Source organism: Trifolium pratense, linkage group LG6 (genome assembly GCF_020283565.1).
Source record: "Trifolium pratense cultivar HEN17-A07 linkage group LG6, ARS_RC_1.1, whole genome shotgun sequence".
NCBI classification, from domain to species: domain Eukaryota; kingdom Viridiplantae; phylum Streptophyta; class Magnoliopsida; order Fabales; family Fabaceae; genus Trifolium; species Trifolium pratense.
Genome location: NC_060064.1, coordinates 12,056,156 through 12,161,969, shown reverse-complemented (window position 1 = coordinate 12,161,969; position 105,814 = coordinate 12,056,156). Strand labels below are relative to the sequence as shown.

General features: G+C 34.6%; 11 protein-coding genes across 15 annotated transcripts; 5 read left to right on the top strand and 6 right to left on the bottom strand.

Annotated features, from left to right (window-relative positions):
- The first annotated feature begins 3,447 nt into the window (after positions 1 to 3,447).
- Positions 3,448 to 8,559, top strand: LOC123891569 (probable zinc metalloprotease EGY1, chloroplastic). The gene is made up of 10 exons (XM_045941451.1): positions 3,448 to 3,955; positions 4,545 to 5,006; positions 5,177 to 5,317; positions 6,127 to 6,228; positions 6,562 to 6,773; positions 7,006 to 7,056; positions 7,214 to 7,283; positions 7,786 to 7,854; positions 8,098 to 8,148; positions 8,231 to 8,559. Exons 1-10 carry the CDS (start codon positions 3,629 to 3,631, stop codon positions 8,387 to 8,389), a joined length of 1,644 nt encoding a protein of 547 aa, XP_045797407.1. The 5' UTR covers positions 3,448 to 3,628; the 3' UTR covers positions 8,390 to 8,559.
- A 395-nt stretch (positions 8,560 to 8,954) lies between these two features.
- On the bottom strand, positions 8,955 to 13,906 carry LOC123891568 (probable inactive leucine-rich repeat receptor-like protein kinase At3g03770). Of its 5 annotated transcripts, none has more exons than XM_045941449.1 (9): positions 13,384 to 13,862; positions 13,098 to 13,263; positions 11,529 to 12,929; positions 11,312 to 11,445; positions 10,977 to 11,217; positions 9,936 to 10,138; positions 9,781 to 9,833; positions 9,506 to 9,617; positions 8,955 to 9,405 (listed from the first exon to the last, which is right to left on the bottom strand). In XM_045941449.1, exons 3-9 carry the CDS (start codon positions 12,916 to 12,918, stop codon positions 9,133 to 9,135), a joined length of 2,406 nt encoding a protein of 801 aa, XP_045797405.1. In that variant the 5' UTR covers positions 12,919 to 12,929; positions 13,098 to 13,263; positions 13,384 to 13,862; the 3' UTR covers positions 8,955 to 9,132. The 5 variants fall into 5 exon arrangements, with proteins under 5 accessions (XP_045797405.1, XP_045797402.1, XP_045797406.1 ...); XM_045941446.1 differs by having other exon boundaries at positions 13,098 to 13,232; XM_045941450.1 differs by lacking the exon at positions 13,098 to 13,263 and having other exon boundaries at positions 13,651 to 13,906.
- Positions 13,907 to 25,407: 11,501 nt separating this feature from the next.
- LOC123891742 lies at positions 25,408 to 30,348 on the bottom strand. Its single transcript, XM_045941639.1, has 3 exons — positions 29,794 to 30,348; positions 26,147 to 29,688; positions 25,408 to 25,885 (listed from the first exon to the last, which is right to left on the bottom strand). The coding sequence occupies exons 1-3, from the start codon at positions 30,346 to 30,348 to the stop codon at positions 25,408 to 25,410; spliced, it is 4,575 nt and encodes a 1,524-aa protein (XP_045797595.1).
- A 3,333-nt stretch (positions 30,349 to 33,681) lies between these two features.
- On the top strand, positions 33,682 to 35,160 carry LOC123891741. Its single transcript, XM_045941638.1, has 3 exons — positions 33,682 to 33,823; positions 34,229 to 34,728; positions 34,819 to 35,160. The coding sequence occupies exons 2-3, from the start codon at positions 34,231 to 34,233 to the stop codon at positions 35,158 to 35,160; spliced, it is 840 nt and encodes a 279-aa protein (XP_045797594.1). The 5' UTR covers positions 33,682 to 33,823; positions 34,229 to 34,230.
- Positions 35,161 to 35,198: 38 nt separating this feature from the next.
- LOC123891739 (protein MAIN-LIKE 1-like) lies at positions 35,199 to 36,383 on the top strand. Its single transcript, XM_045941637.1, has 2 exons — positions 35,199 to 35,540; positions 35,631 to 36,383. The coding sequence occupies exons 1-2, from the start codon at positions 35,199 to 35,201 to the stop codon at positions 36,381 to 36,383; spliced, it is 1,095 nt and encodes a 364-aa protein (XP_045797593.1).
- A 614-nt stretch (positions 36,384 to 36,997) lies between these two features.
- Positions 36,998 to 38,575, top strand: LOC123891738 (protein MAINTENANCE OF MERISTEMS-like). The gene is made up of 2 exons (XM_045941636.1): positions 36,998 to 37,690; positions 37,787 to 38,575. Exons 1-2 carry the CDS (start codon positions 36,998 to 37,000, stop codon positions 38,573 to 38,575), a joined length of 1,482 nt encoding a protein of 493 aa, XP_045797592.1.
- Positions 38,576 to 40,736: 2,161 nt separating this feature from the next.
- Positions 40,737 to 44,128, bottom strand: LOC123891737 (PKS-NRPS hybrid synthetase cheA-like). Its single transcript, XM_045941635.1, has 3 exons — positions 44,024 to 44,128; positions 41,875 to 43,694; positions 40,737 to 41,771 (listed from the first exon to the last, which is right to left on the bottom strand). The coding sequence occupies exons 1-3, from the start codon at positions 44,055 to 44,057 to the stop codon at positions 40,737 to 40,739; spliced, it is 2,889 nt and encodes a 962-aa protein (XP_045797591.1). The 5' UTR covers positions 44,058 to 44,128.
- Positions 44,129 to 50,068: 5,940 nt separating this feature from the next.
- Positions 50,069 to 51,733, top strand: LOC123890556 (zinc finger MYM-type protein 1-like). Its single transcript, XM_045940191.1, has one exon. It carries the CDS (start codon positions 50,105 to 50,107, stop codon positions 51,665 to 51,667), a length of 1,563 nt encoding a protein of 520 aa, XP_045796147.1. The 5' UTR covers positions 50,069 to 50,104; the 3' UTR covers positions 51,668 to 51,733.
- Positions 51,734 to 52,742: 1,009 nt separating this feature from the next.
- LOC123893262 (plant cysteine oxidase 2-like) lies at positions 52,743 to 55,389 on the bottom strand. The gene is made up of 5 exons (XM_045943193.1): positions 55,094 to 55,389; positions 54,411 to 54,532; positions 54,124 to 54,289; positions 53,430 to 53,633; positions 52,743 to 52,932 (listed from the first exon to the last, which is right to left on the bottom strand). The coding sequence occupies exons 1-5, from the start codon at positions 55,320 to 55,322 to the stop codon at positions 52,814 to 52,816; spliced, it is 840 nt and encodes a 279-aa protein (XP_045799149.1). The 5' UTR covers positions 55,323 to 55,389; the 3' UTR covers positions 52,743 to 52,813.
- A 5,292-nt stretch (positions 55,390 to 60,681) lies between these two features.
- On the bottom strand, positions 60,682 to 61,818 carry LOC123891736. The gene has a single exon (XM_045941634.1). The coding sequence runs from the start codon at positions 61,816 to 61,818 to the stop codon at positions 60,682 to 60,684; it is 1,137 nt and encodes a 378-aa protein (XP_045797590.1).
- A 5,816-nt stretch (positions 61,819 to 67,634) lies between these two features.
- On the bottom strand, positions 67,635 to 78,240 carry LOC123889474 (protein RRP6-like 2). Its single transcript, XM_045938822.1, has 14 exons — positions 77,525 to 78,240; positions 76,187 to 76,342; positions 74,609 to 74,767; positions 74,449 to 74,532; positions 73,525 to 73,604; positions 73,311 to 73,361; positions 71,890 to 71,998; positions 70,422 to 70,504; positions 70,161 to 70,206; positions 69,162 to 69,249; positions 68,847 to 69,064; positions 68,440 to 68,568; positions 68,211 to 68,294; positions 67,635 to 67,836 (listed from the first exon to the last, which is right to left on the bottom strand). Exons 1-14 carry the CDS (start codon positions 78,047 to 78,049, stop codon positions 67,708 to 67,710), a joined length of 1,941 nt encoding a protein of 646 aa, XP_045794778.1. The 5' UTR covers positions 78,050 to 78,240; the 3' UTR covers positions 67,635 to 67,707.
- Positions 78,241 to 105,814: the final 27,574 nt, after the last annotated feature.

Sequence of the window (105,814 nt, the reverse complement as noted above, 5' to 3'; positions counted from 1 at the left end):
TTAAAATGCCATTCTTTTTAAATTGTTGTCTAGAAAAATTTTGCCAAAAAAATGTACAAAAAAAAACATACATTTATATTATACAATAATTCTCGCGCGCCATATATTTACTCATCCGTCACCTACAATTTTCTTGCGCACCCTATTTTTACTCATCCGCTACTTATGAGTTTCTTGTCGCCTTAGTTTTACTCATCCGCTACCTACGAGTTTCTCACGCGTCATAGTTTTACTCATACGCTACCTACGAGTTTCTAGCATTCCCTATTTTTACCCATCCGCTACTTAAGTAGTAAAAATGAGAAATTTTAGGAAAAAACACAGTCCACTACTTAAGTAGTGGATGATATTTGAGAAACTCGTAAGGCGGCAAAATAAACTCTTATAACACAAACTAAGTTCAAATCATCGAAAACAAGTTACTTATATTTATTTTTTAATTATAATTTATTCGGACTTGCGGCCCGCCCATGGCCCATTCAGGCTAGCCCATATCTTAAACGGGATTTATTAGGACGAGCTAAAAAAGTCTGGAACACAATCCGGGCTAGAATTTTCAAGTCCCAATGCCCGAAAAAAATCGAACTTCGCGGGTTAGCCCATTTTAACAGCTCTAGTCGCCTTGAACAACATCAACAACCAGTGGCGGAACCAGGAATTAAAATTCGGGGGGGCCGCTGAAAAATTTGTAATACATAAATTAAATAAAAAATTATATTCCATACAAAAATTTAAGTAATAAAAAAGACAAATTTGATCATAAAAGATAAATAAATTGCATACCCTAAATAACATTTTACGTATGCTCAATGACTTGTAATTATCGTTGATTTACTTTAAATTAGACCTTGCATAAATTTTTTTTTTAAGGAACTTGCATAAAGTTGATCACTAAAAAATTATATATTTCACCATATTACATGTATACTTAAAAGAAAATAATTTTTTTAATTTGAAAATAGTTGTGTTGCTTTTTGGAAAAAAAAATAGAAATGGTTCATTGTTTTTTTTTTTTGGTACAAAATGGTTCATTGTTTGTATTTATATCTAAACAAAATGTATCTATCAAAAAAAAAAAATCTAAACAAAATGTAACAAAAAGAATATATATCTCAAAAAAAAGCACAAAAATTGAAATAAAAGAGGCTTGCAAGAGTAGAACTCACGACCTCACCGTACTAGTGCTCGTGGTTAATAGTCCCAACCGCTGGGCTACGCATGATTGTCTAGTAATTTTATGTGCGAACCAATATATATATAGTACATATTTTAAATTTTATGAAAATATCAATGGTAGTATAGTAATTTTCATTTTTTTCGGGGGTGGCCGTGGCCCACCCGAGCCACCCCCTAGTTCCGCCACTGTCAACAACACCCCTGGTCCATAATAGCTCAATAACTGAATGAATCTATCTGAATTTTTTCAATTTTCTAGAACCATTTTATCCTTGAAATTCTTCAAACCCTTAAAATAAAGTTACAAAAATTACAATTCAACGGGAAATAGTAAAAACAAATTAGTTTTTCTTTCTTTTTCATTTGAATAAGTGATTTTCACATATATTTAGTTTTTCTCTTTCTGATTTCGTCGTCGTCTTAGTGAGACGTTGTGTTGGTCGTCGTCCTGTTGCGGCGTTATTTTGTAGTGCCGTCTTGGTGTGGTTGTTCGGTTCAGATTGACAGATTTGATTCGACTTGGTGCATATTCAACAATCAATGACTTTGACGTCGTCAACGTTGCAGACTCGGAGACATGAGTATTCTGAGCACTTCAAGTTTGTCATATTTGCAGACTTTGTCTCTATCATAGGCATTTTGCCGTTGTATGTTATTAACGTGGCCACATGGGTGCTGCGAGTTTGTTCGCAGATTCACCATTTTCACTTTTTAGCGATTTTGAATTGTATTATTTGATGTATTTTAACAATTTGAATGAATGAATGTTGTTTGTAGTCAAAAAAATAAAACGAAATAGTAAGAATATGTATGAATATTATAAATACCTCTTTAGCCATTGGGCGGATGGAAATCTTGGGTATTTGACGGGTGCTAATAGAAATCGATGGGTGGTAGTATGAAAGTAGTGGATCATGAAGAAAAAGAATTACACTGTGTTTGGATGTTCAAAGAAATAGTGAAGAGAGAAATAAAAGAGAGTTAATAAGAGAGAAGTTGAGTGAAAATTCTATATTGTTTGGATGGATAGAAATAGAGAAGAGGATGAGTAGAAATATGAATATAGAGAAATTCACAAAAATGAAAAAGACTAATTTATCCTTCAACTCACAAATCTCACATATTGAGGAGAGATTTCTTTTGGTATGAGACCCACCTAAAATTTTCTCTCTCTCTCTCTCTCTCTCTCTCTCTCTCTCTCTCTCTCTCTCTCTCTCTCTCTCTCCATATTTCTCTCTTCATCCAAACTAAAGAAATACTTTATTTCTTTGCTATTTCTCTCTTTCTTATTTCTTTCTCTCATAAATCTATCAAAACAAACATAGTGTTAAAGTTGGCCTTTGAAAACTATGTCATGGTCGTCTTCTTGCTAATGATGAAAGACGTGGGAGAAACATGACTAATGACATGTTTTCTTTGTGTTTATGAGCCGGTCATAAAGTTTTGGAATCCTATTGGTGGATTAATTAAAGACTCTGCATGTCGTTTCAATAAAAGACTCTAGGGTAAATAGGTTTTACCTCCTGCAATATTTTTTATTACCCCAAGTAATGTAAAGATTCTCTGGTTTACTCTCTCATAGAAAATGTTGACTTAAGATTCTACAAAAAATGATGACGTGACATGATCAATCAAGGGATAAACCAAAACTCGCTAAAATTACATGGGAGCAAATAGACGAAATCTTAAGTCAATATATTCCATGAGGGGGTAAACCAAATAATCCTCATATTACAGGGAGTAATGCAATTTTTTTATAGGGATAAACAAAAACTCGTCTACTTTGCACGCGTAAAAACTCATTTACCCAAGATTCTATTGTAATTTATTAACTTTGACTTAAAACTTGCTATAAGTTTATCTATAGACGAGATCCTTTTTTGTTTTACTTTTTGTTAAATAGTCCATGAAATTCCACCTTAGGGATGAATAAATGGAGTCTCGGATTCTAATCCAACCTGTGACACCATGTCAAATAACCGATTATCCCAAAACCTTAAGGTGTTAGGATAGAACCATATCAATGGTTTTATATTATTTCTAACACGCCCCCTCACGTAAGAGCCCACTTGGGCTTGAAGCGTGGATAATGTATAGGTCCACCTACCATATGCTTAAATTCCACTTTTTAATTAGAAAGTGAGGGGAGCGGAGATCGAACTCTAAACCACTTAGTCATAGAGGCTCTGATACCATGTTAAATAACCGATTATCCCAAAACCTTACGTGTTAGGATAGAGCCATATTAATGGTTTTATATTATTTCTAACACTAAATTTCAAGAAATGAAATAATTTTAATTGAGTGTTAAACTTAAAATATCCGTTCGTTCCGTTTGGTGTTGTCGTGTTTCGTTCTTAGAGGCTGAGAAAGGACTGTGTTATGGTGTCGAACCCATCCTACTGAAACGCGACGTCGTTTTGTTCATTTCATCTTCTTCCTCCGCTCAAAAATGGGGACTCTAACAAATTGCAGTTCAGTTCCTCTAAACTCAGAATTCCGGTTCAAACCGGTTCGCCATACATTCAGGAACAAAATTCAGTGCCACCGGTTCAACTCAGACTTATCCAAATGGGGAAAGTTGAAGCACGTTCATTTCGATAGGTTTAGGTGTTTTTCAATCAACAACAAAGATGGTGTTGATGGTGAAGTTGAAAATGGTAACAACAACAACAACAACAACAACAACGATTCTAAATCCAATGTAACAACTGTGTTGCCTGATGAAGATAGAGGCTTCAATTCTGATAAATCAACAACCCCTTCCACTTCTCAAAGGGTACTTTTTTATACTTTATTTTGTTTAATGGATTGAATTATTGTGTTTGATGTAGTTAGAAACTGTTAGAGTCTCAGTTAACTAGTTAGTTATGTTAGTTAATTACTATCATGCATTTGGGGTAATGTACAAGACTTGTTGTTCGTTTGTTTAGTTCAAGGGAGAGGGGGTATTTCAATGGAGGGGGTGGCAGAGGAATCCTCTCTGTTTGGTAATCGTAAATACTGGAAATGACTGACACATAGGCACTAGTAATAATCTGAAAAAATAGATGTGATTGAATTAACCACACGCATGTGTTGGTGTCATGTTGGACACGTACACGCCTTAAATATGAAGTTTCGGTGCTACATAGCTTTAAACTAATACCACCACCCTTCTACCAGAAAGAAGCTGAGCAAAGATTTGTCAATGTTGTTGTCTATTATTCTTTTTTGGTTTTTATGGTAACTTCTATTTTGTAAACTAACTTTTAATGATGCACATGTTCTTAAAACCCACTGATCAATGTGTTATGTTGCATTTTTAAGCGTAATAATTGTCTGTTGTCATTCATGATGCCCATGTTTCTATCATTTTACCTTTTCAGTCATCTCTGTCCTCACTTGGATCTGCATACAACAATTTTCAAGTTGATTCTTTTAAACTCATGGAACTCCTTGGACCCGAGAAGGTTGATCCTGCCGATGTAAAGAAAATTAAGGATAAGCTTTTTGGTTATTCGACCTTTTGGGTGACGAAAGAGGAGCCTTTTGGGGAACTAGGGGAAGGCATTCTTTTCATTGGCAATTTAAGGGGAAAGAGAGAGGATGTTTTTTCCATACTCCAAAATCGGCTAGTTGAGGCCACCGGCGATAAGTACAACCTTTTTATGGTGGAGGAACCTGATTCAGAGAGTCTTGATCCAAGGGGTGGTCCACGTGTTAGCTTTGGTTTGCTGCGGAAGGAGGTTTCTGAGCCAGAGGCAACAACACTTTTTCAATATGTCATTGCATCTTTGTTGTTTCTTCTCACTATTGGTACCTCAGTGGAGCTAGGAATTGCATCTCAGGTAGGTTGGTTGGTTATTAATAATACTTGAAAATCAGGTTGTGATTCGCGTATGTTTGTAAACAACACTCTTTCTATAGTCTATCTAAATGTCATCGAATGCATCAATGCCTTACCATCCTGTCTGTCATGTCTATGTATTTCATTGATGCCTTGCTTTTGATTAATCAGATCACCAGACTCCCCCCAGAACTTGTGAAATTCTTGACGGATGCCAGCTATACTGAAGCCCCAGATATGGAGATGCTATATCCATATTTTGAATCAGCGTTGCCTCTAGCATATGGTGTCTTGGGGGTTCTTCTTTTTCATGTAAGAATTCATTTGTACCTTTTTCTTTATTTTTTGCATTTGACTGTTTATAATATATAGTTGCAATAAAATTCAAATTTATTTACTTTTTCAGCATTATGAAAAATTGGAACGAGTTTTCAGAACACAGTCTGTGACTCTAGTCTCTAGCTTTTACTATACTTACTTTCTTTTAGACATTTCACATGATCGATCTGAGCAATCTAAACACCCTACTTTTCACTCGACTTAAACAAGTAAGTTTATATTCGTACAAATAAGTTGTGTAGTACTGTGATGAAAATGATGGCTAATTGGTCATTATTCTAATAAAATAGAAGCAAATTAATCTCCTATTATTCCAAGTTTCTATCCTCTTATTTTTCTCCTTTACCTAAATCCTATAGTTTCAAAAATACTATTATACAATCTGTCATAAGGTTACATCAATCAATCTGATATTTTTGTCACTATGTTGACTGACTCACTATCGGCAATGTATGTCAGTAGTCAAAAGGTTTAGTTAGTTTGCGGATTCAAGCAATCCATTTTCATACATAATATTAGTTTTTACTCTAAAATGCTGTACAAGCAGAAGTACCTGCCATTATACACAATATCAGTTTTTACTCTAAATTGCTTTACAAGCAGAATTACCTGCCAATGCCATGTGATGACTGCTAGTGCTGAGTTGCAGATTCACGATTCACTTAATTTATTTTGTGTAACTCTCTCTCTACAGATTCTTATACAATTCCAGCAACTTCCTTTTTGCTTCTTGAACTTTTGTATACATTAAATTTATGCCTGATGGATATTGCTATGTGCAGGAGGTTGGACACTTTTTAGCTGCATTTCCCAAACAAGTAAAATTAGGCATTCCTTTCTTCATTCCCCACATCACACTTGGCAGCTTTGGTGCTATTACTCAGGTGAGATTATCTAATTCCTCCAGCCTGTCACTTTTGTATTGAGTCTGCAACTGCTGTCTGAATGCTGGAGCAATTACAATCACATGCTTGTATTATTTGTGGCTCTATTTATCCAAACTTTTAACAGAGATTTGTGAGTATTTAATTTATAATAATGGAACCTGTAAATACAGTGTGTTCCTTTACTATCCAAATTGAGCCATCGACAGTATCTTTTAACTCTCTATTTATTGCTATTAAACATATCACATGCTAAAACATGTCGGTTAGACTGAAGTCCGTTAATGTGTTTTAGTATGCATGTAAATGCTGATCCATGGTTGTCTGTTGTAGTTTAAATCCCTCCTTCCTGATAGAAGTACACAAGTAGACATATCACTTGCGGGTCCCTTTGCTGGTGCTGTGCTATCATTTTCGATGTTTGCTGTTGGTCTTCTCCTTTCATCAAATCCAGATGCAGCTGGAGATTTGGTGCAAGTTCCTAGCATGTTGTTTCAAGGTTCCTTGCTACTTGGTTTAATCAGTAGAGCAACTCTTGGTTATGCGTAAGTCCCTTCCTTCCATTCCCTTCCAGCACTTGTGATTTTCTTTCATTAATTTAGTTAAAATACACCAGTGGATCATTTTGTGTGGGAAAGTTTCTAAACCAAGCTGTTTCCAAGTGGTATGAAATGATCACAGCCCATATTTTTGGGTGCAGAAACTAGAAGTAATCAGTCTTCATACTTATGTTCTGGCGACAATTAACTTTGATACACTGCTATTGTCAATGTGCAGAGCAATTCATGCGGCAACAGTTCCAATTCACCCTCTTGTGATTGCAGGATGGTATTTAACTTTTCCTTGTTAAACTTCATGCACTTTCATTTATAAATCAATGCACTTTCATTTATAAATCAAACCAATCACCAAAATTGTGGTTCTTAACACTTAATCGTTCATAATTCCATAATATGCTCATAATTTTATTTTTATTGATTTGCAGGTGTGGCTTAACAATACAAGCTTTTAACATGCTTCCAGTGGGGTGCCTTGATGGTGGGAGGTCAGTGCAGGTAAACTATATTGCTTTCGGTAGAATTAATGTTTACTTGGGGCATGATGTGATATTCCCTCAATTGTCGTACTTATTAAATTTTAGACAAATTGGTCATTATTAAATATGTAATAGTATTTTTAATATTACTTTATTTTGCAAAATATATTATGCATTAAAATGAAATTGTGTGATCAAGTATCAACTAATTTTGACTGTATGAAATGGGCAGATGTATAGCTTTTTATTGGAAGGTGTGAATTTATTGAATTGCTTCCTTAAAATACTGTAAAGTTCAAAGCATAAAGTAGATGATGTAGAAAAGAGAGCATTTAACAGTTATCGATATGGAGTTATCCACTTTGCCTTTATGATAGGTTGAAACAATTCATGGTGTCTTTTGTTTTTCACAAATGAAATTTGTAATTTTTGTTTCATTATCCTAAATGGTTAGCTGAGCATTATGATTTAGGTTCTTGGTAATGTGAAAATAATTACTGTTTCATTACATGTTCTTGCAGGGTGCTTTTGGAAAAGGTGCATTAATGGTCTCTGGTTTGACCACTTATACATTGCTAGGGTTGGGAGTGGTAAGTCTAATCTTTTCTTACGTTAAACAACGATGCATATTTTTATTCAATTACATTGTTCGTTTTATAGTTTAACCATAACATGAATTGGTTGCATAGAGTTGTGACTAATGGGGTTGAGGAGGGAGCTCTTGTAACTATCACCAGTCTCTTGATCATTTTTCAGTTATTTTCTTGATTTAATATTACAATTTTCATTGACAAGTATGTTACTTTTTTTAACCCTTTTTCTCTTTTCAACAGATTGGTGGACCTCTTTCACTTGCTTGGGGATTTTTTATTATATTTGCTCAGGTATGCAGATTCTTTTCTTGAATTTTTATAAACTTGTGCAGTTGTGTTTGCAATTATTTATGAATAATTGATGTTTTCTCAGAGGACACCGGAGAAACCATGCTTAAATGATGTGACAGAAGTTGGAACATGGAGACAGACATTTGTTGGCATCGCTATTTTTCTAGCTGTCTTAACTCTTCTTCCTGTTTATGATGAACTCGCAGACGAACTGGGCATAGGTCTTGTAAACACATTTTAGTTTTAACGGTTGTGTGTAGACTAAAGCCATATTTATATTGAGCAGTGAAATGAAATATATAGGAAAATCATTACCAAAGGAAAGGCTAGTTCGATTTTATACGACCTTTTGTGATAAAACCATTGTTAACATGAATATTATGGTGTAAAGAAAAAGAATATTATGGGCTATTTATTTAGATTGTAGTTTGTTTAGGATCATATATATTATTGGTCAACTCAAAACTTTGAAATTTCTTTGCAAATACTGATGGAAAATTAACAAGTTTTTTCTTCCAAAAAAGACACATTTGCAATATTGAAGCTTACAATGCAGAATTGCCTGAACATTGAAATTGAAAGATTATATTGTAATTTTAGGTAATTATTTTCTATTTGGCCTTTCTCAAAGTTAGCCAAATATTGATATATTGTTGATTAATTCTTCTTGATTTTTTGCCAATGCTGCTATGACACTTGCATTTTCAACTCAAAAACTTTACACAGGTGTTTGTGTCTCCGCGCTTGTGCGCACACCTTTGTTTATGAAAAAGTAACTTAACATTTGGAACTTTCCAAAAGCAATGTTAAACATGGACATACTTTTCATTATAAAGCTCAGAAGTTTTTGAGCAAGTGTTACAACATGAAGAACTTGTACTAATCTGTAAACTATAAGCCTTAATTCTGCAGCAATTGATTTTTTAACCTTATAGTGAAATGTACAAAATTAAAAAAAGAAAACTGAAAACCTCAGAATTAACACTAATGAAAGGCCTGTCTTCGAGCCTCTAAAGGAGAACCTGGTGACCCTTCACTACTTTGAGAATCCCCTCTCCAAGCATCCTGTACTTGTGCAGCAAACTGCAAATTCCACAGAACATCCTCTGTGGAGGGTCTTTCTGCTGGATCTTTAAACAGGCACTTCACACATATCTCCATCATTGTCTTCAATGATTGACTCAAACATGCCTTGCGAATCGCTGGATCAACAATGCTCCTCCTAGCATCCTCATCAGCTCCTAAGCTTGCTTGCAACTGCCCTCATGATACAATCACACAAGTAAGGTCATATAATTGCATGATTGTACTGATATATGCTTTGGATGAGAAAATGAATCAGAGTTCCTGTTATTACCAGATCCTTAAAAGCTTCTGCATCATTTGTTGTCTTAATTGTCCTTCCTAGAATGATTTCAAGTAGTATTACTCCAAAGTCATATATATCACACTTATCTTCATGCTTTCCACTACAACACAACACAATTCATTAAAACTTAGAAACAAACATGCACATATATGATATATCACAAAAATAAACATTGCTAGTAAATTTCTCAAGTATCTTTCTACAATATGATTAGTTCTATTTTGCATTAACAGATATTGTATTTAAATTTTTTATAACTGCACCTTTTATTGATACCAGAATGTTTCGATCCATTAGACGAATTTCCACGCCGAACCTGCAATAATTGACTAAGATGAATTGGAATTTGGCAGCAACAAAAGCATTTCTTTTTCATCATAAAACAAAATACAATAATTGATAATTATTTTTTTCATACCTTTCCTATGTTAGATAACAGAGGCAGGTTATAACTGCTAATTTTTGCAACAAAATTTCTATCCAATAAAATATCTTCTATTTTGATATTGTTTGAATATACACCAGGGACAATTCCTGTATGCAAAAATTGAATTCCCTTTGCTACTCCAATTGCAGCTCCTATGCGTTGGGTCCAATTCAGAGATTTTCCAGTATGTCCATCTGTCAAGAAACCATGTGACACAGTAATTGTCAGGACAAAGGATAACAAATTTGACATTGTTGACTTGTCTCAAATTTTCAATACATGATATTGAAAATACTGGTTTAGCAGAGGATATTAGTGGTATTTCCTCTTCAAAAACAAATTTTGAACTTCATGCAAGTCATCTATATGTGTCACTAGAGACAGGAGAGAAATGAAATTTGTATATGCACCGCGACATCACGGTTTTTGATATCTATGCGATCGCGATTGAGGCTGCATCAACCGCGTTTGACTGTGGTTCTCTACATTATTAAGGATGACCGTGACTGTGATTTAAAAAACCTTGGTGGAATCCCTCCTCTAGTGAGGGTTTTCTATCATTTCTTATTTTCTTTCCTCAGTTCCAAAGTAGGTAATTTGGTTGGTGAGTTGAGCGACGTTGAAAGAGTCAAAACCAGGAGGTCCAAGGTCTGTAACATGCATGCCTCACGACATCAAGGTTTTGAAATCTCTGCGACCGCGATTGAGGCCAGATCAGCCGCATTTGACTGTGGTCTCTACATTATTAAGAATCGTGACTGCGACCACAGTTTAAAACCTTGATAAAATCCTATCTTGTGAGCATTTTTCTATCCTTTCTTTTAAATTGTAGTTCTAATACCAATTTTACAAATTTCAGTCTCAAATCACAACTAGGTAGCTTGGTTGATAAGGACAAGGAGTTCTAACCCGGAGGTCGACGGTTCAAACCTTGAAAACTAACATAACCACTCATATATACTAACGACTAACATTTGCTTATAAAAAAAGAAACTTCAATCTCAAAGTAGTGGCTGTTTTTCAATGAATTACCAGAAGTCCAGCTCCTGAGTGTGCCATTAGGTACGTATTCAAAAACAAGAAATATTTTGCTGACACTTGAATCTTCTAAAGAACATTCAAAGCAGTGTCCAATAGCGCTGACTAAATGACGATGCCTAAGTTTTGATATAAGCTCCATGTGCTGCATGAAGTTTTGAGTGCTGTATCTTTTATTCATTTTGACACATCTAATAACAACAAACGAGCCATTCTTCAGCTGACCTCTGTACATCTGAGACATATAAGAACACATTCACCATACGGTACGATTCAAAGAAATATTCGTTATATACATCATAGTTTGTGACAATGTGGCAGTGGCATACCTCTCCATAAGAATCTTCACCCATTAAAGAAGCTGTGTCAAAGTTGTTTGTAGCTGCCTCAATCTCTTCCAATGAAAAACTCCTATAGTTTGGTAGGCCAAGTGCTCCAAACTTCTTTGTTTGAGATATATATCCTTTATGTATACAGAAAATAAATGTTTATCAGTCTATATTTAAAGCAGAAACTGACAGAACATGTTTAAGAAAGAGAGATTACTTGCATCAGAAAGCAACTTAGAGGTGTATCCAGAAGCTGCATTCTCTGATATTATTCTTGTTGGAGGATTCTTCATTTTGCTTCTAGCATTCTCTCTTCTAAAAATAAATAAAATCAGAAAAGCAAGTGCTACTCCACCAAGAGTTCCACCTACTATACCGAGGGTAAGAACTACCTTTGATACTTGTTTTTTCTTCTTTGTCTCAGGTAATATTCCCACTGCTAAGGCTTCAGTGTGACAAAAAGGCGGAGGATGCTGATTTTGATTCGTCGTCTCAAGACAATTTCTAGCATACAAAACAGTCCTATCACTAGAATTTGAAACTAAACATTTAGGTAAGCTCCCAGTTAAAAGATTCGACGATAAATCAACAACTTCAATCTCAGAATTGCAAGAAACATTCTCGAAAAGCATCCCGGTTAATTTGTTCCTCGAAATGTTGAGGTAAGCAATAGAAGGAAGTGACAACAATGTTGGTTGGAATGGCCCTACAAAAGTGTTCGATGAGATATCGAATCGCTCGAGCTGATAATATGAGCTCAATTCAGCAGGAATACCAGACCTGAATTTGTTATCTCTTAGCACAATAGTAACCAACTTGTTACCAAGCTTAGGAAATTGAGGTCCAAAAGCATTACTATCCAATTCAAGTATTTGAAGATTTCTCAAATGACTCAAATCAGGTACTAATCCATATAACTTATTATGAGAAAGTGAAAGAATTCTCAAATTCTCCAAGTTACTAACTGAATTCGGTAACGATCCGTTAAACAAATTGCTTTTCAAACTCAACACAGTTAATTCTGAAAGCAAATCAATCCAAATAGGAAGCTGACCAGAAAACATGTTATTGTCAAGAATGAGTGTCTGAAGATTCGAGAGTGACGAAAGTTCCATAGGGATCGAACTGTAGAGATGATTCGAACTCATATTAACTATTTCCAACGACGATAACCTAGAAATTTTACCAGGTAATGGACCCCAAATACCAAGAGAAACCAATGTAAGAACCTTCAAACTTGGAAGCTTAACTAGTGTAGTGACAAATGAATCAATAGAGAAATTTTTAGGCAATGGTTGAGTTTTTCCTTCACCTATTATGTGAAGTTGAGTTATTGTATCTTCATAGCATACTACAGCGAGTGAAGAGTTTGAATCTGTGTTGCAAAAATCTGTGGAATTATTCCAGTTGCTTAAAGCAGAAGGAAAATTCAAAAGCTGTTGAATTCTTAGAAGGGTTTGAGAGTGTGAGGATTGAAGTTGCTCTGAATGATTTATAGAAAGTAACAAAGTAACCAACACAAGAAACACAGAAGCCATAGTGTTTATTTGGTTATTATATTCTAAAAAAAGCATTGAAATTCTCTCAAAATTGAAGCCTTGAGACATAAGCAGAAATCCTGCAATCAATCACAAGAAATTATGTTCCCTTAAAATAAAAAAAAATTACAAGAATCAGCTGAATTATAATAGTCAAACATTGTAACTCAACTCTCAACACTATGAAATTCATTTTTTCACAGAAAATTAACAAAAAGTACTAGAAAAGTTCAACCATTAGTCAATACCATGAAAAGTGAAGATTTTCCACAACAGATTGGATGAAAAATTTGTGAGTGTTTAGAGTACAGTGTTTATCTTTCTGCTTCAACCAAAGCCAAACAAATCTGATTATTTTAGTTGTAATAATTTATCACTTGCTCCTAACATCACCAAAAAGCACTCTCAATGAATCTTCCACAAATAAACCAAATTTATTTTTGAGAAAAATAAATTGAAAGTGGAGGAAAGCATGCAAAAAATTAACTATATAATAAATAAAAGGAAAAAAAACAAAAACTTATATATATATACCTTATGAACTAGCATAGGCCACACCATATGAAAAAATCCAAAAAAAATTCATCCATATATTCAGAAAGTGGACACCAACAAGTCTACAAATCCTAGTGAAGAAGCATAGAAACCATTTTCCTATGTGTCAGTTTTTCTAGTGAAAGCAAGTGAAGAAAAAAACCAAAACTCACACTGTTTTCTTCTGTCTCACAAACTGACATTTTATCATTCTCACTCATAAATGACTTGCCAAATTCCTTGAAAAAAATGGTTTTTTTATTCTACCTTTCAAATTCTTTGTATTTAATTTCTTTGTCTGGAAGGTACTGTAAGGGAAGTTGTAGTTTTCTCACAATGAAAAAGCAAAAGAAAGATTCTTGTAATGAAGGTGACTCTTTATTCTTAACCTTTAATGTTTAAGTTTAGTAGATTTGGTTTAAGGATTAAGGTTTGTACTTTTCTCATAATTTTGAGGTGGAAAATTTGCTAAAGTTAGATTTTGCTTTGAGTTGAGAAGTAATAAGCAAATAAATCATCATCTCTTTTAAAATGTTATCGGACTCGAGTCACTAGTTAAGGAAATAAGAAAGAAAATTTATTTTTAAAAGTGTATATTCAATTTCTTGAAATTATAAAATTATTGTTTTCACATAAATCTTTTTTTTTCCTTAACTAGTCAACAATGTATATAATAAATAGTTATTAAATTATTATTATTAATCTATCAAATTAACAGTTGATTTATTTAAAAATATAAGAGAAAATCACAGTCAAGACTATTTAAAAATTAGAAACTACTTACTATATTTTTATAAATTAACTTGATGGTTTATTAGAATACCTCATATGTAATAAAATATAAACAAAATTTACTTTTTTAAATTATTGTATAATTAATATATCTAGTCAATATAAATCAGATATAGGCCCATAAATTCTAGCTCAATACCGAAATTGTTAATGTCAAACGTCATGACCGGAATTTGAACTCCGATCATTTTATTTTGTATATGTGAATTTTCAATGATTTATCATTTCATCTATCTAAAAAGAATAATCAGATAAATTTTGTTTATATTTTATCACGGAGGTTAAATATTTCGCTTTCAAGGACCGGTAAGCCTCAGCTATCTCACACTACCACTAAAATGTTGGCTTTGGTCCCTCATTTCATATCTCACTTAATGTTGCATTTTTGGCCTCTCTCTCTCTCTCTCTCTAACCAGTAACCAACTGTAGTTGATGTTTCGTTTGTATGTCAGTGGTAAGGTGAAATCAATCAATGAAATATTGAAAGAAATGTGAGAATTCTAGTAACATTTTATTGCTTTGTTTTCATTATCAAAAAAGAAAAACATTATTACTTTATTTATTTTAGCTCAGTTTCATCTAAAAAGTTGAGAAATCCACGTCAGAAAACAATGTATGCTCTTAAAGGAAAAAGAACCAGACACAACTAGAGAATAATGGATGTTTTCTTTTAAATTAAACAAGTGCATGTGTGTGAAAGCATTTTTTTGGTTAATAATAACCTACTTTTAGAGTTAAGAATATTTTGTGATTTTCTTTAAACATGTTGATACTTGATAGTATAAAGTTGGATGTCAGTATCTAGATCCACTCCCACATTTCATTGTATCCAATATGGATGGTTTAAAGTTGGATTTTCTTTAAGAATATTTTCTTTAAATTTGTGATTTTCTTTTTCACTCTTTTGAGATCTGGATTTACTACAGTAGAAATAGCACGTAGTAACATGCTGTAATCAATATCGGTTATTGATTTTATATATTGTAAGATGATAATTACATCTATTTATAAATTCATATTCAGATCATTTTATATTCGAGGTAAGACTTTCAACACTTCCAATTCTAAAACTAATGCAAAATTTATAGAGTTGTATTAACCACTAGATGAAGTCTATGGATAATTTAACAGTTGCAATTGCTGAAACAAGTATTTTAAAATTTATGTATACTAAAATCAAAATATACTACCCACCCATAACGATGTCATGTGTGTTTATTTATTTAAAAAAAAAAACCTAGATGGAGTGCCCCTGCCAAACAAATTGGTGTTGGCACTTGCACTACTTGTGTTAGTTTTATATTTAAAAAACATTTGTGTCACCACATAAAATAAAATCTTTAATAACATTTTTAAGTGTTTTCTTTTTTTGTTGTTATTAATATTAAAGTCTCCGCTATTATAAGTTAACTATCTATAATAGCGGTTTTAAGTGCTATTAAAAGACCGATCTTTAATAGTGTTTCCCTTAAAAATATGCTATGGTTCCATACTTTTGTGGATAAATAGTTTGTGTCTAAACCAAGATATTGATTTCAAGTGGTTAATGAATTTCTTTTAGAATAGATCGTTCGAAAGAATCTGAGTTCAATTTCTGGTAAAAGTAATTTTTTTGTCATAATTTTTTAATCAGGTGGCCAAACTTTGAATTATTACGACCCTCCCTCTAGGAACCATAGAGCTAATACCAAAAGAAAATAATTTGTGTCTAGTTTAAAATTTAGATTTTACAAGTAGTTTAAACATTAAAAAAAAAAAGAATGAAGAACAACAATTTTGTGGTACTAGTATATTGTTAACACATACATCAAAATGTTTATTAAGAAATCACTAGGTTGGTTTTGCGATGAAAAATTTGAATAGTATGTTAGAAATTTTGAGTTCGATCCTCAACTCAATTCAAAATAAAAGAAAATGCTTATTTATATGAGGTACCAAAAAGAAAACAACCAAAAGGAAAGAAAGAAAATATATTAACTTTTTTCCTGTTTGTATTTGAATTTTTTTTGTCGGTGTTGGTTGGTGTTGTAAGTGTGACAACGCACAAACACATGCCAAGTTGCATCAATACATAAAAATTGAGCTTTCAATAGAAAATAAAATAATACACATTTAAACTAGAACTTTGACCCATGCGGTGCATGGGTCTAATTAGGTGTAATATGTAACAATAAAAAATAAAATACAAAAATTCTAATAGCATTTTCAATAAGAGTAGTATAGAGAATTTCATGGACTAATTATTCTATATTTGTTTATGTGCTTATTTTATATTTTATATATTTTTTAAATAATTTTTGAACCCCATCGTTTTGTTTACTTATTTAAAAAAATTGCTGATAACTAAAGGTTAAAAAATTGATGATAATTAAAGGTTAAAAAAAAAAAATTAAAGACATAATCAAGAACATAAACTTAAGTAGACATCCATAAATAAATAAAAATTGTGATTAATTCCGCCGTTCAAATTTATTGAAAACGGGATTAACATATTAGGATTCCTAAATTCTTTCATAATTGAAGCACATGTTTTAGCGGTTGAAAGGTTTTATTGTAAGTAAGAGATGCAGGTTCGATGACAAATCTGTATATTTTTAATATAAAGCTGCAATAAAAAGAAAGAGAAAATGAGGGGAAAAAAAATTGGTTTAGGGTTAGCTTATGTTAGCAAGCTTATAATATAAGAGATTATCGGTTTTTAATTGTTTAAATTGTGCAATGAAAATTGATGGTGCTTAATTGTCGTATGAAATCTTTCCTATGAAAGTTGATGGAGCTTAACACTTTGTGGACATAATTTAAATCACAATTGGTCTGCTAGTGCATATTATATCAATTGATCATCGGTTAATATTAAATCTGCAATATTAAAAACAAAATAATGAATGTGATTAGTGACATGACTATGGTTGTGTTTGGTTGTATTGCAAAAAAAATTGATTTAGTAGAATTGAGTTTGATAATAATTTTCCAAATTACACGTGATAATAACTTTCCAAATCTCACATGATAATTATTCTCTAAATTTATGATCCGGTAGAAAAAAAATCATTGATCAGGAAAGACATAAAAATATTTTGTGATGAATAATATAGTCAACAATAATTTTGATATGATATACTTTTAAAATTGATGGTGTTTATCAATTATTGCACATAATTTTAATCACAATTGGTATACTTGCCATAATGGTTGGAAATATTGCCTTGCATTGAAGAGTTGTGGGTTCGAATCCTAGTCAAGACAAAATTGTATTATTTTTTAATAAAAATTGCAAGATAAAATGGAGGGAAAACAGGGAAAACAAATTAGGGTTTAGAGTTTGCTTGTGTATACAAACTTATAATATAAAAGATTAGTTCGTTAAATATAACTCAATGCATCACTGTTATTAAGAAAAATTTAAATAAAAAAGAGAAGAATACATAAAAATATGGAGTTTGACGAATTAAAAATCGACTAACCATATATGGAAGAGAAAGTGTTTATAATTTGTAAGCATTAAATATTGTCACATATAAACTAGTCATTATATTTATGATTTGATGTTTCCTTGTATTCACAATATTTTAAATAATGAAACGTGAGTTTGCCTTTGTAAAAAAAAAATTAATATTGTCACATAAATTTCTACCCTTGCAAAAGAATTTCTTACTAAATAACATTTTCCTTATTGTAAAGGCGGGTTTTGAACTTCAAATTTCTTATTTTTCACTTTGTATTTAAAATGTCTGAATTTAACCAATAAATAAATATATTGTAGTACTAATTTACATCTAAACTAGTACTACATATAGTATTTCTTATGGTCATTTTTATAAGAAACAACTTATTTTTTTAGATTTATTGAATAACAACTAGTACTACAATATATTATTTCTTATGGTCGTTTTTATAAGAAACAATTATTTTTTTAGATTTATTGAATAATTGATGTATCTGATCTATAATATAAACCATACTCCCTCCGTCCCAAAATATAAGCAAAAATTGGTCAATGAAAGTTGATGTATTTGGTTTAAAATTTAGTCCAGATACATTTACTTTTGTTGACCTTCTTTTGCTTATATTTTAGGACGGAGTAGTATATATTAATTATTGAATGAACTTTAAAAAAATTTAATTATTTCTTATAAAAAAAAGATTAGAGGTACATTTGAATAGTTCATTTCTATTTTATGATGACATATGCCACATATATAAAGCGACACAATCAAGCAACAAAGCTACCCACAATTTAATTGATAGATTAATAATGAGACATAAAGAAGGAGCTTATTCAAAAGGTGGGAATATTTGCAAACCCACTTGTAGCCTCCGTTGTTTTCTGTTTCTTTGGCCTTTTGCTTTCAAAAGAGGAGATAATTATTTTCCTAGGAATTTTCAGAAATTCAAAGTTAAATTCTGACGTTTAATAATTGGGTAGTTGGTGAATAGAATTAAAGGATGTTGCTTTCATTCCACATCGGTATTAATTTTTTTTAATATTGTCAGTAATACTTTGCTCACAGCCTCACAGGTTCTAATTGATGTTATTGGATAAGATATTTCTGATTATAACTCAATTTGTAGGACATCATAATCATAATATATATGCACATATAAGAGAGATAAAATAATTATATTTTTATAAAGTTAGTTAGTTATGATGCGAATTATGTTTGCAATGTAAGTTGCGAGTAGAGTATTTTAGTAAATTTAGAGGACACACAAGAAAATATGAGGTGCAAAAAGATATTCTTAATATATATTAAAAAAGAAAACTAAGGCTTAAATAGGTCGAGCTAAACAAAATACCAATAATCAAGGAAAGGAGGAGATTTCTCTATCCACGACCTTTCGGTGTTTGAGGGAACATATTTAGCTCAGAGATGGGCTACTTTATTATATTCTCTTTTAGAATGAGAGAAACTAATGGACTCAAAATCGGTGAATTCTATAAAAGGGGATTTCACATTCTTTTAATTTTTATCTTTTGTTATATATTTTCATCATGTTGTTTGTAAATGGCTATATAATCCATCACCTGTTACTCATACTATATCGTTCGGTGTTCTTTAACGATCATGGTTAGAAACATTAATATGGTAATTGACGAAGAACTTTTTGTGATCAAATTGGAAACGTTATTGTTCTGGTAAAAACTCAAAGGGGGTTGTATTATTGAGTAAATGGTGTGATTACACTTGGTTCAATCCCAACAACCCTGGGAGTTTAATAAGTCAGAAAAAGGATCCCTCTACAAATGAAAGTATGGAGCTATTTATAGAGCCTCTAGTCTTCTTCTCCAAGTAAGGGCTCCTAAAAATCCGGTCCTTAGCATCTTCTTCGGTGGTATAGCGTGAAAATAGGGATGAAAACCTTGGTCTCCAAGCTATGGCGGTTGTGGGAAGTTGGTTTCTTCCTTCCCAAGTCAGTTGCTAACACAAGGAAGAAGAAGATATTTATAACAGTACGGGATTCAACTTCTGGGCGTTGCCCCGCTATCATTAATCACGCCCGGGGCTTCGTGTCGCCTAATGGGTATTTAGGATTTACTTGATTTGGGCCTATTCTCCTTCTGATATTCATTGGGCTTGCCGGTTATGTCCTTAAGCCCATTGCCCAGTCCACAGCCCCCCAAGTACGAAGTCCAAAGGAGTGAAGTGCTTAAATATGATTCAAATTTTCCCTCTCACTATTATGGCGCGAAATTACGTCCTCTCCCACTTCCTGGCGCACGTTCCTCTGTTCGTGTGTAATTTTCATCAACCGTCTCCCCACTAACTACTGACACGATGAGATTTCTTTATCTATAAATGAAGCATCCGATCCCCCGATCAATTCATCCCTTGTTGTCTGCTGAAATTTTAGACTTCTTTTCACAGTTATGTCTCCTAAAAATCCTCCCTTTGAATGCGGTCAGTCTCCCGCCTCTCCAGTTATCAAGCGGCTCCGTCGTATGCTGACCATAAATACCGAAGACCTGATGGAGGATTTTGGCGAATTTTCGGAATTCGTCAAGGAGCTTAACGACTACTGCTGGAGATTGACCAAAGAAGAGAAGCGCTTTCTCGATAGTGTCTTGCGCCTGGAAAAGGAGTTAAAAGATAATGCCTCCTTTGTGATTGCTGTGGAGAATGTTAAGGAATGCCATTTCGAAGTTACTGAAGCTGTTGATAGCCAGATAGAGATCACGAAAGAGACCATGGGTGTGCAAGAGGAAATCTTAGGAATATGCTTTAACGAGGAGCGGAGAGTGGACGATCGTCTGGCGCTGCTGAACAAGGAGATGAAGCCGCTTGTGAAGAGGAAGAGGGCTCTTCAAGGCGAGATTAGGGACGATGTTGCTAAGTTGATTTCCAGGCGACATTCTTTGGTGGACCTTTTGGACAAGCAGAACGAGCTGAGAGAGGATCTGAAGCCTATTGAAGAAAACATGGTGAAGGCGAAGAGGGTGAAACGGGCATTGGAGGAAATGCACCGTATCGCCGTTGCCGATGCTGGTGAATTGGGGAACTCTACCATGCCGTGAAGTCCTTTGTTTGCTTATCTTTCCATTTTGTGCTTTTCTTTCTAGTATTTGTAATTTGCTTCCGCATTTTGGGACCTTTGTTGTTTTCTTTCTGTATTTTCTTTTCCGTTGTATTTCCTTCAATATTTGAATTTTAAGCAGTTTCTTTTCCTTATGTGCTGTTCTTTTCTATTCGTATCGCCTCCTGTTTTTGCAAATTTTTTTGATAACTTAAGTGGGTCAAATTTTGACTCCTTGGAAACATAAGAGTGATATTTCCCGAGACAGTCAAAGTTTGATGGTTGCAACCCTGCTGCGGAGAAGTCTCAACCTCAGCGGAGGAAGAAAAGAGTAGAGGTATCTACTTCTAACTCCACTCGCTCCCGAAGGTCTAAAGAGGTCAAAAAGGTGGAGGTTATCGTTCTTTCCTCAGATACCTCCGATTCTGGTAGTGGTGATGAGGATTACGTTTCGTTTCTGGAGACCTATATTCCTCCTGAGCTTCGTGCTTCCTCGTCCAGTGACGAAGAGGGGTCCCGGGTCACCGTGGAATCCAAGATGACTTTTCCTGAGCCTGCGCAGAAGGATTCGGAATCCGAGTGATAGGATTTTTAGGACTAGTTTTTCTTTGTAACTTTGCTTTATATCATTGTACCTTTATTTTTCGAAATTAATAAAGATCTCTTTTTTGGTCTAGGACTGAATTTATTGTTCCTGCGTTTTGCTTTCTCCTTAATCTTGAATCTTTTCCTTTTGGGCGTTTTTCCCTTTTAACTTCTGTTACGCCTTAAAAAGGCGAGGCTCGTACTTTTGGCGTGGTCATTCTTGAGGCGTGTTTGTGCTTCGAGGCGACTTCAACTTCGCCTTTAGGATAATAACTATTTGACGATAAATCTTCCAAAACTTACTCTCGGGATACACGCTTTTGACACGTATTTAATCCGACGACGCGTGTGTTACCTCTTGCTTCAACTTCTGGACTTCAACCAGTCGAAAGGGTTTCCCTCTTTATAAGTAGTATTTCCGTTTCTTTTTTCCCTTTACTTATTTCTTCTCGCGAATCAGTATTCTTTTTCATATACCCTTCTTTGATCCTCCAGCAAGCCTTTGTTCAACGCTTCGTGTTAGGACGCTTCCAGTTTATTGCTCCAAGCTTTGTCAATTTCTTAAGGTATTCTACTTTTATACCTTATTCCTTTTCGCCGATTTGGTCTGTCTTGATTAGGAACCCTAATTTTTTTGATTAGGTTTTTTAAAAAAAAATGGTTATTTTGAGGGAGTTAGATGACAATGAGGGGGGGGTTCCTATTTCTTCTTCTAGTTATCTCGAATGGGCGCAACAAGTTCGCGCCTACTATACTAGGGCTAACGGCGTTCTTAATAGCCGAGGGTTTTACTCGGAATTATGGGGTTTTGATGTTGGGAGTAGTAGTAGTGATAGTGATAGTGATAGTGATAGTAGTGATAGCGGTAATGACAGTGATTGCGTCATAATCTCCCCTTCCTCTTTCACAGGAAAGCGGAAGAACCCCTGCCGAGATCTGGTCGTTGCTGATTACATTCCAGTCACCATGGAAGTTCCTTCGAAGTATACTAGTGTGGAAATGGTGAGGAGCTTTAGGAAAGCCGTCAAACTTTCTGACTCTCGACATGAAGATTCTATTATTACCGAGCCTGTCAGAGAAGATGAGTTCGTATTCTTTAAAAACGACACCCCGCCAGATTATTTCTACCTTTATACTGGCGTGATCCAACCCCTCAATATTTGGCTGCCTTTTACCCCTTTTGAGGCGGAGATGTTGAAGGTTCTTAACGTCGCCCCTACCCAACTTCATCCCAATAGTTGGGCCTTTATCAAAGCCTACGAGGTAATGTGCTTAGGTTTCGAACTGGAGCCCTCAATTGGCGTCTTTTTCTCCTTCTACCACGTTAAAAACTTGAAACCTCAAACTTTGGTCTCCCTTAGCAGTCAACCTAATCGTCGTCTTCTGAATCTATACGCTTCCAACTTCAAGAACTTTAAGAATTCTTTCTTTCGGGTTCGTAGTGATGAGAAATTTTCTGACTTGATGTATGATGAGGTTGATGATCCTCTATTTCCTTTCTACTGGACCGATAACCCTAGGCTTATGAAGGGTGCTATCTTTGAGGCCTTAAGCGATTTTGAGCAAGATACCGTCAACTTCCTTGACTCCTATGCTCTTATGGATACCGCCGACATTCTTAGGTGTGAGGGTAATAGTGAGGCCCTGACAGAGTATTTACGTAAGTAATGAATTTGTATCTTTCTTTATTTGTTTAATGTTGATCTCGCCTCGTTACTAACTTGTGTTTCTTTGCCTTCCTTGTTTTTGTAGAGAGAATGAGAACCATCTCGAATGAGGAGAGATTGGCGTTTTTGGCAAAAGCTCGCCAACAGAAGGCCAATCCCGCCGTTGCTGTGGTCGACCCATTGAAGCAGCTACAAGTGGAGGAAGCTGCTGCCAAAGAAGGGCGAAGTAAGAAGAAGCACGAAGGGCGGATCCGTGTCGAGATCCCGGGGAAAACAGCTCCTGGAGCCAAGGAAACCGAGGGTGTCGCTCCTCCTCCTCCCAAAAAGCAGAGGGTCGAGAGTACTACTCAAACTGTCAAGGACGCCTCCAAAGGCAAAGGCGTGGCTTCCAGTTCTCAAGACGCCGATGCTGGTGCTTCCCTTACTTGGAGCTCTTTTGACCCTTTCGAATTTATTGAAAGGGGAGTGACTATGGTTGGCGATATGACTCGCTTCACCAACACTCCTACTGAGGATCTGAGGAAAAAGGCTTTGGAGTACGAGGTTAAGGGCACTCTTCTCAACTATTTGCTGACTAATCGCCAAGAACAAGAGGTCCAAGAGGCGAAGCAAAAGGTGAAGACCGTTGATGATAATCTGGCTGATATTGAGAAGAGGTATACTGAGACCAAGACCAAGCTGGAGGCAGATATTAAGAAGCTGAAGGAAGAACAGGAAGGCGAAGCGGAGAGGTTGAGGAAAGAGTATGAGGAGAAGCTGGCCAAGATTAAGGAAGGCTATGCCGCTTCTGAGACCAGGCTTAAGGAGAATGCTGCTGCCCAGGATGAGAAACTTGCTAAGCTTTCCAAGGAGAAGGATGAAGCGGTACTGTCTGTTGGGACCCTAGCTGATGAGAAAGCGAGATTGGAGAATGATGTCACAGAGCTTCAGCTTTATGCCGCCAACCAATATGACGAGGGCTTTTCTTTTGCTATAGAACAGGTCAAGCTTCTTTTTCCAGATCTCGATGCTAAGCGCCTTGGCGAAGCTGATGCAATGAACCAAATTGTTGACGGCAAGCTCGTTCCCTACGTTCCTCCTCAGTGAATGATCTCTTTTGTAATGATCTTGTTTTTGCCCTTCTGTGGCTTTTTTGTAACTATCTTGTATGCCCTTTTGTGGCTTTTTTGTAACTATCTTGTATGCCCTTTTGTGGCTTTAAACAATTTCCCCTTCGTTGGGTCCTTTATTAATTTCTTCATTCGCCCTTAAGTCTTTTCTTCATAATTTCGCGGATTGTTTTGATATGATGCCTCTTATCATTCTTGCTTTTGAAACTTTTACCCCTACACCTGTGATGTCTTTGACAATTTAACATAATTGTGAGTTGTTTGAGAATAAATTTATACCTGTTGCCTTTTTGGCGATTGTAGCTGGTGTGGCGATATGTCGCCTTGTTTTGAGTGCGTGCAAGCTTTTCCTCTTGGCGATGTTGATAATCTTGCTTTTCTTCGCTGTTCATTTTCTGTTTTTGGCGCCCCCTACGGGTGACGCCAGGGCCTTTCAACCTTGATTTAATTTCTATTCTTGGCGTCCCCTACGGGTGACGCCAGGGCCTTTCAACCTTGATTTAATTTCTATTCTTGACGTCCCCTACGGGTGACGCCAGGGCCTTTCAACCTTGATTTAATTTCTATTCTTGACGTCCCCTACGGGTGACGCCAGGGCCTTTCAACCTTGATTTAATTTCTATTCTTGACGTCCCCTACGGGTGACGCCAGGGCCTTTCAACCTTGATTTAATTTCTATTCTTGACGTCCCCTACGGGTGACGCCAGGGCCTTTCAACCTTGATTTAATTTCTATTCTTGACGTCCCCCACGGGTGACGCCAGGGCCTTTCAACCTTGATTTAATTTCTATTCTTGACGTCCCCTACGGGTGACGCCAGGGCCTTTCAACCTTGATTTAATTTCTGTTTCTGACGCCCCCTACGGGTGACGCCAAAGCCTCTCAACCCTGATTTATTTTCTTTTTTATTCAGAGCCCGTAACTTAATCAGGTTGACCTTGATTGACGTAAATATTTTGACTGTGAAAGAAAACATGTGTAATAAAAACTACTAAAATTTTGAAATTCAATGAGCCTCGATAAAAACCCCAGTTTGCACAGGGGAAAAGAGTGTCTCACTGTTTTTATTTATTAATGAAAATGGTTCTTATACATCATTTAAATAGTGCTGAAAAGGAATGAATTTACTTATTCTTCCGCCCGTGGTGTGATGCTCCGTAACTAACTGTAGTAGAACTTCAAGTTTGCTATGTTCCACGTCCTGGGGAGGGTTCTTCCTTCCATAGTCTCTAAGCGATATGCTCCTCCTTCAAAGGCTTCTTGTATACGAAAGGGGCCTTCCCAGTTTGCCGCGAACTTCCCTCCTTTATCCTTTCCCATGGGTCTTTTCAACACTAGATCGCCCTCTTGAAAACTTCTCTATTTGACTCTCGTATTATAACGCCTAGCGGCCCTTTGTTTTATGGCGAATTCTCTGAAGTGTGCTCTCTCTCTTCTTTCTTCGATCATGTCTAGGTTCTCTTCCAAAGCTCTATCGTTCTCCTCCTGCGTTATGGTTTCTCTGCGCCAACTGGGAGGATTTATTTCCACCGGGATCATTGCATCTGAGCCATAAACCATTGTAAATGGTGCTTCTCCCGTTGAGGATTGGGGAGTGGTATGATAGGACCACAGGATGGGCGAGATATGGGCTACCCAAGCCTCGCCTTTGCTATCTAGCCTCCTTTTCAATGCCCTTAATATAACCTTATTTTCCGATTCAGCCTGTCCGTTAGCTTGTGGGTGCTCCACTGATATAAAGGTGTTTTTGATTCCTTTGCTTCGACAGAATTCCACGACCTTTTCGCTGGCGAACTGAGTGCCGTTATCGGACACGATGTACTTAGGCAAGTCGAATCTGCAGATGATTTTTTTCCAATAAAAAATCTTGACCTGTTCCGCCGAAATACTAGATACTGGCTCTGCTTCAATCCATTTTGTAAAATAATCAACGGCGACGATGATCCATCTTGCTTGTTTGTAGCCAACTGGGAATGGTCCAACAATATCCACCCCCCACATGAAAAAAGGCCATGGGGATAATACTGATTTCAATGGCTCTCCAGGCATGTGATGTAAATTAGCGTGTCTTTGGCATTTATCACAGTTTCTTACGTACATGGCGGTGTCATCGTGTATATCCGGCCAGTAAAAACCTGCCCTTAATATTTTTCCTGCCAAAGCCCTTGAACCGATATGGCTGCCACATGAGCCCTCATGCACTTCAGACATAATATGTTTTGCTTCTTCCTTGCTGACGCATAGGAGGAGGGGGGATGCAAATCCCCTTTTGTATAGCCTATCTCCTACCATAGAATACCATGCCGCCGTCTTCTTCAATTTGAAAGCTTTTTCCCTTTCTTTTGGGAATTCATCCTTTTGGAGGTATCGTATAATGGGCGATCTCCAATCTTCTTCCTCTATCACCATCATCAAATCTTCTCCGCCGATGCTGGGAGTTTTGATCGTTTCTTGGATAACGGTTCTATGGCTCCCTGGTTTCTTTGTGCTCGCTAGTTTTGACAATAGATCTGCTCTCATGTTTTGCTCGCGAGGGACATAAACTAGTTCGAACGAGTCGAAGTGTTTAGCTAGATTTTGCACTCCCTCTACGTATTTGATTAACTGTGGTTCCTTCGTCTGAAACTTTCCTGACACTTGGTTGGTTACCAGTTGGGAATCACTCATGGCTTTTAACTCCTTCACTTCCATGTCTTTTGCTAACTTCATTCCTGCTATCAAGGCTTCGTACTCAGCCTGGTTATTGCTGGCTTTGAAGGCGAAACGTAATGATTGCTCTATCATAACGCCATCTGGTCCTTCCAGCACTACTCCGGCTCCACTTCCCCGTACGTTGGAGGCTCCGTCTACTGAGAGGGTCCACGTCGCAGCTTTCTCAGTTGTTGGCGGGGTAGACATTTCTAATACAAAGTCCGCCAGCCTTTGCGATTTGATGGCCCCTCTAGGCGAGAAAGTGATATCAAATTCTGATAATTCGACGGACCATGCTACCATCCTTCCTGCTAGGTCCGGCTTTCTGAGGACGTTCTTGATAGGGTAATCTGTTCTAACAACTATCTTGTGGCTTTGAAAGTATTGTCTTAATTTTCTAGCTGTGACAACCACCGCAAGAGATAACCTCTCAATCTTCTGATATCTTGTTTCTGCTCCTCTAAGGGTTCTACTTACAAAATATATAGGCTTTTCTTCGCCCTCTACTTCCTGAACCAGAGCTGAACTTAAGGCTCTGTCAGAAACTGCAAGATAAAGGTAGAGGATATTACCTGGTAATGGGCGCGTCAAGATGGGCGGCGATGCCAAAAATTCCTTTAGTTGTCTGAAGGCTTCTTCCCATTCGGGCGTCCAGGAGAATCTTTCATTCTTCCTAAGGGATGCGAAGAAGTGGAAGCCCTTTTCGCCCGCGCATGATAAGAATCTGGATAATGCCGCTATTCTGCCCGTCAAAGTTTGGACCTCTTTCACAGATGTAGGACTTCTCATGTCTATGATAGCTTGACATTTTTTTGGATTGGCTTCTATTCCTCTGTTGGTGAGCATGAAACCTAGGAATTTTCCTGCTTGCACCCCGAAGGAACATTTCGCTGGGTTTAATCTCATGTTGTACTTTCTTACTGATCCCAGGATGTCTAAAAGGTCTTCGTCATGGCGATTTCCTTCGGGAGTTTTCACTACCATATCGTCGATGTATACCTCTAAGTTCTTTCCTATTTGCTCGGAGAAAACCCTGTCCATCAACCTTTGGTATGTTGCTCCTGCGTTCTTCAACCTGAAAGGCATAACGTTGTAAAAATAATTACAGGTATTCGACATGAAGGCTGTATGACAGGCATCTATAGGGTTCATCTTTATTTGATTATACCCTGAGTAGGCGTCCATAAAACTCAACATTTTGCATCCTGAAGCACCATCAATCAACCTGTCTATGTTAGGCAAAGGATATGGGTCTTTGGGGCATGCCTTATTTAGATCCGTAAAATCCACGCACATCCTCCACTTTCCGTTAGCCTTTTTCACCATGACGACGTTAGCCAACCAAGAGGGATATTTTATCTCTTCAATGAATCCAGCCTCTTTTAGTTTCTCCACTTCCTCTGCTATTGCAGCTCGCCTTTCCTCCCCAACTTTTCTTTTTCTCTGGGAGACAGGTTTTGTGTTGGGTGATATTGATAGTTTATGTGTTATCACCCCTTCATCTATTCCTGGCATATCTGAGGGTTTCCATGCAAATAGGTCAGCGTTGTCCTTCAATATTTTGACGATTCTTCTTCTCTCCTCATTGGGCAACGCTGTTCCTAAACTGGTTGTTTGGTGTGGGTGATCGCCGATTTGAACTTGCTCCAGGTCTTCTATAGGGCTCACCCTTCTGTCTTGAAATTCTTCTCTTGGATCCATGTCTGAATTTTCTATGATGTTTATGCCACCCGGAACTGTGGCTTGTCTTCTTTCGGACGCTCCATTCGTATTGGATGCTCGATGCCGTATCTTCAAGCTGGACTCGTAACATTTTTTGGCGAGGATCTGATCGCCTCTAACTGTTCCCACTCCTCCGTTATCTAGAGGGTATTTAATCGCTAGGTACAGAGTGGACATGGCCGCCCCTAGGGTGTTGAAAGCAGGTCTTCCTATGATAATGTTGTAGGAGGTGAACGGAGTTTTGACTACCAAATATCGCACTTTGATAGTCTTGGCGTTACTTCCCTCCCCGAAGGTAGTGAGTAGGGAGGCGTAACCCATCACGTCTACCTGCTCTCCGGAAAACCCAACTAGAGCTCCTGCGTAAGGCTGCAATTGTTCTTCCGCTAATTGCATGGCCTTGAAAGCTTCCCAGTACATGATATCTGCTGAGCTCCCTGAATCAATTAGTACTCTCTTTACATCGCAGTTTAGGATTTGGACTTGTATTACTAAAGGGTCATCGTCATGGGGCGCTACCTCCAAGCCATCCCTTGCCGTAAATGCCAAATCCGGGACGTCGAGTGGTTGGGGTTGTCTCACGAGATATATCTCTGAGATGGCTCGACGCACATATCTTTTCCTTGCTGAGCTTGACTCCCATCCTCCTGAGAACCCCCCCGCTATTGTATTAACAGCGATCCTCTCCTTTGGAGGCTCTTTACTTGGCCCCGGAGTATCTCGTGGCTCATGCCTGGGGATTTTTGGCACGACGACTCGGCCTTGTGCTGCATCGTCAATGAACCTTCGGAGGTGTCCGCTTTTAATCAGTTCTTCGATCAAATCTCTTAGGCGGAAGCACTTTTCCGTAGAATGACCTCTGCACCTATGGTAGGCGCACCAGGCATTGTCGTTGAGTCCCATGGGGATATTGTTGGCTCTTTTTGGGGGGAGATTTGCCAAACCACTGGCCAGAATTTCGTTTAACACGTACACTTTTGAAGTGTTTAATGGCGTAAACCCTTCCTCGGCGGGGTGATTCCTGAACTCTCTTCTTGGTGGTTGATGGTATGGCTTACCATGGTGCCTTTGCCATGTGTTTCCTTGATGACTTCCCGTTTTTGGTCGCGGGTGTTCTGGGGTTCTAGTAGCACGGCCTACATATTCTTTCTCCTTGGCGTCTCTTTGCCTTTTCTCGGCGTTGCTTTCTTCGCCCTTTATGTAACACTCCGCTCTTTTGTTTACCTCCTGCATTGATGAGGCTGGTTTTTGGGCTAGGGATTCGTTGAAATGTCCTGCTCTTAGCCCATTGTGGAAGGCCGCCACGAACATCTCCTGGTTTGGATTTGAGACCTTGATGGTGGCCTCGCTGAATCTGGCTAGAAAACTACGCAACGATTCGCCGTGGTTTTGGCGAATGGAGAATAGGCTAGTTGACGTGACTTTCACATGTTTCGATCCGGCGAACTGGTGAACGAATTTTTTGTGAAAATCCGCGTAGCTTTCTATTGAATTTCTTGGAAGGTTCATATACCAACGCAAGGCTACATCCTTGAAGGTGCCGGCTAGTAGTTTACATTTTAGGTGTTCTGGAGCATTGATTATGGCAGTTTGTGTTCCAATTGCCATCAGATGCTCTCGAGGGTCAGTTTTTCCATCAAAGGTAGGAAGGTGAGGAACTTTGATCGCTTCTGTGACTTGTGTATCCCATAAATGCTGTGCCAAAGGCTGTACATCCATGATGTTCTCTCCTTCCTCCTCTTCTGAAATCATTTTCGCTTTTTCTTTCTCATGTGTTCTTTCGGCTTCGATAGCCGCGATCTGGGTCTGCAAACGCCGAATTTCTACGACGGCGGCTTGCAAGGTGTTAACGCTAGAATTATCGTTGTTTTCATGTTCTCCAGCCATGTGGAGATGTTTGATTTTTTCGTCTAACTGCTGTGATAGGCTGGGATCAAATGATTTTACCGCAGCCCCACGGTGGGCGCCAAAATGTTCTGGTAAAAACTCAAAGGGGGTTGTATTATTGAGTAAATGGTGTGATTACACTTGGTTCAATCCCAACAACCCTGGGAGTTTAATAAGTCAGAAAAAGGATCCCTCTACAAATGAAAGTATGGAGCTATTTATAGAGCCTCTAGTCTTCTTCTCCAAGTAAGGGCTCCTAAAAATCCGGTCCTTAGCATCTTCTTCGGTGGTATAGCGTGAAAATAGGGATGAAAACCTTGGTCTCCAAGCTATAGCGGTTGTGGGAAGTTGGTTTCTTCCTTCCCAAGTCAGTTGCTAACACAAGGAAGAAGAAGATATTTATAACAGTACGGGATTCAACTTCTGGGCGTTGCCCCGCTATCATTAATCACGCCCGGGGCTTCGTGTCGCCTAATGGGTATTTAGGATTTACTTGATTTGGGCCTATTCTCCTTCTGATATTCATTGGGCTTGCCGGTTATGTCCTTAAGCCCATTGCCCAGTCCAGTTATGATATGACTAACCGAGAGGGGTGGGAGCAGTTAAGTGGATTTATGCAGGACCGCAAACAGAAAATTTACCAGCTAAGTGCAAACATGTTGTAAGCAACTCCGAAGTGGGACCTGTAGGCCAAACTATTTTATTTAACACCTGAAAATGAATATCACCTCTCTTCTTATCTTTTGAAGGGAGATTTCATATAGTTCCTCATTGTTATATTTAATTAGAATTATATTTGAAATGCTCGATGGACTGTCTAACTTGATATAATTTATATGTCTAATGTTTTATGTTTCGAGAAAATTTACCTTGTAATAAGTATGTTTTTTATGTAACTTTCTTTCTAATTTTTTAATAAAAATCTTTATATTCAATTTGTCCACCATTATATTCCCCTTTCTTGTTTCTGTTTTTGCTATTCCTGTAATAGAAGGGTTCACTGGTTAACCAGCGAAACCCTGCACCTTTTGCTAGGTATAAAACAAACTATCTTGTAGTTTGTTGGTTAACCAACGAACACCTCCAAGACCAGACTTGGACAGCTTGCGACACTGAGGCGAACACTCAACCCCACGATTTCTCTCCTAGAAGATGCAGTGGCCGAAAGACCCCTTTTCTCTCTTACACACTTCACTAATTTATTATTCATACCTACACAATAAAATTACACCGGTTCAATAAACATGCATAACAAATATAAGCAACTAAATCAACAAAAAAACAACCAAACATCAACATTAGAATGGCTCCCAGGTTAACTAGTGAACACCTTGCAATTGGTTTGCAGGTTAGCCAGGCTTAGTTTGCTACCTAAATAGCTAAAGGGTATTTTGATTATTTTGCAGGGCTCATGAGAAATAATGGGGGCGCAAAAAGAAAAACTAAAAAATAAAATTTGGTTAACAAAAGGCAAAAGGAAAACTTGCGTAGGTAATACAATCCAAACTCAAGACTCAAATAAACCAGGCCTTCAATTTTTCATTTGATCAAGGTTCAAATTAAGATGTTTTCTCTCCCCACCCCCCGTGATTCTTTTATACCCCCTGAGTTTCCAATTTTACCCTTGCAAAAAACTTCGGTTTATAGAAACCGAAGTTTTTTTTGCCTTGAAAACCGAAATTTACTTTGAATTTGCACTAGAAAAAATTCGGTTTCTGCGAACCGAAGTTTTTTACAAGGGCAAAATCGGAATATTGGGGGGTATAAAAGAATCATGGGGGGTGGGGAGAGAAAACATCTCAAATTAAATTTTGGATTCCAAACCAAACACAAGCTTCGTTTTTTTTCTTAATACATTAATTAATTAATTAATTAATTTACTTAAAATTAAAGATTGAACTCAAGAGTACTTAGCTTAGATGAGATGACACAGATCTATTCTAACTTAATCAAGGTTCTAAATTCAATCCCTAATAACAGTATTAAAATTCTTAAGGAGAGTTTATTACTTTTTTTTTTCTTTCTTTCTATAATAGTTTATTACCAAACCAAATGCAAAAAATTTCACTTTGCCACAAAACTTTAGTTTGCCTTCTTTACTCCTTCAAACATATGTTGAACTAATTAGAAGAATCGGGTCACACCCAATATTTTCCATTGTCGTCAAATTTCTGCTATGGCAGTGCCATGGCGGATTTTGTGCCAGCCACCACAGGTGATCGCAACACCTATTATATCCTTTATACTTCTGCTATAGGCTCCAACACCATGTTTATTGAAGGATATTTGGTTTCCCATCAGGGGCGGACTCAGACATGGATTACCAGTGTGGCTAAATTTTTTAGGCAGTATTGAAAAAAAATCATCGTTATCTTAATAATTCAGTTAAACAACGAACAACATATACAATTATTATTATTAATACAATATGTGTATCTAAAAAAAACACCAACAAACCAATAATTCAGAAAATTTTTATTTTTTTAAAAAAATATTAACAAACTAACAAACTATATCCAGAAAACTACAAAGTTTTTATTCGAAAAAAAGAAAAGACTATAACTTATTGATTCTATGTGAAATCATACATATTACTATTGTTTGATACATCACAAGATTCTATCTTGGACCAAAATATATAGAACTCAAACTTTTACTAGTTTATAGTTTATTTTGATAAACTAATTCAATTAACTTATAACTTATTAATATTTATTCCAATTTTACCTATATCTTCTTACTTGAAAAAATTAAACTTATTATTTTATGTCATTTCATATTTATATGCCACAATCGTTAAAGTTAAAGTTGATTATTATACAATTAAAGTATACAACTTAAAATAATACACTATGTATAACCAAAAAGTTGAATACTATAAACTATTATTTGCACTAATATTTAAACTAATATGTATTGAGAGACTTACGATCATTAATAATAAACTCTAAACTAATATTTACATTAATATTTGTACGAATATGTATGCAGAATAATGTAAAATTATTTATTAAATTATTATTATTATTATTTTAAAAAAATATTTGGGCCGGGCTGGTGTGGCTAGCCCCTGTTTCCCATCATAATCTCCCATCTGTCATTGATATTTTCTCAAGAGAAGTTTTCTCTCCCGACCCCCCTCATTTCTTTTATACCCCCTGAATTTCCGTTTTTACCCTTGGGGGTACTGCGGTTTATAAAAACCGAAGTCTTTTGACATGTTGAAACATTTCGGTAACTGCGAACCGAACGTGGTGTTGACATCGTTCGGTAACTGCGAACCGAATGTAGGTTTGCTTCGGTTGATATTAACCGTAGGGTTGCTTCGGTTGATATTAACCGAAGTTGTCTTACATATGAACAATTTCAGTAAGTTCGTTTTATTTTGAAAAACAAACCACAAAACTCCTCTCTTCCTTTCTTCTACACATTTGCGGCCAACTTCAACATCCAACTTCAAATCACATTTCATCAAGTAAGTTTCTTTCCTTTATTTGTCATTCTATGCATTCCTCATCACCATGACATTTCAAATTCATTTTTTGTTCTTCCCTATAAAAATTCCAAAATTTCAATATCTGATTATTGAGTTAAATTGTTGATTATGTTGTTTGAATCGTTGATTATTGGTTAGTTGTTAGATTGGTTACATACTAGCATGAATGAATGTTGCTAATTGAGTTAAATGTGAATATGAAGCTAATTGAGTTATAGTGTACTCTAAGTGTTTGTCAAAATGTACGAGTGAATATGAATGCATGTTTCCATTTGAATTATGTTTCCATTGTTGCAAGAATCATGTGTTCGATTGAATTATAAGTATGAATTTATCATAGATTAATTGTTTGTATTGATTGTGAATTTATTTATCTATGTATAGATATGGAAGAAAATCTACCTAGGGGTAGGCATGGAAAGGCAATCAATGCACATGCTTCCGCTCGTAGAGAGCTTGCTGCAAATCATCCGTCCAAACGAGGTCGTCGCAAAGGACCAACTCCGGGGCAAGGTACACATGATGCCGAGGCGGGTGGGTCGCATACACGTGGACGGACACGTCTAGGACAATCATTGGTGGTGCAAGATGAATTTGATGCCGACCAATTTTTAAATGCGTGTTTTGATTATGATGATCTTGGATCACCACAAGTCTCACCACAAGTCTCACCGCAACACTCACCGCAAGATGAACCGCAAGACCCACCGCAACAACCACCCCGACAACAACGGCGCAAACCAGTACGCCGAAAACCACCAAAGTGTTCACGTAATGATGATGAAGTAGGTTTTGGAGGAGGACCGACGGATTTGTCCTTGTTAACGGAGTACGATAAGCATATGGCTATTCCGATATGGTATGCAGACCCAAATGACAAAGAGGTAAACCAATTTAAAATACGACGATTATTTTATTAAAAATGTTGTGATTACGTTAGCTCGATAATTTTTTGTGTTATTGGAATTTTTCAGATTTTAGCGGTAAATTTACGTTGCATCGCCAGCGGAAAAAAAGTTATTAATATACAAAAACCGTCCCGCCGCACGGACAGGTGGTTTTGGGATGTGGTTGAAGCATCGGGTTTGGAGCCGCTTACCCGGACTAATTTTAGCGTGCTTGACTACGGGCTCCTCTGGGCATTTGTTGAAAGATGGCATACGGAGACGAGTTCATTCCACATTCCATTGGGTGAGCTGGCCATCACATTGGACGATGTCCAGTGTCTGTTGCATATTCCGATCGAGGGAAAGTTTCTGAACCATGGCAAAATGTCAAGGGATGAAGCGGGCCTGACATGGTTAATTCATTTCTAGGAGTTGATCGGAATGTTGTTATGGGTCATTTTGCCAAAATGAACGGGCTCCATCTGAAGCATTCTGACGTGGAGGATATCTATAGTGTTAACCACGGATTAGCTGATAAAGCTGTTGCTGAAGGTAAGTCGGCGCATGAGATTAAGCTGTATAGGGACAGGTCCATACGGGCTTTCTTGCTATTTTTGGTCTGTTGTACCATATTTAGCAACAAAAGCAGTTACTACGTGGACGTAGTATACCTGCAGTATTTTCAGGATTTGTCGGCTGTCCGTGAATGGAATTGGGGTGTTGCTGCTCTGGTTCATTTGCAACATTATCTGGATGATGCGTGTTTGGTGACAGTGAATCAGATGGCTGGGTACATGTCTTTGCTTCAGGTAACATAAACGTGCGCTTACGAAAATTATTCAACATGTATGATATGTAATGTCCGTCAATATAATGAAACTTGTTTGTCATGCTTTCAGGGCTGGATAATTTCTCATTTTCCGGGACTTAGTGTGTGGGCGCAGGATCCTATCTATTCTGAGGGCATGCCTCGAAATGCAAAGTTTGTTCCCGGAGCTGGACATAGGGAACCAAGTAGCTATAGAAACAGTTTGGATAATATTCAGACGTACGGCTGCGTATTCAGTCCATATGATGATCACCGACATGTCCGCCCTTTGATAAATTCATGCTGGTTTTCTGGATGGTTGAGATGTGGTAATTTGAAAGCCAAGCACTTGCCTGAACGCGTGCTTAGACAATTTAAACATGTCCAAGGCATTCCAAGAAAACCGGATTTGTCTGCGACTCCGGGGATGAGCCTATGTGAGATTGATCGCGTTTTTATGGAGGAGTTGGATTTGAGGATGATTGCTGAAGAGATGAGGGGTCAGGCTGTGGTTAGCGCATGGGACCATGAACCTGGATACATGACATGGTTTTACAAAGTGTCACATCCAGTTATGCGACCCGTACAAGCTCCGGCGTCACCACCAAGGCCACCTAACTTAGAGGTGTTGATAGAGGCCGCGGAAGCAAGGAATGACCCTAATATGCTTCAGGTATGCCGTGGTGTTAGGGATGAGGTGGAGAGGTCACTTCGCGAAGGTGAGGCGGTGGAAGGAACTCCTGTTCATGGTACTTTGCGGAGGATTTTGAATTTGCTTAACCCTGTTTTGACGTGTCGGCGACTTAAGCGGGGTAGAGGGAGACGATACAACACTCGAGAGTAGGCTTAGCTAATATTGTAACTCAGTTGTTGTTTAATGTAATTTTATTATTTAAATTTGTCGAATTTGGATGTAGTTTGATTTCAACAATTTGGTGTATTTGACTACGTTTAATTATCCGTTACCTTTTTTTAATTTCCGTTAATGTGATGTGTCTAATACTCAGCTATGTTATGATATTTTATGACGTTACATAAATGTGCAACACCCAAAAAAAAAAAGAAAATTATGCAATTCATTTCGGTATCCATTTATCGATATCTGGGTATATATCGGTACCTGGTAACGGAATATACATTTCGGTAGTTTTCTGCCGAATCAGCCTAATTCCAGTGAACCAATGAAAATTTCGGTATCCACGTACCGATATCTGGGTAGATTTCGGTACCTGGTAACCAAATATACATTTCGGTAGTTTTCTGCCGAATCAACCTAATTTCAGTGAACCAATGAAAATTTCGGTATCCACGTACCGATATCTGGGTAGATTTCTGTACCTGGTAACCAAATATACATTTCGGTAGTTTTCTGCCGAATCAACCTATTTTCGATGTCGATTGTTATGAAGTGTAATGAAGTGTAATGTTTTGCAGCTCCAATCCCGGTATTTGAGGGTAATGAACAACGGGAAAAAAATCAATAAATTCAAGATATGTTCGAAAGAGTACTCGTGGTTTTGGAATGTCGTTAATGCGTCCGGACTCGAAACCTTGCGGCGGACAAGTTACAATCACACCGATTGGGGGCTGTTGACAGCATTTGCAGAGCGATGGCATCCCGAGACCGGTACTTTCCATCTTCCTATTGGTGAGATGACTATAACCTTGGACGACGTGTCCTCATTGCTTCATATTCCGATTACCGGAAAAATGCTCGACCACAACGGAACGTCATGTACAAAGGAAGATGGTGAAGAGATGTGCGTAGAGTATCTGAACTTCCCTATCAATAAGTGCAAGAAGGAGTTTAAAAAAATGAAAGGAGCACATATAGGGTTTAAGACGTTGAAGGATTTGTATATCGATAATTTGAGGGATGCCTTGAAAGCTGAAAGGTTAAAGAAGCCTGCTGAAGATGTTGAATTCCTCAGGGAATGCACCATTAGATGTTATCTGCTATACTTGATCGGTGCAACCATTTTCACCAACAAAAGTATGCAGTACGTGGACGTCATTTTTCTTACCTACTTGCGAGACCTCAGTTTAGTTAACACATGGAATTGGGGTGCTTCTGGGCTGGCATATCTGTACAACTACTTGGATGCTGCAAGCCGCCCGAGATGTGGAAATCATGGTAATTGTCTATTTCAGGTATACATACAAACTCAAAATGCGTTTTGCCTTTTAACTAAATATCAGTTGTTATAATTAAATATTTTACTTACCCATATCATGTGTTTTCAATAGGCCTGGATTATGGCGCATTTCAAAACTTTTGGTGGACGTTTTGTTGATCCAAAATACATCCACGACAATCCCTATGCGGCAAGATTTTTGCCTTTAAAAGGACCAAAATTTCCAGGGGAGCATAGGTCCGCATTGGATACAATGCGCATGGATGAAGTGGTGTTTTGCCCATATGAGGAGCACCGGCAAACCAGACCCTTTCAAGATATCAGTTGGTACACTGGTTGGATTATGTGTGGAAGTGCTATTATCAATCCACACTTGCCAGAGCGTGTCCTCCGACAATTCGGACATGTCCAGTCTATCCCTAGGCACCCTGATGTATCTGCAAAGGCTGGTATGAATCGGTTTACGATTGCTGATGCATTTGCTTCCTACCTGACTGCCAACTATGTGACAGAGGAGATGCGAGGACCAAAAGTTGTGCGTGCATTTGATACCGTACCCGGATACATTCCATGGTTATACCGTGTTTCTCATCCGAAGATATTGCCACCGGTTGAAGCGGATCCACCAACACATGCTAACCTTGAGGAGGACAACGTGAGCGGTGAATGCGACGTGTCTGAAGTGACTAAGAAGGTTCGAGCGGATTTGAGGAAAGCGCTCGATGGTCAACTCAATTTGGCCGATGCTTTGGTGGTTATTGAAAAAGCCTACACTGATTTGGAGCCTGTAGATGCATATTTGGTGCGACGGAAGAGGAAAAGAGACTCGGGTGAAGGAACAAAGAAGAGGAAGAAGAAGAAGAAGACAACAACGGAAGATGCCGGAACAAGCAGCTTGTAGTTTTTTATTTTTTGTTTTCGCTATGTTTTATTTTTTTTTTAAACCTACCGTGTACAATGGAACAATTTGTCTGTATAATTTCGTTTTGCTTGGGATGTATGAACATGGATTTATATTGAATGCGGTTTCCATTTTAATTTGTTTTTTTATTGGATTTGGATTGGAATGTATGAATTTCATTTGAAATACGATTATATCCGAACAGGTGATTTCGCGTGGATATGATCCCACGGGTGATACATAGTTTAAAGTCATTTGTTGGGAAAAGATATATTTCGGTAAAACTCTGTCGAAACATACTAAAACAGTGAGCCAGAGAAAAGTTCGGGAGGATATTACCGAAATCTGGGTAATATTCGGGTTTCAGTTACCGAAATACCGAGTTCGGTAAAGTTTTGCCGAAACTACCAATTTCCAGTGAGCGAGTCAAAATTCCGGTACCTAAATACCGAAATCTGGGAACAATTTGGTATGCTTTTACCGAAATAAAATTTGGTATTCAATCTCACCGAAATCTTTGAAATTACACCGACTAGTATTAATTATAACTTCAAGAAAATGAAACACACTTAGGCAAACTAAAAATCACAACAAAGATGAAAAGGAAAACACACTTAGGCAAATTAAAAAACAAAACGATAACAACACGGTAGGTGGGTGTTGATTCGTTTGGCGAGCGTTTAGAAAATTTAGATGGAGCATAAAAAACGTGCAACATAAAAGCATTCATTAATTAAAAAGTCAACATCAACATAACTGAAAAATCAGCGATAACGTAAACGAAAATGCAACGACAACATAACTGAGAATTCAACAACATGAATAACCAAATTTCAGTTTGTAACTACTAAGGTAGCATACAAACGTGGATACTTCGGATCCACTTCTACCCCATTGAACATTTCGTTCACATCGTCATCATTTTTCAACTCCTTCCACTCGTATTTTCGCGGTTGCTCATCATATCCACCGACATTATCACTGGCCAGATCGATTGTCGATTCGTAATACGCAATTTTTTCTATTTTGATTTGTCTGCCGTATTTGAAGCGATACATGACTTCGATCTGGCGTTTAAGAGCTTGAATAGTCGTCAAATTGTTCGACAGGTCAACGTAGAACAACTCGTCGTTACCGCGAAACTTAACTGAAAATGCATGAGATGTCGCCCTATTGTTATTAACAGACCGATTTGAAGCACTCATTTTGCGAAATTGTGAAAACGTGTTTTTCACAACTATACACATACGGCGGTTTTATACTACATTCAATCTAATTACGGCCACATAATTTCGTCGGTGTAATTTTAACCACAACTAAATGTCGGTGTAATCTTGACCACAAAAAAAAATAAAAAATAAAAAATAAAAAATAAAAATTGTCGGTCCAATCTCGACCACAAAAAGTGTCGGTGTAATCTCAACTATAAATTATTTGACGGGTTCGTATCAATTAAGTTATTTATATGATTTTTAACAAGTTTTTAGGCATATGCTTACATCTTTTCTACCCCCCAGTTTTCTTTTATACCCCCAGTAAACAGTTGAAAATTTAAACACATTTCGGTTCGCATTCCCCGAAGTTTATGAGTTCGGTTAATATTCACCGAAGTTGACTGTCATACCCCCTTATTTCGATACCAATCTACCGAATATTTCAGTGGTTCACTGGAATTTGTAGGATTCGGCAGATGTTTACCGAAATATTTAGTTCGGTAACTATTTGCCGGAATAACAGCATACTTCGGTACCAATCTACCGAAAATTTCGGTTGTTCACTGGAAATAGGCTGGTTCGGCAGATATTTACCGAAATCTGGGTAAATTCCGGTACCTAGTTACCGAAATATATTTTCATGACAACCAATGATATTGTAACTCACGACCTTCCATGGAATGACATCCACGCGAAATCCATTGTTAATGCTGTTCATCCAGACACATTCATATTGGAAAAGAATTTCATACAAGTATACAACATTAAAATTATTTCAAACACCAATATCATTATATCGACACAAACAATTAAACAACACCAAATCACTCCAATATGTTTCATAACAAAATGGATGTCATTACATCTCGAATCATTTCATTACAAAATGGATGTTAGTTACATCAAAATATATAACAACATAAAATACATCAAAATAGGCCAAATGATCAGTCAATCACCAACGGAGTTTCTCTACTGCCTGCACCAACTGTTTTGACGATGACAACGTTCTCGGTGCTCATCATCTCCTCGAACTTATGCTGCGCAGATGTGAATGAAGCTTCCCAGCCCAAACTTTGTTTAGCACAATATTGCTTCCACGATTTGTTTGATTTGGGTATCGGACACCCAACTTTAAGCTTTACCAAAACATAGTGATCCGGTAACGCGCCAAGGCAAATAACCCTTGAAGACGGGTTTGGTGACGGAATGGAACGCAATGGGAAAAAAGTTTCACAAGGGCCGTTTTGAAGTATGGAGAGCTGAACAACTACTGTATCCAATATGGTGGCCACGATATGTCCCATATCCGGCAACGTGAACCATTTATCCATCGGTGCAACACTATTCCTAGTACTAGTACGTTGTCTCGTCCTCGGGGGTGGGAGTAGTGCATCACAGATATATTGGTAACGCTCCTCGCAACCAAATATAGCAACATACATATCCTTATTCAATCGCAACTCCCTGCTCATGTTGCACCGTATCAGTTCAAAATCATCTTCGTTGCCTCTCTGAGCCAATGCAACGGCACGGTAACCACAATAGCCGTCGCCGTCCACCTTGATGATATCTTCAATGAAGGGATGCATGAATTTTGGCATGTGGTTAATTCCAAAAATTTGAGATGATGAGGTTAGTGGCAATGGGTTGGACACAGTGAGCGGAGCTTCAGACACCGTAGGCATAGGGTTTGATGCGGTAGGTTGTGATGATGATGGCCTTGAGTGGGACGGAATTGACGGAGACGGCTTTGACGATTGCGACGCTTGTGTCTCCGTGAAATATTCTTCAACATGCTCCCATCGAGACTTATCTCTGCTGGTGGATCTTGTTCCACGGACCACCTTTTTCTTTTTAGCCCCTTTTGATTTTACATTTGTGGTCGGAGGCTCCACATCGGTGGTTGTAGGATACGCAATCTTGCGGAGTTGATCTCGGATCTCATTTTTCATGCTTACATCAGCTGTCCTCAATCGTTCCTAAAACAAACAAAAAAAAAATATGCCATTAAAAATTAAAAACCAACGCATAATGATCGTAAAATCGTAAAATAAGTGTATTATGCCTTTAATAAACACGCACCTGAATTGCTTGCCACTCTGCCGTGCACGCATAATCGTCCTCGACGTCGCCACCAACTTCTTCATCTTGGAAACAAATTATCTTCCAATGTTTGTAAACCTCATCGAGTCTAATAGGCCTATTGTGGTGCAGTTTCTTGGCAATCAAACACGCACATGGCAGCCCGTAGTTAGTCCTCATCAGACAACCACACTTCATGCTATCCATAGCAGTAAACTCGACTCTTTTTGATTCAGTGTGGATATATCTCATTGCACGTCTAGAGACTTTAAACATCAAAGTCGAGTAAAGTGTTTTCTTCCGGTATGTGTGTCCATACACAGACATGTTCTGGCCAAATTCAGTTTGCACTTGGGTGAATTGATTGCCTAACATTCTGTGAATCGATTCCCAACCCTTCACCAAATCACCGAGACCGTCGGTCAAGTAACTTTTCAAAACACCGTGTGCGCTTTCGGCTCTATTTGTCGTATGGTTGCCCATGTGCATATACTTGTCCACCCATGCACTCACGAGCTTCTCTTTGTCGGTGTCCAAAATTGTCTCTTCAACGTACCGAACAAATTTTGGCCACCTCTCACATAACTTCCTAAAAGCCATAACATTTTCAGTATACTCGGCCTCAGTAGACGAATCTAACACATCCTCGAACGCCAAACAGACTCTTTCCCTCATGTCCGCCGCCTTGACCTTTTCCCCATCCCTCACCTTGACCAGCTCGGCTGCCTTGGTCCTCACATTCTTCTTAACATGGAACCGACAAACCAACGCCGCCGCTTCTGGAAACACAGCCGGAATAGCATTCATCAAAGCTAAATCTGGATCCGTCAAGATAACCTTCGGCAAATTTGTCTCACGCCTTAACAAACAACGTAGTTGTTGCAGAGCCCATATAAAGTTGTCTTCCTTTTCGTTACTGAGCCAGGCAAAAGCAACGTTGAATGTCTTCTCGGTCGAAGTGAATCCGACTATCTCAAACAGCGACATTTTGTACTTGCTGGTTTTGTATGTGGAGTCCATCATCAGCACAGTATGAAAAGAGTTCAATAAAGTTATGGACCTCGGATGTGCAAAGAATATATCTTGAAGATGTTCTACTCCATTTTCAACAACCGTCCGATACTTGTAGTAGTACTTGTTATCATCAAGCTTCTTGCATAAGTGTTGCATCTCAGTCATGGACGCCCTCATTTTAACTCTGTACCTATGACGAGCGTTGTACACTTGCTTTGCAGAGGTCTTGTTTTCCGGATCTCTCTCCTTTAATGTGGACAATATGTTTTTTGGAGCCACCGCATTCCTTGTCATCTCGTCCATAAAATCCTTCTCTTGCGGTTTCAAACGCCCTGCCACGAGATGCCCTTCAAGCCCTTTGTCCAACTCGTGGTTATGCATACCGTTGACAACAGTCAAACGCCATAGTTTTGTTGCCTTGTTGTAATACCCACGGAGTCGGAAAGGACATTCGCATTTTCTTGTTCCGGAGGTATCGGATTTCAACTTCTTCTTGGCTGGAACATACTTCCCACTACGTTCACACTCTAACACCAATTGAGCCTTTCTCTTCTCGCCCGAATCGGATCGCCTAACTATAATTGCGAACCTTAAACTTTGCGACACGCTTCGAGCCCATTTGATCAACTCATCTCTGTCGTTCTCTTCCCTATCAGTCGCAAAATGAGACGATGTGTCAATTTCTATCGGTTGCGGCACATTAGGAGGACTTCTTGGTTGACCAGATGGAACAATGGCCGTTGCAAAAAGGCCAAGCACAACAGGTCGCCTAACTTCGACAACTTCGTTAATTTCGCCTTCCGTAACTACAGCATACGCAAATGAAAAAACAATCAATCAACCACACATAATATTTACAATCCTATTACAACACTAATTAAACACATAGGACACTATGAAGCCAAAATAAAGCCAAAATAAAGCCAAGTCAATATGAAGTACAGTTTATAAGTCAATATGAAGTCAAGTCAAGCCAAGCCTAAGCCTAACGCAGAGGATCAACATTTCGGTTCGTATAAACCGAAGGTCACATAACTTGACTTCGGTTTATATTCCCCGAAGGGTTACTGTCAGAACACCTGCGAAAAACAGAGCCTATGATAGCAAGAAAAAACGAATTTAAATCGGTGGTTACCTGAGTTTTGTGCTTTGGTGCGTGTTGAATCCATTAGATGATGCTTCAATCTTGATTTCAAGCCTCAAATGCGTCAAAAATCGTTCTTCTTTCCGTAACCTTTTTGAAATTTCGTTTTGTGTAGAATAAGAAGTGACAGTAGAGTATTTATATACAGAAACACTTCGGTTAACGTTCACCGAAGTCTTTCATCGATCGGGTTATATTAACCGAAGTCCTAGGCCTGCGGTTTCTAAAAACCGAAGTCGTTTGGCAAAAAAAATTTATACCGCAAGGGGCAAAATGGGATTTTCGGGGGGTATAAAAGAATTGGGGGGGGTCGGGAGAGAAAACTTCTTCTCAAGAAGCCAAACATTGAATTTCATACGGTCAAACATTATATCTACATACTTTTGATACTCATTTACTTCATATAAGTATTAGGCCAAGATGTTCTTAGTTTATTTTGGATGTGTGGTTTTGTTTTCTGGCTATGCTGAGAGTTTATTACCCATTTTAGGTCACATAAAATTCGAATGATTAATTTTTAAAGTTCCGCACTGAGGATATCTAGTTACGCCAAAAATAAAATGAAAGATTGAATAGGAAGGACGATATTCTTCTATAATTTAGTTTTCAAAATGTAAATACTAGTAAATACATATTAACCCACCTCAATAACTGTTCCAGACACATTTTTTTTTTTTTTTTTGTTTATAGAGTTGAGGATCGAACCCAGGACCTAGAGAGTACTACTCAAGCCTTTCACCACTAGACCAAACCTAAACAATTATTTTTTTGACTAAAAATAAACGATATTCATTCATTCTAAAAACAATTATTATATATGTAAATATATTTCCGAGTTTCATATTTGATTACTTTTAGGTGTCAAGTTTACCTTAATTTCAAGTTAAAGACAATGCGGAAAAATCAACAATTGTTATGAACTATTTCTAAAGAATAGCAAGAATATAGAAGGAGAAGAGAAAGAGAGAAGAGAAAGGAATAGACCATTGTTATTATTCTATTCACAAGTGTGCTTTACATTGTAACAAATGTGTCTTATTTATAGAACACAATTAGGGGACAAGAAAACCTACACAATAATGGACATTCATTACATATTATTCATAACACTCCCCCTTGAATGTCCATGAAGGATACTCTTTCTCTAAAAAAAAAAACCTAGTGAAGGAAAAAGAGTACATCATCATTTGTGTGTGAACTGCCTCATTAAAAACCTTACCAGGAAAACCCAGTGGGATAAAACCATGGTGAAGGGAAAAAGAGTGCAGTGCATATTTGTGTCTCCCCCTCATAAAGACAATTATATAGAGATGAAAAACCAAATAATCTTCAGTACTAGTTGATCAAAAGTTTTACTTGAAGTTGACTTGTAGAAAGATCTGTCATATCTTCTTTATTATGTTCTTCTCCAAATTAGCAGTGTGTCCGATATTATCTTCATATTGAATTGTTGCATGAACCACCCTTTTGTAATAAAAACAACAAGTTTCTTGTATGTGTTGAATTACAGACCTCGACAAAAATGCATTCTCAACTTGCTTGATGTAGTACTGAAAACTTCACATGATTGAATGATATTGGTGTTTCTTTAAGGTATAAATATTATGCTTGACTTTGTTCCAATATCTGTGTTAGTTGAATAAAATACCACGACATGTATAACTATATATAGTAAAATATATCAGTGTCCTTAATTGAATTAAGATATGATACTTCAGGACCAATTCAAATTGTTCATCATTTTTCTTAATGCATTACACTATCTTTGCTCAGATCAAATGACATCGCAACCATTTTAGTACACAACAGATTTGTCCATGTCAAACTGTTTTAATACTTTTGCTATATAATTTTATTATAAATTTGCGATTCCAAATGAACTTTGCGCATCCAACATATTTCTTTAATCTACAAATTTCAGAAGCTCTTCAGGAGTTCTGATAATATTTATAGCAAATGATATTTCTCAACAAATATATTAACATTTGATATATGGTACTTCAGGACCAATTAGTAGTTCACTATTGATGAACTTTCAACAATTTCATATAGAATCATGTTTTATATAAGGTTCATGATTCACGAAGCATTCTTCAATTACTTATTTTGTAAGAAAAATAACAATATCTCATAAGCTCTTCAGGAGTCTTAATGATATTTTTATCATCAATATAAGCCTCAGATATAAAAAAATTCATTGTCAAATATAACTAAATCCTTCCGGGATCATCATTATCAAGTGAGCCAGTCAAATACGTTAAAACACATATTTCACATGAATTGAGTATTTCATATGCTACTCAACTTAATTAATTTTTGAATTCACTTCAAGTGAATATGCTTCTTGAAAATCAATGATAGACATTTATCAATATACTTGAATAAGAACTCAAACTCTAAATATTTTATTTCCATTATTTTTCTCTTGAAAACTTATTCATATCGAATTATTTTCATCTGCAGATGAAATGGACTACGGGTCCAAAAACATTTCGCTTTGCAAAGCTAGTTTAATTTTGTATCAATTGCGTCTATCTATTTAGTCAATCATTTTATTGTCTATAATCCTTAATAGACTTTGATTTATGATCCTCATTGTCATTTATCACATATATAGCGCTTTATTATGTGCAAAAATATTGTCAACGTTGACTTCATCTCGGTTTCATCGTATTCCATTCATGACATAATTTATTGAGATCTCTTTATTTTCATAAATTTTAGGTACCTAATAAGTTCTTCTGGAACTGAAAAATCAATTATGTCAAATGCTCTTTTGACATTTTCATATCCTCACTTGGGTCATCTTTCTTTTTTAGCTCCTTATCTTATTTGAGGAATTTATCCTTGAAACCGATTTGCTTACCATGCTTCAAGCGTGGTTAAGAATCATTTGCAATATTAGATTGTCTGACAGGGACATTCATTTTTATCGGAGCATTAGCAGCTATTGATTGATTTCATAAACTTTGCAAATGAGTTATCTTTTGAACATTTGGTTCAAGCTATTTTATATGAGGATCAAGATGAGATAATAATAATAATAATTTATTTCAAGTGATTCATTTGAACTTCTGGTTCATATTTTTAGCTGCTTATTCCCTCCCCCTAATATTGGGAAAATTAATTCATCACTTGAAAATTAGCCTTCTGGGCTATAAACAAGTCTCTAATTATTGGCTCAATATAATTTATAAGGGATGAAGAGTTATATCAAATATATTTTCCCAATATTCTTTTACGACCCATTTAAATGCATTATATTGGAGCAATTGAGACGTACCCAACACATCCAAAAATGTTCATATATGGGAAATTAGGTTTATAAACCAAAATTCAAATAAATTAGGGGATAACTTATGTATATAATAATTTGTTGGCATGATGCTATTCAATATCTCAACATACATGTTTGAGTGTTCCCAACTATATCTTAAAATGGATCTTCAGGTCCATTATATTTTTTTTTGTACGAACATATTTCACAAGATGTTCGGTATAAATTTCAATTAACATGTGATATTTATCAAATACTTTCTAGAATAATATATATAAAATGATCTCTTAAAAATAATCTCACAAACTTCTGGTTGTGAGTTTATAACAAACATACATGTGACCATTTGGTTGATGCATCAATTCAAATTTTAGAAATCTAATCGGTCCACATGATCGGTGTATTGATTTACAAATATCACCTTATATATATTCTAAAAAATAAAAGATGCTCATTTACTTAATTTATCAACTTCCTTCGGGAACTAGTAACACATAAAAATTATTAGATTGAAGAAACTTCAGGCCCTTCAATTCATATAAAATTATTTTATATTTCACATCATAATAGATTCGGGATGACCCATCTGATCTTGCCAATTACAAACTTAATATGATTTAAATTGTAAACTTCTGGTTTACTTAAACATGTGCTTAAGTTGCACTAATATCATAAGTACACCACAAACTAGAGACAAAAGTTGATAATATGTCTCGTAATATAGAGATAAAATATCTCCGTCGTTTCTTGTTTCAATATGATATTCATTTATGTGAATATCCTTTGGTAACAAATTTCTTTAAGACTTAAAATATAAAATACATTAGCAAATTGCAACTTTGTTTCTCGATATAACAATACATTGACTCTTCTGGAGCCTTCAATAATTTTCGTACTACCAAATATAAAATTTAATTTTTCATGAATAGTAGTATTTATGAATATTTTCAAGCTAAACAAATATGTTTCTACAAAAAAAATCTTTTCGGTGGAACACAATAAAAAAATAGTAATAATTTATTTGTATGAGAATTTAAAAAGTAAAAAATAAAGTATAACAGAATAATGTTTACGTGGATTTCGGTAGAATTAGAAATTAAAATATAGTAACAATTAAAAGATTTTAAAATTAAAATCAATCAATTGATTTAAATATGTAACCGAATAACTAAAATCAGTTTATGTTTGCAAAGAATAATTTGAGTTTAATCATTATTATGAGAGGAAGAAAAAAAACGTATGAACCATGCATTCAATCATGAGTTTAATATATCAATAACATCCATCCAATGTATGTACAACAATGGATATACAAAATATTTTTGAACTTATTTTTTTTCAAAGTTGCTACTTCAAGACATAAATAATTCTTCAATTGTAAATAATTCCTTTAATTTTGGTCCATCTTATACGAAGATCAAATATATCATATAGATGGTAATCATGTTGTAAAATTTTATAAGTTCTTCAACAAATCTCTTTTTAGAATGGCCGGAGAAATTCACAATTTTTTTTCATTAACAATAGCTAAGAAAAACCATATTCTTTGAGTAATTCATCTAAGATGCGCCAATATTAAAGCTTTAGTTCTTCAAGAACTATATCACAAGTGACCTTCATATAATGATCACAATGATCTTCAGGATTCACATTTTAAAATTTCATCATACTATGAATCTTCAGGATTCATATTTCAAAATTTCACCACGATACTTCAGGATTCATATAATGAGCTTATGAATCTTCAGGATTCATATTTTAAAATTTCATCATACTATGAATCTTCAGGATTCATATTTCAAAATTTCACCACGATACTTCAGGATCGTAGGTTTGTGAATCAATATAAAAAAAAGAGAAGAACAAAATGATCTGAAAAAATAGAATAAAAAAAAATTCATATATAAAATAAAATTGTCACTTCCCATTGTTGTTATACCTTTCTTGAAAGAGGAGAGACTATCGTGTTGATAACGTGTTATTAACTATTTCTAAAGAATAGCAAGAATATAGAAGGAGAAGAGAAAGAGAGAAGAGAAATGAATAGACCATTGTTATTATTCTATTCACAAGTGTGCTTTACATTGTAACAAATGTGTTTTATTTATAGGACACAATTAAGGGACAAGAAAACCTACACAATAATGGACATTCATTACATATTATTCATAACAACAATAAATTAATTTAAGTAGTAAGAATTTTAGTTAAGAGAGAAAAATTCACCTTATATAGTATATCCCTACCGTTTTTCCGACGTGATTAGTCACCTGGTGGTAGAAATTAATTGGAAAACCCAAAAAAGGATAGTTAGAAAAATAAAATTTTATAGACCCATTTGTCTAGTGGATGTCATGTACAAGGTTGTTTAAAAAATTCTTGCCAACAATTGGAGCAATCGTGTGGTGGCGGTAAACAAGATTATTTTTATTCTGGTTTGAATTAAAACTGTGTAATTTTTTTTTTAAAGCATATCTTATACTTTTAATCAGGGACGGAGGCATGTACAGCCTTGTGTGGGCATAGGCCTGCACTAAATTTTAAGATTTTTTTTTTTATGGTAATATGTATGTATGTGTTGAACACTTGACTAGTTAGGCCCACATAAATTTATCATCCAATAGAAAACTACTATGAAAACTTATATTCCACTCTAACCAACCACTACACTCAAGTTGTACACATGTGACACTCTTTTTAAATTAAAAAACAATTAAAAGACTCTTATTGAATAAAACAAAAAGACACTTTACCAAACTTGCAATTCAAAACCCACAACACACACACACGCACAAATGGTTGTAGGAGATCTAGGAGATCTAGGAGATTCTTTATTTGCTATTATGATTGATGAATCTCGGGATATCTCAGTTAAGGAACAAATGGTTGTAGCTTTGCGTTACGTTAATAAAAAAGGGCAAGTTATTGAGAGGTTTCTTGGTATGGTTCATGTTTCTGATACTAGTGCTTCATCATTGAAATTAGCTTTGGAGTCATTATTGGCAAAGCATAAGTTGAGTTTGTCAAGGATACGTGGACAAGGGTATGATGGAGCAAGCAACATGCGAGGTGAATATAATGGTCTCAAAAGCTTGATATTGAAAGAGAATTGTTCTGCATTCTATATTCATTGTTTTGCTCATCAACTCCAATTAGCTCTTGTGGCATTAGCAAAAAAGCATTCTGAAATTGCATCATTTTTTAATCAAGTAGCTACTTTGTCTAATGTTGTTGGAGCATCAGCTAAGCGTCGAGATATTCTTCGTGAAAGTCAAATTGAAAAGGTGGATGAAGCATTGAAAGAAGGAGAAATATCTAGTGGACGTGGCTTGAATCAAGAAGCTACAATTAAGAGGGCGGGGGATACTCGATGGAGCTCACATTTTGGTACGTTACTTAGCATAGTTTCTTTATTCTCTTCTATGATTGATGTGCTTGATGTGATTGAGGAAGATGGAACAAGCTTAACGATAAAAGGAGATGCAATGCTTTTGTTGAAATATATGCAATCTTTTGAATTTGTTTTTATCTTGCACTTGATGAAAAAAGTCTTGTCAATTACTCATGAGTTATCTCAAGCATTACAAAGAAGTGATCAAGATATTGTTAATGCCATGAAATTAGTCAAAGTGTCCAAACAAAAGTTACAAACTATAAGGGACAAGGGTTGGGATTCTTTGCTCAATGAAGTTTCATTATTTTGTGACCATCATGAAGTTGTCATGCTTAATATGGATGATACCTATCAGACATATAAAAAGTCAAAGCGCAACTTAGAGAAAGTTTCTAATTTACATTACTTTCAAGTTCAATTGTTCTATCAAGTGATTGATCGACAACTACAAGAGTTGAATAATCGTTTTACAGAAGTGAGTACTGAGTTGCTTCTTTGTGTTTCTTGTTTAAGTCCAAGAGATTCATTTTCTGCATTTGATAAGGAGAAGTTGCTTCGTTTAGCTCAATTTTATCCTTCAGAATTTTCTCCTATTCAAATATTAGCTCTCGATTCTCAGCTTGAAAATTATTTCATAGATGTATGGTCTGAAGATGCATTTTCAGAATTAGAGGGGATTAGTGATCTTAGTTTAAAGCTAGTGGAGACAAGAAAACATATTGTTTATCCGTTGGTATATTTGCTTTTAGAGTTATCTTTGATACTACCTGTGGCAACTACAACAGCTGAAAGAGCTTTCTCTGCTATGAAGATTATCAAGAATGAGTTGCGAAATCGCATGGGAGATTCATGGTCAAATGATTGTTTAGTTACTTATATAGAGAAAGATGTTTTTATTGAGGTTGAAAATGAAAAAATCATTCAATCTTTTCAAAAGATGGCAAGTCGTAGAGAACATTTGTGATGTATATTTTTACTCTTCAAAATGAAATGTATAATATATTTAATGCTACAAATTTAAATATATGGTGCCCCCTCTATTCGAAATTTCTGGCTCCGTCACTGCTTTTAATAGTATGTTATTTTTATGTGAGTGTGACTATATAATCACGTGATCACGAAATTAAAGTCTTGTTTTTGTCGGTAATTGTTGATTTTAAAAAGGTGTATGACTAAATAAGATGAAACCAAGGTTGTCAGAACCGGACCGGTCATCGAACCGGCGAGCTCACCAGTTCAAGGTTCAATTGATCGGACCGGGTTCAATCGGGGTCGAACCATTTTTAATTAAATATATATTTTAATTAATATATAAATAAATATATATGAATAATTGCTCAATATTTCATAATTTCACACAATAAAAAGATAAAATATCACAAGTCAAAATAAAATAAAATTTATAATTCAAACCAAATGAAAAATAGATGAAAAACAAAAACTTTTCCTATTCCTACGACGTCGTTGTTTTGTTTAAGTTTTTTTAAAAAAAATAAAAATTAAAACGACGTCATTTTGCCCTATTTTTTTAAAAAAAAATAAAAAAATCTGCAAAACCGCTTGAACCGCCCGTCCGGTTCGCCGGTTCGACCCTGGTTCACGTGTTTTTTTGCCGGTCGGTTTCCTATCCGTTTTTTGCTCAAAACCGAACCGTTTTTATGACCGGTTCACGGTCCAACCGGTTCGATCGGCTGGTCCGGTTTTGATAACCTTGGATGAAACCATGCAAACATATACATTCCCATAAATATCTTGAGAAAAGCATAAATTTGACTTTTCTTGTCCACATGAAGCATGGTCTTCCATAACAAGTCAACATTATTCACCACTTATAGTAGTGCCAAATAAAGTTGACAACCTTGTATACCCTTTACAATCTTGAACAAAACCATGAATCAAAAATTAATTAGCCCATAGTTTTTCTTTACTCAACAATTTAGTTTCATAATGGGCAAAAAAGGGAACAATCTATATACTTTTCAACCACTAAAGAACAAAAACCACACATAAATTCTTTAGTGTATATTGACACAAAGGGAAAAAGGGATGTAACTTGTTACACTTTGTATATTAAGATAAGATATGCTAATGGAATTAATACATGTTGTAACTAAAAATCTGTGTCATTAATAGGAGGACCAAGATATTCAATTCCATCCATTTGACAATTTTCTTGCATCTCAATTTCTTCTAACAATGCATAACTATCATTTTTGTCTTTCACTTCATCTGCATGATACAATATAAAATTAATGGTTAGAGACACATAACAATAATCATGCACAATTATACTACATTTTTAGGAGTTAGTTAGAATGCAAAGTTTGATTTTATTAAAAAATACGACAACGAGTTACACTTCTAAAGACATAAATATAACAAAAATTGCAAAAATATTTTCCATTGCCGATTGCATATAGAAAATATTTTTGAACCACCCCGTTTATTTTAAGAGAAAGTTTCCTTTTATGGAAATAAGAAAAATGAATATAGTTGCAAATAATATGAATGTGTCTAATTAAGTAAAGAGCTGATATCATAACAACTTTTTTCCAAACCAACATATAAACACCGTACACCTCTGAGTCTATACATGCAACCCAAGACATGTGAGAAAATATAAAAAATTTGGCAAAAAGGTATTGTTGTCGTATTTTTGTCTAAATTTGTTGTTCAAATATCTTTTGTGAATTAAGTAACAATTCCTCATGGAAAGTGTGACTTACTTGGAAAAGTATCACAAGGGTAATCTCTATAATATGAACAGTCTCTGCCATCTTCTTTAGAATAAGGTGGACCAATGACATCAAGAACAGCACATGGAGTTATGGCTGTGAATTCATGAATGTTGCCTCCAGTAGTTGGATACAACACTGAAGTATCACATGGTGCTGTGAACACTTTGTTTGCCTTTAACTTTGCCAATCTCACTGCAAATACAATATAAAATCTTTAAGTCAACTTTTATTTTTTGTGTAGTGGTGAAGTGGGAAATTCCGCATTCCAATTCTGATTCTTGCATATGGCAATGTCCCTAACAACTGAACTTTGCTTACGAAGACACTTTGTAAGTCAACTTTAACAAATAATTAACACACGAATTGACAATGAGAACCTGAATTGTTTGCATCCCATAATCCGTGCAATCACATAGTTAGTCAACCAATATTATATATATGATTGTACGGATTAACAAATGCAGACAATCCCGTGAGGTGGTCCCTAGATTCATTTCAATCAATAATTCTTACAAACTTTAGAATGACTCGTATCACGAATTTAGCAGAATGGAAACCATCGAACTTTAGAATCTCAACCGTTTGATCATCAACTACTAGATCATTGACTGCGGTGATCGTTTGCGGCATCAAATCCATTTATGTTTAGGAAAATTATAAGAGAAAAATATAGAGAACTCACATTTTGATGGTTGTTGTTGTTGCAACAAGTTGTGAGAGGCCTCAGAATCAACCCAGTCATAAGATTTAATGTGCATTTGCCCTAATAAAAGCTTGCTAAAAACAGTCATGCCCGGGTGGTTATGGAGTGGTATGACTCCTCTTTCAGGTAGAAAAAATATACATAGCTACACAAACAAAAAACAAAAAAATTTGACACATTAATTAATGATTATATATACAACACTAGCAATTAAATGAGTTATATTTGGTTTATTAGGGAGCAATGTTGGATTTGCAAACACTTACAGAGAAATTGTCACACTTGTAAACTGTGGTGTATGTGACCCTTTGGTTCTCTTTAATAATATTTCCAGGCTTGAAAAATTGTAGATCTCTACTTAGTCCAACATCCTCTGGCTTCATGTTATCTGAATTATAAGAACATCACATGAAATTAGACATATATTATGTATTAAAAAAAAAATTGCAAATCAATATTACTTGTTCTAGATCTAGAAATACTTCCTTCAGTTTTATATATAAGCAAAAATTATGTTTTAGACTTTTAGTTCATTCAATAATTAATGTATCTGAAAAATAAATAAAAATTAATGTATCTGACTTATAAAATATAGATCAGATACATACATTAGTTATCGAATAAATTTAAAAATAAATTTAAAAAGTGAACATTTCCTTATATAAGACCGGAGGAGTATATGTTAATGTGAATGTTATTAATAATGCAATTGTAAAAACAAGGAAACTAATAGTGATCTAATAAAATGTCCTAATAGAATGAACCCTTCAACCTCAATCACTTAGGACCACATATCCTAATAGAATGTCCTAGAATGACTTAATTTTTATGTATGTATTAACAAACAAAAAATGCACTAGAGAAAATTGAGATTATATTATCAATTCATTCAATTCTAAAAAGAAGCAAAACAGACAAATTTGAATAAATCAATAATTTTGTATCATACCAAGGATGTGACAAAGTTTATGAACATCTTGTGGTGAAGGAACCGTGTTAGGACCTTTGAATGTTTGCTTGCATGAATCAAATAGCTCTTGAAGTGCCTTTGGAACATTCCTCTTAACCCTACGATTATAAGGCTTATTCCTTTTCTTTGCAATGACCCTTTTCACATAACCAACCTTATTAACATGTCCAACTCTTTCTCTACCTTGTTCAACCAAACCAACCTCCATTACTCTTCAAATGTGTACAAAATTTTCAACTCTTATAGGATAGGATAATGTTTAGAGTTAGATAAGATTAAAATTTTGAGATGATATATACTATGCATGAAAAGATAGAAAGAGAAGAAAATATCTAAGAAGAAATGAAAACTAGGGGCCATTTTTAGATGGTATTGATGTTGTGCCACTTCATTGCTTGAGAATAGAAAAGTAAGACCAAGAAAAAGGAAAAATGAAAATAAAAAAAGAAAACAATGTGAAGTGTTTTTGGTGTATACTGTAGTTTACTTTTCCCGCCCCCATAGATTGTTTGGAAACTGGCGGTTAATGCGATGCGACCACTGTTTTGTGTTTTGCAGTCGGTGAATCAAATAGGAATTTACCATAAACACCCACAACCACCAGTGTGTGTGTGAATACTGAATAAGATAAGTTTATAATATATATCCATTACACTAAATTTACAAATGGTTACTGGTTAAAAATTTCATCTTAAATGTTAATAAGCAGAGTGTTTGGAGTTTGAATCCCGACTCCTGAACATATAGTGTGATGTCCTTACCAACTGAATTAAGCTCATGAAACTTTAACTATATTTTTTTTTTTGGGTACAATAGAGGGCAAAACCCAAGAGAGAAAGAAACTACATTATTAACTTCACATTTCTAGGCATGCAAGCTCCAGAAATATCATCAAAGAGAATTTGTTGCAGCTCACTCGGAGCACACTCCAAAATGATCAAATTGGAATGATCCACCATAATGCTAGAGTTAGCCAGCCAATCAGCACTCCGATTTCCTTCGCGCCAGTTATGGTTGATTCGCACATGCCAATTCATATTTAGCAGCTTCATGATACGTTGAACTAAAATTGGGATATTCCCATTAAACATGAAATCGCCAAAGATCATGTCAATCAAAATCTTTGAGTCACTTTCCACTATAAGATGAGAAAATTGTTCCCTCCAGGCCATGTCCAAACCCAAATACAAACCCCACATCTCAGCTTGTAATGCATCACAAGTTCCAATCTTCTTGGTGTAGCCTTTAATCCATCTACCATCTGAATCTCGAAAAAAGACCACCGCAACCAGCAACCTCTCCCTTATTCTTGCATGCACCATCGCTGTTGAGTTTGACCCATCCTTCGCCCGGTCGCTTCCATCCTATGTAGATAGTGTCCTTCAATTTAGGCCCTCTGCAGAGAGACTTCATTGTGGAGTCTTCAATATCCTTAATGAATCTCTGGATCAAAACAGTTGGATTATTCGGTCTTCTGAAGTCAGCTTCAAAGATAGTTTTATTTCTCCACTTCCATAAATACCAGCATGTTGTCATGAAGGTGGTCTGCCATCTATATATGCTCGTCCCAACCTCTTTCCTATTAATGTTATTGAAAATCCAGTCCCTATAATCAAAGGAAAAGAAATTAGTTATAAAATTAGAAGGCACAATATGAAGCCATACCTGAGTTGCGTGAATGCAGTCACGAAGCACATGAAGGACAGTCTCGTCTTCATTCCCACAACACGGGCAAGTAGGAGATATTCCACTACCCCATCTACTTCTTCGAAAATTAGTAAGGATGCGCCCATGCGCAGCCAACCAAATGAAGGTTTGGATGCGATGAGGGCCGGGCCATTTCCAAAGAGTCTTCCAGTCTCCCTCAACCTATGAACAATTTTGATGTTGCAAGGAATAAGCACTTTGAACTGTGAAGTTATGGGTATTGGTTCCACTCCACCCAATAATGTCAGGACCATCCTCATCCGTAGGAGCTGGAAGAGCGAGAACCTGACTCACAACGTTAGCTGGTAAATTGATCATAAGGAAATCAAGGTCCCAATTTCCTGAAGAGTTTAGAGCATCCTTAACTGTAAGAGTAGTATCAGTGTAGGTCTGATTACTAATATTAATAAGTGCACCTTTATTGGGAGCCCACTTGTCCAACCAGAAATTAGTATAACGACCATCTCCAATTTGCCACACAACATGACGATGAAAATCATCCCAAATACCTGCCAAGGCTTTCCAAAGAGGAGAGTCGTAAGGTTGCGCAATAATACTAGCAATGAGGTCTTTATTACGCCCATATTTACTGTGGAGAACTCTACACCAAAGGTTGTTCGGATTTTTAATCAGGTTCCAAAGAATCTTCATGAGAAAAGCTTCATTCATATTATGAGTTTGCCGTAATCCAAGCCCTCCATCAATTTTAGGAAGACAACAAACATCCCAACTGATCAAATGGGCTTTTCTTCCTTGTTCTGAATCACCCCATAAGAAGTCACGCTGTATTTTATCGACCTCGTCACAAATGGTTTTGGGGATCTTACCATACTGCATATGGTAGTAAGGAATTGTGCTGATGACAGACTTAGATAGAGTAATCCTACCTGCAAAATTTAAACATTGTTGTTTCCAACCACTCAACTTACTCTGAATTTTGCTAACAATATGGCTAAAATGTCCTCATGAATTCCTTCCCGGAGTAAGGTTAGCCCCAAGGTACCTGCCTAAACTATTGACCTGATTAAAACCTGTGTGATGTAAAATTTCCTCGCGATGTTGAGTATCAACATTCTTGGAAAAGTACACATGGGTTTTATGTTTATTAATCTTTTGTCCAGAAGCTTGGCAAAACAAATCCAGGCAGTGCAAAACACAATGAGCCTGTTCAACAGAGGCTTCTGCAAAAAGAAGAAGATCATCGGCAAAAAGTAAATGAGAGATTTGTGGACCATACCTGCATACACGCATAGGAATCCAATACTTAGCTTCTACCTGATCAGCTATCATGTGAGACAGTTTATCCATACAAATGACAAATAGGTACGGGGAAAGAGGGTCCCCTTGCCTAATTCCTCTAGATGGATAAAATGTATCTGTTTTTTCACCGTTCCACATTATTTTGTATGAAGGAGAAGAAATGCAATGATGGATGAGTTGGATGACTTGCGGATGAAATTTACACTCCTCCAGACAATTCTTCACAAAGTTCCAATTAAGACGATCATAAGCTTTTTCAAGATCAATTTTTATAGACATAAAACCCTTTTGTCCTTTCATTTTGGACATGGCGTGCACCATTTCTTGAGCTACAATAATGTTGTGGTGAATGCTTCGACCTGGGATAAAACTAGACTGATATGGAGAAATAATACTATCAAGCAACGGTTTAATCCTGTTAACAATCACTTTAGAAATTATTTTGTAAATAACATTACATAAGGAAATAGGTCTAAACTGAGAAACAAATTCTGGTTTATCAATTTTTGGAATCATCACAAGAAGGGTATTATTAATAAAGGAAATAAGAGAAGGGTTTAGCCAAACCTGGTTGACAAAGTTAAACAGGGAAACTGCTATTGTATCCCAGCACTTTTGAAAAAAGATAGCAGGGTAACCATCTTCGCCAGGAGCCTTATGCGGACCCATATCAAATAAAGCTCTTTTGCACTCATTGATTTGGACATTAGCACTAAGTCTGTCATGATGATCTTCCACAACATTCGGGTAAGTGGTCCAAGAAACAACGGAGTCACGTATAATTGTATCCTCTTTAAATAAGTCTATAAAAAAATTACGCACAAGGTTTTTCAATATATCTGGGTCACTAACCCACACACCAGAATCATCCCGTAGGGACAAAATTTTATTTTTGCGCTTTCGGATGATTGTTTTGGTGTGATAGTATTTAGTGCTCCGATCTCCATCTGTAATCCACTTGCTCCGAGACTTTTGAAACCAATGACACTCTTCTTGGTAAAGGGTTAAAGCAAGATGCTCCAGAAGCTCTTTCTCAAGGTTCTCAAGGAAATTACTATACCCATAGTTTGGACTATTTTGAATCCCATTTATTCTTGCCAAAAGCTGCTTCTTTCTTTTGAAAATATTTCCAAAAATTTCAAGATTCCATTCTCTTAAGTGGGGCGTAAGACTAGAAATAGAATTGAGCAAATCAGAGCCTCTCTCCCATTTTTCACACAAAAGTCTATGAAAATCCTCATGAGTGATCCAGGCTGCCTCAAACCTAAAAGGACGATTACCTCCATTAAAGGGCTCCCCCTCCGAAAGAACCATAATTGGATGGTGATCAGACTGAACTCTAGGAAGGACCTTAGCAAAACCCTCATGATATTTTAATCTCCACTCCACATTGCAGAGAACACGATCGAGTTTTTTGAAAACTCTGTCACGCCCGTTCCACTTAGGACATCTCCAAGTAAATTTAGTTCCTATAGTAGTAACCTCCATCAATCTACATTCATTAATCCAGTTGAAAAAGTTTAAACATTTTCTGAGATCGGGTTGAACTCCTCCTTTTTTCTCATCAAGACTTGCAATCTCATTGAAGTCCCCCATCATCAGCCAAGGAATCTAAATATTAGCTGCAAGTTCCACTAACTGATGTCGAGTTGTATCTCTTTCATTATCGCGAGGGCTCGCATAAACCACCGTAAGTAGCCAAGAATCAACATCTTTTTCCTTTACTTTAACGTGGATAAAATGAAAATTATTATGTATTACCTCAAACTCAATATCTTGCCTATTCCAAAGTAACCAAATGCCACCTGAGAAACCTTGAGCTTCAGACACAATGTAATTCTTGAACCCAAGCTTCTTGATTGTCGCACGAGCTACATTGCCGCTACACCGAGTCTCTTGCAAAGCCACCACATCCACTTTGTTTTTCCTGCAAAAATTATTGAGTGCTCTACGAAAATTCAATCCTTGAGCACCCCTACAATTCCAAGAAATCACAATCATTAAAATTAAAAAATAAATAAAAGGATACAAGAAACTGTCGTGTGCACACCACATCAGTTTATTTGCATTTGGATATCATGGGCGTGGCCCATTTGATCATCGCCATCCATCTTGCTAGTAGTGTCTTGAACTTCATTACTATTATTATTAATAGCATGTGCCAAAGCACTTTCATCACGTGGAGTTGAACTGATAGCATGCTTTTGTGAAGATTCTTCTCCATTAGTAATAATATTTGACAAAATATTATTCCCGGCTCCCTTTGAATTGATGCCGTTAACACCGCTAGATTGGGGTATATCCAATTTTGCACAAGTTTTGACACCTGGTCCATTTTCTTCAATATAATCAGATTTTTGTGGCATATTAATTATAGGTGTCTTGGACCTTCCTTCGAGCACATTACTTGGCCTAGTAGTATGATTATGTTTGCCATTTTTTGTGTCTATCTTATTTGGCCCACTATCACCTCTTGATCTTTTTTGTTTATTTTTTCCTACTTTAATGCTTGCATTAGAAGAGTTGTTACCGTTACTCCTATTTCCATGCAAAAGATCAACATTTTCAACATTCAAATCATTGATTCTATTCCTGAGATTTTAAAAATTTGTTTCTTTCATAACTCCACCAGGTCCACGCCTATTATCCTTATTTATTCTTTTTTTCCTCTCAACTTTTATCCAATCACCATGCAAAAAATCAGAATCATCATTAATGCCTAAATTATCCGTTTTGGTCATAATCTCCTTAATGATTTCTCCTGATATTTTGCTACCTCCATTAATTTCGTTTCCTTTTTCATTTGTTACCATTGCTGCTGCAACTTCCGGCGCAGCGGTGATCGGAGAAGCTTGTACTTCTGGTGCAGCAGTTGCAGATTTGTTTTTTTGAGTGCAGTCCTTTAAAATATGACCATAGCGGCCACACCGAGTGCAAATAACATGCAGGCCCTCATACTGGACTTGATACCACTCTCCATTGATTCCCACTTTTCCCACGACAGGTTTTGTGAGATCTATTTCAACGCATAATCTTGCAAACTTTCCCCGTGCCACTCTTAATGTATGCATGTCAACCTTCACCGGTGTTCCCACCATCGATGCCACCGCCCATAACAGACTCTCGTCATAATAAACTAGATTCAAACTCGGGATACGTATCCATGCCATTGTTTTATCTATCGTGGCTGTTGCGGCATTAAAAGTGGGATACCATTGACGAAAAGCTAAGTAACGATCAAATATCATCCACGGGCCACCATTTATTACCTTGTTTTTATCTTCCTCCTCAGCAAATTTGACCATGAAGAAAGAATTCCCTACCTCCATAAGATCAAATCCTCCCTTTAGTTTCCAAATCGCTTCGAGATTTGTCTTCATCATGTTGTATCCAAGCCTTTTGTCGAGAAGTTTCACAACCAGACACTCTTTATACGGAAGACTAAGCTCCTCCAACACAGTATCTTGAACATGAAGCATTGGAAGCAATCTATTCCCCTTGATGTGTTCGACTTGTGCTAGATTTTTCGCCACCAGATCAACTTTTTCCCTTGTAGCAAAAGGTTGCGATCCCAAAACCTTGTCACGGAAGGACATGAGAATTGGCTTTGTTGATTTGTTTGTTCCATCTTTGTTTCCCGCATCTAGCATTCCCTTATCCCCACTATTATCTGGAGGGTCAGGCGGTTTCGGTGCCGTTATCGATGTTTGTCGTGAAGCCTTGAAAGTGAAATTCATGAGCATAGAGAAAATTCAGACACTTTAACTATATTTTTTTTATGAGTAAATAGGGTTTTACCCCCCTGCAAAATAAGCCAATTTTGCATTACCCCCCTGCAAAAAAAAACTTCGGATTACCCCCTGCAATATTAAGATTCTCTCTTTTTACCCCCTGCTTGACAACTTGGCATAGAATCTTTATTTTTTATGAGGTGGCATGCATATGTGGCATTTAATTTTTTTTTAATTTTTTTTAATTTGCACATGTCATTTTTATTATTAAATAAACTAAAAATTAAAAAAATAATAATAAATTCTTTTCTAATTTCTCTTTCATCTCTACCACGATAACTTTCATCATTCAACAAAAACAACAACATCAACACCACCAAGAACAACAACAACATCAACAAAATCATCAACACCACCAAGAACAACAATCCAAAAAGAACCCAATTTTTTTTCTTCCAAAAATCAATCTCGGTAAACCTAGAAACATAATCATAAATTTCTTTTGTTCTTCTATTCTTCATCCCTTTGCAACAACCCAATTTCTTCCTAACCCAAAAACATAATTCTTCTTCCCAATTCTTCATCCCATCAATTCAATCCCTAACCCATAAATTCAAAAACCCAGTTTCTGCCTTTATAGGAAATCCGGTTCGTAGTTCCTGCCTTTGTTCTTCATCAATCATTTGTTTCGATGAATTCGGCGGAGTGATTCGGCGGATTTCTAGGTTTTATTTTAGAGAAAAAGGATTCTGGGATTCTGAGTTTGTGTTAGAGAAAAAATAATTTTGGGTTTTGAGAAAGAGAAAGATTTGTGTTATGTTACAGGAAAAGATTGTGAGTTTTTTTTTTTTTTTTTTTTTTTTTGCGTTAGAAACAATGGATTAACATATCTTTTTGAATTAACATATTTTATTTTTAATAATTTTTTTTTGACACAATATTTTTTATTTTTTTAAAAACTAATTAAGTGGAATTTTTTAAATATTTGTCACCAATTTATTTAATAATAAAAATGACATGTGCAAATTAAAAAAATAAAAATAAAATAAATGCCACATATGCATGCCACCTCATAAAAAATAAAGATTCTATGCCAAGTTGTCAAGCAGGGGGGTAAAAAGAGAGAATCTTCATATTGCAGGGGGGTAATCTCAAGTTTTTTTTTTGCAGGGGGTAATGCAAAATTAGCTTATTTTGCAGGGGGTAAAACCCTATTTACCCTTTTTTTATTAATACATAAAGACAAATGCGAGTATATAAAATATTTGATTTATTCCAAAGAGTATTTTCAAAATATGACCTTTAAGAATTTTTACAAGGAGATTGTTAAAAATACTTATAGTCGAAGTTGTGCATTGACTAATCTCTATCAGCCAATTTGTAGAACACACGAGATGTCTCGTCCCAACCCAATAGTTTATTCTAATTTGCTCTGATTGTGCTGTTTTGTTTTTGTTTTTAATGAAGTCGTTTTACATTAAAGCATATTTTTTACATAGGATTGAATTGCTTTACTTCTTCTATCTAAGCTGCTGGTTATCTCAAAATCAAACAGCTAACATAAAGTACATGTAACATCTACATTTCTTATGTGAATTAATCAATCGATTTGATGTGTGAAAATTGTGATGTACTAATTGGCTTGTGGTACATAATGTGATCTACAAAAATGAGAAATGGATGTGTGATGTCATGTGCATGACCACAGAAAACCACATTGAGATTTATAAAATTTGAAAATGTTAAAAGAAATCAGAAATTGTTTCACACTTCATAGTCTATAACCATGTGTCACAAGTGGCCTCTTTTCGCATGTGTATAGTCCGTAGTGTCTCATATTAGATAGAGAAGTCGATATTGAACATTTTATAAATGAGAGAAATATAAAACCTTAAAATTTTTGTTTAAGATGTAATGTCAAATTTATTTCTATAGTTGTTCAGCGATGATCTTCAGACCACTATAGATTATTATGTGCTTAGGATAACTTAATACTTCCTTAGCATTAAAAGTTTATTTGAGATAATGATATTTTTTAACAAATGTTCTTCAAAATTCAAACAACAAATTCTCTCTCACTTAAGAGAGGATATGTGCATTGTCTGATTTGAAAAACCATCATGAATATATTGTGGGACTAGTAGGATCTCTCTCATTTTCTCTCGCAAGTTGTGTTATATTTTGTATTATATTTTGAAGAGACAAAAATCACATAGTCAGCATCAGAGGAAACACTGGCTCATCATCTTATCTCAAAAATCATTTTCATGTGAATGAGGACATAAACTTGATGCATGTAATTTTCAAACTTGGATGCTCTTGGCTAAATGTTACCTTAATTTAGTGATTGCCAGTTATTTTCAACAGTTTTGAGTTTTTTTTGTTCAAATAATTTATTAGTTAGACTCACACACACTTAGTGTGAAGAAATAGAGAATTTGGGATTTGAAACTTCGGTATCTTTAATAATGTCTCTGATAGCTGTCAATTAAACTATACTTATGGGATTGAACTCTGTTTTGTTTAACAAAATATAGAAAATTATTTTAGCTTTTTTAATATCAAAATTATTAAATTTACGCACTTTTTTTTTGTTACCATAAACTGTAGAAGTCTTCAGTGCCATTATTAGAGATGATTAATCTTTGTAGGAAAACCTATGGGACACACAAGATAAATTATCTCATTTCAACCAAATTTTTTTCATACAAAGATTCATAAATTGAACTTCTAACCACCAGCATTTAGAGTGATGTGTATCAAATCCATATTTATTTTTGTTTATTCTGATAACTAACTATTCACAAATTTACTGTTTTAATTTCTCTAATTAATATTTAAATTTATTTAATTAAAAATAACAAATTATTTATAAATAACCATGAACTATAAGATGCTTCTGATATATATACATTAAAAATAATAATTAAATATACATAAACTATCTTGCATGGAAAGTCATACATATTAATTAGTTCTTTTTTTGTATATTTTAAATTAACTAATTATTTGATTTTTTGGGTACATACTATTTATAGGTAACAATTACAATATTAATAACTTTGATAAACTAAAAAATAAATTAAAATAAAAAGTTACGTTTGAACTTTGAAACAATATTATATTAGAAATTAGAAAGTAGGTTAAACCAAATATTTATGAACTAGACAGCTTAAATTAAAAATAAATGATTTAGCATATGTGGTATGTTTAGTGTGGGGTTAAACTGACGAAATCTTAAACCAACATATTCGATGGAATTTTAACATTTGAGGAGAATAATTTTTTTTTAAAAAAAAATAATTTATTTTTTAAAAAAAAATTATAGGTGAATAAACTGAAATTTGCTAACATTGTAGAGAGTAAATACGTTAAGCCAATCCCCGTAAACTTAGCTCAGTTTATAGGGACATCAACATTTTATATGCAGGAGCCGGGTTCAAATCTCGTACACTCCACTTATCCATCTTAAAAAGGTGGAATTTCTAGCCACTAGGTTGCCTGACAAAAAAAAATGTTATTTAAGCCATAAAAATAAATTCACTTAATTGATCGATTGTCATGTCAATTATAAAAAAGTAATATGTAGATTTAAATACAGTATATTTTTTAATCCCTACAAATATGCAATTTTTTGTTTTTAATCCTTACAAATTTACAACTTTTTATCTTTTATCATTGATGTTTTATTTTAGTTTCTACAAAATTGTTCATATTAAAATTAATCCCTTTAATTTTAGTCCTTATTTTGAAAAAAAATAAAATATTCTTAAATCACCTATTGTGCTGAGTGCTGACTGCTCAGAAGTCATGCTTAGGAGAGAACCTTGAAGAAAATTTTAAGAAAAAAAATATTGAAGTGAAGATTTGGGTACAAGAGACATTATATAAAAAAGAAAGATAATCAAAAGATTTCAAGAGCTAAAGGAACTGGAGATCTTCATTTTGTTCAACTTTGAGTAAAGGACATTAATAAAGGTATATAATCTAATATACATTTGTACATACTACATAGCATATAATCTAATATATTTTCATTTTACTAATAGAAGGTTCCACTTCAATTCCCATAAGCTGCAAATGCCTGCAATTATTTTGTGAAATGCTTCTGTTCCCCCACATTTAAGGTTGAACATGTCTTCTTACTACCTTGAGATGAAGCATTTTCTTTATCTTCTCCAAAACTAACTTGTTTCTTTGTCACTTCAAAATCAAACAAAACTTTGATAAGCTGCATGTTTTTCGGCTTATGATCTTCTGATGATCGTTTGACTGAAAGCATCTTTCAACACTTAATGACACAGGCATGTGTTCAACTTCATTTTCCTTTTACTGAAGTGGACAAAAAATAAATTTCCCTAAGAGTGTGTTTGGATGGGGGAATTTTTTGAGGTAAAGTAATGTTTTGAGGGAATTCAAATGATTTGAGGTGAATTCCATTGTTTGGATGAAAATTTGAAGAATTTTCAAAATGATGGAAATTTATGAAGTATTTTGTTAAAGTTAAATCTAAAGAATTTCAAAATGACACATAAAATCAAAGAATTTGAAATTCCTCCTTCTCTATAAACTTTTAAAAATTACTAATTGATCGTAAAACCTAAAATTAGCCGAAAAACCTAAAATCGACGATAAAAGCTAAATCGGCCTAAAATCTAAAAAATCGGCAGAAAAAACCTAAAATCGGCCAAAAGCCCAAAAATCAGCCGAAAACCCAAAAAATCGGCAGAAAAACCTAAAATCGGCCAAAATTCCAAAAATCGACTATAAACCCTAAAATCGGTTGAAAACCCAAAAAATCGGCCGAAAAATCAAAAATCACCGAAAACCCAAAAATCGGACGGAAACCTAAAATCGGCTGGCAACCCGAAGAATCGGCAGAAAAATCTAAAATCGGCAAAAATTCCAAAAATCGACTATAAACCCTAAAATCGGCTGAAAACCCAAAAAATCGGCCGAAAAACCAAAAATCGACCGAAAACCCAAAAAATCGGCCGAAAACCTAAAATCGGCCGAAATCCAAAAAATCGACTATAAACCCTAAAATCGGCCGGCAGTCCAAAAAATCGGCAGAAAAACCTAAAATCGGCCAAAATTCTAAAAATTGACTATATACCCTAAAATCGGCCGAAAACCCAAAAAATCGACCGAAAACCCAAAATCGGCCAACATCCAAAAAATCGGCCGAAGAATCTAAAATCGTCCCTAAACCGAAAAAACTCGGCCGAAAACCTAAAATCGACCCAAAATCCTGAAATCGGCTATAAACCCCAAAATCGGCCGGAAAACCTAAAATCGACTATAAACCCATTTTTCGGCCGATATTAGGGTTTATAGTTGATTTTTGGGTTTTTCGGTTGATTTTAGGGTTTATAGTCGATTTTTGGGTTTTTAGCCGATTTTAGGCTTTTTCGGCCGATTTTTTGGGTTTAGGGTCGATTTTTGGGTTTTCGATTAATTTTTTGGGTTTTCAGCCGATTTTAGAGTTTATATTCGATTTTAGAGCTTTTGATCGATTTTAGGTTTTTCAGCCGATTTATGATTTTTGACCGATTTTAGGTTTTTCCGCCGATTTTTTCATTTTTTCGGCCAATTTTTGGGTTTAGGGTCTATTTTATTAAAATAAATAAAATTAAATGAAGGAAATTCAATTACATTATCCAAACAAAGAATTTTACAATTGATGGAATTTCAACACTTTATCCAAACACTAGAATTTGAAAATCAAGGGAATTCAATTGAATCAATTGAATTGCCTAGTATTTAAAATCCCTTGAATTTCTAGAATCCCTCATCCAAACACACTCTAAGGACACAAGCATGTGTTCAACTTCATTTTCCTTTTACTGAAGTGGACAAAAAATAAATTTCCCTAAGGAGATTGTTGCAGTTACTCTACATCATATCGTCGGAGTCAGAATCCAAGTCTACTGTTATGGTACACTTCGCATTGTTGCCCAAAATTGAATGGCATGGAAGATTGACTGATGATCCAATCTGTTCTACCTTGATGTCTTTCTTGCCCTAAGAACCAACCCCGCAAATCAGTTTTAATATAAGGCGACAAATAGTGGTTGGAATCTAAAGATTTACGACTTACAAGGTAGTGTAATCATGCATTTCTCAATAGATAATTCAGATTACATAACCAGCAAATTTATATGCATTATGGTCTCACCCAAAGGCAGTGTAAAATTTTAAATTATTTTACTTTAGGGAAAGAAGACTTTATTAATTTTGTGAGAGATTTTGAAAGAAAAAAAAAAACTATTATTTCTCCAAACTAAGCTATTACCAAACAAGCTAGAATAAAAATGACAGCAAAAAAAAGAAAACTAATCAGTTACATCCTGAACTCAATAGATAGGCATCGTTAAAAATATTTGACCAAAGCTCACCTTTTTGTCAGGAAAACCATTCTCTTCTGAAACTGAATTGCCAAGCAGCGTTGCTTCGCAAGCACCAGTATTTGCTCCATTTTCCTATCAACCAATTATAGCTATAATTAGATTGATGCACCTTGTCACAAGGTCAAAACATTGAAAAAGCTTCTCTCTTTTCATTTTTTATTTTGTTGTGGCCATGTAGGAATAGAATTGAAACAAGTGGAAGTATTAATTATACAACCTTCAATGTAGAGGCAATAGTGCCATTTTCAATTCCAATGCTTCCATTTGCTGCACATTCATCCTTTGAGTTTGAGGAATGAGATTGGGGAGCTTCAGTTCCATCCTTAACAGATGCTACATTTGACACCTATATCATGATTATATATACCATTTATCAACAAACATCATAACATATCTACCTATAAAGCAGGTTGAGCTAAAAACTGTTATAGAAGCATTAATTGTGTTAAATTGGACGCAACTATGTATTAGGATTGACAATAACCACCCAGGATATAATAACATAGAATAGTTAACAGCTATTCATAACGACGCAAATCCCTCTAAAGTACCAATTAGACATGCCACTGAAATTTCCTGCCCAATAATAACTCTACAAACCGACAACTGCTAAATATCACTTACACTCGCTGCCTGTTCTTCTTTCAAACGAAGTGCAGCTTCTTCAAAGGCAGCCTGTTCTTCTTTCAAACGAAGTGCGGCTTCTTCAAAGGCTTCAGCATTTTGCATAGAATGTCTGACAATGTTAACAACAATATCATGATTGCGCTCAACATATGGGAGCCTTGACCTCTCCGCTATCAATCGCCGTAGATTGCTTGCAGTGACGGGCATATGCTTAGCTTTTCAAATGGATAAACACAAATTAAGTTTGTGCATGTCATACAAATGGGCTACCTTCTAGATAAAATATAAAACAGAAGACTGCATTTCATTTACCAATTTCAAGAATAACTTTATTTGGCAATATATACCCAGTACTCTCATCCTCTGCCCGAGCAAGAACATCACGCCATTCATAAAGCCCCTGCCAGTCACATGCATAGTAGAGTAAATGAAATAACATAGATATGGAACGGAACATACAGAAACCCAAAGCAGTGGCAATGCATGCAATTATTTATCTTTTTGGTAGCAAACCACCATAATTAGAAACTTTGGCACTCCAGTAGTTCCATGGAGTATCCTCACAAATATAGGTCCTTTGGACGGCTATGAAACTAACATTTGCTCAGATGCTTAAGAATGTGTTTTGAGGGGATCCAACCGCAGTCTTCCCCCACATGGACTGCTCAACCAAATACACCACACCCATCGTGTAATGCATCTAATTATCTTATCAGTTTTAAGTTGGACTATCTTTATTAATATCTCCTGAATCCCGAGCTATGATTGGTTCATGTTCACGCATCTTTATTAATTAGCATTATGTTGTGTGCTTCTGAATGCCGATAGAAACCGACATATTTACGAAAGATAGTATTCAAAGTCTAGTATTATAAAGTCATAAAGATAATAGCATAGTGAAAATATGATGCAGTACTGTATTATAGAAGATACTACTGTAAATGTAAAAAAGGCAGTAACAACATGTTGAGCATTGACAAAATTGTGGTAACGGTGTAGGTTTTGGCTAGGGAATAGTATGTGGTTGAAGTAAAATAGAGATGAACCAGCATAATTCAAAATGTTGGACATACCGGTATCGTACCAATACCAATACCTGTACATCAAAATGGAGGAAATAGTTATATATTATTCTGTATCTCCATATCAGTATGGTATGGTATTCTAATAATGATGTCAGGATTAACATAATTAAAAATCTTGTACCAAACTATATATCTGCGGGCTACTCATGCACAGCAGGAACGGTGCAAAAAAATCAGAAACACTTCCGTTGCTCATGGAAGTAATCAAAAGTAGATGCAAACTTACTGAAACAACGGCAAGCTGCTGACCATTAAAACCAGCCCTTCGCAACCTGCATATAAAGTGGTAATTGGTTTTATGTTTACATCTCTTGGCGGGTATTAAAATCAAACCAAAGCAAAGCATGAACTTCAAAAATCAAAACACGCGCAAACACTCTACATAGAAGAGTAGAAATAACAAGAAAATACAAGCAGTTGGAAAAGGTTGCTACTTAAATAGAATGTTAAAGTAATGAAAGTTTGACAATTGAAAAAGGCAACCAACCCCTTTAAATTAAGGTAGGAGTTGTCAGTCAAAAGCTCTTTCTCGTACAGCTGCATGCAAACATTATAACTTCGCTTGTAAACCTGTGTGTGACAGGAAATTCAAATAAAAAGGCTGTTAAAAAGAATTCGCCAAGCCAACCACTCAGTTATTGCCTGCTATTTGATTCAACATAATTAAAAAAAATGGTTTAATAGGTCTTTTCCCGTTGTATTTGTTGTACCCCCTGTAAAAAAAATTTAACTCCCCTCTTGTAATGTTTAGATCCCCTCATTTTAGACACTGATGGTACAACATGGCATCTGACTGTATTAAAACATGACATGGCCACGTGTAATTTATTTTTAAATGCCACGTCGTTAAACGGTGTAAATTTTTTTTAAAATTTTTTTTTTTGAAAAATTGAAAGGGTTAAAACCCAGGACCCGTGTTTATTCTTGTTCCCCTCTTCTTCCATAGTTGTCTTGTTCCTCTCTTCTTCCATCATTTTCCTTCGCCTTCCCTGTGAAATGTGAACATCATCCTCATTATTCATAACAGATTTAAGTGTTTTAGGGATTAGGGTTTGAAAAATGGGTGGAAGCAAAACATCATCAATTGGAAACTCAAGTGAATTGAATTTACCCATATGTGGATGTGATCAAGCAATGAAGATGTGGGTTGCAAATACAATCGAAAACCCCAAGAGGAAATTCTGGAGATGTCGAAATTCTGGGGTAAGAAATTCTGACGGAAATCTGGTGTGACATTTCTTACCCCAGAATTTCGACATCCAAAATTTTCTCTTCGGTTTTCGATTGTATTTGCAACCCACATCTTCATTGCTTGATCACATCCACATCTAGATAAATTCAATCCACTTGAGTTTCCAATTCCACCCATTTTTCAAACCCTAATCCCTAAAGCACTTACATCTGTTATGAGTAATGAAGAAGATGATGTTCACAGGGAAGGCGAAGGAAAACGATGGAAGAAGAGAGGAACAAGACAATTAAGGAAGAGAGAAACAAAAACAACAAACACGGGTCCTGGGTTTTAACCCTTCTTTCATTTTCAATTTTTTTAAAAAACAAAATTTAAAATTTACACTGTTTAATGACATGGCATTTAAAAATCAATAAATTACATATGTCCTTGCCAAGTCATGTTTTAGATACAGTCAGATGCCATGTTGTACCATTAGGTCTAAAACAAGGGAATCTAAACATTACAAGGGGGGATTTAAAAAAAAATTACAGGGGGAAAACAAAACTCGCTAACATTACTAGGGGGTAACGACCTATTAACCCTTAAAAAATTTGATTGGTAAGGAAATGTCAAACGAACTTTGATCAATCATGGTATGTTTGCCAAAAGGTTAATCGTTAAAACAGTTCTAGACAGTCCATGGGAACAAAGGAAGATCCAATGACCTAAGGAAATAATTGATACATTACTTGCTCATTTAGCTAGTTTGATTTCAACTTACGTCCAACAGAGGATCATCGGGACTTTCAGACTCCTTAGACAGTTCAAATAGCTTGATTCTCATTAAATCATATATATAAAGCAGATAGTGGGTATCTTCTCTTCCATATCTATCATCAGAACAGAAGTTTGTTAGATTGTAGTAATTAAAATCACCAGGACAGTATAAATCAATATCACATAAGACCTTAAACTTATAATCAGAAGTAAACAATAAATCAAAACCATGAAAAAGTGATGTTTATATATTATGTCATATGCATCGATGATTTTCTGGGAAAGAGGAAATACAGAATTATATTTGTCATAAAAGTAGAAATCAGAAATGCTTGTGACACATTAGTTTTGCCCATGCTGTAAGTATAGTTCTGCAAATAACCCGTCAAAGATATGTTGCGGGTCAAGCAGAAACAAGAGGGGGAAATAAAAAATAAGGAGAAAGATTAAAGAGGAAAAACTAAAGATAAAGGAGAATGGTCGGAGACAACTAATTACTAATCTCACTTTCAAAATATGGGCAAAGAATCTAAGTAGATAGCAACTTATAACAGCGAACCATACTAACACTAAGAAAAACCCAACCAGACATCCAAGTCATCACAATTTCAAATACAAAGTACAAACTCATTTAATAGAAATCTTAAATTGCAACAAAACCCTAAAAAAATAACCAAGCTACCAATGAATACTTACGCGGTTACGCCTAATTTACATACATACAAATGACTTTACATGGTTCTAATATTCCTTTCTCACGCACCATTATTTTAATACCAAATCCGTTATGATTATGATGCCTTCATAGTTAGTAAGCAGCACAATAGATAGTAAGAGTAACTACGTAGAAAATGAATCACATACTATGACACTTATAATCATAACGTTTTAGAAAATGAACCCCCGAATGAATGACACCTACAGTCAGCTCAAGGCAAGTTCTACTTAACATGCGTGCCAAATTGTTAGTCTTAAGTAAACTGAAGCTCCACCTGAGTAAAAGGAACAGGGTAACTGATATAACCGGTCTCCAGAAACATGGATTGCATACTAGAATGTGCATACAAAGTATTAGAATGTATCATTAGATAGAATAACGATAGCAGTTTCTATTTGTTAGTCTATTAGTAGATTAATTAGTTAGAAGGGACGAGGACGGGGATTGGTTAAGGGAAATCAGATTAGGGGGGTCCATTCAGTACATTTGATCGTCTGTAAAGTGAAAGGAAGGATCCTTTGGGGAAAATTCATCCCCATTTTCTGTTCCAATTTCAATGACACGACTCTAAACTTTTGGGTTCTATCTGGTTTTCCATCTCTTGTAAGAATTATTAACATAAATCCAGCACTGGGGAATGAATAGAATACGAGCAGAAAAGAAGAATTGAGAACAGATCAATTGTAGCAAGGCAAGCTTTGACGCACTTTATCATCACATCAGGAAGAGGGCGCGCTCTCCAGTCTGCATTCTGGTACCTGCAAGGAGTTGACTTGTAAACCTTCAAGAATATAAGTAAGAACAAAAGCAATTGTCATGACATAGAAATGAAAAATCATTGTCATGACATAGAAATGAAAAATCTTCTTAATATACTGGAAGACAAAAGGGGGTAAGTGAAAAAAAAAAAAAACTGCATACTCTTTGTTTGCTGTAACCCCACAAAAGTGTTGTAAAAGATGTTGCAAACTATATCTCTCCATTTTTAACACCCTTGAAGCCTGAGCAACGCAATCAAAATACATATTAGTCATATGTGATAAAAAGAAGAGAAGAATATAGCATGAATTCCTAACATACAATCATGGAACATTGAGTATGACAAAGATAATCAAAAGGAACGGAACAATAAAGCTTGTTTCACCATTTCTTAATAATGCAGGTCAGATCAGATCAACACATTATGAATGTATGAAAACTGAGATACTTTCCATTTTATTCCAAAATGAATAGCAATTTCTTATTAAATCTTGTAAAATAAGAGGGTCGCACAGGGGTAAAACAACATCCTGGAAACATATTTCAAAACATTTTACAGATCAAACAGCCATTTCAAAAGTAAATTGTAGAATTCACATACAGAAGCTCATACAACAATTAGGCCAGATAAGCATGCAAAATTGACATAAATCTTGTTATGGAGCTAGTTTCCAGCATTGTCTTCAAAGCACCAACAAAACAACCATATCTAATTACTCTAAGGAAGAAATTATTTTCTGAAGCCTGTTTCTTCTCAGAATTGTTTTAAGAAAGAAATTGTGATGACATTTGATAAATGTTGGATATTAAACCAATAGTATGATCTCAAAGAATTGGTTAATATTTTGGGATAGTTCATTCATGATGAATAATTTACAGGCCAAATATATCGAGTGATACAGAAATTAGTTCTACAAAATCATTTTGCAAGCCCTCTGCATTCAGAGGTATAGAAACTGTTCAAAGAAACTATTTTCAGTAGTACACTGATAACAATTATGAAAATCATTATTAAATTTTCTTTCTTTGATGATTGATAAGGGAACTACTTTCAAAATTGACATTCTGAGTTTTCAAAACACAAACCTGCCCAGTGTCAAACATATTACAGACATAAATGCCAAAATCCCGTTGTAGCCACACAATGTCTCGATCTGCTCCATGCAAGACCTAACTAATCATGAATCAGTCAACGGAAACAACCAAGTCTATTGAATAAAAGAAACATCAATTGTGGGAATCAAACCTTTTTCTTGGTAGGGTCCTTGAAAACTTCCCTCAGGTGTGTCCCAACATGATCACGGAGCTTCAGAGTATCGACAATAAAATCTTCAGTCCGGGTTGATATTTGTATCAAGCAAGTCAAACCTTGAAAAGACCGATATTGATTATGTTCCAAATCCACCTAAATTTTCAATGTTAAGATATAAATGTCAAAAGAATACAGTTAAAGAAAGGGATGGGAGAATATAGAATATAAATCCAATATTGAATAAACACATCAAAAGCAATCAGTACACAGAGGTCAATAAATAAATAAAAGAATTCCACAGCACAAAACAAGATCACAATTTTTTATAGGCCAAATGCATTCAGGGGTCCTTTAAGTTTCACATTTGTAACAATTAGGTCCTTTAAGTTTTTTCAAGTAACAAATAGGTCCTTTAAGTTTCTAACTTGTTACACTGTTACCCTTCCAGTTATTCTACGTTTACAAAAACACTGACGTGATCGTTAATTTTGATGTTAACCATGATGAATTTGAGGCCCAATCTGATCTGAACCATGAAGCCCAGACAATTGAGACCCAACTGAAAGGGAGGATAACTGGAAGAAGGGTAACATTGCAACAAATTAGAAACTTAAAGGACCGATTTGTTAGCTAAAAAACTTAAAAGGACCTATTTGTTATCTAAAAAACTTAAAGGAAATAACCGTTACAATCGCGAAACTTAAAGGACTCGTAGATGCAATTGGCCTTCTTATATTAAAAAACCCGCAATCAGTGGAAAAAAAAGTATAACCAACTTAGATTATGAGATCGCAACAAGAGAAACATAAATTCAATTAGAAGAAAAGTAAAATAACATTTTTTATTTATGAACATGCCAATAAGCTCGAAAGGCTAGCGCTTATGATTTGCAGAATATAGATATGGACACCTTTCAAATGAAATTAACAGCTTAATACAAGTAACATATGTAAATTAAAACAATGACTACTTCTGAACAGGATATCAAACATTTATAAAGAATAAAAGTTTATTTTGAAAATTATCCTTAATCAACTTCGTACATTGTAAACAAGAATATCTCCATAAAAATTAAGGGAAGATGCACAATGTAAACAATTAATCAAAATATATGGAGGGTTACAGCGCAAGGAATGAAAGCACAGCTTAATATCCAATTTACATTACATCTCTAAAACATGAAGTTTCTATTCTATAAGTTTGTTGTCACCTGTCAAGAACTGTTCAATACGTAACAGAATTGAAATTCTAAGTCTATTCATTGGATTTATTTTCTATTCATTGGATTTAGTTTCTTCATTATGAAAAAACACCAAATAGATGTCTGAATACTGAAAAAAATGTACCAGGATGAGCGCTGCTTAAGAACAATCGGTTAACTAGATGTGGGAAATTTATTTTCATGTCATGAACCATCACAGTTGAAGAAATCAGAGCCAAAAAGGATAACAATCTCTAAAAGTAAAGTACAAAGATCTCAGAGGTATAACAACTAACAAGTAATGAAGGATAACTAAAAGTCATGAAGAAAACTTTTTGGTAAAAAGATAGTGGATATCATTCATTTTATACCGCAAATTCATTAACGGAACTCAGCTTAGCAGCCAACTCCTTCAATCCATTGACTTCTTCCACAAGCTTGAAAGGTGTGCATTCCATTGGGGGAGGCTTCAGTGGTACAAGATTCTCAATATCTTTATCAACAAAATCTAAAACAGAGAGTTTCTCCTGAAATATAAATCAATTATAGCACAATAAAATAAGAGCAATACAAGTAATAAAGATATTTCTCAGCACACGTATTAGAGGTGTAGAATTGCATGCAAAACAAGTTCCAACCACACAAAAAAAAAATGTAGTACCAAGAAATAAATCTTTTGAAAACACCTAGTAATTTATTGATTATAAAGACAATTTAATTAAGACTTTTTAATTCGACAGGGACAACACTAGACATATTCAATATTACAATTTACAACGATGAAAGGGCGCCAAAGGAAAATATCCTAAGGATGTGTTTAGTTCGAGGGGAATGGAGGGGAGCAAACTCCTTCTGAAGCAAAAGCTCCACTCCAAATTGGACGGATTTGGAGGGGACAGAATATTTCTTTCACATTTGGACTTGAATGCCCATTCATTTAATGTCATGTTAAATATTAAAAATGTAATTTTACACATTCTTTCAATTAAAATCCATCCTCTCACTGAAATAAACAGACCCTAAGTTACTACTTCCAACAATGTCAGCTCAACATATAAACAGTGCTGTCAAATGGCGTGGCAAAATTCTAACATGTCATTTGAAGAGAAACAATTTGAATACCACTCCACAGAAGAAAAAAATATATACTCAGAGATACCAATAAGAAATTGGCAAATTGTAAGCATGTTTTTGTCTATACCCTCTGGTTACCCTACAGAGGAAGGAGCCCAAGTAATCCGGCAGGACGAGAGGTAAATAAAGACTGGCCAATGATGGTCACAACTCACAACCAATGTTCAAACTCGAGTACTGCCAATCAATTTGAACTTCAATGAAGCTCATTAACCATTTATTTGCCAAAACAATGAAACAGCTTCATAGTAATATATGAATATTAAATATAAAAAAACCTGCCCATCTCTAAAAATTTATTCTTTTTATTTTTGTGGGTCTATAGATAGACGAACCAACAAAAATCACCAACTGAAACTCACACACACAACTGCGAGGTTCCGGGTAAAGATGTACAGTCTAACAATGTTAACAATATCAGTTGAGCTAGGTCTTAACAACAAAAATCATTCTTTTTACCCTAACTAACATATGAGGAGAAATTTTAATTACAATAGCAAATAAGCATACCCATGCAAAGCATAAAAAAAAAAAAAAAAAAATTGTTATGAAGAAATTGAGTACAGTGAACCAACCAGTGGATGTATAAACCTTTCACCATCTTCACTTTTCTCCAACCAGACATGTTCAAAAGGCTGATTCGAATTATCAACAGCAAGATTATAATGATACTGAGGCTTCCTAAGAGTATGAACATGAAACGAAACTTTCGGTTTCATTTCATTCCCATCATCACCAAAATAACCAATCCCTTTCTTCCCCTTCTTAATCTTAAAAAACCCATCTTCCCCTTCTTCCATATCTTGCTCCTTCAAAACCTTATGAAACTCATCCACAACCTCATTAACAAGTTCCAAAACGTCGTCGTTTGCATTAACAATCCATTCATAAGCATCGTCGATGTCAGCAGGGAAAGATGAACCTGGACCCCAAATGTGATCGGAGGAACCGATTTTGTTCAACATTGATTGGGATTTTCTGGTGAGTTCGTCGATGAGGCGACGGAATTCGGGGATGTTGTAGTTGAAACGGAAGTCGTCGGAGGAAGGAATTGATTGGATGGAAGTGGAAAGCTCGGAGAGGTAGTGATTGAAGTCCATATTGAAAGGGGTTTTAGGGTTAGGGTTTTTGGGAATTTGGTGAATGGAATGAAATGGGTTGGGAAATGATGGTGAATGGAAAATTGGGAACACTCACTATCACTGACGCAGTGACGCTACTCTGCGAGCATTTTGAGGGAACTACTTTAATGTGAGCAAGCGGCAAAATTCGTATATGTCGTCAACAAATCATCTATGGTGACCAATCGTCAATTGGTTTAAGATGATTGACGCTGAACTTGGTAGGGATGACGCGGTTCGATCCCCGCAATTGTAATTGGGAGAGGGCTGAAACTACTTGATGTCAGAATTGACCTCCGAACCAGATTAAACTCCAAACAATATTAAACTGGTGGTAAAAATAAAAAAAATAAAAAAAAACAAAAAAGATCATCCATAGTGAATGGAAAATCATTTTTTCCAACCCTATTAGTCATGATTAATTTTTCTTCGAAAATATGTGAGGTATATAAGGTGAGTTCTCTAATTTCAATATTTCCAACTAAATTATATACATGTGTGACAAATCGAACTCTTAATCACATGTTTAAGGGAATCAATACCCTTATAATTTTTTTATCGACTAAACTTTTTATAATCTTTTTATTATTTCTGTTTTGATTTTTATGCATAGATTAATATATAATCTCTTTGTTGTATTTATAGTATTCTTTCTATATTTTTTTTTCTGTATTTTTTGTTTGTTTGTATAATTACAACAAAGGATATAAAATATGAAATATTATTAAAATCGATAAGGATAAATTAGTAAATTTGGTAGTAATCAATTTTTCTTTGGGTCAGGTGGTAGTGCCGTAGTAATCAATTTTACTACTCCATCCGTTCCTTTTTAAATGTTTTTTTACGTCAGATTTAGCGTTCTTATTTAAATGTTCTTTTGGTATTTTAAGGATATGATTTGTCAATTACTCTTGTATTTTTCAATAAAACTAATTATTGCTATATATTTAAAAAACTAAAGTTTTTTTTTAAATTTTTGGTACATAACATATTAATTTTTTTTGTAGATAATATATTAAATTTGGAAAGAGAAAGTGTGTGAAAAAAATAATAATTTATTGGAGGATTAAAATAAGGGTATAATAGGAATATAAAGTGCAAAAATACCGTATGTAATTTGGTGTCACTATTCTAAAAAGACAATTAAAAATGAATTTTGAAATTCATATTTTAATTTTCAACGAAATTCAACTGTTTTCCGTTGTATCTACTAATAAATATTTTCCGGGTTAAGGGTGCTACACCGCTCATCTTGGAGAGTCTTAGGCATGTTAAAACGAACAAGAGTTTAGAATTTGTGTGTTACACCTTTACTTTATGCAATCTTGTATAACTATTTATGACCGATCAACTCTTTAAGTATGATGCCCCAGTGTAGAGACTACAATAGATAGGTAGTAGGAACCCAATGAGACTTAGTCTCAACCCAGGATTATTTGATTTTAGATAAAAAGATGAGATAGATAAAGCAAGAATTCAATGATCATTAGTATCATTTTCAAAGAAGGCAATCACAAATGCGCTAGATGTATTCATAGATAATTTACCAAGTATCTTACACATTGAAACACCCAATTGTTAAACTTAAAATGAAGTTATGAAACAAGTGCATAGCAGAAAAATTGAACCTTTAGAAATTACGGTATCTTTTGGCCTGATTTGTTTTTCTCTTATTTGAAGTTTATGGAAACAACTTATGCAATTTTTATATATTATTATAAGTTTGTCAAGGTAGTATGATAAAATAGCTTATAAAATTACAATTTTTACTAATGTGAATTTATAAAATAATATAAAACTTAATTTATATTACATAAAATATTTGAATAAGTTTAAAAAAAGCTGGGTCAAACGGACCCTACATCTGCTACACTGTTGCCTACTTGCCTTCATTTATGCATGGCTTTGTACTGAGCATCATCTATACAAAGTTCCAGAGATGCAATATTGCTGCCAATGTCTAGTCTGGATGATGGCTTATTGGCTTCAAAGTCTTCAACAAAGGTTGAACTTTCAGAAATCTACAATATGGGGTTCAAAATATATATTACTGATCTAACCTGATGATCAGAAAAGGTTGATGGCTGGTCCGTTGAGCAAATCGTCCACCGGAGGGGGGGTTTGTACCTGCAGGCACTCCGATGCTTAAGTCAGCAAGAGAATGAGAGAGATACAAGAGAGAAGAGAGAGAAAGTAGAAAGTAGAATGGTTTAGAATACCTGGCTCTCCTGTCTAGGAGAGCTTATATAGTTGCCCCCAGCGCTGGGCCAAAGGTTGGTCTATTGGGCTGGAATAACCGGCCCAATAGACTCAACTGTCAAGATAGTCCTTGTATCGTAGGGGAGGCGGTTATTCGCCTCTATCTTGATTGGAGCCGTTACGCTATTCGCGGGTAATGGATAGGCTCCTTGACGAAGGCGTGGTTGAACGGATCAACACGCGTGGATAGATGAGCACGTGTTTAACGTGCTGCTTATCCGTTATGTCGGGGAGGACACGTCATTGGCTGACGTGTCGGGGAAACCTCTCCTTATTGGGTTGTGCCCCAAATGTCGGGCAGGAAGTGATTGGGCCAGTTTTTGGCCGAGTCCAGAACAATTACTATTATAGAGAAATCTACAATATAGTACTATTTTGCACCCAAAACAAATGCTACTAGATATATCATATATTGGAATAATTTTGAACTCCTATGCTAATATTTCTTTCGAAGAATGTCATGTAGTGTAGGTGACAAATAATACTACAACTAAATGAATATTGTAAACGAAGAATAAGTAAATTATTGATAAACTCGAAAGAATCGAAGACATATATGTCAAATCATAGAAACTCAAATTCTTTTGTTCTAGTAATTAAGAAAAACTAGACCCTTACCCAATAAACGATTAAGTCCATCTAAAATCTTAATCAAATTTTAGTAGACAATGTGAAGAAGGTTATTTACAAAAAAAAAAAAAAAAAAACTTGAAAAGTCATTTATATAAATGTTATTGGTATATGAAGAGTACATAGAAATTAGAATGATATAATATAAGGAAGTGATGTGATATTATCGAGTGATTTAATTAGATATAAGTGGATTATGGTTAGATTAGTGGTTCCAACAACTATTTAGATTAGTGGATGTAAATGTTGGATTGAGTATAGAGAGATGGGTGAAGTGTACTTGCCTGAACTAACATCTCTATTCCGCGGCGGATTCTAGGGTGGGAGACCTTAATAGGTCTCTCACCAATGCAACATATTTTTTATGGATTGCATGAAATATATTGAATGAGACGCATGATATTATGGTGTACTGTAAGTATTATATAATTTTCTTTTTTTCACTCTATTTTGTATCAGCAATATTAGTTGATTATCACAACCAAATTTTAATACTATTTTTTTAGACATTTATTTCACTTTGACACTTTTCAAAAGGGGTAATATAGTAAACTTAATTCATGTTTTGCATTAAATCAAGAAAATTAACTACACTTAACTAAAATTTTTAAACACCGCGTAAACGGTTTTTTTGCTTATATTTATGTCCGGAGGAAATATGTGTTATGCGTTTAACTCTGCTTTTAATTAACAATAAACAATTGAAGGTAAGAGAATTTTCTTTGAATTTATTTATTATTGGTTCAACTTCTTGATCTCACTTCTCACTCTTATTATTGGAGTTTAGTGATTATTATTGGTTTAACTTTTATATTGAAATTGTCCAGCATATTTTTTTTTTTGTTTTTCGTTGTTTATTTCATAATCAAAATATATACATCCATTTGCCCGGTATATGGTTTGTCATAGATTTAATGTTTAAACTTTGATGTACCAACAGTAATGTTTGCTACTAAAATTGAGTGAGGAGGAGACACGTTTTTTGAAGCACACTGGTGAAAAAAATAAATGCTAAAAAAATAGAGGTTTTTATGGTAGGAGTAGTGTAATTTTTAACTATCTTGACAAATTTACAATAATATATAAAGCGGGCTGCTAACTTAGACCCAGTTGGGTCTAAGTTAGCAAGGTGCACCTTTTCAGTTGGACAAAAATACCCATTCTTTTTAATTAATTAACCAAATTACCATCAATGCACGCGGATCCAGTGTCGCGCGCGTACCGCAGGACCATGGTTACAAACCGTTGATTTCCATCAGACAGCCAAGATCTGATCTCAACAAGACTGTCTGATCAATCAGACAGCCCAGATCATCCGAATCCATCAGATTCCAGCGCGTGCACCACACTGGATTACACCCTGGAGAGAGAAGAATCTACTTTTTAAAAGCAGGACACGTGTCGCTGTCTGATCGGCTGGGCGTGATTTTTTTCCATTTAATACTTTGAACTCAATTATTTCGTTGTAAATTAAATTTTTTTTTTTTCTCTACAAATAGAGACTTGGTTCGTTTGATTTGGACACAGAAAAAAAAACCCAATTTTTCACTACCTTAATCTCATTTTTCACTACCTTACATCAACTCACTGAAACCATTCTACCAGCAAAATGGTTTCAGATTACAACTCTCTGAAACCATTGTACCAGATAAATGGTTTCAGAAGCAAACACAATTAATAAATTACTCACTGAAACCATTCTACCAGTAAAATGATTTCAGAATACAATTATGTGCAACCATTCTACAAGCTAAATGGTTTCAGAAGCAAATAACTAATAATCAACTTACTGAAACCATTCTACCAGCAAAATGGTTTCAGATTACAACTCTCTGAAACCATTGTACCAGATAAATGGTTTCAGAAGCAAACACAATTAATAAATTACTCATTGAAACCATTCTACCAGTAAAATAATTTCAGAATACAACTATGTGCAACCATTCTACCAGTAAAATGGTTTCAGAAGCAAACACTAGTTTTTAATTACCGTTTTATCTCATTTAATTAATTAAAAATAGTTTCAGGTCTCCAAAAATTTCATAAAATATACCAAAAGTTCCAGAATATTATCTACTATTTTCCTGGTATAATGGTTTCAGTGAGTTGGTTGAGTGGTGCGTGTTAAATTACAACACACAAGTAACGTATTTAGTAGACAAAAAATGAGATTAAGGTAGTGAAAAATTGCATTTTTTTTTCGGTGTCCAAATCAAACGAACCAAGTCTCTATTTGTAGAAAAAAAAATTATGAATTTTGGTATAAAAAAATAAAAATAAAAAATTAATTTACAACGAAATAATTGAGTTCAAAGTATTAAATGAACAAAAATCACGTCCAGCCAACCATTGTGTGACACGTGTCCTACTTTTAAAAAGCAAATTTTTCTCTCTCCAGGGTGTAATCCAGTGTGGCACACGCGCTGGAATCTGATGGATCAGGATGATCTGGGCTGTCGGATTGATCAGACAGTCTTAATGAGATCAGATATTGGCTGTCTGATGGAAATCAACGGTCTGTAACCATGGTCCTTCGGTACGCGCGCGACACTGGATCCGCGTCTATTAATGGGTATTTTGGTTAATTAATTAAAAAGAATGGGTATTTTGGTCCAATTGAAAAGGTGCACCTTGCTAACTTAGACATAACTAGGGTCTAAGTTAGAAAACCCCATATATAAAAACTTATTTATTTGTATGAGTTGTTGTGTATAAGCTCAAAAATAAGTATTTCAAACAGACTTTTATTTATTTTATCTTTTTGGCATAATTTATCTCATTTATTTATATATAATATTACAATACTAATTTTTTTTTCTCAAATAGAAATTATCCCTCCAGTGCATCGCACGGGTTCACGATCTAGTCTCCAAAGTAGAAAGGGAATTGGATAGACCCTCTTCTGGCAGTCGTTCAAGATGATAGCAACTGTCAATGCGGCAGAATGTGAGGTGGATGAGGCCTTTGTCGTTTAATATTCTTAGACTTGAAGAAGAAACCAAATGTAGTGCCTTTAAAGTAGGTGGCAACAGACTCTCCTCTGGGTAGGGATGGCAAAAAAACCCAAATCCGAGAGACCCACCCGAACTCAAATCCAAGTCAACGGGTGAACCCCGATTTGACTGGGTTTGGGTTCGGGTGACACCCGATAATATGGGTGTGGGTTTGGTATCAGTCAGACCCACACCCGAAACCCATACACCCACCCGAAATATTTTATAATTACCTAATTACCCCCATAGTCTCCCTCAATTTCCTTGGAAGACCTTAAATTTTAGTTGTAATTTAATTTCTTGAAAGTCTATGTTGTAATTTCTTGAAAGTCTATGTTTAAATTTCCTTTGAAGACCTTAATTTTAGTTGTAATTTAATTCAAAGTCTATGTTGGAATTTAATTTCTTAAATTTGCAAATTATTTTCAAATGTGCTACGGGTTTGGGTTTGGGTGAAAAAAACCCGAACCCAATGGGTGTGGGCGTGGGTGTTGTTTTGTCACCCGAACATCTTTTGGGTTTGGGTTTGGGTTTGGGTGATGATTTCGGGTGTGGGTTTGGTAAGTGTCAAACCCGCACCCATGGGCGCCCGTTGCCATCCCTACCTCTGGGAAGGACTCTATATTAAATATTAAATATTTTGAACCAATCACAATCATCCACCTAAGTCGTGTACTAGTATATATACACATAATATGTGTACCGGAGTGTTCATCAATAAAAATATATTATGTTTTTTAATAAAAAAGGGGAAAATGGTTTATATTCATATTAAACTACCGACATTGACTGCAGATTTCAAATTTTATTTATCCGACCGTTCAATATCACCTAATTGGATTGACAAACGATTGAGAATCGGAATGTTTATGATCGGACTCCGACTACATGTACATATTGTAATAAAAGTGTTACTGGAAACCTAATTTCTATAAGGGTCGTGAAGTTCGACTAAAACTACCGATATTAACTGTAGATTTCGAATTTTAACAATCCGACCATTCAATATCACTTAATTGGACTGACAAACGATTGAGAATCGGAAATTTTATGATCAGACTCTGAATGCATCGACAGATTGTAATAAGAGTGTCACATGAAACCTATTTTCTATGAAAAGGGTTGTGAAGTTTGACTAAAACTACCGACATTTACTGCCGATTTCGAATTTTATCAATCCGACCGTTCAATATCACTTAATAGGAATGAAAAACAATTGAGAATTGGAATTTTTACGATCGGAATCCGAATGTATAGACAAATTGTAATAATAGTGTCACGGGAAACATAGTTTATATGAAAGAGTTGTGAAGTTTGACTAAAACTAACGACATTTACTGCAGATTTCGAATTTTATCAATCCGACCGTTCAATGTCACCTAATTGAACTAACAAACAAATGAGAAAAAAAATTGATGATCGGACTCCGGATGTGTAGACAGATCATAATAATAGTCTCAACGAATAACTAAGTTTTTATGAAAGGTCGTGTAGTTCGACTAAAACAACATATTTTGACTGGAGATTTCAAATTTTATCAATCCGACCGTTCAATATCACCTAATTGGACCAACGAACAAATGAGAAAAAGAATTTCGATGATCAGACTCTCGATGTATAGACAGATCATATTAACAGTCTCAACAGATAACTAGCTAGTTTTAATTAAAATGTTGTAGAGTTCGACTGAAACTATATATTTTGACTGGAGATTTCAAATTTTATCAATTTCACCGTTCAATATCACCTAATTGGACTAACAAACAAATGAGAAAAATAATTTTGATGGTCCGACTCCGAATATATAGACAAATTATATTAGTAATGCCTGATTTGAACTCTAGTAGAACCTCAGTTATAGTCCAGGGTTAATAATGTTTGATTGGAACCGGAGTATAATATTAAGTCAAATTATACTTTATTTTATAATTTTTAAGTCATTAAATTCAATCGGGGTATAACCCTCGGTCAAATACTAGGGTCAATAGTGTTCGTGTTGAAGTCGAGTTAAATCTTAAGTCAAATAATACTTATTTTTAAATTTCACTTTATTTATATATTTTTTAAGGCATAAAATCAGAGTATAACTCTCAGCCAAAAACTAATGTTAAGAATGCTTTTGAATCGGAGTATAATCCACAGTCAAATACCATGATTAATAATATTTCAGTTGAATCGGAGTATAATCTTAAGTCAAATTATATCTTATTTTTAAATTTTACTTTTTTTATATAATTTTTAAGACATTAACTTCAACAGATTATAACCATCAGTCAAAGACAACAGTTAATAGTGCTTCAGAATAATCTTATTTAATTAAAGATGCTTTAATTAAAGATGTTGCGTGTACTCCCTAATCAAATTTAAAATTTTATAAATTATATTGACATCTGATTCAAAATAATTAAATTACATAAACATTACACAATTCATTTTAATCCATATAATTGCCTAATCAAATTTAAATTACATAAATTATATTGACATTTGATTCAGAATAATTAAGTTACATAAACATTATGCAATTCATTTTAATCCATCCTAAAATTAGAGAAACATACATATATTAATATGGTGTAATAACAAGTATGTAAATGAACACAGCCAAGTGGTTAAGTGATGGCTGAAACTTTGGCAGGTCTTGGGTTCGAGACTATCTTGTTGTAAAACTTATCTTTTTCTTTTTCTTCCTATTCAAGGCCATCTTAAAAAAAATAATTCACAAAGCATTGTGAACAGGTATCGAACCCGCGACGTGGTATCAAACGATAAAAACCTTCAACCGCTACAACACTTGAATATATTATGATATTGTTTGCGTTATGTGATATATATAAAATCAGCATTGATAAAAATATTGATAAATTAACATCATCTTCAACCTTCAGCCGGGTCACTTCGACCTAATTTCAGAACTGCGATCCAAGCTTGAAACCCGACAATATCAGGTCCGTTTAAAAACGAAAATAACATTTAATCATCCAGAAACATCACAAAAACCATTTATAATATATTTATGATTTTAAATTTGATTCAAATGGTCTAAAACAAGAAACCTGAAATTATTTTTATTGATGAAGTGATATGTTCGTTCTTATTTTCCAACTTTAAATCCATATCTATTCACTCTACTGATTAATTATGAACTCAGATCTATTAACTTTGTAACTTTTTTTTAATGTTTTTTTTCACGAAGATAACTCATCAAGAGTCAAGATAAACTCTGGCAACAACCTTCAACCATCTATACCATAAACTTTAATATATTAGATCCGATCAATCGAGATGAAGATGAAGAATTTTTTTTTATTTATTCGTGAACCTTATGTTGGAAGACGAGTAGTTTTTTTTTTTTCAATAGAAATGGAAGTTGAACAGAAACGATGATGTTGTTGTGAACTTGTGATGTTGTTTTAATTGATTTTAACAATAACAATTATAATTAATAAAACAATATTAACTTTGGGGTAATTTTGTAAGTTTTAATTTGGTAGAGACATATTTGCAAGGAAAATTAACAAGGAGATGTATGCTAAGTGGTCTGTACCATATAATCTTACGTGGCAGTTGACCAATTCAACTGTTTGTTTCATTGGTCATAGTGTCAACTTCACCAAAGAAGTCACTTTTGTCACTTCACCCTAGAATTTTCCATCAAATAATACTCCTAATAATAAAAATTCATCCACCGGTTGACATCTGGTTCCCGGTTCAACCAACCGGTCCGGTTTTTAAAACACTGTTTAAAAGTAAATACAAATGATTTTGCATTATCTTTATTGGACAAAGATGGGGTGTCTGACCACAACCCATATTTGTCTCAATTTCTCCTTAAGCAATTCTATCAATTGTTCGCTTTCTACCATATAATGCTTCTCAATGTAGTCCACAAAACAATTTGTGAAGTATGAACCAATTTCTGCATTACCATGTGACTCTTCTGTTCTTTTTGAAGCTAAGAGCATAGTAATTTTTTCATTATACGTTTCATCAAAACCTCCTCCAAAACAAACATCAATAACAAACAACAATAAATTTATTATCTTTATTCAATCTATTCATTGCTTCTTTGATATGATCAACAATACATTATAAATAAATTAATTAATTAATTAATAATGTTGTTTAACAAAAAGCGATTCATAGTATATAAATTAACAAAAAAAAATTACCCGGTACAAGTTTATAATCAACTCCAATAAGACCTACATGCACATCTTGTGGATATTCCTCTAATCTTGAACCATGACCACTAATATAAAGCACAGTCTCCACTCTTTGTATCTTCAATGAATTCTATTATCACTTTCTCTAAATGGCTACTTGTTAAACGAGCAACTATTCCCACTGTCTTTCTCTGATCAAACAACGTTCTTATGGTGTTTTCTAGAAATTGAAAACGAGTCATTAGGAGATTTTTGATTTTAATGCAATCATCATTTGCGTATTGCATTTTTGGTTGGTCATATTTTAATACAACCAGTAGTGTGCCCTTTTCACTGATTGGTTGCTTGAAGAACTTGAAGAACCTTCACCAGGGATCCTACTTGAAGACTCTTGAGCTCTCCGACGACTCATATTTTACCGAGGTACAAAAAAACGTAAAGGAGAATAAGCAAATGGTATTTTGAGAGAGAGATATGCAATAAGAGAAAAAGAAGATATGATGGTTGTGATGAGTTTTAGATGCTAGTAGTGGTACTAGTATGCAAAAGTAAAACCGCTAAAAATTGAAATGTTGTTTCAAAAGAATCTATTCAAGTGATATAGAGGGGGTGGAGAGAGATGAGTTTATGAAAAGACAATTCAAATGTCACTTTGAAAATATATACTTAGTAATTATTTTTTTTTTTATTTTTTTTACAATATACTCAGTAATTATTATTTTTATAAAAAAGACAAACACATGCAACGCAACACAACAGCGATATGGACAATTGGTTTCTCTCCTCGTTTGATAAGTGAAAGACAAAAAACGTACGGTCTAAGAAATCAAGTAAATTAAGATTTACGATTCTAAGAAATTAAATATGGAAAACAGTTTGTTGTACGGTCTGCATATATCATTCAATGCGGAGATATGGTGGTTGTGATGTGTTTTCAATGCTAGTAGTGGTGCCAAGGTAATTAGAACCGGACCGGTCATCGAACTAGTGAGCTTACCGGTTTAAGTTTCAATCGGTCGGACCGGGGTTCAACCGGGTGACCGTTTTTAGTTAAATATATATATTTATATGTTTTAAATAATATATAAAATAATAATAAAGCAAAAATATATACTATATTATATTAAAATAGTTTAATTATCCCAACTCTTGTATACCTTCCGAAGAAAAAAGTTGTACTTTTTTTTTTACTTAAAAAAGTTGTAATTTTTGTTTCTATGTTTAGTTTTAATTGGATTAGTTGTTTATACTAGTAACTAGTAATGTTTACAGTAGTTGTTTTACTTGGACCAACAAAAAGGTAATTTTATCATGTTTTACTGTAACTAAGTTTTGTTAATGAATATGATGCTTCTCAATGTAGTCCACAAAACAATTTGTGAAGTACGAACCAATTTCTGCGTTACCATGTGACTCTTCTGTTCTTTTTGAAACTAAGAGCATAGTAATTTTTTCATTATACGTTTCATCAAAACCTCCTCCAAAACAAACATCAATAACAAACAACAATAAATTTATTATCTTTATTCAATCTATTCATTGCTTCTTTGATATGATCAACAATACATTATAAATTAATTAATTAATTAATAATGTTGTTTAACAAAAATCGATTCATAGTATATAAATTAAAAAAAAAATAAAAATTACCCGATACAAGTTTATAATCAACTCCAAGAAGACCTATATGCACATTATGTGGATCTTCCTCTAATCTTGAACCATGACCACTAATATAAAGCACAATCTCCACTCTTTGTATCTTCAATGAATTCTATTATCACTTTCTCTAAATGGCTACTTGTTAAACGAGCAACTATTCCCAATGTCTTCCTCTGATCAAACAACGTTCTTATGGTGTTTTCTAGAAATTGAAAACGAGTCATTAGGAGATTTTTGATTTTAATGCAATCATCATTTGCTAATTGCATTTTTGGTTGGTCATATTTTAATACAACCAGTAGTGCGCCCGTTTCACTGATTGGTTGCTTGAAGAACTTGAAGAACCTTCACCAGGGATCCTACTTGAAGACCGTTGAGCTCTCCGACGACTCATATTTTACTGAGGTACAAAAAAACGTAAAGGAGAAGAAGCAAATGGTATTTTGAGAGAGAGATATGCAATAAGAGAAAAAGAAGATATGATGGTTGTGATGAGTTTTTAATGCTAGTAGTGGTACTAGTATGCAAAAGTAAAGCCGCTAAAAATTAAAATATTGTTTCAAAAGAATCTATTCAAGTGATATAGAGGGGGTGGAGAGAGATGAGTTTATGAAAAGACAATTCAAATGTCACTTTGAAAATATATACTTAGTAATTATTTTTTTTTATTTTTTTTACAATATACTCAGTAATTATTATTTTTATAAAAAAGACAAACACACGCAACGCAACACAACAGTGAAATGGACAATTGGTTTCTCTCCTCGTTTAATAAGTGAAAGACAAAAAACGTACGGTCTAAGAAATCAAGTAAATTAAGATTTACGATTCTAAGAAATTAAATATGGAAAACAGTTTGTTGTACGGTCTGCATATATCATTCAATGCTAAGATATGGTGGTTGTGATGGGTTTTCAATGCTAGTAGTGGTGCCAAGGTAATCAGAACCGGACCGGTCATCGAACCAGTGAGCTTACCGGTTCAAGGTTCAATCGGTCGGACCGGGGTTCAACCGGGTGACCGTTTTTAGTTAAAAAAATATATATTTATATGTTTTAAATAATATATAAAATAATAATAAAGCAAAAAAAATACACTATATTATATTAAAAGAGTTTAATTATCCCAACTCTTGTATACCTTCCGAAGAAAAAAGTTGTACCATTTTTTTACTTAAAAAAGTTGTAATTTTTGTTTCTATGTTTAGTTTTAATTGGATTAGTTGTTTATACTAGTAACTAGTAATGTTTATAGTAGTTGTTTTACTTGGACCAACAAAAAGTAATTTTATCATGTTTTACTATAACTAAACTTTGTTAATGAATATGATGCTTCTCAATGTAGTCCACAAAACAAGTTGTGAAGTACGAACCAATTTCTGCATTACCATGTGACTCTTCTGTTCTTTTTGAAGCTAAGAGCATAGTAATTTTTTCATTATACGTTTCATCAAAACCTCCTCCAAAACAAACATCAATAACAAACAACAATAAATTTATTATCTTTATTCAATCTATTCATTGCTTCTTTGATATGATCAACAATACATTATAAATTAATTAATTAATTAATAATGTTGTTTAACAAAAATTGATTCATAGTATATAAATTAAAAAAAAAATAAAAATTACCCGATACAAGTTTATAATCAACTCCAAGAAGACCTATATGCACATCATGTGGATCTTCCTCTAATCTTGAACCATGACCACTAATATAAAGCACAGTCTCCACTCTTTGTATCTTCAATGAATTCTATTATCACTTTCTCTAAATGGCTACTTGTTAAACGAGCAACTATTCCCAATGTCTTCCTCTGATCAAACAACGTTCTTATGGTGTTTTCTAGAAATTGAAAACGAGTCATTAGGAGATTTTTGATTTTAATGCAATCATCATTTGCTAATTGCATTTTTGGTTGGTCATATTTTAATACAACCAGTAGTGCGCCCGTTTCACTGATTGGTTGCTTGAAGAACTTGAAGAACCTTCACCAGGGATCCTACTTGAAGACCCTTGAGCTCTCCGACGACTCATATTTTACTGAGGTACAAAAAAACGTAAAGGAGAAGAAGCAAATGGTATTTTGAGAGAGAGATATGCAATAAGAGAAAAAGAAGATATGATGGTTGTGATGAGTTTTTAATGCTAGTAGTGGTACTAGTATGCAAAAGTAAAGCCGCTAAAAATTAAAATATTGTTTCAAAAGAATCTATTCAAGTGATATAGAGGGGGTGGAGAGAGATGAGTTTATGAAAAGACAATTCAAATGTCACTTTGAAAATATATACTTAGTAATTATTTTTTTTTATTTTTTTTACAATATACTCAGTAATTATTATTTTTATAAAAAAGACAAACACACGCAACGCAACACAACAGTGAAATGGACAATTGGTTTCTCTCCTCGTTTAATAAGTGAAAGACAAAAAACGTACGGTCTAAGAAATCAAGTAAATTAAGATTTACGATTCTAAGAAATTAAATATGGAAAACAGTTTGTTGTACGGTCTGCATATATCATTCAATGCTAAGATATGGTGGTTGTGATGGGTTTTCAATGCTAGTAGTGGTGCCAAGGTAATCAGAACCGGACCGGTCATCGAACCAGTGAGCTTACTGGTTCAAGGTTCAATCGGTCGGACCGGGGTTCAACCGGGTGACCGTTTTTAGTTAAAAATATATATATTTATATGTTTTAAATAATATATAAAATAATAATAAAGCAAAAAAAATACACTATATTATATTAAAAGAGTTTAATTATCCCAACTCTTGTATACCTTCCGAAGAAAAAAGTTGTACCATTTTTTTACTTAAAAAAGTTGTAATTTTTGTTTCTATGTTTAGTTTTAATTGGATTAGTTGTTTATACTAGTAACTAGTAATGTTTATAGTAGTTGTTTTACTTGGACCAACAAAAAGTAATTTTATCATGTTTTACTATAACTAAACTTTGTTAATGAATATGATGCTTCTCAATGTAGTCCACAAAACAAGTTGTGAAGTACGAACCAATTTCTGCATTACCATGTGACTCTTCTGTTCTTTTTGAAGCTAAGAGCATAGTAATTTTTTCATTATACGTTTCATCAAAACCTCCTCCAAAACAAACATTAACAACAAACAGCAATAAATTTATTATCTTTATTCAATCTATTCATTGCTTCTTTGATATGATCAACAATAAATTATAAATTAATTAATTAATAATGTTGTTTAACAAAAATCGATTCATAGTATATAAATTAACAAAAAAAAAATTACATGGTACAAGTTTATAATTAACTCCAAGAAGACCTACATGCACATCCTGTGGATCTTCCTCTAATCTTGAACAATGACCACTAATATAAAGCACAGTCTCCACTCTTTGTATCTTCAATGAATTCTATTATCACTTTCTCTAAATGGCTACTTTTTAAACCAACAACTATTCCCACTGTCTTCCTCTGATCAAACAACGTTTTTATGGTGTTTTTTGGAAATTGAAAACGAGTCATTAGGTGATTTTTTATTTTAATGCAATCATCATTTGTGTATTGCATTTTTGGTTGGTCATATTTTAATACAACCAGTAGTGCGCCCTTTTCACTGATTGGTTGCTTGAAGAACTTGAAGAACCTTCACCACGGATCCTACTTGAAGACCCTTGAGCTCTCCGATGACTCATATTTTACTGAGGTAAAAAAAACGTAAAGGAGAAGAAGCAAATGATATTTTGAGAGAGAGATATGCAATAAGAGAAAAAGAAGATATGATGGTTGTGATGAGTTTTCAATGCTAGTAGTGGTACTAGTATGCAAAAGTAAAGCCGCTAAAAATTGAAATGTTGTTTCAAAAGAATCTATTGAGTGAGATAGAGGGGGTGAAGAGAGATGAGTTTATGAAAAGACAATTCAAATGTCACTTTGAAAATATATACTCATTAATTTATTTTTTTTTTTTTTTTTTTTTTTTTTTACAATATACTCAATAATTATTATTTTTATAAAAAAGACAAACACATGCAACGCAACACAACAGCGAAATGGACAATTGGTTTCTCTCCTCGTTTGATAAGTGAAAGACAAAAAGCGTACGGTCTAAGAAATCAAGTAAATTAAGATTTACGATTCTAAGAAATTAAATATGGAAAACAGTTTGTTGTACGGTCTGCATATATCATTCAATGCTGAGATATGGTGGTTGTGATGAGTTTTCAATGCTAGTAGTGGTGCCAAGGTAATCAGAACAAGACCGGTCATCGAACCAATGAGCTTATCGGTTCAAGGTTCAATCGGTCGGACCGGGGTGCAACCGGGTGACCGTTTTTAGTTAAATATATATATTTATATGTTTTAAATAATATATAAAATAATAATAAAGCAAAAAAATATACTATATTATATTAAAAGAGTTTAATTATCCCAACTCTTGTATACCTTCCGAAGAAAAAAGTTGTACCATTTTTTTACTTAAAAAAGTTGTAATTTTTGTTTCTATGTTTAGTTTTAATTGGATTAGTTGTTTATACTAGTAACTAGTAATGTTTATAGTAGTTGTTTTACTTGGACCAACAAAAAGTAATTTTATCATGTTTTACTATAACTAAACTTTGTTAATGAATATGATGCTTCTCAATGTAGTCCACAAAACAAGTTGTGAAGTACGAACCAATTTCTGCATTACCATGTGACTCTTCTGTTCTTTTTGAAGCTAAGAGCATAGTAATTTTTTCATTATACGTTTCATCAAAACCTCCTCCAAAACAAACATCAATAACAAACAACAATAAATTTATTATCTTTATTCAATCTATTCATTGCTTCTTTGATATGATCAACAATACATTATAAATTAATTAATTAATTAATAATGTTGTTTAACAAAAATCGATTCATAGTATATAAATTAAAAAAAAAATAAAAATTACCCGATACAAGTTTATAATCAACTCCAAGAAGACCTATATGCACATCATGTGGATCTTCCTCTAATCTTGAACCATGACCACTAATATAAAGCACAGTCTCCACTCTTTGTATCTTCAATGAATTCTATTATCACTTTCTCTAAATGGCTACTTGTTAAACGAGCAACTATTCCCAATGTCTTCCTCTGATCAAACAACGTTCTTATGGTGTTTTCTAGAAATTGAAAACGAGTCATTAGGAGATTTTTGATTTTAATGCAATCATCATTTGCTAATTGCATTTTTGGTTGGTCATATTTTAATACAACCAGTAGTGCGCCCGTTTCACTGATTGGTTGCTTGAAGAACTTGAAGAACCTTCACCAGGGATCCTACTTGAAGACCCTTGAGCTCTCCGACGACTCATATTTTACTGAGGTACAAAAAAACGTAAAGGAGAAGAAGCAAATGGTATTTTGAGAGAGAGATATGCAATAAGAGAAAAAGAAGATATGATGGTTGTGATGAGTTTTTAATGCTAGTAGTGGTACTAGTATGCAAAAGTAAAGCCGCTAAAAATTAAAATATTGTTTCAAAAGAATCTATTCAAGTGATATAGAGGGGGTGGAGAGAGATGAGTTTATGAAAAGACAATTCAAATGTCACTTTGAAAATATATACTTAGTAATTATTTTTTTTTATTTTTTTTACAATATACTCAGTAATTATTATTTTTATAAAAAAGACAAACACACGCAACGCAACACAACAGTGAAATGGACAATTGGTTTCTCTCCTCGTTTAATAAGTGAAAGACAAAAAACGTACGGTCTAAGAAATCAAGTAAATTAAGATTTACGATTCTAAGAAATTAAATATGGAAAACAGTTTGTTGTACGGTCTGCATATATCATTCAATGCTAAGATATGGTGGTTGTGATGGGTTTTCAATGCTAGTAGTGGTGCCAAGGTAATCAGAACCGGACCGGTCATCGAACCAGTGAGCTTACTGGTTCAAGGTTCAATCGGTCGGACCGGGGTTCAACCGGGTGACCGTTTTTAGTTAAAAATATATATATTTATATGTTTTAAATAATATATAAAATAATAATAAAGCAAAAAAAATACACTATATTATATTAAAAGAGTTTAATTATCCCAACTCTTGTATACCTTCCGAAGAAAAAAGTTGTACCATTTTTTTACTTAAAAAAGTTGTAATTTTTGTTTCTATGTTTAGTTTTAATTGGATTAGTTGTTTATACTAGTAACTAGTAATGTTTATAGTAGTTGTTTTACTTGGACCAACAAAAAGTAATTTTATCATGTTTTACTATAACTAAACTTTGTTAATGAATATGATGCTTCTCAATGTAGTCCACAAAACAAGTTGTGAAGTACGAACCAATTTCTGCATTACCATGTGACTCTTCTGTTCTTTTTGAAGCTAAGAGCATAGTAATTTTTTCATTATACGTTTCATCAAAACCTCCTCCAAAACAAACATTAACAACAAACAGCAATAAATTTATTATCTTTATTCAATCTATTCATTGCTTCTTTGATATGATCAACAATAAATTATAAATTAATTAATTAATAATGTTGTTTAACAAAAATCGATTCATAGTATATAAATTAACAAAAAAAAAATTACATGGTACAAGTTTATAATTAACTCCAAGAAGACCTACATGCACATCCTGTGGATCTTCCTCTAATCTTGAACAATGACCACTAATATAAAGCACAGTCTCCACTCTTTGTATCTTCAATGAATTCTATTATCACTTTCTCTAAATGGCTACTTTTTAAACCAACAACTATTCCCACTGTCTTCCTCTGATCAAACAACGTTTTTATGGTGTTTTTTGGAAATTGAAAACGAGTCATTAGGTGATTTTTTATTTTAATGCAATCATCATTTGTGTATTGCATTTTTGGTTGGTCATATTTTAATACAACCAGTAGTGCGCCCTTTTCACTGATTGGTTGCTTGAAGAACTTGAAGAACCTTCACCACGGATCCTACTTGAAGACCCTTGAGCTCTCCGATGACTCATATTTTACTGAGGTAAAAAAAACGTAAAGGAGAAGAAGCAAATGATATTTTGAGAGAGAGATATGCAATAAGAGAAAAAGAAGATATGATGGTTGTGATGAGTTTTCAATGCTAGTAGTGGTACTAGTATGCAAAAGTAAAGCCGCTAAAAATTGAAATGTTGTTTCAAAAGAATCTATTGAGTGAGATAGAGGGGGTGAAGAGAGATGAGTTTATGAAAAGACAATTCAAATGTCACTTTGAAAATATATACTCATTAATTTATTTTTTTTTTTTTTTTTTTTTTTTTTACAATATACTCAATAATTATTATTTTTATAAAAAAGACAAACACATGCAACGCAACACAACAGCGAAATGGACAATTGGTTTCTCTCCTCGTTTGATAAGTGAAAGACAAAAAGCGTACGGTCTAAGAAATCAAGTAAATTAAGATTTACGATTCTAAGAAATTAAATATGGAAAACAGTTTGTTGTACGGTCTGCATATATCATTCAATGCTGAGATATGGTGGTTGTGATGAGTTTTCAATGCTAGTAGTGGTGCCAAGGTAATCAGAACAAGACCGGTCATCGAACCAATGAGCTTATCGGTTCAAGGTTCAATCGGTCGGACCGGGGTGCAACCGGGTGACCGTTTTTAGTTAAATATATATATTTATATGTTTTAAATAATATATAAAATAATAATAAAGCAAAAAAATATACTATATTATATTAAAAGAGTTTAATTATCCCAACTCTTGTATACCTTCCGAAGAAAAAAGTTGTACCATTTTTTTACTTAAAAAAGTTGTAATTTTTGTTTCTATGTTTAGTTTTAATTGGATTAGTTGTTTATACTAGTAACTAGTAATGTTTATAGTAGTTGTTTTACTTGGACCAACAAAAAGTAATTTTATCATGTTTTACTATAACTAAACTTTGTTAATGAATATGATGCTTCTCAATGTAGTCCACAAAACAAGTTGTGAAGTACGAACCAATTTCTGCATTACCATGTGACTCTTCTGTTCTTTTTGAAGCTAAGAGCATAGTAATTTTTTCATTATACGTTTCATCAAAACCTCCTCCAAAACAAACATCAATAACAAACAACAATAAATTTATTATCTTTATTCAATCTATTCATTGCTTCTTTGATATGATCAACAATACATTATAAATTAATTAATTAATTAATAATGTTGTTTAACAAAAATCGATTCATAGTATATAAATTAAAAAAAAAATAAAAATTACCCGATACAAGTTTATAATCAACTCCAAGAAGACCTATATGCACATCATGTGGATCTTCCTCTAATCTTGAACCATGACCACTAATATAAAGCACAGTCTCCACTCTTTGTATCTTCAATGAATTCTATTATCACTTTCTCTAAATGGCTACTTGTTAAACGAGCAACTATTCCCAATGTCTTCCTCTGATCAAACAACGTTCTTATGGTGTTTTCTAGAAATTGAAAACGAGTCATTAGGAGATTTTTGATTTTAATGCAATCATCATTTGCTAATTGCATTTTTGGTTGGTCATATTTTAATACAACCAGTAGTGCGCCCGTTTCACTGATTGGTTGCTTGAAGAACTTGAAGAACCTTCACCAGGGATCCTACTTGAAGACCCTTGAGCTCTCCGACGACTCATATTTTACTGAGGTACAAAAAAACGTAAAGGAGAAGAAGCAAATGGTATTTTGAGAGAGAGATATGCAATAAGAGAAAAAGAAGATATGATGGTTGTGATGAGTTTTTAATGCTAGTAGTGGTACTAGTATGCAAAAGTAAAGCCGCTAAAAATTAAAATATTGTTTCAAAAGAATCTATTCAAGTGATATAGAGGGGGTGGAGAGAGATGAGTTTATGAAAAGACAATTCAAATGTCACTTTGAAAATATATACTTAGTAATTATTTTTTTTTATTTTTTTTACAATATACTCAGTAATTATTATTTTTATAAAAAAGACAAACACACGCAACGCAACACAACAGTGAAATGGACAATTGGTTTCTCTCCTCGTTTAATAAGTGAAAGACAAAAAACGTACGGTCTAAGAAATCAAGTAAATTAAGATTTACGATTCTAAGAAATTAAATATGGAAAACAGTTTGTTGTACGGTCTGCATATATCATTCAATGCTAAGATATGGTGGTTGTGATGGGTTTTCAATGCTAGTAGTGGTGCCAAGGTAATCAGAACCGGACCGGTCATCGAACCAGTGAGCTTACTGGTTCAAGGTTCAATCGGTCGGACCGGGGTTCAACCGGGTGACCGTTTTTAGTTAAAAATATATATATTTATATGTTTTAAATAATATATAAAATAATAATAAAGCAAAAAAAATACACTATATTATATTAAAAGAGTTTAATTATCCCAACTCTTGTATACCTTCCGAAGAAAAAAGTTGTACCATTTTTTTACTTAAAAAAGTTGTAATTTTTGTTTCTATGTTTAGTTTTAATTGGATTAGTTGTTTATACTAGTAACTAGTAATGTTTATAGTAGTTGTTTTACTTGGACCAACAAAAAGTAATTTTATCATGTTTTACTATAACTAAACTTTGTTAATGAATATGATGCTTCTCAATGTAGTCCACAAAACAAGTTGTGAAGTACGAACCAATTTCTGCATTACCATGTGACTCTTCTGTTCTTTTTGAAGCTAAGAGCATAGTAATTTTTTCATTATACGTTTCATCAAAACCTCCTCCAAAACAAACATTAACAACAAACAGCAATAAATTTATTATCTTTATTCAATCTATTCATTGCTTCTTTGATATGATCAACAATAAATTATAAATTAATTAATTAATAATGTTGTTTAACAAAAATCGATTCATAGTATATAAATTAACAAAAAAAAAATTACATGGTACAAGTTTATAATTAACTCCAAGAAGACCTACATGCACATCCTGTGGATCTTCCTCTAATCTTGAACAATGACCACTAATATAAAGCACAGTCTCCACTCTTTGTATCTTCAATGAATTCTATTATCACTTTCTCTAAATGGCTACTTTTTAAACCAACAACTATTCCCACTGTCTTCCTCTGATCAAACAACGTTTTTATGGTGTTTTTTGGAAATTGAAAACGAGTCATTAGGTGATTTTTTATTTTAATGCAATCATCATTTGTGTATTGCATTTTTGGTTGGTCATATTTTAATACAACCAGTAGTGCGCCCTTTTCACTGATTGGTTGCTTGAAGAACTTGAAGAACCTTCACCACGGATCCTACTTGAAGACCCTTGAGCTCTCCGATGACTCATATTTTACTGAGGTAAAAAAAACGTAAAGGAGAAGAAGCAAATGATATTTTGAGAGAGAGATATGCAATAAGAGAAAAAGAAGATATGATGGTTGTGATGAGTTTTCAATGCTAGTAGTGGTACTAGTATGCAAAAGTAAAGCCGCTAAAAATTGAAATGTTGTTTCAAAAGAATCTATTGAGTGAGATAGAGGGGGTGAAGAGAGATGAGTTTATGAAAAGACAATTCAAATGTCACTTTGAAAATATATACTCATTAATTTATTTTATTTTATTTTTTTTTTTTTTTTTTACAATATACTCAATAATTATTATTTTTATAAAAAAGACAAACACATGCAACGCAACACAACAGCGAAATGGACAATTGGTTTCTCTCCTCGTTTGATAAGTGAAAGACAAAAAGCGTACGGTCTAAGAAATCAAGTAAATTAAGATTTACGATTCTAAGAAATTAAATATGGAAAACAGTTTGTTGTACGGTCTGCATATATCATTCAATGCTGAGATATGGTGGTTGTGATGAGTTTTCAATGCTAGTAGTGGTGCCAAGGTAATCAGAACCAGACCGGTCATCGAACCAATGAGCTTATCGGTTCAAGGTTCAATCGGTCGGACCGGGGTGCAACCGGGTGACCGTTTTTAGTTAAATATATATATTTATATGTTTTAAATAATATATAAAATAATAATAAAGCAAAAAAATATACTATATTATATTAAAAGAGTTTAATTATCCCAACTCTTGTATACCTTCCGAAGAAAAAAGTTGTACTTTTTTTTTACTTAAAAAAGTTGTAATTTTTGTTTCTATGTTTAGTTTTAATTGGATTAGTTGTTTATACTAGTAGTTAGTAATGTTTATAGTAGTTGTTTTACTTGGGCCAACAAAAAAATAATTTTATCACGTTTTACTATAACTAAGCCCAAACCCACCTATAACCCTAATTTTCGAAAGATGTTTGCAAATCACTTTTCAGCCGTCAACCTTGTTACCTCATTCTTCATTTTTCTTCTTGAACAGTCTTCATCATGTTCTTCTCATCTTCCTTCCTTCCTTGTGTTCATCATTTCTTGTTCCATCATACATTCTTCATCTTTGTTTACTTCCTTTTGTTTTTTTAACTTCTAACCGAGATCTTTCATTTTCCTTGAATTCTTCTTCTTTTTTGTTTTTTCTCCCTTTGCTACTTCAAAATATTTTTTCTTCCTAAATTTGATGGTTTGAGGGTGGTTTCATGGTTTAGAAAGGAGTTTCTTCTTCTTTTTCTATTGAAATGAACCATAGTTATAGCGTGTTCTTCTAATTTTGGGTGTCCCTTGATTTTGTGTTGAATAAAAAAAATTTCAAGTTTGCTCTAAATAACTCTTAAAAGTCTCAATTTTACGCTAAACCAAATCCTAAAATACAAAAAAAAAAAAAAATACCAGAGCTTAAACCCTAAAATTTACAAGTGTCAGGCTTGCCGCCAATGAATGTGTTTTGGATCCGCTAAAGGTCCAACATACGATAAGGTCCATAAAAATGAGATAAGAATTAGCATGTGGCAATGCCACCACTAGAAGCATACAAACGAGCAAGAACCAAAGGTGAAGAGCCTAAATCGTGCTCAAGTGCTCGTACGAAAGGACAATAAATGTGTTATCTGTGGCTGATCCACTCCACATGGGGGACCCCACGGTACTGTAAACCATAATATCGTCTCATATATAAACGATCATACATCAATCCCTAGGTATGATACTCTGCGCCTCCATTTACACTTTTTAAACCTCTTTCGTATATTGACTTGAGCGTCGGAGTGCTAACATGACTGCATGTACCCTTCCCCCAACGCTTTAAGGCCGAAATCGTCAAACTATCACAACCATCATCAATACTCTACCACTAGCTAAGATGTCGCTTATTCAGAAGTTGACCCATTCAGCTCATCCATTTCTGAACGCCTAGTTCAGTGGCGCCGTCTGCGAGCTGATTTATTTAGAAAAATCAGTACCGAACCTTTCTTTCAAAGAAATCACCTTTCTTTTAAAAAAAAGAAAAAGGAACCACCACCTTCTCAAAGAAAACCTCTATGAAAAACTATGTCTAGAACCGACAGACCCTTTACACGCAACAGAGCTATAGCTTTAGCTAACTAAGCTGAACATTCAAACATTCATGATGTGGAAGCTTCTCTGGAACCTATCAATACTCAAGGAGACCAACTTCCTCAGTTTGCCACTTAAATTTCGGTACCGGTCAACAACATCTTCTCATCTATACATGCTTTCCTTAAGCCAAAATCACAATCACCAAACTCCCCTTCAAACTCGACAACAGGCAGGGGCGGCGCAGACCCATGTGCGACATGGGCCATCGAACAAGGCCTCTTAAAAATGAGGGCCACAAAAAAAAATTATAGGGTAGTAGTGTTAGTAAGTTAGGGGGTGTAAAAATTAATTATTTATATTACAACATGTTGTAAATAAGGCCCAACCTGTTTTTCTACTGAAAAAAAAAAGTAGCAGAATAGAAAAAGAAGGTATGTATGAGTACGATCAAAACAACTCCTCCTTTTTTGTTTTTTTTTTTTTTTACGGTAAACAACTCTCCTATATTTCAAAAACTCCATTAATTCATCACCATCACCGGCAGCCTGCCACCGACACCATTACCGGTGGCCTTAACCTACTCCTCTTTGGCTCATTCTATTCTCAAAAACTCCATTAAAGTTGAAACAAAGGTAAAAATTAAATTTTACAAGTTAGGGTTTCTAAAATTTGAAATTAAAAATCACAATTTGACTTTCCCAATTTCCATCATTCTTTTTCTCCCAAAGTTAATTACTGATAGACTATGAATCTTTTTTATGTTAATTACAAGAATGATTATATTTTTATGTTATTTGCAATTTAAATCAATGATGGTCTTTTATAAAAAAAATTAAGTTTTTTTTTATTAAAGGACCACTTTTATATTTTGCACAGAGCCTCCAAAAACTCAAGGACGCCACTGACAACAGGCAACGGGAGTTCATATCAAAAACCTGCCTAGACGGACCTCTCAAGAACAGCAAACAAATGACATGCTCTCAACAATGCTAACTCTACTACAACAGCAAGCAGCAAGACTCTCATACGTAGAGCAAAACCAACAAATTGTTCCTCAAATAGCGAAAAATTACGTCAAAAATAGCCTCCATAATACCCTCCAAGACGAAACCTCTTCTCAGTAACGCCAAACCACTCAACACGGTACCCGGACCAACGCCGTCGTAAACACAATCGATAACACTGTTGTGTCAACAACAGAACTCATCCTGTGAGACTTTTATTTACACCTTTAAGCATATTATTTAGTATTAATAGAGTGTGAATTTTATTTAAACCCAGAAACATATTATTTATCGGTTAGATTTTACATTTAGAGCTTTAAACATATTATTTATTATTAAATTAGGTAACCTCCCAATCCAAGTATGAGAAAGGTCTAGATATCGCAAATGCTTTAAATTACTTATCTCATCTCATCTACTAGCATCCAAATTAAACAACAAAAGAAGAATGATAGGACCCGCAAATATTTTAGACTTGAAAATAGATCAAACAAATATTTTAGACGTAGTGGGCAGTCTTTTTGTGAGTTCCCTACTACCGACTCCGCCTTCATTACTAATGAACAACACAAGTTCCTTTTTTCAATCCAAGCATATATATTATTTTGATCTGCAAGTGAGTTTAGGTTCTCCACCAATTCTATGATCCTTGGTTTGAATCGATTAATTTGTGAGAGCTGAAAATAAGCCGAAAAAGTTGCCTCATATGCAACATGTTTAACATCAATCATCAAGCCACATCTTCACATCTAGGTTCTTGTATTTCTTTACCTCTGCATCATCCAACACTTGGTCGATTGAATTGAGTGCAAACTCAAGTTTCTTTGTCAGTTTGGTGGCATCTCAAATTTCATGTTCGGTTGGCTTCGTTTTGAAGAAATTGTTATCAGTAATTTCTTCATAACTCGTAGTCTATTGGTGACATGATAAGAGATCCCAAGCTGTTGTCTGTTCGGGTTCTGCTACTTACTGCAGGTTAAATTATAGTGTTGCTATAATTGTATTTTGCTGATAGAAATATGTCATGAGGATTGGTGTAATTCATTTAGTGTCAGTGAGGGAGTTTTGGTTCTGTGTTTGAATTGCTTGTATTTGGGGTGGCTGGAATTATCAGGTCCAGGGCATTTTCAAGATCCAAGCACTGATGTATGGTGTTTGTGGGATCAAATTGTTTGTGATTCTTTTTTCGTTGGCATGTCCTATGCCTTCTATTTTAACAAAATTCAATGGTTTATATTTAATGGTTTAGATTTCGACAAAATGATCAAACGGTTACAATTTAAAATTTTAGTGAAGTCTATGGTGGACGACTACTATGTATAATGGTTCACCTTAATATACCCCTCCTATCCTTATTATAAGAAAAAAATTGCTTTTTAGATTTATTGAATGTTTGATGTATCTAGACCATATTATGAACTAGATACATCAAACATTCTATGAATTTAAAAAATAAACTTTTTCTTATAATAATGATCGGAGGGAGTATAAAATTTATTACTATTTAGAGCATCTCCAACAAGGATTTTATCATTGAGTGTCAAATACTATGCAATCGTATCATGATTTTTGTTTACATTGGAGCACATCTACATGACAAAACGAGTTTCAATAAAAGTTGTAGAGTATCTAACTTAAGTTACTATACGAATAAATAATTAACTATGATTGTAATCAACCAACAAAAGAATTAATCAAGCTACACTACCTTATAAGTTATTTAAATATACATCATCGGAGTAAAATCATCGTGGGTTATATAAATGTCATGTGACACTTTAGAGCCCACTATGGAGAAAAATGCATTGCACACCTAACTATCTCCAAATTCATTGAGAAAAGTCACACTTTAAGAATAGGTAATTCAAATCTTCATTATCTCCACATCTCACCGAGCAAAGAAACGGATCATTGTGTAGGCATCCGCAAAGTGAAAGATTAGTCTTCGTAGGCAACTTATTACTTATCACTCATCAATGTCCACACAAAGAGAGAGACTTTCAACGGGGTGAGCTTGTTCCATATAAGATGACAATGAGTTGACATTTTTGCTCCAAATGAGTCAATAAATGATACTCTCACTCACGGAGTATCCAGAACTTGCTTCAGGCATCCACTCCCAAGTATCGGGTTTAGAAACTTATCACCACTGTGAGATTGAAGTGATTTGGCGTTTGTGTTTTATACTTGAAAAATACACACTCACGAGATTTCACTAAAAACAATTCACTATATATAGCATCAATAATGTAAAAATAATGTTCGAAAGGAGTGATTACAAAGTTTTAATTACAAATGGAAATAAACTCTTGCACAACATTCATAATAATAAAACAAAGAAAAATGTTAACATGTGCTCTTAAAGAAATAAACATATTTAACCCTTATTTAAATAAAAATGTAGTACTAGTTTATGCGGAGAATGGACAGGACAGAGATACCTGAACCTGATCATATTCGTGTTTGGGTTCTATTTTATATCCTAGTCTGATAGGGTGAGTTTGGGGATATCCAAACCCCATCGAGTTAGAAGATGTGAAAAGCAAAATTCGTCGTGGATGACTTTTTTTTTAAAAAAAATCGAATCCGGCCCAATATAATAATAAGATTTAATTTGGATCAAATTTCTAATATCCAAAATACAAATTCTAATTTTTGTTATTAATATTATAATATGCAATATATTCCAAAAATAAT

Excerpts from the sequence above, each read along its gene's own strand:
- LOC123891738 (XM_045941636.1), top strand. The coding sequence starts at position 36,998 with ATGAACAACGGGAAAAAAATCAATAAATTCAAGATATGTTCGAAAGAG. Across the intron at positions 37,691-37,786 it reads ATGGTAATTGTCTATTTCAG|GCCTGGATTATGGCGCATTT; the intron begins GTATACATACAA and ends TGTTTTCAATAG.
- LOC123889474 (XM_045938822.1), bottom strand. The coding sequence starts at position 78,049 with ATGGACTTCAATCACTACCTCTCCGAGCTTTCCACTTCCATCCAATCA. Across the intron at positions 76,343-77,524 it reads AAAGGTTTATACATCCACTG|GAGAAACTCTCTGTTTTAGA; the intron begins GTTGGTTCACTG and ends TTTATATTTCAG. Across the intron at positions 73,605-74,448 it reads ATATGTTTGACACTGGGCAG|GCTTCAAGGGTGTTAAAAAT; the intron begins GTTTGTGTTTTG and ends TGCGTTGCTCAG.
- LOC123891568 (XM_045941450.1), bottom strand. The coding sequence starts at position 12,918 with ATGTCTCAAGGCTTCAATTTTGAGAGAATTTCAATGCTTTTTTTAGAA. Across the intron at positions 11,446-11,528 it reads TAAGTTGCTTTCTGATGCAA|GATATATATCTCAAACAAAG; the intron begins GTAATCTCTCTT and ends GTATACATAAAG. Across the intron at positions 10,139-10,976 it reads ACTCAGGAGCTGGACTTCTG|ATGGACATACTGGAAAATCT; the intron begins GTAATTCATTGA and ends GTTTCTTGACAG.
- LOC123891742 (XM_045941639.1), bottom strand. The coding sequence starts at position 30,348 with ATGGCTGGAGAACATGAAAACAACGATAATTCTAGCGTTAACACCTTG. Across the intron at positions 29,689-29,793 it reads TCAGCGAGGCCACCATCAAG|GAGGTAAACAAAAGAGCGGA; the intron begins GTCTCAAATCCA and ends TCATCAATGCAG. Across the intron at positions 25,886-26,146 it reads ATACACGATGACACCGCCAT|ATTCGACTTGCCTAAGTACA; the intron begins GTACGTAAGAAA and ends AATCATCTGCAG.
- LOC123891739 (XM_045941637.1), top strand. The coding sequence starts at position 35,199 with ATGAACGGGCTCCATCTGAAGCATTCTGACGTGGAGGATATCTATAGT. Across the intron at positions 35,541-35,630 it reads GGTACATGTCTTTGCTTCAG|GGCTGGATAATTTCTCATTT; the intron begins GTAACATAAACG and ends TCATGCTTTCAG.
- LOC123893262 (XM_045943193.1), bottom strand. The coding sequence starts at position 55,322 with ATGGAGGTTGGTTTGGTTGAACAAGGTAGAGAAAGAGTTGGACATGTT. Across the intron at positions 54,290-54,410 it reads ACAAGTGTGACAATTTCTCT|CTATGTATATTTTTTCTACC; the intron begins GTAAGTGTTTGC and ends TTGTTTGTGTAG. Across the intron at positions 52,933-53,429 it reads CCCTTGTGATACTTTTCCAA|ATGAAGTGAAAGACAAAAAT; the intron begins GTAAGTCACACT and ends TGTATCATGCAG.
- LOC123891569 (XM_045941451.1), top strand. The coding sequence starts at position 3,629 with ATGGGGACTCTAACAAATTGCAGTTCAGTTCCTCTAAACTCAGAATTC. Across the intron at positions 7,284-7,785 it reads ATGGTGGGAGGTCAGTGCAG|GGTGCTTTTGGAAAAGGTGC; the intron begins GTAAACTATATT and ends ATGTTCTTGCAG. Across the intron at positions 7,855-8,097 it reads CATTGCTAGGGTTGGGAGTG|ATTGGTGGACCTCTTTCACT; the intron begins GTAAGTCTAATC and ends TCTTTTCAACAG.
- LOC123891736 (XM_045941634.1), bottom strand. The coding sequence starts at position 61,818 with ATGAATTTCACTTTCAAGGCTTCACGACAAACATCGATAACGGCACCG.
- LOC123891741 (XM_045941638.1), top strand. The coding sequence starts at position 34,231 with ATGGAAGAAAATCTACCTAGGGGTAGGCATGGAAAGGCAATCAATGCA. Across the intron at positions 34,729-34,818 it reads CAGACCCAAATGACAAAGAG|ATTTTAGCGGTAAATTTACG; the intron begins GTAAACCAATTT and ends GGAATTTTTCAG.
- LOC123891737 (XM_045941635.1), bottom strand. The coding sequence starts at position 44,057 with ATGGATTCAACACGCACCAAAGCACAAAACTCAG. Across the intron at positions 43,695-44,023 it reads CACCAAAGCACAAAACTCAG|TTACGGAAGGCGAAATTAAC; the intron begins GTAACCACCGAT and ends CGTATGCTGTAG. Across the intron at positions 41,772-41,874 it reads CAGAGTGGCAAGCAATTCAG|GAACGATTGAGGACAGCTGA; the intron begins GTGCGTGTTTAT and ends TGTTTGTTTTAG.
- LOC123890556 (XM_045940191.1), top strand. The coding sequence starts at position 50,105 with ATGGTTGTAGGAGATCTAGGAGATCTAGGAGATTCTTTATTTGCTATT.